The 144,179-nt window shown below is 36.1% G+C and overlaps 1 protein-coding gene, 1 long non-coding RNA gene and 1 other non-coding gene across 10 annotated transcripts; 1 reads left to right on the forward strand and 2 right to left on the reverse strand.

Moving 5' to 3' along the window:
* Positions 1-4,533: 4,533 nt before the first annotated feature.
* Positions 4,534-77,400, reverse strand: LOC140147474 (kielin/chordin-like protein). 8 transcript variants are annotated; one of them, XM_072169252.1, is made up of 26 exons: positions 77,220-77,400; positions 75,949-76,023; positions 71,873-71,980; positions 70,201-70,276; positions 69,035-69,081; positions 63,949-64,024; positions 63,782-63,828; positions 61,052-61,216; positions 60,075-60,239; positions 56,210-56,326; positions 49,769-49,876; positions 48,143-48,175; positions 46,659-46,847; positions 45,914-46,078; positions 43,323-43,523; positions 42,594-42,638; positions 40,010-40,177; positions 29,313-29,474; positions 28,002-28,193; positions 23,951-24,094; positions 22,947-23,060; positions 15,880-16,023; positions 14,853-14,987; positions 8,717-8,878; positions 7,361-7,462; positions 4,534-6,618 (listed from the first exon to the last, which is right to left on the reverse strand). In XM_072169252.1, exons 1-26 carry the CDS (start codon positions 77,329-77,331, stop codon positions 6,593-6,595), a joined length of 3,078 nt encoding a protein of 1,025 aa, XP_072025353.1. In that variant the 5' UTR covers positions 77,332-77,400; the 3' UTR covers positions 4,534-6,592. The 8 variants fall into 8 exon arrangements, with proteins under 8 accessions (XP_072025353.1, XP_072025365.1, XP_072025358.1 ...); XM_072169264.1 differs by lacking the exon at positions 75,949-76,023; XM_072169257.1 differs by lacking the exon at positions 48,143-48,175.
* Positions 73,470-73,542, forward strand: Trnav-uac (transfer RNA valine (anticodon UAC)). Its single transcript has one exon. It is a non-coding gene; the product is annotated as a tRNA-Val (tRNA).
* Positions 77,401-93,491: 16,091 nt separating the features above from the next.
* On the reverse strand, positions 93,492-96,632 carry LOC140147466 (uncharacterized). Its single transcript, XR_011858355.1, has 3 exons — positions 96,378-96,632; positions 94,537-94,628; positions 93,492-94,142 (listed from the first exon to the last, which is right to left on the reverse strand). It is a non-coding gene; the product is annotated as an uncharacterized lncRNA (long non-coding RNA).
* Between the last annotated feature and the right edge of the window lie 47,547 nt (positions 96,633-144,179).

The following is a 144,179-nucleotide window of genomic DNA, read 5'->3' on the forward strand; positions in this document are numbered from 1 at the left end:
TTAAATCATAAAGGGGAGGACGGGTTTGTGTAGATACAAGAACTTATAGGTAAGAAAGATCCAACCAGTTATTACAAGAAACAATTAATATCTGTACTTTAAGGTTACACGAAGAAACGTATAAAAAACGTATAAAAGACGTATAAAGTTGTTCTCTAAAACCGCGTTTTCTCAGCAATCAAATATCGCAGTGAGTCAAATGTTGGTGCATGGATGTATCTTTACATTATTTTTGTGTGTTTATAAAAATTTTAGAATCCGTTTGAAAATCCTTCGTTTAACTCATTTTTACGCACCATGTTCACAAGATCAAAAACACGTTCCATGCAGTTTTTTTCAAATGTTCGCTCCGTATAAAACCACGCCGAGTGATTGTTTTTTCCTTTTTTTTTTTGTACTACAAATCGATTAAAGAAATAATGTTGCCATGGGGAAGAACCAAATACAGTACCGATCAAATTAAAAAAGCCCGTTTTTGGGGAACATTTTCGAGAATCTTGTCTGAGAAAAAACTGTTTTGTGAAATTATCGATATCTTGATAACGGGGCGTTAATTTAGACATCTGAATACCTACATTATTTCTCAACATTCTGCCAATTGCTATCCCATTTGATTTTCACTCCAAATTGAAGCTAGTATTGCAAAAAACGAGGTTTTTCCTCCATCAGTTCGTTCAAAATTTCAGCGCCGACATGCGTGTTTATTCTAAGAGCCATTGTGCGGACGCGATTGTAATCAAGTAATTACATCAAATTATAGTTACATATCCGTTTCGAGAATAAGAAATTGCGTAAGCTGATGTATGGTCCAGTGGATAGAGCGTTGGACTGGGAATCTGTTATGAACAATTTTTGTGGGTTCGAGTCCCCATGTGGCTGAAGTTTCTTTCCTTTTTTCTCTCTTTTCTCATTTTTACTTCCTTTCTTTCCACTTTTCTTTCTCTTTTTCTTTTTTCATTTTTTTTTCATTTCTTTCTTTTTTTTCTTCCTTTCTTTTTCTTTCTTACTTTCTTTTCGTTCTTTTCTTTCCCTCTCTCTTTTCTTTCTCTTTTCACTATTTCTTTATTCTTTCTTGCTCCTTTCTTTTTAGTTTTATTTGATTGATTCGCTGACTGCAGTGAATCGTGATTGATTGTTTTTCACTTTATATAATTTAGAAATTTGTAGGCCTGCTAAGTTTGTCTTTTTGAATATTCTTCCCAAATTCGATTTGCAAATAATTGCTTTTTGATATTGTTGTTGATGTTATTGTTGTACCCTATTACATTGTAATCAGGGGAATAGCAGCATTGATTTATTTCATCAAAGATATCAAGGCTATAAATTCAAAATCAACACATTTTCCAGGGCGTAGCTTGACGAAGTGCCCCAATCAATTTTAAAATTTATAAAATCCTTATGAAAATTGCCGAAAATGGCTTGTACCCCTCCCCCGGCATCCGACCCGGCATGTCGCCCCTCATGTAACCCCCCGCCCGCCCCGACTCACGAGCTCCGGGCACGAGCTAAGCCAAGTTTCATGTCTTGACCGTGGATCAATATTCTATTGTAAGTAGGCCTACGTCCCAGTACGCTTGTTCATTTTCTGCATGGCTGTTTCTGTTATGAACTTACGCCCCTCTGAAATCAAGCGCATGAAAAACTCTCGGCTAACCTTAAGACATTGAGAAAGAGGGTGATATCATCGATCAACATACAGTAAGCCAAAAAATTAAGGTACCAGTTATGTTCACCCCCTGTATATCCTAAACAAAGACAGATATGTCATAATTGGAACAAGCAGCCAATAGATGCATCTTTTAGCTCGAATTTAAGACCTCATTTGTTGAAATTGTTCTAGAAATAAAAACACGACGATCCAAAAACCCAAGGAAGATGCCAACTTAAAAGTTCCAGTTTGCTACATTGCATGCCCTATTGAGTTGTACACAAAGCGTTCGCGAACAAGAAAACAAGCGCCGTGCTTCCATTGATTTAGCACGTCAAAACTAACGTCGTGCTTTCATTGATTAGAACACAAAAGTGCAACTTTTGATTTCGTTTCTTCATTAGGTTTTAGATCACCATTTCTTTAATTCTCAACCAATTTCAATAAATAAGGTCTTAAATCAGACCTAAAGAGTACAGGCATCGGCTGCATGTTTTAATTTTGACACATTTGTCTAGATATACAGGGGTGAACACAACTGCTACCTTAATTCTTTTGCTTAATATAGTTAATTAATATAGGCAGTTGTATCCTACCACCAAAATTCCACTCAAATTTTACGCGTTGCAGAAAGTTCACAAGAAAGACATTCCGCTAGCTAATTAGACCCATCGTGAGTAGCGTCGGGACAATCACATAGTTCTGCAAAATTACTTGCTGACATTTTAGCCCCTATTAATTGTTGGCAACACAGTACACCACGTTGCCAACTCCCAGGTTTTCGCTCAGCGAATAAAGAAATAAAATGTTGAGGAGTACCGAAATTTAGGATCTTATGATGTCACAGCTCTTAAAGCATTGAAAATTATTCAAGCGCATTTGGAACATGATAATATACTTAGTGATCGGACCCGCCTGTCAGCTAAGTATGTTACAAAACTCCTCGAAGTGTGTTTAAATTGTACCAGCTTTGTATACAATGGAATATTACCAACAAATTCATGGCACAGCTATGGGGTCACCGGTATTCCTGATCGTCTGTAAATTGTATATGGAACAAAATAGAACAGGAAGCCATAAGATCAGCTCCCACCCCAATTGTGGTGGTTCCGTTATTCAACGATACCCATACAAAGCTAAAGAAACAATACGCGGAGGATCACCTAAATTCATTAAATCCTGACATCAAGTTCACAGTTGAGGAAAACAGATCGCTAGCTTTTCTTGATAAGCATAAATTCATCCAGGAAGGTGCGTTAAAAATAAAAATCTACAGGAAACCGACCCATATCAGATCAGTATATGAACTTCCAATCAAATCACCCTGTCCAACATAAACTGGGTGTAATTCAAACCCTACACCACAGAGCGGATAGCATCATATCTGAACATAGAACAGTAAAAGTCCCACATTAACACTGTACTTTAAAAGAAGTTATCTGAATTGGTCATTGACAAATGTCAACCCTTTTGGCACGCTTTCTCATCTAAATGAAGAAGAAATACTAATCAATGTGTAAAAAATGTAACCCAATAATTTCTAAAGCATGCCCCGATCAATCCCGCAGGGTTTAAAGTTTCTGATTTTGCCCCTTGAAATTCACTTTAATCAAATCAAGCTATACATACTCATTACAATTGATAGATTTTCATCCTATCCACTCAAAGTAGACCACTTGGGCGATTTAGTAAAATTGCGCATAGCGATTGAACCTGAACTAGGAAAGACACCAAGTAAATTTTTCTGTTAGCCGGGATATTACAGACTCTACTGCACATCTCATTTATGCCATGACTCCTTTTATTTTTTTCTAAACAGCAAAAAAGCAATTGCTAATCATGAAAGTCGATTTTAGGCAATGCAAGCTTGATGTATGCGCGAGAATGTAAAAAATGGCCCAACTCGTTTTGGACGTTTTGTTAATTGAGCTTAGCGTTTGAGCCCGAACTAGAAGAGAAACCATGTAAAGTTTTTCTGTTAGCCAAGATGTTACTGATTCCACTGCATGTAAAATTGTTGTCATGATCTCTTTTATTTTGCTCTGAGAAGCGAAATTTTTCATTGTATAATTTTTATTGTTACAGTCTGTATGACTTCCGATCTTTTCAGGTAGGCTGCGTCAAATGCACACTATGTACAAAAACACTTATTTGAAAAGGGGACAGCAAAAACGTTTTGCATCCCTTGAAGGGGGGTCAAAACGTTTTAGATTTTACAGAAGGTTGTCAAAAAAGTCCAAGTTGCCCCACCAAAGTATTTCTGAACAATTACTCAACCTAACTTTTAATCTTATGAACCTTTTTATGCCTCCGCCACGAGGCATACTGTTTTTGTACTGTAGGCCTACGTACCTCCGGATGCTGTATCTCATGAATGAGTACTGATATCAAAGGTCATTTGAGGTCAACTTTTGGCAGCCATTGTAATATTATGTTTTGATGAGTGTGTGAAAATATTGGAACCAAATGATAAAACTGGATACTTTACGCCCAATATTTATAGGTGTCGCTATAAGTTTTAAAATATTGGACGAGACGTATTTAAAACCATAGCTCGACCAATAAATATGGGCTCAATCAATCCAATTTTATATTAAACTTGGGCCATAGCTGCATTAGGGGTGGTGGCATCCAAGGTCGCATACCGAGGTCAAAGGTTATTTGAGGTTATGTTTTTGTAATTACTACTCATACAGTTTGACATTTAATAGCTGTTATAATATATTTCCAAATTTAAATCGGACCATGGTAGTTTATTTGTCAGACTAACGAATCTTTGTTTTGGATGAGCAAACCTTATATAGGACTAGTGAACCTGACGACAAGCAAATCTTAAGACTAGCAAACTATAGGACTAGCATGAATACACAGTGTCAATAAAGTAGTTTGTTCCTCAGAGTAATTCACTCTTGTGTTTAATTCATGTTTACCAACTATACATTGGAATTAAGTTTCTCTACTCAGCCGTCTCAAGAACATGTCTGTTGAATTATGCAACTTCTTTTCTTAGCTTTATTAAATGATACTTTGAACGCATGCAAATTGTATATATAGAGTTTTAAATAATATATAATAATTTTGATGGCAGATAATATCTTTTAGATCAAAGGAAAATAATAATTTCATGCATGTATTGCTAGTACTGTTTATACCTCAGATGCTTTTAAAGTAAAATCAGTAGTAAACATGTATATTGCCAAAATTGATTTTTGATGTTTCAAATATATGATTTTATATAATGATTTGAATTTTTTAAAGTTAAATCATTAGTATGTATGTATCGCCAAAGATATTTTTTTTCAATTATGAGATTATATTTACCAAAATTACCATTGTGATGGCATTTACTGTAAGTTGTTCAAAAGTTCTTTACCATGATGCAAACTTCTTTGTTCATCCCATTTTGCCTGGTTAGCAATATATACAGTTTTATCACTGCCAAATTGGAATGCCTCATAAAATAGCCCAAATTGATACTGAATAGCATAAGCACCCATGTATATGCAACATTAAAGCCATAATATCTGTACAATATTTGTCATATTTTAATTTTGCCGTTCGAATTCTTTGCCAAAAAGTATGAAATAATCCCGGTGAAATAATATTAGTAACAACTGTTAGGAAGGTTTTCTGGTCATTTTAATCCAAAATACTGAAGTAAACTGAATGAAAACCAAGTATTATACCTTGGCTACTTTTGTGGGATTTATAATTACGACATTAATTCAAAATTTTGGGACATGTGTCAACATTGCAAGTAATTAACCAAATCCATTTAAAAAGATCATACATTATTATGGCTTTAATGCAACAGATGTAATGTACATTAATATTTTTGGCATAAATATAGAATATCCCTAACCCTTTTGGATAGGTTTAGAGTTTAGAGTTATGGTTAGGAAAATATTCTCTAGTTATGGTCATATGTCGTGAATTGGTCAAATAGTGGGGTTTTTTTTGGTGTTCAAACATCAACTTAAGAACCCCATGAAAACTACCTGCCGATTGGCCAAAAAGAAGTTTTCATTATCAATTGGACCAATCAGCAACATTGTAAGAATAATTTCACCACGCAATAAAATTGGGATGAATTATTTGCAAAGCTCCATTCTGATTGGTGATTAAAGTAAAGATATCATGTAATTGACCAATCAGGGGCAATGATAGATCGGCAGGTAGTGCTCAGGGGGTTAATGAAGTTAAAAGTACTTAACCTATTGCACGAAGTAATGTATCATTTTATTGCAAGTACTGTATTCTTCTAAATTTAAAAAAACCCAGTTCATTTGGATGAAAAATAAAAAGCTAGCCCTTCAAATGTCCAAATAGTCAGGGGTGGAGTAGGTGGGGAGCAGTTGGTAGGGGAGCAGCCATAGAGTTTACACTCAAATTGTTCAATATGATGCCTTTTGGAAAAGGTTTTAGTAAAAACTCTTGGGGGTCACAAAATTCACAGGTATTACAATCAATAACTCATTTGCCTGATGAAATATCATTTGTAACCAAATTCTTATTAATTAATTGTTTGATTCAAGTGCTAATTAGTGCTAATCGTCCGTAGAGTTTGTGCACAAATCTAAACTTAATTATTAATGAATTGCCAATTAAACCCCTTTTTTCCACTATTTAATATACATGTTTTGGGTCACCCTGTATATTTTGACGAGGGATGATTGGAAGTCCAATCCCTCGTCCTTGATAACATATTCTGCATTCTTATAGAGTCATTTTTTTTAAATATGTTTACTTCATGTCAGTTGGACATATAGAATAAAAGTTTTTGTTCATTTAAATCAGAATTGGTGACTTTTTCTCTCAATTTGCAAAGTGTAACTCTTTTTCATACCAGCTTATAACATATGGCCTTATACTATTGCACTAGTTGTGTATTTAATTCCAGAAATCCATGTAGCTAGATGTCAAATATCTTTGGTGGGTGTGGCCTTAAGGTTGAATGTCCGCAAAAATATCTATAACAGAAATGACAAAATTAATATTAAAACTTGCATCAGTAGTACTTTGTTAGTTATTTACCAGCCTACTTCTGACTCCGTGTGTGATGTAGCGAGGGATTATGTGGCATAAACGTCCGCATAATCATGTGCAACCTATGCGATGGAACAGTTCACACATGCTCATCTACCACATTTGCACATAGCATGAGTTTGCACTGCTGTAATTGATTGGTAGTGGCGGTATATTTCAGGTTTACCCTGCGCACCCTGTATTCATATAACATGTATAATGGTACAATACACGGATTTAGGGTTTCTCTACCGGAAGTCAATTTGTGCCAAAATTACTTCCCACAATGCAATAAGCGTTTTGCATAACAATAGATACAGTTCGGAGGTTAATCAATATTCTTTGTTATGCAATACCCATATTGCATTGTGGGAAGGAATTTCGGCACAAATTGACTTCCAGTACAGAATCCCTAAATCCGCGTATTCTGGATTACCCTGTTTTAAGGTTAGGTTAGGGTTATACTTGTGCGCAGGATCGAAGCCATCACAAACATCCTCGCCAAACCATGTTCCTAGTTCGCACATGTGTATTACGCGAACGGATTATCAGACGTGTACGCTGTCTTATATAACTGTTCACTATTTTGTGATATATACACCCGAAAACCAATCAAATTACGTGAATTCTTTGCAAGCCTCACCCACTGAATAAGAATGTAAGATCATATTCTGAACAAACTATTACCTTGATAACAGCTGGCAATTTCTTGTAGGGTTTTCTCGTTTTCCTTGTAGTAATCTTTTAGTACTTGTACAATGCACTTCATGTCATCTATGACATTGTCATCTGAAAAAAAGGAAAACAACTCATCAATTTTAGGTCTCTAGCAAATAGCAAGCATAGTGGTTAGCATCAGGCCCGTACGCGGGGGGTGCTCCCCCAAATTTGGAAAAGTTTTTACACTTTTGGGAAGAAAGTCTACTTTTCACAAAATCCCCCCCCCCCCCTTGGAAAAAAGTCCACTTTTTCAAAATCAGCACCCCCTCCCCCAAATGAAATCCTGCGTACGGGCCTGGTTAGCATTAATGTTAATTGGCATCTTTATTCTTGACATTACAAAGATTTGCGATATGCACTAGTGCTTTGTGCCCATTTTGGGCACATCATGTTACATTCAGAATACAAACAACCGTATACGTTGAATCAAAGTTTGTCTGGCGCGTAGTGCACTACATCTGGAGGGATGAACAACATGCCAACATGACAGAATTGGTACTCTTTGGGTCACCTACACACTGGGATCAATTAGGATATCTCAGATTTGTAGCCCGAAACTTGCCGGGGAAACTTGTATATCAGTAATGGCGGTAGTTGCAGAATCAGAATCTGGTGGAGTATTGCAGAATCAGAATCTGGTGGTGTGAAACTGCAGTTGTGTCCACATTAAACTTAAGTGACTGCATTGGTTTATGATCACCCTGCCACTGGTGAATCATCAGAATCAGATCCAGCGCAAACATATCTACTACGCTTAGATTGTAACATTCACCAATTATCAGTGCAGCTCACCAAATTCCATTGGGTGAAGGAAGTTTTTGATAGCAGGAGCAAACTAGAAAATACCTGCAAGAGCGAGCATGGATCGGGATAAGGCAAGTGCACATACAGTCCTTGGGCACAGCTGGGGCTTGAACCGTGTGTGGTACCACGTGCGGCCCCTTGATGCCAAAGGTCATCCAGAGGGGAATTTAAATGATTGCTTCGAGTGGATAAACAAACAAAGCATCAAGTAGATTAATAAAAGATTGGGCTTTCCTGGGCAATTCTGGACCACTCAGATCATGTTTTATCAAGGTTTGGTTACCTGCCCAATTTGGAGGGCGCCATGTCTTCCCAGAATTCTGTGCTGCAAATGATTTCTAAATTTCAAACTTTGTCCCATTGGATTTTGGATCTAACTGATCTTCATTGAATAAGCTATTTCCTAATGTGAACAAGGTCATTGACATGTTTAATTAGCACAATATTGCAGAGTTAAGATGAGAACCAAATACAAATGGTTCAAATTGGCCGGGGTTATAGGTCCAAAATAGAACTTACCTTCACATCTTTGTTGACATTCAACTAGGCTATTAAAGTTATTTTGATTTCCTTCACACCCTCCATATTCAAATTCGACACACTTTCCTTGCTGACTGTCATAACCCCAACGCTGAAATAGAGCTTTGCATGGTCCAGAATCTAAGCGTTGTTGACAAATATCTGTTTAAAAGACCGCAAACACAGTGAAAATTCCAATAAGTTTAAGTTATTTCAGTGTAAATTAAACCAAACTTGGATATACATGGTGTATAGGGGGCTGTGGAACAAACAACTTGACATGAATACCCGGCATGGATATACATGTGAACATATGATCGAAAATAAAAATTTACAATTGATACAAATACGGAAATGAACAAATTACAAAAAGCCAAATGGAGGTTCATAGAACAGAGAATATTTTAAGACGTTAAATTTGACAAAAATATACTACCCGCACATCATGATTATACCAACACATACAGCTAGGGTACACGATTGGTACTGGAGCTACCCAGCAAACACAAAAAAGTTTTTGAAACGTTTTAAATAAGTTATATTTTGGGTTTTGGTTTAGGTAAAAACGTTTTAATAACATTAAAATGTCGGGTTATATAAAGGTCATGAAATCGTTTTAAAACGTTTTGTATGAAAACACACTACAACAATATTTCTAAAATGTTTTCGAAATGTCATTGTAAACTATTTTTGCAAACACTTTTGGCAAAATATTTTGTCAACACTTAAATAACATTATGTTAAAATATTTGCACCCAACAAACACAGAAATGTTCTTAAAATGTTTTTTTAAAAACGTTTTAATAAAATGTCGGGTTATGTAAAGGTCGTGAAAACATTTTAAAAACGTTATTGTAAATATTTTGGGCAAACATTTTTTGCAAAATATTTATTCAACCCCAAAATAACATTCTGCTTAGAATGATTTGTACCAAGTTTTCAAAAATGTTTTTGGAATGTTATTAAAACGTTTTATACCCTTTATATAACCCAACATTTGAATGTTTTCTGTAAAACATTTGTGTTTGCTGTGCAGTAAATTACCAACAAATGTTTTTTAATGTTATGAAAACGTTTTATACTATTAATGTACCATTTATATAACCCGACATTTAAACGTTTTCTGATAACCTTTTATAACCTATTGCGAATTATGTCGAAAACGTTTTGTGTTTGCTGGGTAGTTTGGTTCCTTCGCTTACTTGCAAGTATATCATTTGTGTATCTGAATTTGTAGCGAAACTGTTACGTTTTTGCCCAAGTCCTACTATAAATAGTGAAAAGTTATATGTGTGTGATTTTTTTTCTATGTCCATTGATAGTAGGCATATCACCTCAAAAATAATCGCAGCAGAAACACGTTATTTAATGTTCCTACATTATTGAGCTTTATTAAAGCATCAAAAATCAAAAAACAGAATTGAAATCGGTCAATGCATTGTGATGTAGTGTCAATTTAAAGATGCTCGTAGATGGAATGAAATCCTGCCACAAATGGCTGTAATGACAAAATTGGCACATTTCGAGATTTTGAAGGTATATTTGGACGCTTGCTTGAAAAAGCAGCGCTAATTTAAATATCACATGTTAAATGCCTATCTTTCCTGACTTCGTTACAGAAAACAAAATTAAAAAATCTATCATTGAATAATTATAATAAATTAACCAAATATACTATTTTAGCAATTTCGGCCAATCTGCAGACAAATTTTAATTTGAAAATCTCAAAAAATGACGAAGTTCAGCTAATTAATATGCAAAATTGATGCCAATAGAAAACCGTACATGATATAAAGGTGCGGGTTTTTTTGCACACATATGTATATAAAGTTCTTTCAATTAATAACAAAAAATACACAAAAAGTAATTAATTATGCAAATTAGGTAATTACAGCTAATTATGTATTTATGATATTATTAGGCATGAGTAATTTTGGATTTTTTTCAATATTTAATAAACGTCTGTTCATTCATCATAATTTTTAAAGTATGATCCTGTTATGAGGTTGAATAAATGAACTGCAGTTAATTATTTAAAAACAATACAAAAAAATAAAAAGTTTGACATTTTGACGGTGTCTGGAATATAATTTTCATTTTGACTGTAAACATGGTATGTGTCACCATTACTCAAAGCCAAGTCCGAAAAGTAAAAATAACAATTCAGTTGCAATGAGACTTTAAATTAACATTTTGTCATCTGGATTAACATGGGTGGACAATCGGTAAAAGGAAGAGCCATTTTACTGTACCGCGTATACAAATATAGTATGGCCTTGGACACACACAATGGCTTAGAGGTATTGTGGTTTGGAAAATTACTCCCTAAAAATATCATTGATTAATGTTTTGCTTCAACTGGTTTTAGGGAAGTGTTTCATTCGTTGTCGACGGAATTAATTTACATGCTAAGAAAGATTAGTATTTCAGCTAAATGGGGGTAGTTCCTTTACTTCAATAGGCCTATATTTACTGATTTATGAGCGATCTTCAAAAATCCATAAAAACAGGCAGTAGCTCTTAAACAAAACAATTTTTAATTTTTGGGGACCCGATGTTAGCCTCGGAAAGGCTTCACACACCATATATTAAAAATTCAAACATTTTGGACAAATGAAGCATATGAAGAAATTCATTTATCGACATGGATGTTTTCTAAAAATGGCCAAATTTGAAGCGCGCCCTTTTCAATTCACTGTTATGCTTGCATGCACAGTGTAGCAGAATTATTGTGCAGCCACTGTGACATACCTATTGATAGGCTCCGTCAGTTTGGATCCAAATGTCGCCAAATTCACACAGGAGATTGAGGAATATACAAGAAGTGCAATAAATCATATTTGGCTGAAAACGAACAAGTATTGGCCTCAAAACCTCAAAGTTCGCGAAATTTGGTGGAAACGCCCACCTAAGTAAGACAAAAATGCCACGGTCATTTTAGGGTCAAATTGGCATGGAATGTTGCAGGACGACCACTAAAACAAGACAAAAAATGTTAAGGTCTTTTGCGGTCAAATTGTCAAAGATTGTTGAAATTATGAATGTTCATGAAATTTGGTGGGAATGACCACAGAAGCAAGACAATAAATGTCAAGGTTATTTTTGGGGGTCATCCAGGGTCAAACCGCAAAAAATTATTGCAGGTTCATATAATATGGTTGTCAACAAAATAATTTCAAGTTCATTTGGGGATATTTCGGGTAATCTTGGGTCAAATCACCATAGATTGTTGCATGTTCAAGAAATTTGGTGGGAACAACCACCAAAGTGAGACCAAACATGTCACAATCATTTTGGGTTCATCTCATCTCACATGCTTTAATGTATCATCGAAGTTCGCCCTTGATGTTTATCTCCCGAGCTAGATGAGCGTATTACCCACAATGCACTTTGAACCTTAAACTGTGAAAAGGCCACGCTTATACTGTAAGCAATTATTTGAACGCGTTATTTCCTCATCGCTGTTTGCTTTACATCAACTTTTGTGAATGTAAAATATCTATTTATCCATTTGTGGTGGGACTTAGTTAAGACGTGGTTATAATTATTCCGCTAAACAGTCATAGTCATCAATCCATAATTTCTCCACTGTTGTTGAGCAGACTTTTGTGAAAGTCTATCTTTCTCTTTCATATGTTAGAATTAAGTATTCCAAACATTACAAAATCAAGGTATTAAGTATTATAGTTTTTAGGCCATGATGGAGTTGGTACTCTTTGATTCTACTTCATTCAGTTGATCCCTGTTAATTGAGCACTGACTGATATCAACTAGGAGATCTCAGATGTGTAGCCCAAAACTTGCTGGGAATACTTGCATACCATGGAAGATGACGGTGGTTAGGTATTAACCAGAATCAGAATCTTGTGATCTGAAACTGCATTGTTTGAGTTGTGCAGGTCCGTAGCCGGGGGGGGGGGTGTTGAGGGCTTCGATCAAACCCCCTCAAATTTTCACAAAAAAGGAGAACATTGGAAATGTGGACGAAATGGTCATTTTAGCATAAAAATTGTAATCTTTTGAGCGATTTGTGCTCATTTGTCCCGCTAATTTCAGCATCAGATTAGCGAGGATGATTTGAAAGTCCCCCAGCACCTGGTTCATCAGTGGCAGAACCAGGCAGTCAGTGCCCCCCACTCTTTTGACATAGTAGGCATCCCACTAACTTTAATCAAACGCATAATGTCATGTGTGTCACATAAATAATCAAATCTCTATTCTATACCCTACAAAAGTGTAAAAATATTTCACCAAATGGCTTCATTTGGACCTTCATTTTGCACAATTTTCCAGCCCGGATATACATCGACTCAAAAGTTATGGAAGCTGACAAAATCATTCTTTCAGCCATCTGGCTACGCCGAAAAGGAAAAGACACTCAACACAAGGACGAGGGGGTCTATTCACTCAACAACGTCTTTGACCAACTCATCACGTCCTCAACGGTTCCTGTTGCCTATAAAAGGAAGCAGTCAGATGTGATGAGTTGTCACTCTGAAGAAACCACCAGTGTAGTGGTGAAACGTCACTAAAATGTGAGTAGTACAACATCATTTTTCACTGGAATTATTCAAAACGAATCATGTTTACAGGAATAATTTATACAATTAATATTAATAAGAATGAGAACTTGTCAACAAATGACTTTAATTAGGCCTTCATTTCACCAATTTTTGGGGCATTTTCAGACTAAAATTGTACACAATAACAGTACCAAAATGGTAAACTGGGCCTTCATTTTGCAAAAGCTTCTCACTTAGGGGCTTAGCGTCATAGGGGCACGATCTGAATTTTTTTTAAACTAGGAAAATGGCCGAAAATGGCTTTTTGTTTTGTTTTAACCACTGATTTGCTTCTTTGCTCTAATATATTGAATCAATAATTATATTCCTGATAATAATGAAAATGGTGCACCAAATGCTTTCAATTGGGACTTCAATTTTCAAAATTCTTCCAATAATTAGGAGACTCTCCCTGCGCCGTGCTTGCGCACAAAAGATTTTATCCCGTGCATATCAGAAAACAATAATAAAATAAAATCCAAGCAAATTGTGGTTTTATTTCTAAGCTGGGCATAATTTTAGCAAAACCATTGCGAAGTAAATCTAGCAAGAGTGAAATTAGAAGCTTTTCACAAAGTCATGCCAATAAGGTGCGCCCGCTTAAGGCGGGTGCCCCCAAAACACCCAGAACATGAACATGTTGCAATGGTGCATTAGAACAAAACATTGAATAATTTTGTATGTAATACAGGCTAAGATAAGATGTGAAAAGAAACAAATCAACTGCATTACATGTGTCCAGGATACGAATTTATTAGCGAATGTTCGAATTTTGCATGTAGGCCTTAACATATAAGATTTTTTGTTAATCCAAAATGTAACTGCATTTAAAGCCATATTATAACATTTTCAAACAAAATAGATTAGCATTTCTTTGCCATAAAATGTTAGCTTTTACTGTCAGACATATCCCTTTTATTTTTGAGCCGAACAACTACGGCAAAGCAAAGAAAATTGGAATTTACTACCAGCGCACATGTCGCCAATACGTACCACTCCTTCGGTCATGTTGTGGTACGACCCTTTGTTGTGTATATCACCGTCCCGAACGCCGTGTACGTACTGTGTGTTATGAACATCATATATGCGTTCGACTAATATTATTCCATCGTAATAATAAAGCACCGGATCCGGCGTTTTATTCAAAATCTCGGATTTTGACAAAACTACAGCACCTACAGTCTTGCTTTTTGCAGGGTATATTGGTTTAATAAAGTAAATATTTAATCGTGTAAAAAAAGAAGTGAGGGCGTCTTCCTCAGCAAATGTTGTAATATGGCTTTAATATGAGGCTATTCTGTAAAGGCCCAAACACCATCCAACTTACCTTGGTTATTGTTTTTAAAATCAAATGACCATCTATGTGTGACAAAATTATTAATTTTATTTCACGGGGTTGCCATTTTTTATATTATTTAACATCCTTTCAACGATTTATAATTAATGATATTAATGATATTATTAAACGCTCTAATGTGAAAATATATTGAAAGTCCATTTTGTTTAAACCAAATATGGTCAGATGGAGAGTGGTATTTTAAGGTATCAATCATTTTCATGATGACTCTACTAACCTTGGGGAGGTTCCTTCGTCGTGGGTATATCACACTGCTCCCCAGTATATCCATCTGGACACACACAAATAGGCCCAGAAGACGATTCTATACATGAGGCTCCATATCCGCATCGTACTAGAGCACATGTAACACCTGAAGTGTAATATTATGCAAAAACAAATTTTAGATATGTCTACCTGTTTTTCAAACTGTAAATAGCTTACAAATGTATGAATAAACAACATTACCTTAGCTTGCATGCGCTATAAAATCATACAGCATTAGGACACAGGCATCGGTAGGAAGTCACGCTATAGCACATGCAACCAAGGATTCGGTCTATACACAATTGATATAATACAATGGTAATATTTTGTCGGCTCTATTCCATAGTGGTGTATGGTGATTTTTTAATTGGCACATATGTTTTAAATGATATTCTCAGCAGTCAAAATTAGCTAATTAAACAATAATTATATTAAACTGAAATTTCGTGTTTTCCATAGTGGCGTATCGACCATATGCTACTTTTTATACACATTTTATAATAGTAAACATACTAAGAAATATTGGCAAAAATGAAAAACATTGCATGTCACGTGTAGTAAATGTACACCTCACTACATTCCAAATACGCCACTATCATGACTATGGAATGAAGCCAACGAAAAGTAACGCCATAGAGATTACACAGCGATGAAGGCCGGTGTAAGGTTGGCGTTAGATTAGGGTATTGTGGTTTGTGTGTTTTCCATAGTGACGTATAGTTTTGTATATTTTGTTTTCAATTTCCCAGTACCGGTAATAGTTTGTGTTTATTTCTTTTAAAAGTTATAAAGATAAAATTTATTTAGTTTACTACATAAATTTCACTTCAATTATAAAATATAATGAATGTCTGATTTACACAACTCGGATTTTATATTGGCATTTCTTCAAACCTGATTTTCTCTAAAAAAAGTTGTTTATTTGCGGTGACCTAATATACAGCCAACGATTTATATAGTGCTACTAACAGAAGTTTCTAAGTACTTTTACACCTTACCTGTGTTACATTCTCCTGCATAAGCTAATGTTAATGCTGGATCATCACAAGCTTTCTGGTATAAGAAGCATGGATTACCGTAGGTGACTCCATCACTTCCACACTGTGGGTTGTACTCCAGGGTACATACATGTATCGGGCAGGCTGTAATGTAAAAGATATGAGACGGTTTGTAAAATGTGACCGTCCATCACAAACCGCTCGTAAAGTCAGCAAATTGTATTCTGAGCTACAGCCCAAAATGTGCATAAAGGTTGTATTCATAATGTACCTCAAGTTGGTGCCACATGTTCCTCATGTTGTTAGTGCAATCAAAAACTTAATAAACCAATCATTAATCCTATTGTTGAAGAGGATAATAAGCTTCTACCTATGTATAAAATTCTTTAAGTAGGTCTAGTCTTTGTTTGCTTTGGATAAATCCTGTTCAAATGGTGGGATTTAACAATTAACACAGGCTTTGTCTTTTGAGGTGAGTGAGAGTGATCACTCGCCATCACTCGCCTAAAATTAATCTGAGGAGATCTTTTAATCACTCGCCTACATGTAATAATCATACAAGTGATTAAAATCACTCGCCTAAAGCTCACCTGACAAATTTTGAGGAGAGTGGTTTATCACTCGCCAGTAATTTTCAAAAGACCTCGTTGACTTGGGAATGATTTGAAGTGACCGCCAATTATGACTGTTTGATCTTCATTACCAGCAATGTTGAAAAATAGACATGTGTAGCACCGAAATATAAAGGTACCTTTTGCTGAAGGAGCAAAGTTCAACAAACCATTACTCGGCTTCTGGATATCTTTTGAAGTCAAATGATATATTATTTTAAAGCTTATGATATATATATATCCTAAACACGAAATAAAACAAAATTGATCGGAGGCCGACTTTCTGAGCGTTTCGTCGTGGACGGTCAAAATGTGGTTCAAAGGCACAAACTTCAACGTCTAGAGGATTACAGACGATTATCTATTCAAAACCACTCTGGTATGAAAGCCTCTAGAAGTCATAGGGAACGTGAAAATCTATAGTGAGCAGAAAATATGTCATTTTAAGAGTAATAGTTCCACATTTCCTCATAGGCTACAAAATTACTTGTTATGTATTAGCTAGTTCAAAAACCAATTATTGGAAATCTAATTTGGTTAATGGGGGGGGGGGGTGTGAAAAACATGCCACATGTTGAAAATTAGTGAGATTAAAATAATATTTTGTTCCAAACGTCATATACTTTTGTGTGTGATTGTAACGTAAATATATTCAGCTTGTAAAATGTCATTCTGTAATAACTTCAATGGCATGGGGATTAAGTTCCAATATAAATGGTCTGTTTTATACCTCACCACAATCCATCCCCCAGATTGTTTTTACACTATACGTCCGTGCTTCCGTACCTCCGGATGCTGATGAATCTCTGTGATTGGATTGGCGGATTGACTTCAGGTTTTCAGGATAAGTGGCCCATGGTCAGAAACTCTGGCTACTTTTTTAGCATTCAAGGTACACCGAGGTCAAATGTCGATCAATTTCATGCTTCCGTACATCTGTATGCTGTATCTCATGAGTAGACATGCGAATTGAATTCAGATTTTCAGGACAAGTGGGCCATGGACATGGGTGGTACGTGTTTAAGGTCATATACTGAGGTCAAAGGTCAATTTGTAAATTAAAATTTGGTCTCATATGAACAGTTCAATGATATTGCAACCAAACTTGGGTCATAGCTGCACTATGGGAACTCTCATCTATTGCTGGTGTTCAAGGTCATATATTGAGGTCAACTGTCATTTGAGGTCAACTTGCAAAATACCATTATTATTTGACTTGTGGTTCAAATTTGAAAAGTTTAAATAATAATGCAACCAAACTTGGATCGTAACTGAATTATGAGTAGCTTCATGTATTGGTATCCAAAGTCACATACAGAGGACAAAGGTCATTTGAGGTTTTATTTGTTTGTTTACCACTCATACAGTTTGACAGATTTTGACATTTAGCTGTTAAAATATCTTTTCGAATTTAAATCGCCCCACAGTGGAGGCATCCCATTATATGCCTAAAACTATGACGTTTCTAGTTACTGGAGTGAGCAGTGTAGCATTAATTCTCGAAGAGTATAGCAGGTGCATAAAAGAGGAGAGGGAGGGCATTGGAAGTGGACAGGGAGGTGTAGTGGCGGTAGTCAAGGGAGGACAGCTTACTTCCCCATGGGATATCTTGTTCTCTTGCTTGACCCTGCCCCTGTTGAATGCTGGCCGCCATTATACACTAAGCCAAAAAAAACAAAAACTTATAATTGTTCAAAAGGTCATATCTTAAAATCCTGTCCATTAAAATGAACCAAAATTACACACAGTATCACTTCAATACTCTACTATAAACACATGTCAGTAACCAAGCAGTAGTCCAAGTGACACAACAGCAACATACACTGACATGGAACAGCTTCCTGGCCCACATTTACAGTCCAATAATTGGCATCCAGCACAAGAAATCTGTAAGAATGTACACAAGGTCCTTGCACAGATGATAAATCCCAAAGAGTAAGTGCAATAGTGTGGAACAAGACATGTTCCTTAAAGAAGTGCGTGAAAAGCAGAAAGCAGCACCATTTTGCAAATTATCATCTGTTTAACGATTCTCAGATATTTTTCTGTGCTGGGTGCCAATTATTGGGCTGTGAATATGGTCCATATCAGTGCATTTTGCTGTTGTGTCAGTTGGACAACTGCGTGGTTACTGACATCTGACATGTGTTTAGAGTAGAATATTGGGGCAATCCTGTGTGTAATTTTGGTTACTTTTGATGGACTGGATTTTAAGATATGACCTTGTGAAAAGTTTCTTTTTTGGCTTAGTGTATTTTATGTTTTCAGGTCTTTTTGCCCATTTTTGTCAATACTTTTTCCATTTCAAAGTCGCCTCCCCATGCCTTCCTCTCAACTGGAGTGCGTGCCCGGGAGTGCTAGTGGGGTATTATAGGAGGGGTAAAGTTTTGAGAGAGCGAGAATAGAGGGAGGGGAGAATGTGGAGATGGGAGGGGGAAACTGAACGGGAAGGGAGAGAGAGAGAGATTGAGAAAAATGGGAAAAGAGAAAGAATTGGTGTTTCATTGTGGTTTATGTTGTAAAATGGAAGTATGAAATTGATAAAGTTAATGTTAACTTAAATTTTGAGAGAAAAAAAAATCAGGAGAGAGTTATCATGAGGATTTTAGTTAAGATTGCCCAAGTACCAACTGTGAAAGCAGGTAGTACAGTGGTTAAGACTTTGGACCGGTTATCCAGTGACCGGGTCCCCCCCGTCATGATTTTTTTTCTCTCTCAAAATGTTCATATGACAGTTTGCTCCGGCCCTAAAATCAATACTTTCTCGAGCTTGCATCATTTATTTCCGATATCTTCACGTATATTGTGTCTCGCATTGTCTTGCGCCTTGCTAGGTGAATAGGCCGCCTCCTTCTTATTTAATATTCAGGGGCGTAACAAGAGCATCAAGGGCCCATGGACAAGGAGCAGTACGGGCCCTTTTAACCAGGACGGGAGTTACATTATGGGGGCCCTGGGCCAGGGTCCCCGAACTCATGTGCCGAGGAAGGCATGGTATAATATAGAGGGGGAATAGAGGGGAATAAAATATTTTGTTCCGATGTTACTAGGACATTTGCGCGCAAAGCACACGAAAAAACTTTATCCCCAGATATGCAAGTACGCAAGTGTACGCACCCCCACAAGTGACGGAGATCATTACTGATGCTTAATCGTGTCCTACATCTTACATTATATTTGGGACACGATTACTTATGTACTTGCGTAATATACCACATAGTATGCAACGACTTATCAGTAGGACCTGGTAGCCTAATGGATAAGGCGTCCGTCTAGAGATCGAAAGGTCGTGGGTTCGATTCTCATGCCGACACATTCGCTTGCTTTTTTTTTTCTAGTTGGGTTATGTGGCGGTCGGGATTTGTGTTTATTTGTTGTCATGTTTAATTGTAACACTTTGAGTTGGTAAACTGTTCATTCTTTCTTGGATAGGTAGTTTTCAACTGATTTACCACATTCGCCTTGCTATAACATTGAATTGCATTATCTGTTGGCCTAATGGAGAAAAGTGTTTTAGGGGGAAGTGTTAGCTTTCGTTTGATTTAAAAAAAAATCTAATTGGATGAAGGGAACACTTGAGGTTTTGATAAAAACCAATCACAGAATCTTATTTTCCACTAGATCTCACACAGCTCCTTGATGCTATGCATTCAACCGTGTAGTATAACACAGACTGCGTACTAGGCTAGATTCGGGAGCTAGACTCATTGTGCTGGAAATATCTGTGTGCTCAGGTGTATCGAGGTGGACACTGTGCGTAGATGTATTTATAAGAGAATCGTTTTTGTAGTCAAACCTTCTCATATGAGACAGAAATGTGAAAGGCATTATCGTGAATCACATTATCACATCAGGATAAAAGTTGTTCAAATCAAGATTATATTGCGCTTCCTCCATCCTGTGCAGTGTACAACTTGGACATGTCACACTCATTTAATGTATGAGCACGACAGATGTAAAATATTTGTAAAAATCTGTATTCAACATGTGAACAACATTTTTTTATGTCGAGCATATCTAGGCATTAACAGCTGAAATCTAGGAGATAACGCTGACGAATCTTCGGACAGGCACTGACCAGGTGAACGAAGGGGTTCGCCGTAGATAGCTGGTCGAGGCAATTTTTAGAGGACAAGTGTAGCCAACAATCGGGCTTGTTACCCTGATCGGAACCGGCTGTAACGAGGTCTTTTTTATCATGTGTCATCTGCCCCGCCTTTCAGATGAGCCATTTTATTTATTTATTTATTTATTTATTTATTTGGTCCTGCGGGGAATTGAACATAATCCTTATATCAAAAAAGGAATTTACCCCTCAAAAAAACAACTTGGTACTTTTATTGGGCAGAATCATGATTGTATCATTAGTTTGTTGGCAGAGCAAGGTAGGTATGTTTTTCTTTGTTGATTAATGTTCTATGGTGGTACAAAATGGGATTCTGAGGGATGCCACCCCTGGTCAATTTGAGATATCCAAGGTCAAAGTTCATACAGGGGTGAAAAGTAAAAACTTAATTTTGTCCAAACTTATGCTAAATTATTCCTCTACTTAGAATCATACATATTTCAAACTTGGTTTGGTGATTGGATATGGTAGCCTGAAGTGCTGTATAGTTTTGTTTCAAGCTATTAGCATATCTATAAATATTAATGAGCTGATTTGCATATTTTGCCTACATTTTCATTAATCCACTAAGCAGTTTAATCGCAAAGACCGATCAACTTCTAACTTGGTATTGTGATAGTATATGGTGGCCTGATGTGCTGTATAGTTTTATGTCATGTTATTTGCATATTTATGAATATTAATGAGCTTATTTGCATATTGCATATTATTTGTATTTACAAACCTTCCTTATTTACACACCTATGTGAGGGGTCATCTTTATTAAGAACCACATAATTCTAGTTGATGTTATTTAACATCATTTCAACAATTTGTGGTTAATGATAATAGAGAGCTTGCGGAATGAAGTTAACTTTAACTTTAACGTCTAGAGGATTATAGAGGATTATGTATTCAAAACCACTCTGCCATTAAAGCCGCTTGAAGTTAAAGTTAACGCGAGAATCTATAGTGTGCCGTAAATTATGATGAAATACGTCATACTTTAGAACAATAGTTTGCCTATTTCCTCATAGACTACATAATTACCACTTATGTATTATCTAGTTAATAGACCAATTATTGGAAATCTAATTTGGTTTGGGTAAAAACATGCTACATGTTGATGAAAATTACTGATTGAATTCAATCAAAATAAATTTTGTTCCAAACGTCACACTTGATATATAATTTTGTGTGTGCTCATGACGTACACCAAATCAGCTTGCGGAACCAAGTTTTTGGCTTGACTTCAACGCCAAGGGGATTAATTTCCCGTAAAATGGTCTGGTTTTACTTGAGCCAGCAGTGTACGATACTTCTGGAAGAGTAAAGCAGGTGCATAACATTTATATATATAACATGTCATAGGTTGTGTCTGGTAAGAGAGAGAGAGAGAGAGAGAGAGGGGGTAGGGAGGAGGAGAGGGAGGGCATTGGAAGTGGACAGGGAGGTGTTTTGCTGGTAGCCAAGGGGGGGTGGGACATCTTCTCTTCCTTCTTGACCCTTCCCTTTTGGATGCGGGCCACGCCCTCCTAACAGAAAAACCCTGACAAAATCACTGGGGGAGGGGGAAACAGGAGTGCGAGTGGGTAATTATAGGAGGGTCAAGTTTGAGAGAGCGAGTACAGATAGAGGGGAGAAGGAGGGGAAAATAAGGAGAATGTAGGGAAGGGGAAACAGGAGGGGAAGGGGGAGAGAGATTCAGAAGGAGGGAAAGAAATAAAGAATATGTATTTCATTAGGCTTTGCGAAGTAAATTGGAATATGGAATTGACAAAGCTGACGAGCCTTTATTAAATAATATTATATATATATATATAGGCCTATAACTATCGTAAGAATATTAATTGAAACGTATAGGGCCTAGCTAGTTTCAAAATAATATGATAAGGAGATTAACGCTGGGTCCCGACATAATCCATGTTGAGTGGTATCGCGAGTTCATTCATGTTTACTCAAACGAAGCTCTTAAGGTAGAGTCTTTTGTCTTGAAGTGGGACTAATAACCACTTGACTAAACAAAAGAGAGACATTTGGATGTAGTTGGTAACAAGCTCTTACACATGTCCTTCTTTTGAACGCACATTGATACACATGTCCCGAGTTTAAGCAACAAGACGCTGTTGGTACAGAAACCAATCTGACGTTCGCGTTGAAGTGAATTTGAGCAAGAAATCGAATCGATATTTTTGAAGTTGCCGTTAAAGTTCCAGTAACTTCATTCCGCAAACTCTCTATTGTTAAATGATCCAACATGAAAATATATATAGTTTTGAAAAACCTTTTTGTTGTACCTAAATATGGTCAGACGGGGTTGGGATAATCATTTTCACTATGACTCCACTTACGTATATCACACAGATCCCCAGTATATCCTTCCTGACACACACAAATAGGTCCAGAGGACGATTCTATACATATGTATCCTTTCCGGCAAAGTACATTAGCACACGTAAGAACACCTGAAGTGTAATATTATGCAAAAACAAATTATAGATATATGTCTACCTTTTTATCAAACTGTAAATAGCTTACAAATGTATGAATAAAGAACATTATTACCTTAGCATGCACATGCGCTATAAAATCATACAGCACGTCCCTGTCGCAATGGTGTGACCAAGGATTCAGTCTATACATAATTAATATAATAGGGCCTACAATGGTAATACTTCGTCGGCTCTATTCCATAGTGGTGTATGGTGATTTTTTTTAATTGGCACATATGTTTTAAATGATGTTCTCAGCAGTCAAAATTAGCTACTTAAAAAATTATTAAATTAAACAGAAATGTTGTGTTTTCCATAGTGGCGTATCGACCATAAGCTACCTTTTACACATTTTATAATAGTAAACATACTAAGAAATATTGGCAAAAATGAAAAACATTGCATGTCATGTGGAGTAAATGTACATCTCACTACATTCCTAATACGCCACTATCATGACTATGGAATGAAGCCGACGAAAAGTAACGCCATAGGGATTACACAGCGATCAAGGCCGGTGTAAGGTTGGCGTTAGATTAGGGTATTGTGGTTTGTTTGTTTTCCATAGTGACGTATAGTTTTGTACGTTTTGTTTTCCATTTCCCAGTAATAGTGTGTGTTTATTTTTTTTAAAGTTATATAAAGATAAAATTTATTTAGTTTACTACATAAATTTCACTTCAATTATAAAATATAATGAATGTCTGATTTACACAACTCGGATTTTATATTGGCATTTCTTTAAACCTGATTTTCTCTCAAAGTTGTTTATTTGCGATGCCCTAATATAAGCCATTAGGGAATACAGCCAATGATTTATATAGTGCTACTAACAGAAGTTTCTAAGCACTTTTACACCTTACCTGTGTTACATTCTCCTGCATAAGCTAATGTTAATTCTGGATCATCACAAGCTTTCTTCTTTAAGAAGCATAGATTACTATAGGTGACTCCATCATTTCCACACTGGGGGTCGTACAGCGCTATGCATACATCTATTGGACAGCCTGTAGTATAAATGATATTAGACAGTTAGCAAAAGGTGATTCAAAAGCACAAATTTCAACGTCTTGAGGATTATGTATTCAAAACCACTCTGCCGTGAAAGCCGTCATTATGAAAAGACTAAATTAAATTGGCTACAATACCTTTCATATTTTGGGATGAAGTATTATAGTTTTTGTAGGCCATAACAGAGTCAGTACTCTTTGGATCTACCTCATTGGGAGGTACACTATCTGCCATCCATGAGCAATATGCAAACATGACAGAGTTAGTACTCTTTGATTCTACCTTATTGGGTCATCACCTACACATTGGGATCAACTAGGAGATCTCAGATTTGTAGCCCAAAACTTGCTGGGAACAACACCAAGTGGCATATCTGTACCTTGGAATCTTTTAATCTTTGTTAAAAACACATCTGTTTAATATCGCTTTTGCTAGAGACTTGTAGTGAAGAATGTTTTTATTAATATGGTATTTTGTATATTTTCTGTACTTTTGCTCTGTTCTTCATGTTCTCCTTTGTTTTTATATTCCTGTTGCTGCGCAGAGAGTGGCTTTGATGGATACTTGTTCATTATAAATTTCCATATTATAGTATTATATTAGAGGGTATAGGAATTTTTGTTTTTACTATCCTCTACCGTGTAATAGACGACAGACAGGTCCAATATTTTAGTAAATATTGGACATGGCTGTCATCTATCATAGGTAGAGGATAGTAAAAACAAAAATTTTGGTCGACATGGGTGAGTGCACGCATACAGAAAATGGGAAACCGTTCTAGCGGCAACTGTATTGACAGTGGGCATCCCTATAATCTGGGTCGGTCGGGCCCGTACAACAAGGTTTTCTTTTTTCGTCGCCTTATATAGTTGTGATAGGCATGAAATATTTGAGGATCTGTAAAATGTATTATGATTATTGTTTATGACAAATGGTGAATTATAATTAAACAGAATTTTTTGTTTTTTATTGATAAATTAATATGTGATATTATCTAAGGCTACTGGTAATTTATCAATCATTGCGTAGCCATCATTATTTCAAAAGCTGTCCTTGTCGGTATATACAATCATAAAAATAAGACAGATATTACCCCCCCCTTTGTTTTTTAAAGTTGGGTTGTGAAATTGACAGGTTTTGGAAAATGCACGCTAAATCAGATATAGACAAAAGCAAAATGCGTCCATTGAAACAAATCTTAAGTTGGTATCAGTCAGCAAATTCTTCTTTAAGTGTTTTAGCAGCGACTAAGCTCTAACAATTCTACCCATTCACAATACACAGCTACCAAATTCTTATGGAAATTACCAAGAGATTGGATAACATCGTTCACATTTGGAATCCTTTTAAATCCTTTTAAAAAACTTGTCCTAAAATAATACCATCAGGTAAGAATACAGATATACCGTAAAATTCCGTCTACAAGCATATATATGCCTCTAAAAGAGGTTTTTTTTGACACTAGAGACAAGAGGCAGACACTCTCAACAAAAACGTTATTTGGAGTTTGAACAACTATATTACTGATAAAGGCGGCTGTACAAACATGTATATTTGTAAGACCAATCTATTGCAATTTTTTTGAGAAGGGTATTGGCCTTTCATATCTTTCGTTAAAAAAAACCCCTCGTTTAGAGGCATATATGCTTCCAGATGGAATTCTACGGTATATATAAATAAGCGATATAGGGCTATGTAACAAATCTAATACTGTATGAGCATAATGGACTAACCAATTGTCAACATGTAGATTAGTAAAATACGCGTTGTATAAAATGTGTCCCCGCCAAAAGGGCGGCTCTCTAATAACAATACTGGATCCTGGAGGCGCTTCAACTGGCTTACGCAGTTTGTGACAAAAATTCAGGGAAACAACCCCCGGTTTGGTTTGGTTATGTTTGGTTTAGTTTAAGTGTTTTTCGTAAGTACATATTTTGTAGATTAAGGGTAAACCATATATCCCGGGATTAATGAAGGTTATGAACACCACTGTTCTTATATTTTATAATAGAAAAGTAATATTTGAAATCAATATGTTTGAGCTCACTTGTAGAGGAACACTTAATAAGCCTTCCCACCCCCACCCCCATCGGCCCCCCCCGGGTGAATTCTCCCGCTTGTCCCGTGGATGCCTTGAGACAATAAAATGGTGATGTCTCTTGGATCCCTTGACACAGTCAAATAGCGTAGCTTTGTTATCCTACAGATATACACAAGTTTGGTGGTGTGTTTTTTTTTATATCATTTTGAGCATATTTATTAAGTACCAACCATCCTCCATCATTTTCAGAAGTCAGTGGAAGAAGTAACATTTTGGGTCAAATTTAGTTCTTATCCCCATGAGAACTACCTGCCGATTGGCCAAAATGAATATTATGTCCGATTTTGAACCAATCATGAAGGGTATTAATAAGATCATCTGCAAATGCAAGTTTGACCATAAATAGTTTAAAGCATTATTAAAATATAGGTAAATTGTAGACTTCCTTTCGGATTCATTAATTTGTGTCATGAATGCTGTACACTAAGCCAAAAAAACAAGGTCGTATCTTAAAATCCTGTTCATCAAAATTAACCAAAATTAAACACAGGATTGCCTCAATACTCTACTCTAAACACATGTCAGTAACCAAGCATTTGTCCAACTGACACAATAGCAAAATGCACTGATATGGAACAGCTTCTTGGACCACATTCACAGCCCTATCTGTGGGAACGGCATCTTGAATCACAGGTCACAAACTTACCAACAGGTACAAACAGATCACAAATTTACCAGGATCATCATGTCACATGTCCAAACAAATAATGAAGTCCTTTAGTAACGGGTATGTCCACCGTGCGCTTGCACGCATGCTGTGCACCTTCTTCTCATGCTTCGAACCAAGTTCCTGATGATATCCTGGGGAAGATTGCCCCATGCTTCCCGTTACTAAAGGACTTCATTATTTGTTTGAACATGTGACATGATGATCCTGGTAAGTTTGTTTTGACTCTCTTTAATGTTTTTAACTTAATGTTGTTAAAATTGTTGGTTGTGACCTGTGATTCAAGATGCCATTCTCACAGATTTCTTTTGTTGGATGCCAATAGGGCTGTGAATGTGGTCCAGGAAGTTGTTCCATATCAGTGCATTTTGCGGTTGTGTCAGTTGGCCAACTGATACTGACACGTGTTTAGAGTAGAGTATTGAGGCAATCCTGTGTGTAATTTTAGTTAATTTTGATGGACAGGATTTTAAGATATGATGTAGTGAAAAATTCTAAGGTTTTTTTTTGGCTTAGTGTACATTGTATGTATTTCGTAGTAACTAATGTTAAGAAAAGACTTCAAAATTATTTACTAATCAGATTTTGTTATAAAGAAATTTTCTATAAAATCATATCACATTTTCAATCTTAAATATGGCATCAAAGTCATAGTCATATGCGAAACATGTTTTTCCATATCTGCTCCCGATTTCAAAATTTTAAAACTCCAACTTATGACATAATGATCTAATTACCTCACTAATTAGACCATATTTAGTTCGGACATTTGGTGTATTGTATGTAGTACATAACATAACAATCCTTAATACATATGCCAAATATCTCAAAAAAGTTAATTATGTGAGATACTACAGTATGTGATGCAAGTGACGAAATATGCCTAAAATTCAGATTTGAAAAAAAATAACTGAAGTATCCGATATAGTCATCTGAGTAACCATTCAAAAGAGAGCTTTTAGAACTCTCACACTTTTTAGCTTAATCTCCAGTCAGCCCTACTGACTATTCTTATCATATCTATGATTGGCTCAATACATGGCATAGCCCTCTTTATAACCAATCAAAAGACTTCTTAGCGGACGATAAATCAGCTGGTAGTGTCCATGGGGTTAAGCTTATAAAGAGTACATACCTTCACACCTTGGACAACACACCGTTGGGTCCGGTATAGGAGTACAATTTGGTGGAGGAGCCTCACAAGCCTCTGCAACACATATTTCATGAACACCTGACTCGAAACTTTCTTCACATGTGCAATTGGTGCAGACATCTGGTGACCATTCAGAGCCAACTTCATGAACATTACCATCAGGATCAGTGCATCCTTCATTCAACAAAAAAGAAGTCAACATTACAGAACAGATATATATAGATATACATTCGTACAAATAGTTTGCCTAACTGATCTATTAGTTATTCAGTGAATATAAATAGTTCATGAATTTTCAAAGTGGGATATGTGCAGAATTTTCTCTTATTCAGAACTCTCACAGTTACAAGCCGCTCAATACAGATGATACCAAATGACCAAATTGGCAATCTGCTGTAACATTTGCTGAGGAGGAAGCCCTCAATGTTTTTCAAAATTGTGATTTTTATTCAATTGTAATGTACTTTTAAAAAAGTTGAGATTTTATACCACCAAAAATCTTTGGCTAAATTCGCTTTGCAGAAATATCAAATCTGTATCTATGTTCTGTCAAGAGAAGAAAATGACAACACTGTACTTTATGGATTAATGTCATACAGTAATCATGCAAAATCAGAATCAACCTACATTTTGGGAATAAACTTTTTTGTTGATATCTACTCAAACACAGTACATTACTATAAAAAAGGTTAGAATCACAAAATACTCCTTTAATAAACTATCATACCCTGCAAAAATCAAAGGTTTAGATGTTGTATTTGTGACACAAGATTTTAATGAGACTATGTGTCTTGTCGTTTTATTCATACTGCGCTTATTCAGCTAACTGATGAACATAAGGTGACTCACCAGTTGCTTGATGACCAAATTGAGTCCCCAAAATTTGGCATTTGCAAAAAGGCAGCCAAAGATTTTGGGGCAAGCCAAGAGGGGGATACGCATTTTTGGCAGGCCAAGAAAGGGCAAGCAATTTTGAATATCGTTTGAACTCCACCCTCCCCCCTTTTATATACCTCATAATTATTGCAGGTGGATTTTGGTCCTATCACTTATATAACAAACATATGCACAAATCTGATTCTGCATTTTGCTGTAATAGACTTTTAGTCCAGTATAAAATGTCAGTATTTTATCCTTACTAGTTTGTGTTCAGGCTTTAGAACTTGCAGAATGTGTTAACACATACATACTTCTTTATAAATACAAACATGTGACTTGAATTGTGTATGATATTTTTAGAGATTTACATATGGTAAATCACTGACAGTGCTTTGAACTTGACAGACTACATACCTGGACAATCATACTCTGGACAGCACACACCTGGAGGTATCGGGAGAGGAGTACAATTTGGAGGTATATAGCAATCTATGATATAACAAATATCTGTGTAACGACCATTCTCACATTCGCATTTGAAACAGTCAGATGGTCCATCATAATCTTTGATGCATTCTTCAAGAAAAAGGATTCAACAGATAAAACAAAAAGTAAACATTACACAGTAGTTGAATAAAAGGTACTCTCTACAAATAGATTAATTGCCTCAGTGTTCTTTGAGTTCATTAATGAGTGAAATCAAAATATATAGCTCAAGTGGTAAGGGGGTGATAGAGCAATCTAATGTTAAGATATCGATAGGCCTATATTTTTTAGAGAAAAGAATGGTATAGCTATTTTTTAGGTTAAAAAAAAGCTTATGTTTTGCTATGCAAAAAATGCGTATAGAGGTTGTAATATCGGTGGTTGTGAAGAAATTCCAACCAAAAGGCCATTAATTCCGTATATGAAAAAGACACTTGAGTTTCTCTATTTTTGAGAAACTATAGAAACCTATCATAGGACGCGTTTCGATTAATGGTGATCAAGACTTAGTTGACCTTTTTATTAATCTCATCAGCCACATTTTGCTCAGCTTAAGGGGGTACTACACCCCTAGCCAATTTTTTGCTTATTTTTGCGTTTTTCTCAAAAATTATAGCGCATTAGTGACAAGTAAGATATGTATATTATAGGGGCAAGGACTACAACTACTGCACTGAAAATTCAGCAACTCAAGGCAAGTAGTTATTGCTTTATTGCTCAAATATTGGTTTTCACTCATTTTTGACTGTAACTCCAAAACTATTGTCTGTGCAAAAATAAAATTTCCAGTGTAGCAGTTGTAGTCCTTGCCCCTATAATATACATATCTTACTTGTCACCAATGCTCTATAATTTTTTAGAAAAATACAAAAATAGGCACAAAATTGGGCAGGGGTGTAGTACCCCCTTAATTTTAAGATCACCTAGTATTTTGGTATATTTTGTTCACAGTAGAAACATGGATCTGCATAGCTAACTTAGGTCTACAGTGCCTAACTTTATGACATTGGCAATTTGGATCATTTTTAATGACAGAGGTTTTGTCTAAAAATGGAAAATGCAATGTCTGTTATGGCATTTTGTAGGCATATGTTAGTGACAGAAATTATATTTTACTATGAAAATTAAGCATGAGTGGTTTTGATTTCATTAAAATGGATATCTTTTTTTTTTTCTTTATTAGAAAAGAATAAACCTATGTAGGCCTACAAATATCATGATAATGAAAATCTAGTTGGGTATAATTGGTATAAAGTAAAGCCAAGAATTTTCTGCTTTACAAATGCTAAATTCCGCTTTTCTCCGCTTTGTAGTTTACAGCACATTTCTGACATAATAAAATTTCACAAGAATCTTACTTTTTAGTCAGGCGCGCAAAGGATTGTGGGATACTCGAGCGTTGTACGGTAAATCTATGACAGATTTTACTTTATTTTGATGAACTTTGAAGACCCATTTCATTTAGTATTTTATTTATTTATTTTCAATTGTTTTTTTTTTCTAGGTCATTTTTGCTTATTTTAAAAAAAATTTTCTCAGAAATGCGTTTTCCGCTTTACCTCCGAATTTCGCGGAATTTCCGCAACGCGGAGAATTCTTGGCTTTAGTATAAAGTTCGCGCGGGTCCCCGCTAGTTGAGTGAAATGGAGCGGTTAGTAAACGGGAGTGGTTTATGGTAAACGGTGATGGTAATGATTGTGTCTTGGTGTAGATAGATTATTTATCCTATAATAATTTTATTACTTGGACATTTTAGAATTAAGAATTTCCCCGAAGAACTTATTTGTAAGGTCTCCCTCAATTCCCCCAGACCCCCATGATGGAAGTTACGACCGCATATCATGTGCATGTCAACGTTATCATGTTTTATATTTAGAAGGTGCGACATTTGAAATGTAAAATAATACCGGGTTATATAATGTAATAATAAAATATTTCCTTGCCCCTCTCCCTGGGCCACCTCTGAAACAAATTTATAGGATATCCCTTATCCCCCTGCTGTGGGGCCCCTCTGAACACTACGATCCTGTCTACAAAACTGTAGGGGCTAAAGGATTGCCCTCATTTTAGGCCTATACTGGGAAATGTAATGTAATATATAAAAAATATTTCTCTGCCCCCCCCCCTTTGCCCAGGCCACCTCTGAAACAAATTTTTATCCCCCCGTGAAACATTGTGATCCTGTCTACATCACTGTGTTGGGGTTAAAATGATTGCCCTCATTTTAAATTATTGAGTACAAGCAGCTACTCTGACTCACATCCCTGCTCTAACACAAAAATTCCTCTACTGTTTCAACTTGTTGGGCAATCTGGGAGGAATGACTTTATAACCCACATAAAGCTCTGTTAACCAACTTTACTGGTTATGTAGTTGTTCAATACATTTAATAATAGTATAAGCCTGTTCCTGCAATAATCAGCGATAATGTTACAAGGTTGTGCAATAGAACTGATGTATAATATTCCTTGTATAACCTGACCAATGTCCCTTTTTAAGGGCTGGGGTATGAACGTTTGGACAGTATTTATTTTGGGACATTAGGGCACATCAGACATATCGAATTGCATTCTGAATACGAAGAATGTCATTCTGATATCAAATAATTTTGATTTTTTGAAATTCGCAATTTAATACACATTTTATGGCAAATCATTAAAAATTGATATTTTGATATTTAACAGTAGTCGAAGTAAACTTTATAAATCTGATGATTTATTTTAAAGTGTATGTAGGTGGGATGAAAAGCCGACGATCAATTGAAAATTTTGACCTTTCGTATTGAAGATATGGATTTTTCCCCAAAACACCAAACAAAAATTAGGTCTTTTTTTTTTAAAAATCCATATCTTCAATATGAAAGGTCAAAATTTTCAATTGACCGTCGGCTTTTCCTCCCAGCTACATACACTTTAAGAATATACCATTAGATTTATATAATTTACTTCGAGGACTGTTATATATCAAAAATTTGAAAAATATCAAATTTTTATAACTAGCGGGATACCCGCGCTGCGCGCGGGTCCCCGCTAGATGAGTAAATGGGAGCGATCACTAAAACGGGAGGAATTACTGAAAAGGTAGAATCATTGAAAAGGTAAATTTTACTGTTCTAAACCTGTCCCTTCTGGTAGTTCATTCAGCTTCTTTCTTTCTTTTCAGTTTCTTCTACATGGGCCTAGTATGTTCCCATTAAAAAACATTGCTATTTAGCTTGTGATTTTCCGTTTCCATGTTATTTATTTATTTAGGCCTAACCGCATTCCCATTATTTTCTAAATCTGTCCTTTCTTGCATTTCCCTTTTAGCTTCTTTTTTATATGCTGCTTAGCTTGTGATTTCCCGTTTCCATGTTAATTCTGTTCTCATTATTTTAGCTTCTATTTTCTTATATTTCCTGATTAATTTTAATCTAATTTTAGCTTTTTTTCTTACGTTTCCTGCTTAGTTTCTTTATTTCCTTCTTTATTTTGCTCCCGTTTCATTTAGTTACTGTAACCATAACCCGTATCTTTTTTGTCTTCTTTTTCTTTTCTTTTTTATTCATTTTATTCTTTCTTTTCAGATTCTTCTACATAGATCTATTTTGTTCCAATAAATATATGCTGTTATTCTCCGTTTCCATGTTATTTATTTATAAATCTACCCTTTCTTACGTTTGTCCTTCCTTTTAGCTTTGGCTTTTTTTCTACATAGTTATTTTGTTCCCATTTTTCATATTTCCTGCTTAGCGTGTGATTTCCAGTTTGCATTTAATTATGTTCTCATTAGGCCTATTTTAGCTTCCTTTTTTCATGAATTATTTATTTGTTTATTTATTTATTTACTCTAATCCACAACCCTGTACCCATAACCCATCCAAGTAGGCCTACCTTTTCAGTTTTGTCCTACTTTCTTTTCTTTTCTATTTCTCTGGCACGGAAAGTTGGCCTATGCATGCGCCCCGTGCGTGCGAGTCACATCCCTTGTAAGCCAACGCACTAACACCAACGCGCTGCCAGTTAGTTACTGTACGCGCTACCACTGAGTTTTGACAATAAAAAGCCCGGGAAAATAAACCCAGTTTTAACCATATTTGTTGACCGTTTTCAACCAAATAAAGTGCAATATATTTCCCGATTCATATAGGCCTAGAATAAATAATGAAATTGTACACTGACTGTCTGCACCCCGGGTCTCCACGCAGGCACTATCACCACTCTAGACTACCAGACCACTGTTTCCTACGTTACCTTAGTGATGACGCAAAGACCTGATTCACGCGTCGTAGCCTTAATTTCTTGGCTGCCAACCTCGATGCAGTGGCGGAAAATGGGGCGCGTAGCTCTGCGTATGGACGAAAAGCTCGTAAGATCATTATTAAATTATGCGCTGTTGTGCATCTAGATAGCCTGAATCATTTCTTCGCCACCTCGCAGTTGGCAGAAAACGGGGCAATGTTGCTCTGCGTATGGTTTTTTTAATGGAAATATTATTACGCGGTTCACACTGTCCTTATTACCCACAATGCCACTGCGATCGATTTTGCATAGCAACACGACAGTTTTTTATGTTATTCTCTTAGTTACCATCAATTTTTGGAAAAACGAATGTCCAATGGAAAAATGGCAATATGTACCCGATCAATATACCACTAAATCAAAGCCGAAAGTCTGGGCAATTCGGAGAACACTCGCGCACAAGATGGGCAACCTTCCTTTTATTTATATAGATTTGTTATAAAATTTTTATTATATTGTGATTTTCAAAAATGAAAATTATTTGATATCAGAAAGACATGCTTCGTATTCAGAATGCAATTCGATAGGTCTGAGGTGCTCTCATGTCCCACAAAAATGCTGTCGAAACGCAATAAACGCTCATTCTAGATCCCGTAAGCAACTCTAATTAATAATTTGACATTCCATATACTAAAGCAGAACAGGGAATACCCCTATGTTTGACATATGATAAACCCCACTACATGTACATACATGTATAACTGTTTGATGTGAGAAGTGATATATGTTTAGTTTTTGTTACTCTATGTCAATGAACTTTTAACACTCATAAAGTTCACTGACCTTTGCATTAAACTTAATTAATCAATTACTTACTCCTTAATTCATAACAAATAAAGTATCCTATATTTTAAGTCATATTAAGCTACAAATGGAATAAAATGTGTGATGTTGAATAATAGCATACTTTTATTAGGAGAGGGAGCCAAAATTTTTACACCTTCCTTTTATTTATATAGAAACTGAGGGGTAGGCTCTATTTTATAAGTGCCTTCATAATGAATCAATAAGTAGACCTTTAGGGTATATGCTATTTTAGTCGGTTTAATGAAATCCATATATGTTGCGTTGCTTAGGCGCAATTTGTATAATGGAGTCATTATTGGTTTCAGTGAAAAAGCATGATATTTGAAAAGGTCACAATAAAGAAATCACAGGCAGTTTGACCTAAAATAGTGTCATGAAATGTCATAAACATGCGCTTTCATGAGATGTAGGCGCATCAGCCTAATCAGTTGAGTGTTGGAGACATTGGGCATGTTTCAGAGCTAACATCATCCTTGCTTGGCAAGATTGAAGTCAAAAATAAATCATCATCATAGTTGTTACGTTTGAAGTTATCTTTGCTCTGATAAGACGTTCTCCTAAGTTTTGGGTACGTCTAAATGCAAGTATAGGCGGATGGGGAAAGATCTTATGCAGGTTATGATTATTATATATGTAATGCCAGTTGACCAGTTCCTGAGAAGAGCCTGTTTGATATTAACATTACTTCTTTGGGGGAAATAATCGGTGCTAAAGACAAGAGGTATATCATCAGAATGTTTGACATCCTCCAGATAGATGTTTCTTCGATTGCATGAAACATCAGTTAGGCAATCCAGCACTTATAATACTTTATGGACCAATGTCATACATGCAAATGTAAAATTAGAATAAACTGAAATTTTGGGAATAAACTTCTTTGTGGATATCTACTCAAACATAGTACATACCATAAAAAGAGGATGCTAGAATCACAAAATACTCCTTTAATAAACTATCATACCCTGCCAAATTTTATTTTTGTGACACAAGATTTTAAATAAAACTATGTGTCTTGTTGTTTTATTCATAATGCCCAACATAAATCTATTGCATGTGTGGGACATGAGACAAACTTTTTTTATCATTATTATTCTGCATCTCGGGTTTGATGCAAGAAGTATCTGAATAACAACGTGTCCTGGTCTAGGAGTCTACTGTCTACAAAATATAGTTGTATGTCATTTTGCCCTGTAGGCCCACATAAAATGTATAACTTTTTGAGCACTTCAGACATGATCATATAAGAATAAGAAAGAAAGGTACATCGATTGAAAGAAAGAAAGTAAATGAAAAGAAATTCTTAGTCAGTGGGAGTGGTCTAGTTCGTAGACACATTTCTGATTGGACAATCGCATGATTTCAGGTGCCGTCTATCAGGCCGTAGACGACCCCACGTCATCATGCGTCTTGATAATGCGTAACATGCGTGTAGAGGTGCGCGTATGTATCGCGCTGGATGCGTAGACTAGTGCGGAATACGCGAACGCGCTAACAATACGCGCAACAGAAAACGTGAAGTTGTAAACAAGTTTCGTTCATTTTATAATGAGGGGAGTTTTTATGACGGTAACTTAGTTTTTGCTTAAAAAATTTGTTTGCAGTTATTAAAATAATATTTAACTGACTAAGAATGAGAATAAACGATAGGAATTAAGTTAGGCGGGCAGCCTAACTTATTTCTTTCTTTGCGTTTCTTTAAGTTAGGCGGGCAGCCTAACTTATTTCTTTCTTGCCATTTCTTTCTTCTTTCTTTCTTCTTCTTCTCACAATTTGCTACTATTTCCACATCCTTGATCGGATTTCGACCAAACTCAGTCACAAGCAGTACTAGGTGGCTGGCTACAAAAATCATGGGTTGTTTAACGTCAGAGGTCATCGAAGGGGTCACAGGGGTCAAAAAAGGTCATTTTAACCGAAAATGCTCCGATTGAGCTGAAATTTAAATGCAATGATCCTTAGGACATTCTAAACATGTTTATAATATTTTAAAATTCATTTAAGGTCATTAAGGGGTCATAAAGGGGTCAAAGGTCAAGTTTTTTCAAAATGCTCCAATTGAGCTGAAATTTAAATGCAATGATCCTTATGACATCCTAAACATGTTAAAAATATTTTAAAATTCATTTGAGGTCATTAAGGGGCAATAAAGGTGTCAAAGGTCAAGTTTTTCAAAATGCTCCAATTGAACTGAAATTTAAAAGCAATGATCCTTATGACATTCTTAACATGTTAAAAATATTTAAAAATTCATTTAAGGTCATTAAGGGGCAACAAATGGGTCAAAGGTCAAATGTTCAAAATGCTTCAATTGAGCTGAAATTTAAATGCAATGATCCTTATGACATTCTTTACATGTTTTAAATATTTCAAAATTCATTTCAGGTCATTAGGGGTTAAACAGAGGTCAAAGGTCAAGTTGTCAAAATTCCAGCTTTCCACGATCAAGGTATATTAAAACGGCAATGAAACAGTCTTATTAAAATTAATACTATCCAGCACCCAGCAGTATTGCTCGATCAGATCGTCACAATCATCCGCCTAACTTACCTCGTGCCCTTGCAAAGGGCACAGTTGCTCTAGTTCTTTCTTTCTTTCTTTCTTCTTTCTCACAATTTGCTTCTTCTGCTACATCCTTGATCGGATTTCGACTAAACTCAGTCACAAGCAGTATTGGGTAGATGGCTACAAAAGTTATGGGGTTTTTCAACGTCGAAGGTCATCCAGGGGTCAAAAAAAAGGTCATTTTAACTGAAAAATACTCCAATTGAGCTGAAATTTTAATACAATGATGCTTATGACTTTCTAAACATGTTAAAAATATTTTGATATCCATTTAAGGTCATTAAGGGGCCATAAAGGGGTCAAAGGTCAAGTTTTTCAAAATGCTCAAATTGAGCTGAAATTTAAATGTAATGATCCTTATGACATTCTAAACATTTAAAAAATATTTTAAAAATACAATTAAGGTCATTAAGGGGTCATGAAGGGGTCAAAGGTCAAGTTTTTCAAAATGCTCCAATTGAGCTGAAATTTATATGCAATGATCCTTATGATGTTCTGAACATTTTAAAAAGATTCATTTAAGGTTATTAGGGGGCATTAAAGGGGTCAAGGTCAAATTTTCAAAATGCTTCAATTGAGCTGAAATTTAAATGCAATGATCCTTATCTTATCCAGCACAGTATTGCTGCTTCATCAGATCGTCACAATCATCAGCCTAACTTACCTCGTGCCCTTGCAAAGGGCACAGTTGCTCTAGTTTTTATTTTGCCTATCCTCTACCTATGATGATATAGGCAGGTCCAATATTTTATCGTAGTGGATACCGCTGCCCGGCATCCACTACTCAAAATATTGGACCTGCCTGTCGTCTATCACACGGTAGAGGATAGGCAAAATAAAAATTCATATCGTTTATTCTCTAATAATATAGCATGAAAAACCTAAACAGAAACTAGAGCAACTGTGCCCTTTGCAAGGGCACGAGGTAAGTTAGGCGGATGATCTGATGAAGCAGCAATACTGTGCTGGATAAGATAAGGATCATTGCATTTAAATTTCAGCTGAATTGGAGCATTTTGAAAAACTTGACCTTTGACCCCTTTATGGCCCCTTAATGACCTTAAATGAAATTTAAAATCTTTTTAAAATGTTAAGAATGTCATAAGGATCATTGCATTTAAATTTCAGCTCTATTGCAGCATTTTCAAAAACTTAACCTTTGACCCCTTTATGGCCCCTTAATGACCTTAAATGAAATTTAAAATCTTTTTAAAATGGTAAGAATGTCATAAGGATCATTGCATTTAAATTTCAGCTCTATTGCAGCATTTTCAAAAACTTAACCTTTGACCCCTTTATGACCCCTTAATGACCTTAAATGAATTTTAAAATATTTTTAAAATGGTAAGAATGTCATAAGGATCATTGCATTTAAATTTAAGCTCAAATGGAGCATTTTGAAAAACTTGACCTTTGACCCCTTTATGACCCCCTTAATGACCTTAAATAATTTTAAAATATTTTAAACATGTTTAGAATGTCATAAGGATCATTGCATTTAAATTTCAGCTCAATCAGAGCATTTTTGGTTAAAATGACCTTTTTGACCCCTGTGACCCCTTGGATGACCTCTGACGTTAAACAACCCATAACTTTTGTAGCCAGCTACCCAATACTGCTTGTGACTGAGTTTGGTCGAAATCCGATCAAGGATGTGGAAGTAGTAGCAAATTGTGAGAAAGAAGAAAGAAAGAAGAACTCGAGCAACTGTGCCCTTTGCAAGGGCACGAGGTAAGTTAGGCGGATGACTGTGACGATCTGATCAAGCAGCAACACTGTGCTGGATAGTATTAATTTTAATAAGATTGTTTCATTAATTGCCGTTTTAATAAACCTTAGGCCTAATCGTGGAAAGCTGGCATTTTGAAAACTTGACCTTTGACCTCTGTATGACCCCCTTAATGATCTTAAATGAATTTTAAAATATTTAAAACATGTTAAGAATGTCATAAGGATCATTGCATTTAAATTTCAGCTCAATTGAAGCATTTTGAAAACTTGACCTTTGACCCCTTTATTGCCCCCATAATGACCTTAAATGAATTTTGAAATATTTTCAACATGTTTAGAATGTCATAAGGATCATTGCATTTACATTTCAGCTCAATTGGAGCATTTTGGAACACTTGACCTTTGACCCCTTAATGACCTTAAATGAATTTTAAAATGTTTTTAAAATGTTTAGAATGTCATAAGGATCATTGCATTGCAATTTCAGCTCAATTGGAGCATTTTTAAAAACTTGACCTTTGACCCCTTTATGACCCCTTAATGAGTAATGACCTTAAATGAATTTTAAAATATTTTTTTAATTTTTCAAATGTCATAAGGATCATTGCATTTAAATTTCAGCTCAATTGGAGCATTTTGAAAAACTTGACCTTTGACCCCTTTATGGGCCCTTAATGACCTTAACTAAATTTTAAAATATTTGAAACATGTTTAGAATGTCATAAGGATCATTGCATTTAAATTTCAGCTCAATCTGAGCATTTTCGGTTAAAATGACCTTTTTTGACCCCTGTGACCCCTTGGATGACCTCTGACGTTAAACAATCCATAACTTTTGTAGCCAGCTACCCAATGCTGCTTGTGACCGAGTTTGGTCGAAATCCGATCAAGGATGTGGAAGTAGTAGCAAATTGTGAGAAAGAAGAAAGAAAGAAGAAAGAGGAAATGGCAAGAAAGAAATAAGTTAGGCTGCCCGCCTAACTTAATCATGGTAGAAACTAAAGAAGATAATATCAACTAGATATGCTGTGGTCACACAGTTGTGCCATACTTTGTCACCTTTGACCCCAAACACCTGACATTAACTATTAATGTCCATCTAAATGTGCAATGTGCATTTTTTGTGACAGAAGAGGCATTTTGAAGGTGTTTCATTTCATACTGAATGTGACCCTTAAATAACATTTGACCCGAACCCAATGCAAATCATACAAATTGGGGCTATAGATCCCAAATAGAACTTACCTTCACTATTGGTTTCACAGCTTTCTTGACAATCAGCTTGCCTAACAAAGTTATTTTGATTTCCTTCACATCCTCCATATACAAATTCGACACACTTTCCTTCCTGATAACCCCAACGTCTAAAGTTAGCATCGCATGGTCCAGTCTCTAAGGTTTGTTGACAAATATCTGTTTAAAAGATCAAGAACAGAGTGAAAATTCCGCTGGAAAATTCCTCCAGACAATATAAGTTACTGATATTATACATGTTGTATAAGGAGCAGCAGAATAAACAACTTAATTGACATACATACACATGTGAACAAGTAATCAAAAATAAAATTTACAATTGATACGAATATGGAATCAAACAAATTACTAAAAGCTGAAAGGCGGTTCATAGGACAGAGATATATTTTAAAAAGTTTAATTTGACATCCCTAAAATATACTACCCATGCAATACCCATGATTATACCTGCGCACCTCAAATACAGGAGGATTGGTACTTGTAATATCCTCTGAATCTAGTATCAACATAGCAACAGCAACACTCACACACTAATGTACATCAACCGGCAACACACGGGGCAGATTGGAGAATGGCCGCCAAGAATAATAAAACCAAACTGACGTTCTGATATTTATATCATATTTATATGTGTCTCCGTGTGCCTTCATTCACAAATATTACAGTACTGGAGCTATTTTGGTTCCTTTCAAGTACCGTATATCATTTGTGTATCTGAATATCAATTTGGAAGCAAAAATGTAATTTTTTTGCCCAAATCTTACTATAAATAGCGAAAAGTTGTACTAGTTTGTATGTGAGTTGTCTTCTGAATATGTAGATTGAAAGTCTCTGTCAGTTTGGATTCAAATGTCGTCAAATTCAGACGGGAGATTGAGGAATTTACAGGAAGTGCAATAAACTATATTTGGTTGAAAACGATCAAGAATTGGCCTCAAAACCATTAAAATATGGTTTAAACCGGGGAGGGACTGTTTTGTTATGAAAAATGGTTGCCAACCAAACGTGTCACCGCAACTAGCGGACAGCGCGTCGGCGCGTCGGCGTACATAAGACATAACACGCACACATAGGAGTGCATAGGCCAACTTACAAGTGGACGCATAGACCCTCCGTCGGGTCCATGGATAACGACTAGTACTGTAGACTTTATAACATTAAAAATCAACCCAATACACGGACCCTTCCAATCTGTAGGCAATACGTCTTCCAGTTCCCAGTACTTTGTGGGAATTCACTTTTACCGATCCTGGATCACGCGATCTTTCTATATACCACGTACATGTTCTCACTACATTAACGTTTGTGTAAGCGACTAAAACAACGTATTGTATCCGACCAATCAACGCAGCTTGGCAGCGCGGGGATATTTGAAGAGGCTTCCCTATCTAAATAATGTGCAAACATTTGCAAACCGCACGCGATAATATACGCAATATGGACAATAGGCCTAAGTCCGAGTTGAGTGGTTCCCTTTTAATATTGCGCGTACCATGGGTCTATTAGACGCGTGCAAGTTGAGCTCAATAACTCACAGATGTTGACAAGTGTCCCATCCGATCTTGCGTCACATCCTGCGGCATAGCTTTGTGCTACCATATTTGAATTGAAACTGGGGCGGGGCTTTCGTTATTGACATTGGAATCACCGGGCTTCGTTGAACAATTATTTGGAAGGGAGATATCAAACAGATTGGTCCAGTCGAGGAATCAGCGCTCACTGGACTTTCGCGTTCACTTATAATACGAGTATGTTTCTATATTGCTGCATGGTAACCGAGACTGTGGGCCAGTCTAGTGGACGCACTATACCTTGTATACGGAAAGAAAGAAAAAGAATTTTCTCTTATTCAGAACTCTCACAGTTAAAAGCCACTCATATGAAACTAGATGATACCAAATGACCAAATTGGCAACCTGCTGTAACATTGGCTGAGGAGGAAGCCCTCAATGTTTTTCAAAATTCTGATTTTTATACAATTGTAATGTACTTTAAAAAAAGTTCTTTGGCATAATGTTTGGGCGAAAAACAAACAAATTCTTGCAGATTCAGTCGCTTTGCAGAAATATCACATTTGTATTTATGTTCGGTGAAGAGAAGAAAATGACAACACTGTACTTTATGGACCAATGTCATACATGCAAATGTAAAATTAGAATAAACTGAAATTTTGGGAATAAACCTTTTGTGGATATCTACTCAAACATAGTACATACCATAAAAAGAGGATGCTCGAATCACAAAATACTCCTTTAATAAACTATCATACCCTGCCAAAATCAAAGTTTAAGGTGTTGTATTTTTGTGACACAAGATTCTAATTAAAACTATGTGTCTTGTTGTTTTATTCATAATGCCCAACATAAATCTATTGCATCTGGGGGACAAGAGACAAACTTTTTTATCATTAATATCTTCATCCCTGGATTGATGCAAGAAGTATCTTAACAACATCAGAAAAGTAAACATGTCCTGGTCTAGGAGTCTACTGTCTACAAAATATAGTTGTATGTCATTTTGACTCGCCCTGTAGGCCCGATTCTTGCTAAACACAGCTTCAATGATCACATCTTACCTGCTGGTATAGTGGTTGTTGGTATAGGTGCAGGTGTTGTTGGCTCTGCAAAATTCACAGAACATAAGAAAGAAAGGTACGTCGATTGAAAGAAAGAAAATGAAAAGAAATAATATAGCATGAAAACCTAAGTTTGATCATAAATCATGGTAGAAACTATACCAAGATAATATCAACTAGACATGTTGTGGTCAAAGTATTGAACAAAATGGTGTTGTTCAACGATGTTTTAATATAAAATTATACACGGACGTTTGGTACAAAAGTACTTTATCAAAGTGAGAAAATAGAGAATGTCTGCGAGCGCGGAAAACAAAAAAATGAGAGAAACGCGATGTTAAAACGTCAGTGTACAATTTATATTAAAACATCGTTGAACAACACCATTTTGTTCAATTACTTTTCACTTTTTACCTGCCATTCACACCACATTCCTTATAGGGACTGTGTAATAATTATGATTAACAATTAATTAAAATTTATCTCATTTGAATTATGTAAGATATTTTTAGATTTTTAGATTTGGCGTGTGGTAAATCAGTGACAGTGCCTTGAAGCATTAACACCTGTGTGGCCTGAAGTGTGTGTGTATGGGGGGGTGGTAATCGGTAAGTTGTCAACAAGTGGGCAAAAAGAACAACAAATGGGTCATTTTGTCGAAAGGTCCACCCTGTCCCCCCCCCCTCCTCGGATTGATGCACATGCCTTTAATGATTATATTATACATACCTGGACAATTAATATACTCTGTACAGCACACACCTTCCTCTTCTATAGCTTCACAATTTTCATAATCTGGTGGAGGTTCCTCACAATCCATTACTGCACAAACAGCTCTGTCAGATCCTTCCTCACAGTGGCAAAAGGTGCAGTCATCTGGTTGCCATATAGAGCCTGGCGCATGATGTTGATCGTCATGGTCATAGCATCCTTCAAGAAATCAGATTAAACAGATAACAAGAAGTAAACAATATTTGATGTTTGGTATTCTGAACAAAATAGATTGCCTCACTGACACTGTTCCACAAGATGATTAATGAGTGACTATCAAAATATATAATTCAAGCTTGTCATGAATTTTCACAAAACCCCTAATTTTAAGTTATATATCACCTTCATACAAAAAATATCAAGTAAAAGCTCTTCACGGCCATGAATGATATCTCGCTTATGGTATCAACAAAAAAAAGAATGGGGAGAAACGGCCCTCCATTTCCTTGTTCTGATCGTGGCCTCTGAACCTTGCAAGAGCCTGTATCTTGCACAAGTTCACGAGTTACATTATCATGGTGTTTTAGGTCTACTGGTTCATATTTTCCTGCGCAGGGCCTCAAAACAAAACAAAAACAAAAAAAATAAATTTTCCAATGGTCCTGATCCCAGGACAAAATGGCCATTAAAAACAAAATGTTATGCATAACTTCGGGGGGCACTCAACATAACTTATGTTAGGGGTGTGCAGTGCGGAGCGCCAAACTTTGGGAACTAATTGTAGGTGGTGGAACTAAAAAAATCAAAATTTTTCCAAATTTGAGCTAAAAAGCTACAATTCTTAGAGTTTGAAAATGGATCATGATCCAAGTGCGTTTTAAGGAACTGCCGACGAGCGTGTTATATACGTGTAATGCTTAGTTTTAAACATGATTTCTCAATTTTCTTAATCTCAGCAAACACAAAACATTTTCATACATAACATTTTTCATATGAATAAAAAGGTTGCCAAAACAGAATTCATTTAATAAATGTTGGGAATCTATAAAGGTTGTAAAACATTTTTAACCAATTTCAAATTTACCATTGAAATGGTATTTCTTTATTTCTATTTCTATTTCTATTTCTATAATAATGCTCAACAAAGTTGCCGGAGCAATATCACGCTGAGAAACATCATGGCACTGGATGAAAAACAAATACGACACTGCAAAACTAATATCTTAGGTTGAGGCCCTATGCAAACCTAATTCACCTTACTCTACACCCTTAGATCTACCAGTGCATTTTTGAAACCATTGATATTTTGAATATTGTGTATTGAACTTGGCAATGAGTTCCAGTCTAGAATGGTGCGCGGGTAAAAACTGAATTTGTAAGCAATTGTTTTCCCTTGACTCTTAAGGGGGTACTACACCCCTCAATAAATTTGTGACTATTTTTGCATTTTTCTCAAAAACTAATAACACCATGGGTAACCCAAGATAAGCGGTTCGTTATTTATGATAAGAAATAAGGTACCGCTAGGATGTACCTCATTTCCTATCATATTTACTAAACCGCTTGTCTTGATTCACTGAAATTTCAGTGTAGTAATTGGATTCCTTGCCCGAATAATATACATAACTTTTATTACCAGTGTGTTATTAATTTTTGAGAAAAATGCCAAAATAGTCACAAATTTACCACAGGGGTGTAGTACCCCCTTACCTTGGCCGGATGGTATTGGCGGGTATGGAATGCTGTCGTTTTCTGAACATAATCCGGTATGGTAATGGCAATGAGATCATGTTGGATTTTAAACATAACGGTTAATCGTGATTCCAGTCTTCTTTGCTCAAGGGTGCAGCCATTCAAGATGCTGTAGTATGTTAGTCATTGTACCTGGTGATTTTTTGTAATTTCTGGTGACAAACCTTGAGGCTCTACGTTGGACCATCTCGATTTTGTGAGTATCCAATGCTGTATAGGGGTACCAAACTGAGCATGCGTATTCGAGCAAAGGATTTGACCAGAGCCAAATACATCTCTGTTGTTTTACAGCTACTGGACATCTCCATAGATTTCTACGAAGGAACCACAATGCTCAGTTTGCTTTTGCTGTGATGTTATTTATGTGATGAGACCATTTCATATTGTATGTAAGTTCAACTCCAAGATATGGATGGTGTAAAACGGATTCAAGTTGATCAGATGCTATCTTGTATGTATGCATAATCGGATTTTTCTTGGTAGTGACTCTTAAACTTTTACATTTCTTTGTGTTGAAAGACATTTGCCACGTCTTTGACCACTCCACCAAGGTATTAGGGTCAGACTGAAGAGTCTCGGTATCCTTAGGTGATTTGATAACTTTACAAAATTGATTGAAACCCAAGATGTTTGTTGATCTTTGTTTAAATTGGCAAGGATGTTGTTGGATATAAATATATTAAAATGATATTTTGAGTTTGTGCCCCCTCCCCCCACCAATCGATTTAAAAATGTAGAAAATCACATAATAGGAAAATTGATCAATATCTATACCATACAAAATCTTAAAATACCTATAGGACCGACTCTGGCTCACGTCACCTATAGGACCAACTCTAGCTAACCACTGACCTTACCTGGTGTTGGTGGCGTAGTAGGCGGTGGTGGTGGTGGTGGTGGTGGTGGTGTTGTTGGAGGACAGTTGCAAACTGGACACCCATCTTTCCCATCTTCAATGTCGCAGCCAGGAAGACAGAGTGGTTGTGGGCATGGTGGCGTTGTTTTAGGTGGTGTTGTTGTCTCTGGAGGACAAAAGAAAAAGTCACATATTTATATAGCACAGTTACATAAGATCAATGTGCTTCACAAAACGTCACTGATCACTTAGGCCCAGGACACACCTTATAAACCATTTAGCATCATTCAGGGATGCAGCTCTATACAGGCACAGTACCCTATTCAGCCTACATTAAAATAACCATCTCCCAAAGTTTTTCCACAAGAACACAATAGACACTGCAAGGGTTAGTACTTGTACCATCAAGCACTCACACACGAGAGGGAAGTAAGCAATTTTGGCAGGCCCCCAGACTCCACCCCCACCCCCAATATTATTATATACCTCATATAATTATTGAAGGTGGATTTTTGTCCTATCACTTATAACAAACGTCCGCACAAATCTGATTCTGCATATTGCTGTATAGACTTTAGTCCAGTATAAAATGTCAGTATTTTATCCTTACTAGTTTGTGTTCAGGCTTTAGCACTTGCAGAATGTGTTGACACATACATACTTTTTTATTAATACAAAATACCTGATTTGAATATGTGTAAGATATTTTTTGTAAATCACTGACAGTGCCTTGATGGACTACATACCTGTACAATCATACTCTTGACAGCATGCATCTGGGGCCTTTGGTAGAGGAACACAATTTGGTGGGGGTATAATACCCAGAGCACCACCATAACGACAATCTATCCATAAACAATACTCTTCACCATTCTCACATGAGCATTGATGACAGGGATTTCCATCTGGATTCCATGTAGAGCCTTCGGTGCATCCTTCAAGAAATAAGAAGTAAACATTACACAATAGTTAAATGAATGTACATGAGGTTAAAAGATTTATTGCCTCACTGTTCCTTGAGTTGATCAATGAGTGAACATCAAAATATATAGTTCCATTTTTTTCACAAAACAGTCACTTCCCGTTGAAATCCATTCGTTGGGAGATATTCATCATTTTCTACCCCGGTATCCCAAGATTTGTCGTCTGAATATCAAATCGTGCATAGCACATTCACGTGTATCGATCCCAGGTATTCATTTTAGTGTCTCTGCTGTACAATGTTATTATTAACCACGCGATGTCGGTGTGTATCATAGTGTGTTATATGCGTGTATACTTAGTTTTAAACATGATTTCTTAATTTTGATTGCATTCCCAGCAAACACAAAACATTTTCATACATAACATTTTTCAAATGGGTGCACAAGGTTGCCAGAACAGAAACCACTTTATAAATGTTGTGAATATATGTGACGTGCACTGTCATGTCAAAAGGAGACACTTTTGGGCAGGTTATCAATTTCGAGGTTTTACATATCTTAAATATAGAGATATTTTGCTCCACAACGCCGTTTTCCCCAATGAAATCGGACATTCCTAAGCGAAGATATGGAAATCGTAAGTTATGGTATTATAAAATTGGAAATTGAGATATCGGACTTTAAAAATATTATTGACAATGTAATAGGAATTACCTTGAAAAATGTCTCCAAAAATACAAGATGCCAGTTATATTCCGGTCTGAATCTATCAGACAATATTTCTAACATTAATTACATCACAAATTCGCAACAAACCCAAATTGTGAAAAAAATCATCCCCGGGCAGATTTTTGGCTATTTCTCCATTCATGATCCTGCCCAAAAGTGTCTCCTTTTGACATGACACGTCACATATAAAGGTTGTAAAACATTTCATGAATATCCTTAAAAATTTCAAATTTAGCATTGAAAGGATATTTCTTTACAAAATTGATTGAAAACCAAGATGTTTGTTGATCTTTGTTTATATGGGCAAAGATGTTGTTGTTGGATATAAATAGGTAAAAATTATATTTTAAGGTTTAAACCAGTGGCGTAGGATCATAGGGGACGGGTGGGGCATGTGCTCCCCCCACTCCCAATCGAATAAAAAATTTACAAAATCCCATAGGAAAATTGATCAATATCTATACAAAATCTTAAAATACTTAGCATATTAAAAAATACAGGGAAATATTATATAAGGCGGGGTACAGATCATTTTGACTCGTCCTGTAGGACCGACTCTGGCTAACCACTGACCCTACCTGGTGTTGTAGGTGGTGGTGGTGTTGTTGTCTCTGGAAAAAAAAAAAAAAAGGCCCAGATTTATATAGTGCAATTACATAAGATCAATGTACTTTACAGAAAGTCACTGATCACTTAGGCCCAATACACACCTTATTTCCCATTTAACATCATTCAGGGACGCAGCTAAATACAGGCACAAATTCTAGTCAGGATCAGCTCCCTAAGTTTCCTACAGGTATACTTTGATCAGTTCGTAATTGGCAGGAATTGTTCGGCTTTTACCACTATGCTGAAAAGTAGACCCATGTTAAGGAGTTATATAGTTGACCTGTATGGTCTATATTTTGCATGTTAAATAAAGTAGACAAAATAATAATTCGTGATACTTCTGGTGACATGTTACGAGTCAATTCTCGAAATAAAATATATTGATATTAATCCGCGATGCTATAAGGCCCGCCGATTAACGAGCTGATCAAAGTATAGACCAGGACGATTAGCAGTAAGTTCTTGCCCAGGGGAATTTCATGCTCTATACTATTTTTCACTCTAATATGGCAATGATGCTGAGGTAGCTTTTTCGCGTGCGAATCTATGCAGTATTTTTAAGCACCTGTGTGTGTACGCCAGCACTTTGTGCGAACGCTAGCGATTTGAAGCTGCTCTCATTGAAATGGGCACTGACATCACTGCCACATCCCGGTGGAAAATGGTATAACTCAGTATTTCCATAAGAACAGAATATACACTGCAGGGGTTAGAACTTGTAACCCCTGTAAGCACTCGCACACAAGAGTCTAGCGCCTTACTGATTGAGCTTAGTGTCTGCTTATTGAGCTACTTGAACTGTAATATAAAGTGTCTCACCCGCAGCCCGATGACCATTTAAGGTTTGCAAATTGGGTCCCCAAAAATTTGGCATTTGCAAAGGGGCAGCCAAAGATTTTTGGGGAGCAATTGTTGGCAACCAAAAAGGGGGCAAGCGATTTTAGTATGTCGTTTAGACATGCTGTGACATTCAAGCCCATCTATTTGTACAAAGACTAGTTTCAAGTTATGCATTATAATTTTTGGAAAACACATTGTCTAATCTTTTTCTGAACCAACTAATTATCAAAAACAACACAAAAGTTTTAAAAAATGAACTAACTCTTAGCTAATACTCAAGAGTTCCAATGCTTATACTTGTACCAAGTCTTAGAATTTGTGACTGCAATTGTAAGAAATCATGCAAAATTGCTTGTTCTTCACATTTTCGCTCAAATTGCCAAACTAGCAATTTAAATACCCGGGGGGATACAAACAGGTATTTACATAGCACCGGTTGAAATGATGTATACTATAGATAATGTGGGCCTCACTGTGCAGGTTGAGTCAAAATGATATATAAGGTTGGGTACCGATCATTTTAACTCACCCTATAGGACCGTATCATGTTAACCACACCCTCAATGACTTGATATTACCTAGTCTGTGCTACAGACTGTGTATCTATATCACACATATGGAGATAAACCACTGGGAACCACACACTCTTGAAAACAATAGCTTCGCTCGCTATTCGAGGGGCTTCATGGTTTTTGCTTTGCTGCTCGCGCACGCCCCCCAATCGCGAGTACTCTTTGACAAAGACTAGATCTTACCTGGTGGACAGATGCAAATGCTACAGCCATTTTTGTCCAGTCCATGATGGCAGTCATATCCACAAGTCGGTGGTGGTGGGCAGGAGGGTTTGGGGGGTAGCGTTGTCACTGCAGGACAAAAGAAAAGCCATATAAACCATGTAGCATTTTCCTACAGGTAGACCAGGACAATTGGCAGTAAGTTTCTTGCCCATTTCGAGTTTTTCCACAAGAACAGAATAGACACTGCAAGGAGTTAAACTCGTACCACCAAGCACTCGCACACGAGAGTCTAGCGCCTTACTGATTGAGCTATACTGACTGCTTATTGGGTTATTTGAACTGTAAATAAGGTGTCTCATTAGTTGCCTGATGACCAAGGTTTGCAAATCGGGTCCCCAAAAATTTGGCATTTGCAAAGGGACAGCCAAAGTTTTTGGGGCACGTGGGTAAGCAATTTTTGGCAGTCAAGAAGGGGCAAGCAATTTTGGCGTGTCATTTGCCCCCCCCCCCCTTTGTTCCATAACCATTAAGGTATAGGATATTTTTTGTTTTTGCTATAGCCCCCGAATGAAATGTATTTAATTATGTTTGTACTCACTTATAGCATTGTGTGTGAATTTTACATCCGAACTAAGTGCTATTCTTTTTTATGGGCATGAATGAGGGTTTTTCAATATTGCCGTCCATTTCTAATCTCACCCCCATAGACTTTACATGTAAAATAAAAAGGCTCATAAAAATTTAATAGCACCTAGTTCGGATGTAAAATTCACACAAAATGTACAGTGACATTTCACAATAAAATGTCCATTGGAAACAAAGGTGCCCCCTCCATTGATATAAAGGTGTCGGTTGTGGACGCTTGATTGACTAAAATACAGCTGGGCAAAGGGGAAGGCAACTGTCAAGAGGGGGGGAAAACTATGACGAAAATTGTCAAAAACGAGCTAAAATACAAAAAAAAAAAAAAAGGTGATGAGTGAAGATGATTTGTGAAAGCAGGTCACAGCGCTCAAAGAGGGTATAATGAAAGACCGAGATAAAAAGAATTTATCGCGTCTGACGTCATCTGTCAATCAAACTCGAGCACGATTTGTTTACAAGTGTCGTGATGATGACTTGCTGAACGCGGCGGTATAACCGGGCGCCTTATTGTTAAGTTTGCACCTTCAAACATATAAACTATCTCAAAAGATAGGTCTTTGTAGTAGGAAACTTTCTTTCGCGAAGGCACTATGTCAACAATGCCTAGAAAAGTTGCTTTTTGCCTTGTAAAAGTACCTATTTTTTCGCCATTTTCTGCTATTCCTTTTCTCCGATCGGCACCAGATAAAACGGCCTTCCTTTTACGCGCTATTAACTTGTGTAAACCCAATCAAATATCTTAATTGACAGTGACATCGGACGCGATCAATTCTTTTTATCTCTGCCTTTCATTATAGCTATCCTCCATTTTGGAAGAGGAATGTATGTTGTTTGTCCTTTCTTTCCTGCAGTAATGATTTCCTTCAATAGATGCTGCCAGCGGTATGGTTTACTGCGGTCCATATATTTATATTATATGTGGTAGGTATTACTGGGTTGTAGTAGCTATGAATAGGTTTTACTCGGGTTCTATATACATATCATGTTATGTAATATGAATACTTAAAACTATCGTATTAATGTAGAACAAATTGGTATATGTGTATTGAATAAAGGGTTTGTAAGTTTACTAAAGTACATTAAAAACGTGTAGAAAAGAGAATTATGGAAAAAATATTCAGGGCGTCCTCTTCAGCAAATGTTACAGTATGGCTATAAGTGCCTAGCATGCTACCACAAACCATGCCAAGGTCAGTGTGTTAGTGCAGAGAACCAGCAAAATTTTAAATTCACAAATAAGTATACACATTTTACCTTAAAAATGCAAAATCAACACTATATTTTTCTTTACATATAGCAATTTTAATAGACAACTACCAAAATGTAATTTACCCCCCCCCCCCTTAAATAATGGCCATTATTCCTAAACGGATGATTGTGTGCCAAATTTGGAATATGCAGTCGAAGCAGAATTTATTTCTGCGCATTATGACACTTCATTCGTTGCGAGGGTCTCAATATTGATGTCGCAACATACATTTAGATGAAAGTAACTGAAGATTTGAAAGTTGCAGCAAAGTCATGTTGCTTTGTATTCAGTATCAATGGAAGAAAATGTTTTCTGCGCTCATTGGATTAATCTTTTTTTTTTTTTTTTTTGGAGGAGGTCAAAACATGTAATAATCAATAAGAATTAAGCATTATTCACATCAGTGGTCATCCCATATTAAAACATTACAAGTTTAATGTGTGCTTTGAAGGTCACAAGAAGTTGAAGACTAAGGGTGTGTGAACACCTCCCAATCAGTAAATTTTGAATCTAACTTTACCACTACATGGAATAAAACTTGCAATTATAGGCCATTTAGGACCTTGTTAGTCTGAAAAAATATTGAAATCTTCATGTTTCAATTTGACATTACACGAATAATGATCACTGATAAATGACAATTGTTATTGAATATCACAAATATAATAATCCAATGAGAGCTGATAAAATTGCCTTCATTGGATACTGAATACAAGGCAATAAGATTTTACTACAACTTTCAAATCTTGGGTTACTTTCATTAAAATGTACGCTGCGAAACCAAATGGGACCATTGAAACAAATAAGGTATCATAAATAAATTCTGCTTCGACTGCATATTCCAAATTTGGCATACAACTAACGGTGTTGAAATAATGGCTATTATTTAAAAGGGGTAATTACTTTTTGGTAGATGTTTATTTCTGTTTGTCATATCAACTTAATAGCTTTTTGCAATATTTTCATTACGTTCATAGCCTATTAATAAAAACAACAGAAAACTACAACAAAATATAATGTGCATGCGACCCAGCACAAAAAAATAGTATACTGCTCCAAGAAAGTATCCTTACACTTGGAAAAATAATTACAATTTCAAAACTGAACCATATTGGGTAATTTTTTTTTTAATATAGATGCACTATCTAATCCGGCTCATTATCACACTCCATTATGACACCCCATTGAATCCAATGTGACTTCATGAAGTAAAGCGCGCTTCAGACTCCGTATTGTACGTACAATATTGTATGTACAATACTTTTCGTGACGTCAAATAGTATTACACGTGCAAAATAGTATGTACCGGGAAAATATATATTTTGCTACAATCATAGGTTGCTTAATTGATACGGAGTTGCCAAATTTCTAAGAGTTCTAAATTTAGTGAGTGCACGTAATGATGAACATCTTTTAATGTCTTCTTGTATTCAACCATGGTAGGTATCATAACACCTACCATGATTCAACTGTACTTGAATTATTATATAAACAAAAGGCACCTTTTTAAAGTTAATAATACGTCGTATTAATACTAATATTAAAATTGTAATAATAATATAAATGGCACATTCAGATCTTATTTATTTATTTATAGATTTATCTATTTAGGCCTATTTGTTTGTTTATTTATTTATTTATTTATTTATTTATTTATTTATTGATTGATTGATTGATAACTGATTGATTAATTGATTTAGAGATTCCTATATTGATTTAGAAAGTTTAAAAGTATTATTTGTAGGCCTTTGTATTTATTCTGGTTCTGATTTTATTGATACTGATATTTTTGTTAATTCTTTAAGTTTTGGCATAGCATTCGTTACATTATAACACGCTGTGTTATGAATTTGCAACACCTTTTTACATATTGATATCGTTGAGGCATGTTATGATAGGCCTACTTATGATCATCACAATACATCCATAAACGTGTTAATGCAGTAACCGTAGCGTTAGGGGCACGGAAGCCCCCCCCCCCCATTGATCTGAAATATTAGAAAATCCCATAGGAAAACTGCCGAAAACGGCTTGTGCCCCTCCCCCTCATCAGAACCGGATGCAACGCCTTCTATACTTTTTCATTCATTAATTATAGGCGTATTAATAGTAATGCGTTGAGTTTTTAAAAAGTAATATCCGCCTTTTTTCTTTCTTTTTGAAATGACATACGGTACTTGTCAGCATGGAAAACATTTTTTTTTCGTCAGAGGCAGATATTTGGCCTATTCAGTGTCATAAAGCTACAAAATAAACGATCTTTTAAAATCATTTTTAAATATTTTTTTATTTATTTTTCAACCTTATTGTTTGTATTTGTAATGTTCACACAATCTGAACATGTGCTTGTAGGACAACGATTTTGAATTAAACATGTTAATTGTGAATTAATTTTAATTCCCTAGAACACCACAGTTAAGCGTCCAAAATTGTAAGTGGGTTTTCTTTTATTTAACCTCATTATTTCGCTAAAATTACTCGAAAACCCTCCTAAGAGTTGTTGTTACTAATAAACATTTCATAATTTTGGGCAAAGGATAGCCAAATAGTTGACCGAAATCGTATATTTGCACCAATATTTGACTGAAATCGTATATTAACATTACCGCCCCTTCGTGGCTTTATTGCAAGCCAAAGTGTGAAACGAGATTATTTGAAATATATATTTCAGAGTTGAAAGAGTTTCAATCCTACGAATATATTTCTGAAATATGTCTCTCTGATTGGTTGATGGTCAAGAGGATTACGGCATCCTCAAAGCCTCTTGCTGTAATTCTCTAATCGATATCTATTATAGGACCGATCTTCTGAAATCCATACAACCGTGTCAAATGAAATAGTCTCGAATCATAATTTGTGCACGATACAACGTTGATACGTCAGATTTCGGAATTTTATTAAAAATAGGCATAAATCACATTGAACAGGTTGAATGCTGGCAAAAGTAGATAAAATAACTATGGGTCGAATTTACATTAATCAGTCCAGGATAACATTTAGGACTCCTTCGAATTCTAAAACAATACTTCGCCAAATGTCCTTGCTTTCATTTTCTCATTTAATTTGTTTTAATTTTAATTAATTTCTTTATCCACTGGCTCGCTGGTAAATCCGGTATTGCCAAATATTTCTTGTCCATTACCCGTGTTAATCTATTTATTGATTAAAATGAACCATCTATTAAATTCCTATAATACAATGTATAGGCCTAGTGTATTTGATAACAAATTTGTTTTTATTTTTGATTGGAATTTGGGTTCCATTACACGATTTCATAATAAGATATGTTTGGGCATGGCGGAATTAGTATATGATTAAAAATAGACATACTCTTAGGCCCCCTTTTTTAATGTTTGTAGGCCTACATTATTGATATCAATATTCATGTACAAAATGCAAAAGAATGTATATATATTTGATTGATTTGTAAACATTAAATTTGATGTTTACTCATAATTATGTCTGGAAAGTCAGGGAAAAACTAAGGAGTATCGGTATTTAGTTTCCTGGGAAACTGAATCAGATGAGCAGTGAGTAAAAACATTTGCCCTAAATCTTTATTTGATTTTTATTGTTTTATGAATTTATCAGGGCTACTGGTAAAGTGCAGAAAAAACCTCCAAACGCTAGGATTTTTCATCAGCAGCAGTAGAAATTTCTCTTGCATAAATTTTCTGGTGACCTCGCTTGGATTTAGCAAACAATGAACCGTCAGGGTTATAGCGCGTTATTTAATCTGATTCAACTCGTCGTGGCACGTATATTTATTGCACGTGTAATACTTTTTGACGTCACGAAAAGTATTGTACATACAATATTGTACGTACAATACGGAGTCTGAAGCTAGCCTAACAAGCATTTGATTAGACGAAGGTCCCGTTTTAAAAGTGACACGCTGGCCTATTCGCTACTTGCACGGTTCCGCCATTATGCACTATGTGCGGGAGAGCCTCGAACTGGCAGCATACATGAAAGGAAGAATTATGTAACCTTACACAGAACGTTATGACTAGTTCAATTCCCATTCATGTATGCTGCCAGTTCGAGGCTCTCCCCGCACATAGTGCATAATGGCGGAACCGTGCAAGTAGCGAATTCAAAACTCCACGGACTAGAAATTTGGTTTGAGAGTGATAAATGGCTAATTTGTGTGTGCCTTTAATTTAAAACAAAAGGAACAAAAGAAAACTGAAACAAAAGAGCTGACAAATAAAATGCAAGTTATGAAAAGTGCAGAGAAGTAAAAACTGAAATAAATACTGGTTTAAATAAAGTTTCATTGAAGAAACTGTGTAGTCTCTTTGTTGCGCTTTTCGGAATCTTTTTGCGCCGTGTATAGGCCAATCTGTCACTTTTAAAACTGGACCTTCGTCTATTCAATTGCTTGTAACTTTACTTTTTGAGGTCATATTGGATTCAATGTGGTGTGATAGTGTGCAGGATTATACAGTGCATCTATTACAAAAACAAATGTACCCCAAAATGGTTCAGTTTTGAAATTGTGATTATTTTTCTAAGTGTAAGGATACTTTCTTGGCGCAGTATATATTAAGACCAATACTTACAGCATGCTTTTTCTGTACATGTAAAAGATCCACTTTCCATACAGGTACAGTCATTACATCCATCATTGTATACATCTCCAAATTTATAGGTTTTACCAGTTGTCTTATCCACACAGCCTAAAATACGAAGTAGAGTAAAATAAATTTAGATGAGGGGCTATACATGTAAATTTGATAAAGTAAAATTTCAAAATATTATATATTTACAGTTTCAGTACATCAAGTGTTTCAACAAAATAACAGTATTTACTATAAATTGAAGGGTAGTTGTTTTGGTTGCAAAGACCTGGGTTAATTATACACTTTAGGTTTATTATGGCAAACACTGAAAGTGTATTGTATAAGTGTCACATGACCAGCCCAGCGGGTCAGTTGCCTGATGAAGTCTGATGGTGGCAGACGCAACGTAGCAAGTTGCAAAAAATGTAAGTTCCAGTATTTGATTTAATTCAAAACCTTGTGATTCTAACGACTGGATGACTGAAAATATTCACTATTTTGTATTGTATAAGCTTACGTCATGGGCTTCTTTGGTGACCTGGCTACAATACATAGTACTATTCCCAATATGGTTTTATGGTTGTCTCAAATTTTCCTTACTGCAAAGGTTTACGAATAAGCTCGGGTTTCATTCATTGACACAACGAAATCCATTAACTTCTCAAATGGATTCATTGTACTTTTGGACACTTTTACCACAAAAAGTACAAAAATGTTGTTAAAAGGTTGCTGAGACAGGGCTGATTCTGATAATAGTTTATACAGGCAAAGAGGATTCAAATAGCCAGCAAACTAAAATGTCAATGTGCACAACTTATGAGTATGTCAATGTGCACAACTTTCCCAAAAAGGGATATACTCTTCTGTTGACTTGCTGAAGTCTGGTGTATGAAACACAATGTAAGTGAAGTGGAACAGGGTGGATGAATACCTGTTTTTGAAGAAAATGATGCTGCTTGTGCAAATTACATGATACAATTGTAATGTGCCCTGAATAATTTAATTTGAATACCTATCATTTAAAGCTATTTCATGAGAGATATGAGAGATGGGAATCTCCTTGCGACAACTCTCTAGTCCGAGGGTTCCCTAGTCCGAGGGTTCCCTAGTCCGAAGGCTCCTTAGTCAGAAGGTTCGCTAGTCCGAACACGTAATTTACCATTCGCTAGTCCGAATTCTGAAAAAGGTTTGCTAGTACGAATATCGGGTTCTCTAGTCCGAAGGTTCGCTAGTCCGAATAATAAATAAGGTTCTCTAGTCCGAATATAGAATAAGGCTCGCTAACCCTAAACCCTAACCCTAACACTTATTCTATATTTGGACTAGAGACTAGAGATTAGCGAACTTAATTTGGTTTTGGACTAGCAACACTTTGGACTATCGACCCTTCGGACTAGAGAGAAGCCATGTGCAAGAGTTGGTGTGTAATGACATTTTGGGAATCCCCTCTCATGCAATCATTTTGATCAGAAAAAACAAACAAATTCAATCATACATATTTTTGGAAATTGGAAATCCTCATGACCATTGTATTGCACCGTGTAGGGAAAATCATAGCTGAGAATTTCTAGTTTACTAGTTTGGTATATAAGAGAGAAGGGGCAGTTTTTCTTGACAGAATTGGGTCAGAAAGTGGATGTAGGCTTTCTAATTTGTTATATAGTTCATTGTTTTCACAAAGAGAGGTACCTGAGAGCCAGTTAATTTACATAGCCAATAAATGTGCTACCATTCCAGTAATATTACTAACGAGATTTTGAGTGCAACAAAGTGCTCTTCTCTTCCCAAAAAAAGCAGCACTCCCACCATTTTGGGAATTGTCATCTGTGCAAGGATTTTATATGCAAAGGATATATAAGTTCAAGTGTACAGTGGATTTCGCTGAACAGTGATTTTCACAGGACAAATGAATCAGGATTATACATCAGTCGTCTGGAACATTGATGGCAACAGAACTTTGTAATCAACTAGAACGTTGCCAGATGATAACATTCCTAATTTATGTATTAGTGTGATTATGTTGCATGTGCATTTATTGTTCATGTGATTAATCATATTTTACTTTGCATTAAAGATTCAGATATTGTTAACTTAATCAAACAGTGTGTTTTGTAATGCATTCTGAAGTGAATTTGGGTAAAAGCTGTCTTTGACCTTGAGTCATTAACAACTCGTAACATCATGATGTCACTATGATGTCACTTTGAGTGCAACAAAGTGCTCTTCTCTTCCCAAAAAAAAGCAGCACCATTTTGGGAATTGTCATCTGTGCAAGGATTTTATATGCAAAGGATATACAAATTCAAGTGTACAGTGGACTTCGCTGAACAGTGATTTTCACAGGATAAATGAATCAGGATTATACATCAGTCGTCCGGAACATTGATGGCAACAGAACTTTTTAATCAACAAGAAGATTGCCTGATAATAACATTCCTAATCTATGTATTAGTGTGATTATATTGCATGTGCATTTGTTGTTCATGTGATCAATCATATTTTACTTTTTATAAAAGATTCAGATATTGTTAACTCAATCAAACAGTGTGTTTTGATGTGCATTCTGAAGTGAATTTGGGTAAAAGCTGTCTTTGGCTTTGTGTCATTAACAACTGATAGCACAATGATGTCACTTAGTCAAGAGAACCATTTGCTGGTGGCACAATAATGAACAACACAAGGTCAAATTCTCTCGGTCGTGTTGTTCCATCTATTGCACTTACCCACTTCCCCAATTCCACATCTGTAAAAGGGGATACCTTTGCCTTGTCTTTGGTAATTATTTTGATTTCCCTGAGAAGAAATTGAACTTTTGGACAAAGGTATTTATTTTATGGCATATTTGTGATTTCCCCCATTGATTGCAAGATACTGAACTGAACTGCTATATTATAATTGTAAATGTTGAGAAAGGCTGTTGACTTTTTAGTAGATCAGAATTGCACAACAAAGCCATACCAGCGCATATTTGAACTCTTTGAACAGAACAGGCAGTTTTATTCAAATGACGGGCCCATTAAACCAGGACCCTGATGAGGGCCCATAGATTGTCAGAATGGCCCTTGAAAATGTTCACATATTTACTACACTGTCTAAATGACCATGAGATATGCTTAATTATTTGATGCCCATACCCTGGATGAAATTATGTAGTACCAATGATTGGCTGTAGGCAATATTAAACCCGTCCACTTGGCAAATGTTGAAAATGAATATGTACTCCTTGTAAAATAAAGTATACTTAATATTAACAATTTGACTCTTTATAACTCCACACTGTTCTGATGTGAGTCTTCAACTTTTGTCAAGTTTTGCCATGATGGGGTCACAAATACTGTCGCGTAATATAACACACTTTGCTTGGTATTGACCTCAGTGCTTTTAAGCTTTTGTGCCACAAGCGTACTATATATAAACCACCCTTGTATGCACAAGCGTTAAAAACTCTGTGGACTTGGGTTGAGTGTGTGATTTGATACTGCGACCATCCAAACATTTTCACCTATCTTAGGCTGTTTGGAACCTATTTCAATACCAAACTCGAGATGAAATAAGATACTCTATCTTGACCATAGACGAAAGAGATATCAGACCGCGTACAACCAGTCAGAGTCTCAGCATCACCTGATAATGAGGGCTGATTGCTCCATGAAATGCGACAGGCAAAACTGCTATGGTGTATCGCGTAATAGCGAAGGCACGCAACGCTCTATCGTGTATACGCGAAGGCACGCATTGCTGGCGTGATTGTTAGACACGGCACAATCTGCATCTTCTCTGGTTGTACGCGGTCTGTTATCTATTTCGTCCATGGTCTGGACCTTGTAAGATATCTTCATTGACCTTCAACAGCCTACTAACCTACCTTTACATTGTTCTGGAGTCAGTGGGTTTCCTTTGGTATCAGAGAATTCAGCATTGCAACCACCGCAGTAATTGGCCTGACATGTAGCATCCGGATATGCGGCACAAGAAGTCACCGTACATGGGTCAGCAAAGCAATTTACTGGTGTTGTACCATCAGGGCATACTAATATATAAGATAAGATGGGAGTTTATATTTTCACCATTGGAACACACTAGTATTTAAGATAAAGAATGAAGTTTCATAAGTGTGTATTTTTGTAATTTATTTAATGATGTACATATATACATACATTATACAATTTATACCGCGCATAATTTAATGAAAGGTTTAAGAGCCTTTACAAACTATACAGCCAAGACTGGAATAGAAACAATCAAACAAAATAAAAAGGAAAGGAACAATATTACATAAAAAAGTGTGTTTTTGAAAACAATAAGAGAAACAGCTTCTCTGATGAAGAGAGGGAGCATGTTTCACAGCCAATGGTTTGTCTCAAACCTCACGAGTGGTATTTGAAGGATTTGATTTTGCCGAATTTTTCCGGAAAAACTTTTTTTTTTTAATGTTTTTCTTTAAATAAAAAAAAAATCCGCATTTCCTTTTTTTCCAAATCTCACGATTTTACAAATGCGCGCGAGAGATTTGAGACAAACCCTTTTTTATGGCCTTGTCAGCACGGTATGTTTAGGTCTTTTTCTCCTTTAACTACCACGGCAGCCGGAGGATCTAGTGGTTCGTCAACCGCCTTTTTTAAATGTACTAGTACCTACTGCTAAGAAATATCAGGTAATATATGGTTCCACTGTTAATCTTCATTGGGACATATATGAATGGGAAGAGGATTAACCACCTGAGATTTGCAAAAACGGCACAATCCGCATCTTCTCTGGTTGTACGCGGTCTGTTATCTATTTCGTCCATGGTCTGGACCTTGTAAGATCTCTTCATTGACCTTCAGTAGCTTACGAACCTACCTTTACATTGTTCTGGAGTCAGTGGGTTTCCTTTGGTATCAGAGAATTCAGCATTGCAACCACCGCAGTAATTGGCCTGACATGTAGCATCCGGATATGCGGCACAAGAAGTCACCGTACATGGGTCAGCAAAGCAATTTACTGGTGTTGTACCATCAGGGCATACTAATATATAAGATAAGATGGAAGTTTGTATTTTCACCATTGGGACACACTAGTATTTAAGATAAAGAATGAAGTTTCATAAGTGTGTATTTTTGTAATTTATTTAATGATGTATATATATATATATACATACATTATACAATTTATACCGCGCATAATTTAATGAAAGGTTTAAGAGCCTTTACAAACTACCCAGCAAACACAAAACGTTTTCGACATCATTCGCAAAAGGTTATAAAAGGTTGTCAGAGAACGTTTAAATGTCGGGTTATATAAAAGGTACATTAATGGTATAAAACGTTTTCATAACATTAAATAACATTTGTTGGTAATTGACTGCACAGCAAACTCAAATGTTTTACAGAAAACATTTAAATGTCGGGTTATATAAAGGGTATAAAACGTTTTAGTAACATTCCAAAAACATTTTTGAAAACTTGGTACAAATCATTCTTTTGGGGTTGAAAAATATTTTTCACGACCTTTATATAACCCGACATTTAAATGTTATTAAAACGTTTTGTAAAAAACATTTTAAGAACATTTCTGTGTTTGCTGGGTGCAAATATTTTAACTTAATGTTATTTAAGTGTTGACAAAATATTTGGCCAAAAATGTTTGCAAAAATAGTTTACAATGACATTTCGAAAACATTTAAAAAATAAATGTTGTAGTGTGTTTTCATACAAAACGTTTTTAAACGATTTCATGACCTTTATATAACCCGACATTTTAATGTTATTAAAACGTTTTTACCTAAACCAAAACCCAAAATATAACTTATATAAAACGTTTTAAAAACGTTTTTGTGTTTGCTGGGTACAGCCAAGACTGGAATAGAAACAATCAAACAAAATAAAAAGGAAAGGAACAATTACATAAAAAAGTGTGTTTTTTGAAAACAATAAGAGAAACAGCTTCTCTGATGAAGAGAGGGAGCATGTTTCACAGCCAATGGTTTGTCTCAAACCTCACGAGTGGTATTTGAAGGAAAATCTGATTTTGCCGAATTTTTCCGGAAAAACTTTTTTTTTTATTTTTTTTTTCTTTAAATAAAAAAAAAGTCCGCATTTCTTTTTTTCCAAATCTCACGATTTTACAAATGCGCGCGAGAGATTTGAGACAAACCCTTTTTTATGGCCTTGTCAACACGGTATGTTTAGGTCTTTTTTTCTCCTTTAACTACCACGGCAGCCGGAGGATCTAGTGGTTCGTCAACCGCCTTTTTTAAATGTACTAGTACCTACTGCTAAGAAATATCAGGTAATATATGGTTCCACTGTTAATCTTCATTGGGACACATATGAATGGGAAGAGGATTAACCACCTGAGATTTGCAAAAACTCTGATGATCTGGAGTCTATACTGCCAGCTCTCATCAACGGAAGTAACCGAGTGGGACTGAAGATTAACACAAGCAAGACCAAAAGCATGTTCGACAGATTTGTTATCAAGAAGCAAATCTACATTCACCAAACAGCACTAGAAGAAGTAGAAGAATATGTGTACTTGGGTCAAGTTGTCAAAATGAGCCACAACCACTTTGATAAAGTTAGAAGAAGAGTAAGAGCAGGATGGGATGCTTTTGTAAAATTGAACAAGGTGATGCAGAGCAATATGCTATTATGTCTTAAAAGGAAAGTCTACAATCAGTGTGTCATCCCAGCTATATGATCTACGGCTCAGAAACTTGGGCCATGACTCAGAAAATGGAGCAGAAGCTGAGAAAGGGTCAACACAGTATAGAAAGGAACATCCTTAAGGTATCACAAAAAAGAGACAGGAAAACAAGTCAGTGGATCAAAAGCATGATACATCCAGATTGTGAAACAAAAGAAGTGGTCTTGGGCTGGTCACCTAGCTAGAACATCAGATGGACAATAGACCAAACTGGTTACAGAATGGATACCTAGAAATGGTACAAGGCACCCAGGGAGACTGAAAGGACGGAGGGATGAAATTATAAAATTTCTTGATAAATCCGAGTGACATCACCTTGGAGAGGCCTTCACCATGCAGTGGGTTGACTATAGCTAAGGATGATGGGACACATATTTGGCACAAAAATATATCGATTAATTATTTCATATTCAATAAAGCCTACCATTTTATGAGTACCATTTAATGACTATAAGACAATTTTAGATAAAAAATTAAAAAAGATAGAGGCACTAAAATAAGATATTTTAAACTTTACAACCACAACCTTTGGAGGATAATAAGCGAGAATCAGACTCACAGTTGTGGCTCTGCAGTGAGGTACGGTTCGTTGATTTTACCAGAAGTATAGACCACTTGACATGTGACGTCATTGCCTGGCAGTATGCGAGCGAATTATGACACTTTCCATTGTTCTTTGCCCTGCAGTATGCGTATGCATCGTAGTTTGCTCAGGGCACGTGCATTTTAAATATCCCACCACATTTTATATAATATAAGGCCATTCAACAGTAAACATGGTAAAGCGGTTCGTTCGAGCATATCGATAGACCAATCCCTGGCCTTTGTTGATAAGCAATGATGTCAAGTGGTCTATAAATCCACATCTTCCTGCTGTTTTCTTACCTTGACAAGCTTTCTTAGTACATAGCCAATTTCCATTGGAGCATGAACTGTAAAAATTTTAAAAAAAAGTCTATGAGTAGTACATTTATTATATTCATATGTGCATAATTCCCATCCATGACTAACAGGCAAATATTCTCCCATCTAATGCATTGCTAATAGCTTACCAAATATTGCAGCCATCTCCAGCAGGTCTGGTGTCACCCTCAGCATATGGTTTACCATTATGGTTGCAATCAACAGCTATAGGAAATAAACCAAAAGAAGCGTTAGTATCATGTACATACATTCTGATTATTTATATATACCGTAAACGTTCGCCTAATGGCGCTTTTGGATTCTTAGAAATGTGAGAGCGCCATCCTTGTAAAATCTCAACAGCATTAAGGATACGTGTATGTTAAATTGAGCAACCTGGACATAATGCCTCGGAAAAAATATCGTAACATGACCCAATACTTAAGGTCACTAGGTTAGTTGCTAGAGCAGCAGATGTTTTGGGGTTTCTTCAGGTATTCTTTCTCAAAGTGTCGTTGGACTTACTTTGTAAATCGATTCATACGTTATACCTAACTCATTTTGTTAAATCTTTTTATAACATTGTAATTTCTTCATATTTTTTTAATATTCTTCAGTTCAAAATTACACCCTTCTATTGTCTGACCCGTTAGCTCAGTCGGTAGAGGGTGCGTCTTGAATGGTGAATGGTACTTGTTCGAATCTTGATTCCTGCCCCCACTTTTATGTGAAGAAGGGTCAAGAAATGTTTTTGGATTTTGTCCCCATTTTACGAAAGAATATTGTGAATTTTTTGTAAATTCACTTTTAATTTTCTTATTTTTTTATTTAGATAAATAGGTACTGCGAACAAACGGCAACAAAACCCGCTGACAAAATTTGCTCCACCTGCTACTTATCAATGCGTGATATATTCCACTACATTTAACAATTAAATGACCTTTGAAAAATAGAACGGCCTCAATCTTTCAAATTGTGTAACTACATTACTTTATTCATTTATGCATTATAAATGATCAGCTATTTTTTCTTTTCTTAAAAGGATCGAACCCAAGTAGATCAGACCATTGATCATATAACTATCAGACCACGAAGTAGTTACGTAACTCCGTGATGGTATCGGAACCAAACACTGTTTATATGGCAATCATTACGATCACGCTATTTTGGTATGCTTTTTTGTGTACTGATTGTTTCGATCGTGGTTCATTACTTAAGCGCGTGATCCCGTTGACATAGTAACATTACGTAACTTCGATACCGGGCTTCGATACTGAATAGTTGTTGAGTGCACATAATATGGAAAGCCATTGGGGTATTGTGTGCCTTCCAAAGCGCCTTATAACATGTTCTCATTGTGTTGTGGAATCCTAGCCAGTATTCAATGATAGCTATAGAGGCCTTGCGTTTATCGATTGGCTCCAAACAAAAGATTTGAACCGGTTTCTTCCCCGTAATCATGGCGCAGTGCAGTCCATTCAATCAAATGTTGTCATCAACCTATTTGATCGTAGTGCATTTTGTTATGTGTGTGAGACGAACTGTCGCGGTAGATGCAATCATGCTTTTATTGAATGCATTTGAGTAGTCCGCCACTAGATTTACGGGATGATACGTCATATGCACAGCCTCTATTCAGCATCGAAGTGGTTACGTAATTCTCTTGGTTACCGGATCACGCTACTTTGGTATGCCTTCGAGTGCCATATACTTTATGTGGTGATCATTTCGATCGTGGTTCATTACTCTAGCGCGTGATCCCGTTGACATAGTAACATTACGTAACTTCGATACTGAATTCAGTTGGTCGTTGTATGATTTTGTTCGTTCACTCATTCAAATTTTATTTATATCATTTGAAGACTATAGGTCATTTATGATACATCCTCCGTGGAACAGTTTCAAACAAATATAGCTATGGATTATTGGGGCAGAGGTTATCTTTTGAATCCTCTTAGAGGGCTATCATTTTTTTCGGAAGGGGGGTCCCACATTTACAAAAAGTCTGCGTCAATAAAATTGCGCACCCCCTATTTCGGCAACAAAAATTTTATGATCCCAAACCCCAAAATTCGTCGGTCGCAACACATAGTGGCGTAGAGTGATTTTCCAAATTTTCCGTTTCACATAGTGGCGTATAGCTTGAGAGCTAACTATTATCCTATAACAGTTATTCCTTGTTAACTATTAAAGACACAGTTTAATAGTTTGAACCTTAAACTTCAATTTCAAATAGAATCGGGCCACTGAGAGATAACAATGGAGAAGTATAGACCCCGTTACTAGTAGCATATCCTTCAAAAACTGTTTGCTCGGAAACGTATTTTGTCCTTCACGTACACCACTATGTGTTGCGACCGACGAATTGTATTGAAATCAGTCTTTTTGAATAAAATAACACACTTTTTATGGTCATCGTGTGACTCCCTACATTTTGGTCATAAAACATTTTATGACCCCCTGCTATTATTCTTTCCAAGACCCCCGTATATTTGGGACCCCCCCCTTTCGAATAAAATGATATACCTCTTATGACCACTGATGCATAGGCAAGGACACTCGCGCGAATTGAAAGACTGATTTACTCTAAAATGAAACGAAAAAACAAAGAATCATGAAAAAAGACACATACAAGATAAAATTATAAAATTATATAAACAATGTTAAAGATAAAATCAAGAAAATAGAGAATAACATTTCCTCAAAAAAACATTGACAGACATCATAAACTATCAGAAATTACTGCATGAGATTCGAACCATCAAACTTCTCCACAAGTTCTCTTTATCCTCGCACTATAGTCTAATGCTCTGCTCACTGGGCCACAACGTATCAGGTGAATGATTACCGCATTATCATGAACAAGATTGTTCGATCTTGCTCATAATTATATGTGTCGATAGGTTTCATCCTTTAACTACACGTACCCTTAATGATCAGTGATAATAGTCGGCTTTTACAGGGATGGCGCTCTCTCATTTCCATGAACTCCATACCGCCATTAGGCGAACGTTTACGGTATGTCAATGAAAAGTCAATTTTTTGAGAAGTAATTCATTGGTAGAGCACCAGCGCAGTCACCTTCGGAGCATTATTTCACCCTTATACAGATGAGCACTCCGTTATAATGCCTCTTTGAAGGAGTTTCGGGAGGTATTTCTTGAGCTGCATATCTCCTTGTCATGGGTAGGCATCAAACAATTCTCTGAGGTATCTGGACTTAGAACAAGACTCTGGTAGGTTATACCGGTTTTAAGGGATCCCAACCATCCCGCTTCCCTCAGAGCATACATGTACTCCAGTGCTGACATGAACTCCATCAGCCGAAATGATCCCAAGCAATTACGTACACACCAAACAATGTGCAGCGAGCTGAAAAGGACATCCTCAGACAATGTTTCCATGAAGCAGGAAAACAATTCTCTGATGTCTCTGGACTTAGGACCAGACTCTGGTGGGTTAAACCGGTTTTAAGGGATCCCAAGGGATCTGGTGGGTTAAACCGGTTTTAAAGGTTTTAAGGGATAAAATTGGCCTCAAAAATTTGGAATTACCGTGTCCGCCCTACAAATGCATCATCATGTGTCACAGAATTTGCTATTGAAATGAATTTAAAACAAAATTGCTTAAGGTTTTGAATTCATCTTTTACTGGGTCAAAGATTAGATATGGTTAAATTGCTAAAAAAAAACCTTGTGAACACGATATCTCTCGATCTGAGCAAGTATGATGCAGCATAGTTTCTCAAGTAGGTGGTGGTTGTGTTCCGAGGTGAATTATGGGTCAAAGGTCAAATGGGCTCAAAAAGGGTTGAATTGCTATAACCTTTCAACGTAACATGTTAAAGGTCCTTGACCAAATCAGCAGTCTCATACCCAATTTGTCCTCATCAAAACTGAGATTTAAGTATCAGAAGAAAGCTCATATTTTTCTCCTTACCTCAGTCAAATTTAACGCCCAAACATTTTTGTTTAACTGGTGTGAACAAAAACATGGTGAATTGTAGGACATTGTTAATGCAAATTTTTGCTTCTCATATCAAAACCGTTAAAGCAATATAACTCAAAATTTGACATGTTTGAAAACATATTCTTTTAATGGTAGGTATCAGTGTAAGATAGAAGATAGAACATGAAAAATTAAACCATGCCTTTCAGTTTTGTCATTTTGCATTAACTACCGTGATGGTATGGTAGTTCATGAACTACTCCCCATTCCAGAAAAATACAGCTCTAATTTTTTGGGATTACAGATATTATCAAGCTGTGCCACACAAAAACAAAACCCAATCCTAATCACTCATTTAGTACTAACTGGAGATTTAAAAAATTCACTAGTTTACTAATTTCTTCCCAAAAGAGCCAAAAACATGCATTGTCGGCATGTTTTCTATCAATCGAGTCACAAAAATCAAACACTTGGAATAAGTCTCACCATTCAAAATCTTAAGTATATACCGAAAGTTTGCATTTTTCATTTTTTTTGGGTTACTTTAAATAAATGATTTGTTATGAAAAATGAAACATGTCTTTTCCAAAAATTAAAATGCATAACTGAAATTGGTCTTTATACAAGTCTTTGAGCTGGATTGTCACAACATACGCAAAAGACCCTAAACACTCATGTTTTTGGCCCTTATTTCTAAAATTGGCCAAACATTAAAATTTGAATTTTATTGCCAGTTAGGACTAACTAAAGGATTAGGATTTAGCTATGTTTCATTTGGCAAAACAGGATAATATCCCGAAAAATTAGTGCTGTATTTTTCTGGAATGAGGAGTATGCTGTTTCAAATGTACCTACTGTTAAGAAATATCAGGTAATATGGTTCCACGGTTAATCTTCATTGGGACACATTGGCACCACAATTATACCAATTTCTTTTAACATAACTAATAAAGCATACCATTTTTGACACACACAAAATTCAGAGAAAAATATAGAAAAGATAGGGCCACTTCTTGCCTTCCCTTAGAAGTTGTCAAACCCTGCTTATCTCTACTATCTGGTTGTTTTTTGTTTGGTTTTTTTTTTTTTTTTGGTTTTTTTTACCTTTCACACCAAAAAAAAAAAAGACATTTTCAGCTTTACAACCACAAAAAACCATTGACATTGGCCGTCAACCTTTGAAGGATAATAAGCGAGAATCAGACCCACAGTTGTTGCTCTGCAGTGAGGTAAGGGTCGTTGATTTTACTAGGAGTAGAAATCTACCTCTTCCTGCTCTTTTCTTACCTTGACAACCTATCTTGGTACATCCCCAAAGTCCATTGGAACATGTACTGTAAAAAATAGAAAAAGGGTTAGGTATGTAAGTTTTAAATGTCAGATGACATGAGGTGAAAAAGCAAGCTTTTCAGAGTTGTGACTTGTACAGATGCATAGAGTGGAGTTACAATTTGCATGTGAACTACAAAATCCCTTGAGGATGATAAGGAGAGTTTGTATTGTGAGTGTTTGCTCTCACATACCTACCTCAAATGCCTTCTTTAACCTGTGACTCTCAATCAGATGATACTACAAGTAATCATCTGTTCTTTCTTGATGCCCAGTTCTAACAAATCAAACGTGGTGTTGCAGACCTTCGCATATACGGGAAAGAAATCTGTGCACTTTGCAAATGACAGACACAGTGTGAGTGGAAAGTTTCACCCACATTAACAACTGAGCATGTTTGTTTTTGATCTACTCCTCATTATTCTTTGGGTGGAACAAGCTGTATGTGCACAGATTCCCGTCTATCAGTGACAGGCAAACATTCTCCCATCTAATTCATATCTAATAACATTTCTGAAAGCTTGTCCTAAAGACACCAATTAACTCATGCAGATAAATTGTTGTGTCCATACAATTACTTTTAAAGGTCATCGTGTTTATGACCTGGTGAGGTCATCATTTGTTGTTATGATTTGTGCGTGCATCATAACCCCCATCCCATCATAGGGTGGGGCAATGGCCTAATCCAGTCTTCAATCAGACCTATTAAATTGAGATATATGTGGGTTTACTTTTCGTATCACAGCAATACCGTTTTTGTCCAGGTTTTTATCCGACTTTTGGATGGAGAAAAGTATTTGCCCACCCACCACTCCCTACGATTAAAGGTTATGACATGTTGAAGGCTGTGGAAAGTTTTGAAGTTTTGGAATACTGTTCCATATGGGAAGGTAATTTGACATTTAAGTCAAAATAAAATAATTGTTACAGTTTTTAAGCATATGTACGTAATTCGGCTGCTAATATGTTGATTATATTAATAATGGTTAAATTTTATCGACAGCTTTCCCTAGTTGGTACTTCTACGAGTAGTACATTTATCATGAACAATTCATATGTGCACAATTCCCATCCATGATTAACAGGCAAACATTCTCCCGTCTAATTCATTGCTAATACATTACCAAGTATTGCAACCATCTTCAGCAGGTCTGCTTTTACCATCAGAATATGTTATACCTTCATGGTTACATTCAGCAGCTACAGGAAATACACCGAAATAAGTATTAGTATCATGTACATACCCTCTGACAATTTGTATGTCAATGTAAGTTAATTGTTTTGATATGATGCAAAATGGGCCACAAAAAAGTTGCTATCACACCCTCCCTATAAATGCATCGTTATGTGTCACACAATTTGCTAGTGAAATTAATTTAAAACAAAAGTGTTTTTTTTAAATTAATCTTTCACTGGAACTTCTTACTTTTATAACTTGCTTTGTTGGGTCTGATAATATCATCAGAACTCCACCTTAAGGACACATGTCATAACATTGACACTGAGGACGCAGTGATTCTTGATAAGGAGCAATAGCACAGGAGAGGTGTGAAGGAAGACATCTGGGAGAGAGTGGAGCAGTCATCGCTAAACAAGAAATGGGAACTGCTGAGAGACAAATTACTTCACCTCACGCATTGGACCGGGCCATCATGAAGATCCCTAGTCATCTTCAAGCATCTCATAACCAGCCCAGCGGGTCAGTTGCCTGATGATGTTTGATTGTATCAGACCCAACGGAAGTTTAAAAATGAATTGAGCTTTTTGACGTTTGGTTCGGTTAGGGTTAAGGTAGCTGACTCGGATACTACACCCTTGCAGGAAAATAGCTCCTGTGTCAAATCAATCAGGTCTATTCATTTAAATCTTTAACCTATTATAAGAGTCTTTTAGGAATTGTAACAATTCTTATGTTTTTCCTTATTTTTTGAAAATTCCCTTAATTTTGCCAGTCTTTAATAAATTTTTTAGCCCACAAGGAAGGTGCTATGATTACCAAACTTTCAGGAGTGGTAAGTAAGCTAAATATTTAAATTCTTGCACCAGGATTTTTGGATAAAGTGTCCTTTTTGAAAAAACAAACACTGTAGCTTAAAATAGAAACACTTAATTGGAAAAATCCTGTGAAAGAATTAAGATATTAATCTTATTTACCACTCTTGAAAGTTTGTTAACCATAGGCATAGCACCTTCACTGAAAATTCAAGAAAACACACAAAAAGTACAAACATTTAATAACACATTTGATTAAATATAACACTTAAGTAACACTAAGTTAGAAAGTAAACTTGGTTTGTATTATTTTGTGATATATTGTCATTAAAATAAAACCTTAAACGTGTATATACAACTGCTATAAAGAAGAGGAATGTCAGTTTTAAATGAAATCTTTGTTTTCAAAAGTTTGGCTCTTTTGAGAAATAGGCAAAGTGCCAAAAACCATTCCCTGTAGTAATTCAATATGACTTTGAGATGCCCGGTTGAGATGTGACTTGGCAAGTAAGGTTTTCTCATCAATACACGCATGCTATAACATTTTGAAGGAATTCTGTGCTTTACACCATAGCCGATAAAGCCTAATCTAAACAATGACATTTGGAATTTTTGGAATGAACATGACTATTCTGGCACATCTAGACAATATCCTGAATCTGGACTGTTTCACAAATAATGAACCCATAAACAAATATAACCATACGCTCAAGCAATCATGCTTGTATCTATTTATTAATGTAGTAGTTTTAATAATAATTTAAATTTTTTTCATTTGTATTATGTCATGATCCTGTTACTCACCTCTACGCTTCCTTGAAGGTGAAGTAGAGCATGCCCTTAGGGCGTTAAGTATGTCTTTCCTCTGACTAGTATTCAAAATATCAAAACATTTTTTAGCTTTGGCTTTGACTGTTATGAAAGAAAAACAAACAAAGCAATCAAACAAAATGTGTACTATTAAAATAAATATATCCTCCCACACCCAGCAGAGAATAAGACACTTAAACAACCATATTTGTGAGTGGATACTACGAATAAGCCGTAAACTCGGCAAATTGCATTCTGAGTTACAGTGTAAGATGTGCGTGAAGGTCGTATTCATAGGTATCTCAATTCGGTGCGACAAGTATCTCATCAAACACTGTTTAAACCAATCAATAATCCTATTGCTGAAGAGGATAATAAGCTTCTACCTATTTCTATAGAATAGTTCTTGGCTTTGTTTGCATTTGCTAAATCCTGTTCAAGTGGTGGATAACAAAGCATTGTATTTTGTCTAGGTAGGCTATGTATAACCAACAATTAACAATGAGAGGACATTCCTGAACCTCGTTGACTTGGGGATGATTTGAAATGACCGCCAATTATGATTGTTTGATATTTATTACCAGAAATGTGGAAAAAGAGTCACATGTAGAACCAAAAAAAAGTACAATTTCGTTGAAGGAACAGAGTTCAACAAACCATAACCCCGCTTCTTTATGATATATATTTTCTAAACACGAAATAAAACAAAATTGACCGGGCCGACTTTACGGCTGATTCGTGGTGTCCAGTCACATTTGTTTTAAGCATGTCTGTTTCTATGTTTTTTTCTTGGTATTGTTGATGCTCTACTCAGGATAGTTGCGCCACTATCTATATCGGTATACTGTACCTTATCATATTCAATGGGATACAGAAATTTGTCCGAAACTTTACAATCATTGAAGAAAGTCCAGTTTTAGAAGCAAGAGGAAATGGGAGAACCCGAAGAAAACCTGCGGCATGCGGCAGAGAGTACCCAGCAAACACAAATGTTTTATTATTATTATCGATATTTTAATTTTCACATATCGTGGCCAATCAGCCAAATTACATGAAAACATTTACAATTTGAACTTACATATTAAAAACATTAAAAAGATTGTACACTTTAAGAACTTATAAAAGACATCAAAAATTGCATCTATAAGGAAAAAATGTATTTAATTAGATAAGCACCAAATTGCACACAAATATTGACTTTGACCTAAATGCTATTGCACAGGTATTGAAAAACATAATAATATAAATTTTAAACATGACAAAATTATTATAACAGCTGCACCAGACTATATGAAAAAGTCATTCATGGCACTGAAGAACAATACAGAAAATGTTTAAATGTCGGGTTATATAAAGGGTATAAAAAATGTTATTAAAACGTTTTTAAACCAAAATGTGTTTATAACACGTTTATAACATGTTTGTGTTTGCTGGGGACTGAGCTTTCACTGTTTTCAAATTCTGAGCAATCCAAAAAAGGATGAATAAAGAATTACCAATGGACTGAAGCGTCTATTCATCTATTGTGTCTGATTGAGTGCTGACATATTGGATGATGTCGCAAATCAAAATTCATGAGAGTGTACATTCCGGCGTGGTAGCCTAGTGGTTAGAGCGTCCGCCTTACGATCGGGAGGTCGCGGGTTCAAATCCCGGCCAGGCCATACCAAAGGCTTTAAAAATGGTACCTACTGCCTTCTTGCCAGGCGTTCGGCATTGAAAGAATGGAGTAAGGAAAGTTAAATACATGGCTACCAGTGGACTAACCCCCTGCTGTAGCTTTTCTGCTTGCAGACATGTGGCCTAGGGTTATGAAACGGAGATAGGCGCCGCCCAATGGGCCGAAAGGCTTGGGAAGGATTTAACTTTAACTTTTAACATTCAACGTCCAGTTTTCAAAATTGGGTGACTGCTGCTTATAATGGGTTAGGTATCAACTTAAAAACTAAACTAAAGGGAATATTTACTTGGGAAACACTAGCAACGAATTTGCTTCCTTCTTTTCCGATGATCGGCTATCTTCAACATGTTCAATGAGATACGACACATGTAGCGACAGCCCTTTCAACTCCCTATGCCCGTTCAACAATGCGTGGACATCGTAAATACATAATAACACAGGGCTAGCCAGCGCATTTCAAGCTGAAAATGTCATTTGAAGCAGGAAATGATGCTGCAACACAGGAGGCTTCATTCAGGGCTCCGTAAAATTCAGGGTACTACTATGAAGTCTTAGTTTTAATATGACGTCTTATAAAGCATGGCGGACCTCATGAATAATTAATTACAGAAAAATGACGCCGCCGCCGCCAGTGTCGGCTCAACGCCCGGCTCAACGTCACTGACTTCAAATCGTACATGACAGTTGGCTGGTTCATCGATCAAAGTTTTGCGTCAGAGAATATTTCGGACAAGGGAATATCATGAGAATTTCTGTGCAAAATGTTTTTGTTTAATATAACTGCACAACCAAACAATTGACAATGGTATACAGTCCAATATTTGATCATAATACCTCATTTCTATCTCATAAAACTTGTGAATTGCTGTTACATTGCCTCATTTCAAATATATAGTTTTAGTTTTGGTTTTGGTTTTGGCCACGTGTTTTCCTATTGTCCTGCCTAACCACTTGAATCATAAGATATCGAACTCATTGTTTCTACCTTTTGTTTAAAACCGAACATTTGTGACAGTCAGTTTCGGTTTTGGTTTCAGTTTCTTATAAGTGGTGTGGATCGTAAAATTATTTGATTTGAAGTTACCTACTCTAAGTATACAAAAGAAATGTTTAAATTTCGCAGTGCAATATTCACGAGCAGAGAAGTCGAACAAAGAAGTCTACATTTGAAAGCATTGATTTAGTTTGAAAGCATTGACTTGAGACTACGAATTAGCCTAAGCTGATTTCACTGTGAAAATATATAGACCATCAAAATATTTCCACAGACATTACAATAGGCACTTGACAGATTATGACTTCAGTGTTATAAACACTATTATACACAATTCTATTTATGTGCATGTCGCTTGACGGAAGATCAATATCATAGAAACCTGGTTTAAACTAACTTGTATTCAATTTATTTATTGGAGAATAGAGAGAGAGAGAGAGATAGAAGAGATCGCCAGGGAAAGAGGGTGTGTGAGGGGGGGAGAGGGTAAGGGTAAGGGAGAAAGAAAGGGGAGAGAGCATTGGAAGTGGGAAGGGAAGGAGGGGGAGAGGGGGCTCAAGAGTGGAGTGGAATAATAGGGAAGAGTCGATATCGAGTGTGGGGAGGGGGGGAGGAGGATATATAGGTGGCGGAGGAACATAGGTAAGAGGTATGGGTTGTGCTTTCCGGGAATAATCTAATTCATAATCAAATCATCTACATCATCATGCATCGTTTACATTTCAGACAAATAAACAAAACACCCCCCCACCCCTCAATATATGCACATGATTTCTACATGTAGTAGGTCTAGGCCTCGTATACATGTATATCCATCTTTTATGTCTCAACGATGTCTATGCATAACTTATCGGAACTTGGGTGCAATTTTATGGTGTCATGGACGTGTGCCACCTACGGCAGAGAGCATCAAAAGTCGCCGGCGTTGATAGATATCGATAATTCATATGTTAGCACAATAGGCTATTATATACGTATGGTTATAGGCCATTATACTTTTGATTATATATACCCTCTTGTGTCCTCCCAGCACAAAAGTGTTATGATTGCATACCAGTTCATCTCCACATTTTAATCCCTTGATTTTTGGTTTCTGAACAATAGAGAAACCAAAACTATATATTTGAAATGAGGGACTGTAGCTGCTAGCGTAGGTAGGTCTCAATCAGACAACCTCACTTGTGTAATAATTAAACTACAGATGCATACTTTAATTCTACCTTCATTTTGATGTCAGATTTTGTCTTTATCAGAATACTTTCACATTTTACATTCGTTTGCTCATTAATAGCAGCACATCTATATGCTTCTTCCAAAAGATGCATTAGTCGAAATTTTGATTAATTTAAAATAGAGCGTTTGGCAAAATAATCGCTGATGATCCATTTAACTTACCATTTTCTTCATCTTTGTCTTGGTCTTTGCCACTGTCTTTGTCTTCGCCACTCATCGACTTTGCTTGAGACGACACTAGAAAACACACAAGTAGTATCATTATCAGTATTACACTAGCTCTTGCCATGATCGTAGGAATGCTACCAATTATGAGTTTTCCAGATAAAACACAGCAACTCAACAATTTTTATGTGAAGCGGAAAAGTTGGCGCGTCAACCAAAAGTGACAGATCTTTTGAAGGCCTGTGGATAGATGTACCAAACTGCCACATCACATGCTGTTGTTTTCTATTTATGTTAGGAATGTTGGTAATCATGGTAATTTACTTAAAATGTGTTCTTTATGAATAAATCAGTGGCGTATCCAGCACTCTTTCAGCGGGTACAAGCAAACTTTTAAGGGGGGATAAAAATGGCAAATAATGGGCTAAAGTGTACAAAACAAAATCCCACATAGGGGAAAGACCTCTCACGGGGGCAGCTGTCCCCCTTTAACCCCACCCCTGGTAACGCCACTGGAATAACAATTAGATCATTATAAAATTGTGTAATGATATCGCGGAGTTAATTTTACAGTCAATCTCATTACTATTAGATGACCATAAAAATTATCAAAAAATCACTCAAAGCAACTTTTGAGATACGACAGTATGTAAATCAGACGACGGTAATATCACATTTCTTTTTCTTAAGGGGGTACTACACCCCTCGATGAATTTATGTCTATTGTTGCATTCTTTTCAAAAACTAATAACACAGTGGTAACACAAGTTATGTATATTATAGGGGCAAGGAATCCAATTACTACGCTGGAATTTCAGTGACCCAAGACGAGCGGTTTGTTATTTATGATAAGAAATAAGGTAGCGCTAGTATGTACCTCATTTTCTATCATATAGGCCTATACTGAACCGCTTGTTTTGAGTCACTGAAATGTCAGTGTAGTAATTGGATTCCTTGCCCCAATAATATACATACCTTTTGTTACCAGTGTGTTATTATTTTTTGAGAAAAATGCAAAAATAGTCACAAATTTACCACAGGGGTGTATAACCCCTTAAAACATTGCAAGAACTCACTCTGTTAGTGTAAGTAAATTGCTATTACATTGTAGCAGCATCATAGGTCCCAATCAGACAACCTCACTCGTGTGATAATTAAAATACAGATGTATACTTAAATCCTACCTTTCATTTTGATGTCAGATTCTTCCAAAAGATGCATTAGTCTAAATTTTGATTATATAATCTTTGACGGTCCATTTAACTTACCATTTTCTGCGTCTTTGTCTTTGCCACGGTCTTTCATCGGCTTTGCTTGAGACAGCACTAGAAAACACACAAGTATCAGTATCAGTATTATACTAGCTCTTGCCATGGCCATAGGAATGCCACCAATCACGATTTTTCCAGAGAAAACACAGGAACTCAACAATTTTGATGTAAAGCGGTTGACACGTCAACCAAAAGTGGCAGATCACAGACCTTTTGAAGGCATATGGGCAGATGCATCAAACTGCCACGTACGTCACATGTGATTTTGGTTTCTAATTTTAGGAATGTTGGTAATCATGATAATAAACCTAAATGTGTTAAACTTTGCGGAGTTCATCTCATCTTGTTGCCTCTTTTAGAATAAAATCCTAAATTTGACGATGTATCTCAACAACATATAAATCAAAATCATTTATAATGTAAAGATTTTAAGTAAGCATCTTAAGTTTTTAATATTTTTTTGTAATTTATTTTTCTGCCAAATTTGTTGGTTTATTAGCTGTATTTTGATATCAAATGGTTAAATGTGATGATGAGTAGACGTTGACATAAGGCTGTCTAGACATTGGCTATTCCACTTGAAATACATACACCTCATATATGGAAGACATAACCTTGTTAATCTCCCACACAGGGGGTGTAGATTTCAAATAAAGTCACCACTCCCTATGTGGGAGATTAATGTCATGTTTTCCACAGGGGGTGTATGGATTTCAACCGGAATAACACATTACAAATATTTGTAGTGATTGCATTTTTTTTTAATTTGCCATAGTGCATTGCAATAAAAGAGACATAAAAGAGACATAAATAAAAGAGACATAAATATATATATATTTATATAAATATACGAACAAGCAATATTAGCAATATTAGCAGCTATAAAGTGTTTGGAAATAAATGAGTCTTAAGTTTATATCGGGATATCTGGATATGGATATGGATATGGATATGGATATGGATATGGATATGGATATGGATATGGATATGGATATGGATATGGATATGGTATGGTATGGTATGGTATGGTATGGTATGGTAAGTGGTTCCAATGAGATGCAGTGCAGTGACTAAAGCAATTGTTCTCAGTTTGTAAAGATAAGCGTTTGTTGTCAGAAGTGGAACAAAGTCGTTTTTGATGTGACAGACGAAGAAGAGATGTAATATAAGCCGGTGCAAGATTTGTAGACATAAACTACAACTTAAGATCTGTGTGTGAGTTTTGAATAAATATATAAAACGAGTTTTGCGGCTCAGATCCTCTAAGGAGTCCAAAGTACATCGGTTGCTCATCAGAATAAGATCCAGATATGGTGACACAATTCTTTCGGGGATGAAAATACGACGAGGAGAATCAGTGAAGTTGAGATACATAGATGTCAGAAAGGTTTTTTTAACAGAATGGTGTAGTCAACAGTGCCAAACACTGCAATGAGGTCTAGCAACACAGCTTTATTCTGATCAAGTGCACGCAGAATGTCAGATTTATATTTAACTTTCAACAAAGCAGTCTCAGTGCTGTGCTTAGTACGATAAGCAGATTGGAGTGGTTCACTGAGGGCACGGTGAAGTTGGCTCGAGATTAGAGATTAGACATTCGTTATTACGTTGAATATTACACTTTTAACCGTTTTTCTGTATTGATCAAGGGAACTGGAGTCATTTGAGACCGTTTTTGGACATTCAAAAATTTTGGCCCAAAAAAATTGTTTGAATATTTTGGCCAAATGTTTTGAACGCCCAAAAATGGTGTCAAAAGACTTAAGAAGACTTACACTATACATACCGTTAGAGTTGTTTTTACGTCGAAATTTGGCTACATAACGAAGATCCAAAATTGTGAATATTTTGGCCAATATTTTCGAATGTCCAAAAATAGTGTCAAAAACTGTAAAAGACTTGAACTATACATAAGAGTTGTTTTTAGGTCGAAATTCATCAAAATAAGGAATTTCACAAACTTATTGAATTATTCAATTGCGAATATCTAATCTCTAATCTCGAGCCAACTTCTCCACGCTTCACTGAGGCAATTCCCAGTTAAATGAGCATTGATTCACGATGCAACACATTTTTCTAAGATATTGGACAAGATTGGTAGATTTGACACAGGACTGATGTTTTTCAGTACATTAGAATCAGGAGTGGTCTTTTAGAGAATTGGCTTGATTACTGCTTGTTCCAAAGACTGTGGGGAAGTTCCATTTGCGAGAGAGTGATTGGTGCAATAAGTCCAAGAAACTAACTTTTTCATTAACCAAAACATGGATTCCGAGGCATAGCATCGTAAGAGCACACATGCCCCCCTCTCAATGTGAAATTGTAGAAAATCACACAGGCAAATTGCCGAAAAATAACTTGTGCCCGCTACGTATAGCACAACATTGATTTGCAATGCAACACATATCTCTAAGATTTTAGACAAGATTGGCAGACTTACACAGGTCTATACTTGTTAGTACATTAGGCTCAGGAGTGGTTGAGGATTGGTGTGATGACCGCTTGTTTCAAAGATTGTGGGAAAGTTCCAGTTGAGAGAGAGTGATTGCGATTGGTAAGATATCTTTGGTGTAATAAATCCCAAACACTTCTTTAATAACTTAAACACGGATTGATCTAAACTGAAATAGTGTAATTGTAATCCAGAATAAATGTAAATAGTGATGCATTTCCACTCCCATGTGACATAGACCTATGGCATGGGCTGACAGAAACTCTTGGTGGCACTTCTCGACATCATTTGTTTTAAATACTGTAAAACCACTTAATTTCGCTAGGGATTTAATTTCGCTAATTTCGCTAGAAGGCTTAATTCGCGAAATTAAATACCCGCAAAAATTGTGGTCATTGGCAATTAGCGAAATTAAGTACTAGCGAAATTAAATAGCTTTACAGTAGCTCAAAACGTAACGTCCTTTTTAAACTTGATGTCCCATGATGCAGTCATGTCTACAGTAGAATTCATCTCGACCTTTGCAGGACTTAATTGTACACATAAATTGCTGGATTAGCGAAATTAAATACCCTCAAAAATGGTGGTCATTGGCAATTAGCGAAATTAAGTACTAGCGAAATTAAATAGCTTTACAGTAGCTCAAAACGTAACGTCCTTTTTAAACTTGATGTCCCATGATGCAGTCATGTCTACAGTAGAATTCATCTCGACCTTTGCAGGACTTAAACCCCATTAAAAGCTATTAAACCAAGATAACACTCATTGAAACAGCTCAACTGATTAAATCGGATCTTCTCTGGTTGTGCACATGTGTCTGTTTTTGCATGTGCGATATCGCAATAAAGCTGGTATTATAGCTTCAGTTGGGTAACCGATTATAAAGGAAACGGAAGGACACAATGGTATGTGGACCTTTGTTCACGAAATGAGACAATGGCCTGCTTTTTGTTAACCAGCATTCTTGAAAATGAGCAACATAATGATTGTTGACTTAACACAGTTTGGAAATAATTTCTTCATATTTTTGGTGTTATTTGTCGTTTACATATCCTTCCTAAAACACAAAAGTGCGACCCTCTCTAAACACCTAAATTAGCTAAAAATTTAGGACATGTTACAAAACTATATTTTCTAGAATTTCATAGAATAATTTAAATGTAGCTTGTACCGTTTTTTTGTGGCATCCTTCAGAAGTGAGCGGTCCGATACCAATATTTTCGGTCAAATCTCCATTCAATTAACACGGGGAGTTGGCTAGCTATGCCTTGCCCTCACTCATATTTTACAAAAGTGCGACCATTTCTGAACATCTAACCTAGCTGTAATTTTAGGTCATGTTAGAGAAATATATTTGCTAGAAGTTTGGAGAATAAATTAAATATTGGCTGGTTATTTTTCACACAGTGATGTTAACTAGGCAAGTGTCCATTCTTCCAACATACATCATTTGTAGAGGTCACGCGTCAATGGTGAGAGCACTGTGTATTGTGTATAGGAAAACGGACAGTAACTGCAGTATGCTTTATAAATTCAATGTCCTTTTATAAATTCAATGTCCTTTTTAAAACTTGAATTCCTTTTTTATAACTTGATGTCTTCTTTTAAACTTAACGTCATTGATTTAATTTTATAGAGCATTTTTAAGCTCTAAATGGGAGTGTTTAACTGGACCTGTTCTTCTTAAACTTCGATATGTGTTTTGCTATTAAACTCAACGTTTGTGGCACACCATTGCTTTGATCGGGGGAAACAAAGGTGTGTTTGTTGTCTTTTTAGATGTAGATTGGCTCTCAGCATTATCCATTAGAATCTATACATGACTGTTACAATACACTATTGAAATCATGGCCCCCACAATTACATGGTACAATAATATGCAAAAGAATTTAAAAAATTATAGTTAATCTGTGTTTGAGTCATTTAAATTTAAAATGCATGTATATTTGGTTATAAATTTATATTTAGTAAGTATTAATGCCATGTATAACAAATTAATGCTATGATAGAAAACCATTTTCTGCACCTGTATGCCAATTATCTCAAGCTTCCTGTACATCATTAGTATAGTGCAACTATCACGTCATAGAAATTTAAACAATCAATTTACAATATCAGTTATATAGATTATTCGTCCTGAAGTTCACCCAACCCTTTTTTATTATTACATCTACTGCATAGGCTGTTGTTAGTGTATGTTTTCATATGCAACGTAGTAAAGTGAGCTGTAAACATTTATTTCAAGTATAACTGTACACATTGTATTTTTGCATAGGCCTACACAATTTTGCACGAATTTGGCATTTTTGGAAATTTTGTGTAAGTTGTTTATTTCTTGGTATTTATGCACGAAAATATCAACATGCAAAACATAAATTCCGCGAAATAAACAACTTATACAATTTCCAAAAATCCCAAAATTGCGAAAAATTCTGTACATGCAAAAATACAATGTGTACAGTTACACTTCAAATAAATGTTTGCATCTCACTTTGCTACGTTGCATCCGAAGACTATAGACAATATACAGTGTTGAATAGTTTATCATTAAAAGGGCATTTCGTGATCCACAGCATCATCCCCCACTTTTCTCAAAAAAAAGTTGAGATTTTTATATCACTGGAAACCTTTAGCTACATAATGTTTATGTACAAAATATTCTTGCAGATTAATTCGTTTAGCAAAGATATCGTGACATTTGAATTTCGTTCTTGTATACCAGAACGAAATTACAACACATTGTCTATGGAGCAGTGTAACATAGCATATATGAACATTGCGCTTTACAAACAAATACAAATATAACAACAGCAAAATACATTAGAAAATGTATGTTTTAAGATCCTTCTTGAAAGATTCAACTGTGAGAGAAGTCCGTAGTGTAGCTAGACTTCTCCGTACTCCACTTGCCCATTTTGTATACTTTGGCTATTACATTAAAGCATAAAACTCTGATTTGTATTAATTGTATGCAATTGATAGATTTTCACCTCTGATCTTTTCAGTCACCGTACTCCTTCTGTTTACTAGCTTCCCAAGTGAGATTTTTAACTCGGGCTTTCGCGATTAATAACCTGGTAGATTCTAAAATCAGAATTGTTCAGTATTGAAGTGCCATTATGCCATTATAATAATTATGTTGCATTCAATAATATAAGCCTACGTATAGTTTACTGTTACTGTCACTAATATAATTATGATAAACTTTTTCATAACCATTTATTAGTATTTTGATGTCATAGATATAAGTATAATTTCGAGTTCAACTGAATGCGTTCATCATGATTAATAACATATGTTTATTTATCAAAAATCGACTGGTTCCAGTGTAATACACATAATCATGTATATCTCGCAAATGCAAAATCGGAATCAACTGAAATTTTGGGAATAAGCTTTTTCCGTGGATATCTACTGAAAAATGTCATAAAAAGAGGATGCTAGGATCACGAAATACTCCTTTAACGATATCATTTATACAGATTATTCATCATGAAGTTCACCCAACCCTTTTTTATTATTACATCTACGGTATAGGTTGTATTGTATGTTTTCAGATGCAACGTAGCAAAGTGAGCTGTAAACATTTATTTCAAGTATAACTGTACACATTGTATTTTTGCATACAGAATTTTTCATGATTTTGGGATTTTTGGAAATTGTGTAAGTTGTTTATTTCACGGAATTTATGCACAAAAATAAAAACATGCAAAACATAAATTCCGCAAAATAAACAACTTATACAATTTCCAAAAATCCAAAAATCGCGAAAAATTCGGTACATGCAAAAATACATTGTGTACAGTTACACTTCAAATAAATGTTTGCATCTCACTTTGCTACGTTGCATCCGAAGACTATAGACAATATACAGTGTTGAATAGTTTATCAAAATACAATGTGTACTGTTATACTTTGTATCTCAAAACATACAGACTTCATCAGACAATATACACCAGGCACAAAAAGAAACTCGGTTAGTTATAGTCATCCTTGCTGTTCAACAACCTGATAATTTTGGATTATTCTGAAACATACATTTTGTTAATTGGACTTTGCTTTCTCATTTGACACCCTGAAAATCGAGCAAGAATTGACCAAGATATTGTGCCTGTTACATTGTGTGATAAATTGGCCCGCTGTGCTTGTGTGCAGTACAACGATGCATTCCCATTGAAAATCGTTGAAATTGCAACTTTTGATTTTGGGGTTTGAGGCTTTGGAGGCGCATATCTTGATCAATTCTTGTTCGATTTTCACGAACAGGGGGTCAAAGGAGAAAATTATCAGGTTGTTGAACAGCAAAGATGACTATAACTGACGAGTTTCTTTTTGTGCCTGATATAGTTTTGAATAGTTAACAAGTATACAAACTTGCAATGAGATGGAGGATGTGCAACAGAGCCTGATAATGAATATAAACTGAGCTCAAAAAGAAACATATAATTTTCACAAGGTCATATCTTAAAATCCTGTCCATCAAAATGAACCAAAATTACACAGGATTACTTCAATACTCTACTCTAAACAAATGTTAGTAACCAAGTAGTTGTCCAACTGACACAACAGCAAAAGCAAAATGCACTGACATGGAAAACAGCTTCCTGGACCACATTCATAGCCTAATAATTGGCACCCAGCACAAGAAATATGTGCGAATGAGTACAAGATCCTTGCACAGATGATAATTCTCAAAGAGTAAGTGGAATAGTGTGGAACAAGACCTGTTTCTTTAAAGGAAGTGTCCGGTAATCACAACATTAAGCCTTAGATGTTAGAAAAATAATTATCAAGGACGAATCACATGGTTTTATTTCAAACAAACTCATATTAACCATAAAAACGAATAAAAACAGCCATCTCTCAACACGCGATATTCAAAATTCCCGCGCCGAAATTGTCTAGAGCAGTGACGTCCCAATAGTTCAATGAAGCCTGTCGACAAATGAGCACAAATAACCATTACGTCACTGCTCTAGAACATTTCGGCGCGGGAATTTTGAATATCGCGTGTTGAGAGACGGCTGTTTTTATGGTTAATATGAGTTTGATTGAAATAAAACCATGTGATTCGTGCTTGATAATTATTTTCTATCATATAAGACCTAATGTGGTGATTGCCGGACACTTCCTTTAAGAAAGTGTGTGTGAAAAGCAGAAAGCAGCTGCAGTTATCTGTCTCAATGCTACTGTTAAAGCAATAATGTGTGATTTGCATAAAAAATCGATTCCTATTTAAATGTTAGTTTTCACTGATAGCTACTGATCACATTTCCCCTTTTAATTTCGAGCGAAACAAATGAGGTAAAACGAAGAAAATTGGTATTTCATACCAGCGCCTACAATGCGTGTATTTAGCTCGCCGATAATAATATATCACGATTATTGGGAGCTTCGCGCAGCTGATAGGATTCAAACAAGACGTATAACACGAGTAGCGATGTACACACAGTTTATGCGTCAAGTCAACGTACAGCGCCTACAATACGTGTAATCGTATTATTTATCATGATTATTGGGGAAGTTACACGCAGCTGATGGTATGTACAAACAAGACGTACTACGAATAGCAATATACATACAGTTTATACGGTACGTCACTTATTCAATGATTCGATATACACACACAGGCGACGTATTTATTCAGCACTCGATCAGTGAGCTCAGAATAAAACCGGGGCGACCCGATTTTATTATAAATTACTGTAATTAAAGCACTTCAGGCTTAGTCTTTCACAGGGCATTTATGTACACCAATGACCATTACAATGGCGCAAAAAGTAGAAATTCAAAAAAATTGAGGGAGTTGCTGTGGAACAAACCACACATTATGGCTTTAATGTGATGACCGTTGATCAGCGATAACACTGATGTGTTTGTGCCAAGATTAACCTCCTTGTGTGAAAATAAAGAAGTTCATCACAATGATCCTTGCAAGCATTAGTGCCAATCCGGCTTGAAATGTGGGGGGGGGGGGCAATCGGCCAAAATTGTCAAAAAGTGGCTGAAAAGAACAAAAAATGGGTCAATTTGCCGAAAGGTGGGGGTGGGGACACGTCCACCCAGACCCCCCCCCCCCCGGGGTTGACGCCCATGCTTGCCAGCAGTAAAAGATCAACTTTCAAAACATACTGACCACCTCAAGATTGCTTCCAATTCCAGACTGAAAGGTTTTTTCATCGACTATTCACCTTGCACGTTGAGAAAACATGTGGCAAAATTGAGTACTAAGTTCATGCCACCTTAAATCAAGCTATACATACTCATTGCAATTAATGAATGTTTCATTCTATCCAATCTTGCATAGTATTCAAATAAGCCTCACCAAGCCTTCACATACTGCAGTTACTGTCCATTTTCCTATACATAATACACAGTACTCTCACCATTGACGCGTGACCTCTACAAACAGTGCATGTTATAGGTATATTGGCATTGCCTAGTTCATGAGTTAACGTCACTGTGTGAAAAATAACCGGCCCATATTTAAAGTACTCTCTGAAATTCTAGAAAATATAGTTTTGTAACCTGTCCTAAATTTTTAGCTAATTTAGGTGTTTGGAAATATTCGCACTTTTGTGTTTTAGTGTATGTTATGGATAATAGGGCATTGCCTAGTTAACGTCACTGTGTGAAAAATAACCGGCCAATATTTAAAGTTCTCTCTGAAATTCTAGAAAATATAGTTTTGTAACATGTCCTAAATTTTTAGCTAATTTAGGTGTTTGGAAATATTCGCACTTTGGTGTTTTAGGAAGGATATGTAAACGACAGATAACACCAAAAATATGAAGAAATTATTTCCAAACCGTGTTAAGTCTGCAACCATTATGTTTCTCATTTTCAAGAATGCTGGTTAACAATATGCAGACTATTGTCTCATTTCCTAAACAAAGGCTCACACAGTATTGTTACCTTGTGTTTGCTTTATAATCATTCACCCAACTGAAACTATAATACCAACTCATTGCTCAATGCACAGGTAAAACAGAAACATGTGTTGTGTGGATTTAACCAGAGAAGATCTGATTTAACATAGTTGAGCTGTTTTCAATGAGTGTTATCTTGGTTTAATAGCTTTTAATGGGGTTTAAGTCCTGCAAAGATCGTGGTGAATTCTACTGTAGACATGACTGCATCATGAATGATAATCACATCTATGAGGACACAGTTCTTTAACCCGTAATTTGTTTGCACAGTCATAGAATGAACTTTGAATGAAATGAGTACAAAACTCATTTTCTAGAATGCACAGCAAATTTTGAGCTCTATGATTGTTAACTCTCTCCATGCGGGTGTTGACTGCAGACGACAAGCTTCAATTTTTTTTAATGGGGTTTAAGTCCTGCAAAGATCGTGGTGAATTCTACTGTAGACATGACTGCATCATGAATGATAATCACATCTATGAGGACACAGTTCTTTAACCCGTAATTTGTTTGCACAGTCATAGAATGAACTTTGAATGAAATGAGTACAAAACTCATTTTCTAGAATGCACAGCAAATTTTGAGCTCTATGATTGTTAACTCTCTCCATGCGGGTGTTGACTGCAGACGACAAGCTTCAATTTTTTTTTTTTTTTTGAAAATTCAAAATGGCAGAATTTCATATTTGGAACCAGCATGAAAAATGCATACAAACAAGCCTATCATTGGTCCAGTGGTTCTTAACATAGCTCTTGATATTTTAAGAAAATATCTCAAAACTTGCATTAAAAGAAGGTTATTTACCCAGCTAACACACTACGTTTTCACGACGTTCGCTGACGTTGGACTTAGGTTGTCATTTACGTTGTAAATCTGTGAACTCGTATTCGTGTTGTGACAACGTTATTTTCGGCTTTGATTTTTGGACGTTGATATAGCGTCATTATGACGTTGTATCGACGTTGATGCAATGTTTGACCAGACCTGGTGACAACGTTTGAATAATACGTTCAGAAAACGTTACACAAACGTTTCCGAAACGAGATGGAATAGTTTGGATGTTGACACCATGGAATGTAAATTCTTCCATTCCAAGGAGATAGTTGTCCAGCCAAAATTTCTCCATCGTGTCGTCTGACGATCGCCTTTAGGCGTGAAACCAAGGGGGTGACACTAAATTCACGGTTGTTCTATTAGCAACGCAAAACCTATGAAAAATTCCGCTGGTTTACTAGCTAGAAAGTGAGGCCAGTTATCGATCCGTTATGAATAATTCATGTTCGACCCCTTGGATCATGTTAATTGATATTGGCAAATAACAACGTTGTTAGTTTTGCGAACTTTGCCTGTTCAATGAGAGTAGCGCGCCCCAATACATCTGGGCACAAACCAGGCGAAAACGATCCAGTTTAATGAAATGGCGGACGGGTATTCCCATCAGGCACCAGTGATATGTTTTTTCAAAGAAAGTCTACTAATTTGATATGAAATGACATTTTGCAATAGCAAAGTCAAAATTAGGACTTGCTGTCAATAATATGAAGGAAATATGTGACAGAGGCAAGGTGTGAAATACAAGTAGTATTTGAAGTTACAATAACCTTTGATACCCGACCTGACCTTCCATCATGGCGCCTTATTCGTCTTATGTATTTCTATTATGCTCTCAAGTAAAATAAAATACCAATCTGCACTAAGCAGACAGAATGTTACTTGGCTCCCAGCATGAATTATTGATTTTATACGGAGGTAAAGAAATGCACAGTGTATGTGCAAGACGTGCAACAATACTCCAAATATTTACGGTAAATATGAATAGTGGTCACATGTTGACATATCATGGGTTCAGGAAATCACGTGGCAATATTTTAAGATTTCAGGCTTGTTTACTAGTTAATTGCCATTTGTACTCTTTATTATTTATCTTTGTTAATTAACATACCGTATTCACTCGATAGTTAGCACATGTGCTTACTATCGAGGGCTTTTGAAAACGTGCAAAAACGAAAAAAATGAACAGCGCCATCCACAAAAGTGACAAAAGTGTAAAGGGTTTTGAGCAAATCATCGATACACATAGCTATATACGAACAATTAAACCTGCAAATTTGTGTGTTAACTACATTAGCTCAGTTGGTAAAGCGACAGACTTTGAATCATCTTAAGAAGAGCGAACTGAGTTCGAGGCTCGTTATAACCTTTTCCGTTGCTTTATTTTTATTTTGGGGTTTGAGCTTTTCTTGATAAATTTAATCTTTGTTTTTCATTTTGTTTCTTTATTGTTTCCTGTTTGATTTTGATAGGACTCAGCTTCACCTAGACCGCGGAACTTAGTCCTCAATGAAAGTCAGTCATTTATCTTTTGGTCGTTACATGACTATCATTTGAGGAGTATGATACATCTCCGAGGAGCAATTTCAGACAATTGCTTTGGATTACTGGGGCAGAGGTTAATTGAATCCTTTCATGACCACTGATGCATAGTCAAGTCTGACAAGGACACTCGGCACGAATTGAAAGACCATGTCACTCTCGACAAAAGAATGCATGCATGTCAAAGGTCATACGACACCAATTGCTGTTTGTTATGCTCCTCGAAATATGTACAGTAGGTCTATGTCTGGTCAGGAATAATAGACAAAGGGATAGGCATCCTAGTCTGCTGCCCTCTTTCGAAATATGTATCCTAGGTCTCACAATAGGCGGATTAGCGGCCATTTTGTCTTCGACATGATTTTATTCACGTGTCCTTATATTTTAGTACACAAATATATAAGTTAACAGGTTTACTATTTTAAAATTATATTTTGAGTATATTATGTAGTAAATAGATCAAATGACGATGATTGTTTAGGTATTATATGCTTGATAGAATTAAACTGTTTGACCAGCTAGTATTCTCCTCCGCCGTCAGTGTGATTCCAGTCACTCCACGTACCGTGTTGCGAAGGTGGAGGAGTCTAAAGCTGTATAGTCTCGCGGCCAGACTGTATGTGGCTATCACGAACATACAGTCTGGGAAACTGAAGGATCTACGTGATTGTGATTGGACAGTCGATTCTGAGTGTCAAGTCACGCAATTGATATAACATCGTTCGCAATTGGTCAAGATACCATGACGTAATTTAACCCCGGAAGCCGTTCGTCAGCTGGCTGCAGTTTATTACGGGGATTTCCCGGGAACTGTTTACGGTTATGTTTACGAGGATTTTATGTAAACAAACAAGGTGTTAAACATGAACAAAAGAAAGTATAATTAAAATGCTGTGTGGCGATCCGAGTGACACTTTATGGATACAATTTGTATGCACCGTGACCGGCGCGGCAGACAGCTGAAGCACGATCGCGACAGAGACAGGGCAGTTTTGTGCTGATCTAAGAAAGCTTAAAAGTGACGTGAGTATATTTATATTTAATTAAATAAATAGGGGCTGGCATTTTCTTCGGAAGGGGTGGGTCTCAAATATACTTGGGGGGTCATACAATTTTTAGACCAAAAATAGGGGGTTATAATTTTTTTTAACACCCAAAATAGGGGGTTTGTAGAATTATTAAGGGCTGGCGACTAAAAATGTTCACGCAGCGCTGCGTCTTTTGCATTCTTTAACTTCACAATCAAAATGTGCATACAATCTATAGCTATACACCAATCCGAGAAGCGTTTACTCTATTTGGCCCTCTATTGACGGAACCACAGATGTACCAGTGCGGGAGATTTAATTTGTACAATCAAGTCATGATCGTGTATTGAAAATTACTGTTGTGTACAATTCTGTATAGCACACTAACAAGTAAGTGATGGAACCCCCGACCTTGGGACACCGCAGTTTTACGTCGGGGACACCGCAGTAATGGCGTTTTCGGATTGGTGTATATAATGCAAATTTTTTATGCACTTCACGCGTCTTCATCGCTCTTAGCCTTTGGCGCACTCCGCTTTAGTTCCGGCAATGAATGATTTGTCTTGAGTGCGTGTAGGTGGAAGGGGGTGGGGGGTGGGGTTGGTCATAAAAATTTTTTACCCAAGATAAGGGGGTGTTAAAAAGTTTTGGCCGCGATAGTCACTGACATATTTGGGACCCCCCTTCTGAAGAAAATACCAGCCCCTTATACTAGGTGCTTTACATGAATTGAATCCTACAGTCTGAGGGCCGATGACACACATTCGATGGGTGTAAGGTGCTTGCATGGAAGGTCATTAGTTCAAATCATCCTCCACTGACCTCCAGACCGGCGCTCCAGAAGACATGCAAATGCATTTGCATGTCTTCTGGAGCATGTCTGGAGGATGATTTGAACTGATGACCTTCCGTCAATAATTAGGAACTATGCAATAATTATGAGCCGGGGAGGTAAAATTTCGAGCGGTTCGCCAAAAATTGCTTGTCCCGCCCTCTCACAACCGGCCAAAAATTATTTGCCCCCCCCCCTTGCACATGGCCGCATGCCAAATTTTTGGGATCCTAATTTACAAGATACATGTTGCGGCGCAGCAAGCAGGAATATTCTATGTATTTAAGCATTTCCGTACTGTTTTCCCAAGCCTTTTTAGAGCGTTTTATTTAAAAGGCGCCACATGAATGTGTGCCAAAAATTCCTAGCACCCCCAATTTTACCCTCCTCCAGGGCTCATAATTATTGCACAGCCCCTATATGTACCGCAGGGTGGTGAATTGGGGGGGGGCAAAGTTTTTTTGGTAGGCCAAAGGGAGGTTTGATTTTAAAATAGGTGATGAAAAAATAAAACCCTGTTCTATGGGGCTGACCTACTGAGATTTTTCCAAAATTGGGAAACAATTTAAGTTTACAAATGAATGCCACTGAGTAAACCAAATGTTGGGAGGGTAATTTTTTTTTTTTGACTAGCTATAAAAATGTACCTACAGTCCACCTGATCTGCAACCAGTATGTGACCAGTCACAGTGTATCATTTTCAATTTACCAAAAAATTGTTTGATTTTAAACAATAAAAATATTTTATTCTTTTTCCTTTAAAATTTACAGGTTGAGGTGGTGCGAGTGGTTGACCAAGCCTGGGAAACTTACAGAAGCCACCTGGGAGTCAGCAATATGAGGTTCCACATTCTGCGTTATTAGTCCGATGTACACTGGTGTGGCAACAAGCACTCCACAAACAACTTTTAATTTAACACGTTCCAATTTAGAAACTAAATTTATGCAGTGAACTGTGGCAACAAATGAATAAGGATTGATATTATGAAGCTTTGTTAGACTGGATAGACAGAAGCTGAGAATCATGTTTATTCAGTGATTCTCAAATCTCCAATGAGTGCACCACTGTGAACTCTTTAAATTACACCATAGTACCACTTCAATGCACCTTAATAGCATGTAATTGGTACAAAATTCACAACAAAATCATCTGGTCATTCTTACATCTGTTCACAGCTCAACTTATTGTCAGAAAAATGCAAGTATTTTCATACCCTATGAAATACTTCCACTAACTCATTGTGTGGCAATAGATGGCCTTGAGGTCTACATGAAATGTGTAATTTCCACCTCTTGATAGGAAATTTAGTTTCATCTCTTTTAACAAGGGTCAAGGTTCACTTGTTTCATTTAGACTTTAAATGTGTTTATGTGTTTCTGGTAACATAGGTCCTGGAATTAACTCTCAGTTGGTCAGCCAAATATTTTATAGTGAATTGTGATCACATGTACATGCTGTTGAGGTCTGTCAGGAACTAGTAAGGACATTGATGAGAGATGAATGACTATAATCTGACTTATAAATGACCATGGTATATAAAAAGTACATTTTATTCAACCTCTTTTCATGGTATCTGAAGATTTACTTTTCATACACTATTGAAAGAAACTATAATTATATTTGATAACACAAGCACTGGTAATACTGTTGGTAATTACAGATGGCATTTAATAACAATCATGACTTTGTATTTCATGACTTTGTATGTGTAACAATGGAAAGAAAGAATAATAATTACAAGCATAATTATTTTAGTTTGTTTGAATTTGCTTCAGTGTTAATACCTGGGGAACCACTCAGAATAAATGTGTTGTCATCATCGAGCAACAATCTGCAGGAAAGGGTACTCTTTTCATGCATCATCGCGGTCTGCAATTTAATATACAATCCTACAAACCTATGGGGCAAAAATATTTTTGCAGGCAAAAATATAAATCATGACAGATCATGGGTTTTATTTTTGCCTGCAAAAATGTTTTTGTCCCGTAGGCTGTAAATGTTTGAAACTGTGAATACAAGAAACTGCAAGTTGAAGGGGTTGGAATAAGCGATAGCCCGATAGCCATGCCTACCAAATTTTCCATTGGGCTATTGGGTTTTATCTCCATGTGGCCCGTCGGCTATTTAAAAAACATTTAATCAATTTATTTAGTTATTTATTTTTTCGGTTTTGGAGTGTCCCTGGACCCTAGAGCTAAGGCCTTAAAAAATTGTTTGATTGGCGTAACCCGAGCGACCCTAAACTTAAACACCCTAAAAAAATAATAATAAAAAACCCTTTTTTTTAAAGTTCCAAGACCTTTATCATACGCAATTTACAGCTTAAAAAGCGGGTGCAAAAACGAAGAAAAAAAAAAAAGGGAAAAAATGCTGACCGACCTACCCTAAGTTTTCAAATGTCAATCAAACAATTTTTTAGGCCTAAATGCTAGGATCATTCATGATTGATATTTAAAAAAGAAGAAGAAAAAAATAATAGGCCCTAGTGTTTTTAATATGCAAATAGTTATATATAATGTGTTCATGTCATACTCTATTAATGATTTCAAAATGGATACAAATGCATTTTGAAATCATTAATCGAGTATCTCATGAACACACCGAATTATAGCTTTGCAAAACACTGGGGCCTAATTTTTTATCTTTTTTGTTTTAAATGTCAATGAAGACTGATCCTAGCATTTAGCTCTAGTACAGGGACACTCCAAAACCAAAACAATAAAAACAAACAAAAACTTAAATACAGAACTGTACTCTCTGAACTTTAATTATTGTTCCTAGTTTGGTTCCTGAACCAAACCGTTGATTTTCAAAATTAAAAAGTAAGTGACAGATGCTTTACCACGTAACAACATACACCTTTTTAATTTCTTTGTAGCAAAATTAATTACGGTACTCAAAAATTAAATTTTCTGACTGCAGTTCTTTCAGAGGCCCTGTATTAAATCAAATTCCTGTGTCATAATCTTTGAGTGTTATACATGTGTACATTGTTTATGTAATTTTCAGAGTAATACTGGAGCCCTTTTAGTTTTGTTCTCCATGAACACAATCATTTTGTGTTCTGTGTTTCTGCACAATTCATTTTCATACAGGCCAAACAAGTGTTTTTGTCTGATTTTTCTCAATTGCTGAATGCTGTAACTTTACATCTAATTGCTATTTGAGAAGTATGTGACAAATCAGTAGGCTACATAATCCACTGAATAATCAGCAATAATAGTTCTGTTCTGTCTGTTGATTCAAAAATCAGTTGTTCAAGGTGGCCATCACAAGGTCCAATTTCCAAATCATCATGCATGCTCCTGTAAGACAATAATAACAATTAAACATAATATATTAAATGGGTCTGATAAATGTCTGCATGGAGATTTATTCACCAATAAAGTGAGAGCTGAGGCGTCTCATTACGTATCATTGAATCAGTGACATTATGGGGATTTAGTATTTTTCTTTCAAATCAAAAACAAGTAAAAGAGCCATTTTAATGTGCTGCCATAGATTATGTTTTTCACATTTTCAAGCCTTTCTGTGATTGTTTAGCGTAATGTAGCCTCTTCCAGTTTTTTAGTTGCTTGTCTTATCTAGGCTTATTTATATTCCACCATTCTTAATTTCACCATTATACTCTATGGTGTTTTGCTGTTGGCATGATTCTAAAGGAAAAAATGAGTTGACATTAAGAATGTTTTTACTTACAAAGTAACAGGTCACTGTCTGTCAGAAACCCAAGATTGTGTTGCATCAAGCCATCTCCATTACTGTTGTTCATCAGATGTCATCTTGGTCAACTGCAAACCAAATACACAAATTAATGATTTAATAAATAGCAGTTTTTTCTCACAAATGATGTTTTCATCATAAAATGAGTAAAAAACTTTTTAGGGGGTATATCCCCATTTACCAATTCCTCATGTTTGCTAAAAAATTGTGCCCTGAGCTGGCGCTCTAATTGGATATGGTATATTAACCGGCACTCAACTTGAGCTAGCTAAACCTGATTTATCTCTAGGCCTCAACCGATATGGCAGAACTGTCTACCGATTGGATATCGAAGTAAATAATACCGGCCAATATCTGATCCGATCAGATATCAGTTTTAAAAAAAAAATTTAATTCAATTAAAAAAAAAAATTTCCCAAAGTTTTCCAGCGACTTTGAAGAACCACTGGACCTATTCTGAGGTGCTAAGATCAGAAACAATTACAATTTTCCATGCATTTATAATAATTATGTAGGCCTAATAGATGAAGAGCTAAGAGGTAAACATTTGTTGATAGTTTGCATATAATTGGATAACAAACTGTAATGTTTTCGTAATTTTTTCCAAATTTTTTCTTCAAATTAACTATGCTAGCACCTCAGAATAGGTCCAGTGGTTCTTCAAAGTTGCAGAAAACTTTGCAAAAAAAAAATTTTGAATTAGATTCAGAATGCCAAAATCGGGTACTTCACAAGTGAAAAAAATATTCCCACCATACTCCCATGGGACCAGGATTTGTACCATTCGAGAATCGAGACAGTAACGTTTAATTTGCTTACTACTTACTTGAGAACTCTAGCTTCAAATTTGCACACAATAGTTTTACATGTACAGCTTTGTACGCATTCGATGCTATCATGCTCGAGTCCATTTGCTATCATTATTTCAGTGGATCTGCCAATCAGCACTGACATGTAATATTTCTGCTGATTTTGATGCAAGTTAAAATTTGATTGAGTCATGCAACTGTGTATTTTAAGGAAATGCTGCCTATTTTAACAGTCTAATATTTAGTTGAAGTGCAAACTGCAATTTTAGCAACATTTTGATACAATCTCCAGCAGTGATTGGCTGTATTTACTTACAGATTCCCTAGCCATTGATTTCTAAGTACTAGATTTTGATAGCTCAGGACTCGCCTCTTTAAATAGTGTGAAGCTATCTGTGACAAATTCGAAGCTACACTTCTCGTACAAGCGTTCATGTGTATTGTGTAATTACACACACAATCAAACGTTTATAAATTAACACTGTTTGAAGGCCGCAGTCACCTCGCACCACATCCAGAACCCTGAAGAATCCCTAAGTATAATATGTTGTAGTAAGCCTTTGATGAGCCCGTACGTACCGTGATGTTGCAAAGTCAGAGCTAACAATGTGTTATGTACAGCACAAAGTTAATTTGTAAATTTCCACTGACTCCACATCAGCAGATCACCTCTGCAATCAGACAAGTGTGTTCCAACAAATGACTGAGTAAATTTTGTGATGTACACTCTCGTCAAAGGTTTACTCATGTACTCCAAACGCCATGCCATCAGACAGAATCAGTATGTAGAGTATCATGCATGCATGCAATGGCTAGTATTATAATATATTTATAATATTCCAGTGTATATAACAGTATACATGTGTGCCATGTACAAATGTGAAATGATGTAAACATTGTAATGTACAGATGTATCATGCAGGAATTTTAGACGGGACTATGGACCTAGCCTGCGCCTGTCGAGCTGTATCAATAAAATCAACAGAAATCAGTTCGTTAAGTACTTACTTTCTCGTCTTGAGATTTTCTTTCGTGCTCTAAATTACCAAATAGATGTTGAAAATTCGTTCAATTTTCAATCAAATCTGCTCGCGTTGACAGATCGTGCTGCGGCGAACGAAATCAATCAGCTGTTCAAAGGTCAACTCAAATTGATCAGGTCAACAGTCACTTCCGTTTCCCCGAAATATGGGGAACCAATCAGAAGAGTCGTTATATGTGCTCTTTTGCAGACTGTTTGTTAGGAGGATCGACGAGTGTCAGACCGACGCAAACTGGCTGTGTAGGAGACTAAAAGCTGTATTGACGAACACGCATGCGTTAAAAAATATGTAGCCTAGGTCGAACAATAGAGTGACGTAGTTTCCGGCATTGTTCCTATGCACTTTCACCCTCCTGGTCTGGTTCCCTTCATTGTAATGTCCTTCCAAACTTCTCCAACCCACTTGGTGATCAGAATTCGTCTTTGGCTTGCTGTTATGTCATTGTTGGCGTGTTTTTGGCCATTCAATCAGATATTGATAGCTATTGTCAAGCTATTGTTATCAGATTATCTTTTCGACCTTCGATTGTATGCGAGTTGCGCCGAGTGCGCTATGTTTGAATTTTATTATTTACTCATGTTGCCCTACTAAATATTAAAAAAAACATCAAAATATTCCAATATCTTTTTTAAGATATGTAAAATTGTGTAAAATGTCTATCCTTTGTCGAACACAATTTCTGTGTAGCATGGAAAATCATTTACATAGGATTTTGAAGACAAAATGTGATAATTTTGTGGAGATACAGAATGCTAGAACAAACAAAATTATATTTTTTCTGGAATGTGTACACCGTACGCTTGGTATTCCTACTGATTTCGATAGTGAAATAATTCTTAAGATGATGTTCTTTGAAGATTTTTGTTGGCATTTCTAGAGTCTGTCATTATAGGCAAACATGTAGGCTCATTTCGCAATGTACAAGACAAGCCACGCGTTGTGTTGTAACTGTGCTTGGTTTCGTACCAGGGTCTATTGATCAACGTATTATTCATGCTTGCTCAACTGAGGATAATTTGTAAACCAGCAAATCGCATGGTACAATGGGTGGAAGCCGTTTACAGTCCCTCCATATAGAGGCCTTGCATGTGACGTATCATCCCGTAAATATGGTGGACTACTCAAATGCATTCAATAAAAGCATGATTGCAATCTACCGTGACAGTTCGTCTCACACACATAACCCTGCACTACGATCAAATAGGTTGATGACAACATTTGATTGAATGGACTGCACTCCGCTATAACTACGGTGAAGGACACCGGTTCAAATCCTTTGTCTGGAGCCAATCGATAATTTCATGCAGGGCCTCTATACAAGGTCCCTGATTCAATAAAGCACACAATGTAGCAGGTACAATTGAATCGGAGCGGGATTTTACATGTTACACAATGAGCGTGTTTATATAGTGAGACAATCTTTCCGTTATTTAGCTAAACTACCGCGTAGTCTAGATTTGCAATGGTTAGTAAAACATAAACAAATATAGACTGCGTGGCAGTCCAGCTAAATACCGCATAATCTGGCTCACTATAAACACGCTCTTTTTTTTTTCGTATTGCACAAAATCATAAAAGTATAATGGATAAGGTTAAAATGATAAAATGCAAAAGATTTCTTTGCGGTTAAAAAGCATGTCCATATCACGCTTAAGTCGCAGTTATTGTGTCCTTCTTGATGTAAAACGAAGTCAGTATTTTGAAATAGACTGCGGAACTCAGTCTTCAATGATAGTCATTTGATAGAAGGGAACCATCATCAGAGCCTTTGAAAAATATGGAATTTCTGTAGCGTGTAATGGCAAAAAGAACCATGACCACCTCATTTTAACATTGAGGGCATACCCAACTACATTGTTGAATAAATAGCCCATGACCCCAGTATGAATAGAACAAAAAAGAAAGAAGAAAAAGAAAAGAAAAGAAAAAACAAAACAAAATAAGCAAAAAAGAAACAATAAAGAAACAAAATGAAAAACAACGCAAAAAAAGATTAAATTTATCAAGAAAAGCTCAAACCCCAAAATAAAAATTAAACAACGGAAAAGTTTATAACGAGCCTCGAACTTCTGCTCAGTTCGCTCTTCTTAAGATGATTCAAATTCTGTCGCTTTACCAACTGAGCTAATGTAGTTAACACACAAATTTGTAGGTTTAATTGTTCGTATATAGCTATGTGTATCGATGATTTGCTCAAAACCCTTTACACTTTTGTCACTTTTGTGGATGGCGCTGTTCATTTTTTTTTCGTTTTGCACGTTTTCAAAGCCCTCGATAGTAAGCACATGTGCTAACTATCGAGTGAATACGGTATATTTTAAATGCCGATAAATCGTGGTTGGCTGCCAATGATATCTGTTAAATTCAATGTTTTATGAATATAATTCTACTACGCAGAGGGGGTCACGCAGCAGAATTTCACACCACCTGGCTTAGCTAGATTTTGAAGCTCTGCTCTTCAAATTCATGTAAATTTCAAAGTTTATACACTTAATATATTTAATATAATACTTCTATTCCTGAAGTTCTAAACTTTTTTTATACGCTCTCCCTTTTTGGGATTGAGCACCATTGTTGCCGGATGTTAATATAATGTCATAATCACGTTGTCTCGACGTATAAAGCATGTGGTTAAAACGTGGTTTAAAAGTCATGAACTGACCCAGATACAACGTAATCTACGGACGTCGTTAGCAGGGCCGTTCCGACCATTAGGCCAGGTAAGGCGGTCGCCTAGGGCGGCAAACGCAGAGGGGCGCAAAAAAAGGGGGTGAAAAAAAGGGGGAGAAAGAAAGGGGGAGAAAAAATGAGGGCGGATAAAAAGTAAAAATGGGAGGAAAAATAAAAAGGGCAAAAAAGAAACAGAAAACAGGGCGGAAAAGGAAAAGGGGGATATGAGAAAAGGAAAGAAGACACTGGCGGAGCTGAGAAAAAGAAAGAAGAAATGGGGCGGAGAAAAAGAAAGAAGAAACGGGTGGAGAAAAGGAAGATGAAAATGGGCGTTGAAAAAACAGAAGGAAAAAACAAAACAGAAGAAAAAATAGAAGAGAGGAGAAAAAAACAGAAAACACTAAGTGCCGATGAAGAACAACTGTGGGATAAAACATACAGAAAAGAAGGTAAACCATAGGCGTAGATCCCGGGGGATAGGGGGACAACCCCCCCCCCCCAATATTTTGCCAGAGCGGATGATCAATACAATCATCCCAACAATGTTGACGCATGTATGTGGGTTTCTGGTATGCTTTTTGGTATGCTTTGGTGGGGCGGCAGGGAAAGGCTTTGCCCGGGGCTTTGCCTAGGGCGGCGAAATCCCTAGGAACGGCCCTGGTCGTTAGTACGCAAATTTATGACGTTGTTTCGACGTATATACCACGTTATTACAACGCCGTGTAAATGTCATGGTCTGACCCCGATACAACGTAATCTACGGATGTCGTATTACGTTAATTTGTGAACTTGTATTCGTGTTGTGACAACGTTATTTTCGGACATTGATATAACGTCATAGTGGAGAGGACAAACGTCATGAGAGAGGTGTAGGTGTCGTTGTGCACCGAGACACAGTGAGATCAGTGCTGGAATGCAGGCCAATATCAAGCCGTATTATCATACTGAGTTTAGCAGTTGACAACCTTTCGGCATCTCAATCATCCAGGCATATCACCTACAAGTACGGCATCTGATCAAAATATATTTTACCAGCAACTTCACGGCCTAATGACAACAATTCCTATGAAAGATGTCTTGCTCGTAATTGATGACTGGAACGCAAAAGTATGACCAGATGTATATCCAACATGGCAGGGTACCGTCTGGTAAATTTGGACTGGGGGTGACAAACGACAGGGGTCACAACCTGATTGAGATTTACGACCTTGTCCTGACCAATACCTTGCATCCACAGAGAGAATCAAGAATACATGACACTCACCAGATGGCAAAGTCCACAACATGATCAGTAAGCGTTTCTAATCAAGTGTGAACCTCCCCAAACAAGATCCTTTCCTGTCGCTGACATCGGAAGCGACCATGACTCAATAAGAGTAAAACTAATGAAGTTGAGGAAAGAGAAGTCACTTAGAGTTAAGTTGATATAGAAAAGCTCAAAAATCCTGACCTTGCTACTGAATTTGAGGCTAAAATTGGAGGCAGATTTGCTCCACCTAGCAGCCAACTTGGATATCACAAGTTTTAACCAGTTGAATGAAAACTTGATTGACACAGCACAAGAGGTGCTGGGCAAAGTAAGAAAGAAGAAACAGGCATGGATGAGCGATGACGTGTTACATAAGAAGGGGCGTTTCATAAGTGACATCGACCATACCACCAACTACAGCAGAATTAACAGGGAAGTAAAGAAGGCAACTAAAGAAGCAAAAGAACAGTGGATCAGTGTGATATAATCAATACCAATATGGAGCATAACAACACTGCAGTAGCTTTTCAAACCATCAGAGACCTTACAAAGAAGAAAACTGATCGTGAAGAACTCTACAACTATAATCTAACATCAGATCACACCCTGTTAAATAGGTTGAAGGCAATGTCAAACACAGAGCAAGAGGAAGATCCACCAATACTCACCTCTGAGGTTGAAGAGGCCATAAAAAACATGAAAGATGGGAAGTCACCAGGTATTGATAATGTTCCGGCAGAGAAACTGAAAAGCGGTGGCCAAAACAAAAATCAAGGCTTACACGTAACTCTGCAATGAGGTATGGACATCAGGAATTTGGCCATCCTCATGAACACGGTCGATCATCATTCCTCTCTCAAAGAAGGGCAACCTTAAATCTTGCAACAACTACCGCACCATCAGTTTGATCAGTCATCCTAGCAAAATACTTCCCCAAATCATTCTTAATAGACTTCGACCTCAAGCAGAGAGAATCATAGCAGAAGAACAGGCAGGATTCAGAAAAGGGCGCAGCACAGTGGAAATCTTCAATCTGAGATTTCTGAGTGAGAAATCTGCACAGATCAAAAGCCACTTTTCCACAACTTCCTTGATTTTAAAAAAGTGTTTGTTTGGCAAGAAGCAATGTTTGAAATCCTGAGAAAGTTCAACATCAGTAATGGAATTGTGAATGCAATTGAAGCATTGTACACTGCATCTGTACTGCTAGAAGATGAAATCAGTGAAAGATGAAATTGGTGAAAGTGGGTTAACCATCAAAAGTGGGAGGATCACCAGTGGTGACCAGCCCTTTCGTGGAGGTGGGAGGAGACAAGGAAGAGGAGAGGCAGAAGATTAAGTCAAGCTACCAGAGAGGTTCACACAGCACTAATGCACTTAGCACAGCACCGAACACACACGTCGCACCAAAGGAAGAGTCTAAAAGTACTAGACAAAATTCAGCTGATGCCAGGAAGCATAACAGCAATTTCAGTGATCATTATGATGAGTCTACAAGTGATAGATCATACGATAATGATGTCAGGTCCAAAAGTTCTGGACTACATGTAAGTGCGTCTATTACAAGTCGTCATAGACCATGTTTTGTTGATAATAGGTCTATTCATAGACCATGTGAAGATGAATTGTCTATTCATAGACAAGAGAGTGCTGGTGAGTCTGCAAGTTGTAGATCAAGTGAGGAAGTAGATGATGGGTCTATTCATAGACCATGTGAAGATGAATTGTCTATTTATAGACATGAGAGTGCTGGTGAGTCTGCAAGTTGTAGATCAAGTGAGGAAGCAGATGATGGGTCTATTCATAGACCATGTGAAGATGAATTGTCTATTTATAGACATGAGAGTGCTGGTGAGTCTGCAAGTTGTAGATCAAGTGAGGAAGTAGATGATGGGTGTATTCATAGACCATGTGAAGATGAATTGTCTATTTATAGACATGAGAGTGCTAGTGAGCATAGTGAGTCTGCAAGTTGTAGATTAAGCGAGGAAGTAGATGATAGGTCTATTCATAGACCATGTGAAGATGAATTGTCTATTTATAGACATGAGAGTGCTAGTGAGTCTGCAAGTTGTAGATCAAGCGAGGAAGTAGATGATAGGTCTATTCATAGACCATGTGAAGATGAATTGTCTATTTATAGACATGAGAGTGCTAGTGAGTCTGCAAGTTGTAGATCAAGTGAGGAAGTAGATGATAGGTCTTTAAAATGTGGACCGGATGAAGAGGAAGTTGATAGTGTGTCTATAGGTCATAGACCAAGAGATGAGGTAGTGGATAAGTCTACAAAGTATGGATCATGTGAAGTAAACAAGCAGCTTGACAAGAGACACAGTAAAACTGGAGAAGAGGACAAAGTAGTAGACAGTAGACAAAAAGACCACAAGAGACACAACACAACTGGAGACGAAGAGGAAGCCGCCAACAATAGACAAGAAGTTTACAAGAGACATGTGAGTAAACATAAACACCAAAGACGTGATACAATTGGAGAAAAAGAAAAAGCAGCCAACAGGAGACAAGAAATTCATAAGAGACATAAAACAACTGGAGAAGAAGAGAAAGCTGCTAACACTAGGCAAGAAGATCACAAGAGACGCAGCACAACTGGAGATGAGGAGGATGATGCCAAAAGAATACAAGAAGCCAACAAGAGACATACATCTGGAGAGGAGATGACAGCTGCTAACAATAGACATGAAAATCAAAATAAGAGACATGAGAAAAGAGGTGACACATCAAGAGATGAAGAGATAGCTGCTAGCGGTAGACAAGAAAATAACAGACCTACAAAGAAAGTGAATGGTAATAAAGACGGAACACCTTGTAATGCTTCAAGGAGTACCAGGAAGATTACTTGCTACTGTACCAATACCCAGAGCGTGATGAATAAGAGAACTGAGCTTGAGGCAACCATTGATGATCTAAAACCAGATGTGATTGGTGTAACAGAGTCCTGGTGTAACAGCACAATAATGGACAGCGAAGTTGCCTTTGACAGCTATGTTATGTTTAGACTTGACAAAGATTCACCAAGTGGTAGAGGAGGCGGTGTTATTCTGTACATCCATGAGTCACTGTCAGCGGTTGCTTGTCACGAGATCAACAATTCCAATGACTTCAACAGCTCAGTGTGGTGTTTGATTGAGTTAGAGAAGAATGAGAAAGTGTTAGTTGGACTATGCTACAGAAGTCCTAACAGTACAGATGAGAACAACCGCAAGCTATGCGAGCAACTTGAACATGCTGCAAAAGTTAAGAATGCTACTCACCTACTACTCATGGGTGACTACAATTTCTCTGAAATTAACTGGAAGCGAGGCAAGATAGAGAGTGGTGGGGACACTGAAGAGGCACAGAAGTTCTTTGACACAACACAAGATCTATATCTAGTGCAACATGTCGAAAAGCCTACGAGAATAGAGGTACCCAGAAACCATCCATGCTTGATCTTGTCTTCTCCAGAGACGAGCAGATGGTAAACAACATTGAGCATCTGGCACCGCTCGGAAACAGCGATCATGATGGCCTATTCTGGGAGTATGAAACAAAGTCTAACTTCCAAGGAGTCGACAATGAGACCACGTCATTCAACTACCCAAAAGGTGATTATGTTAAGGTCAAGAACCACTTCAAGAATGTGAATTGGGAAGAAGAGTTTAAAGATAAGAATTGCAATGAAGCATGGAACATCTTCAAAGAAGCGTATGAAACAACCATACATGAACATGTTCCCCTCAAGAAGAAGAAAAGCAAGAAGCCGCAATGGTTGAAGTCTGGAGTAAAGCGGTCAATTCGGAAGAAATACAGCATGTATCAGCGATACAGGAAGACACAGCAGTACAAAGATTATGAGGCGTATAGGAAGCAGAGTAACATAACCAAGAAGAAAGTTAGAAGAGCCCAGGTAGATTATGAGAAGAAGAAAATCATGAGAGATTTTAAGAAGAAACCGAAAGCCTTCTACAGCTATGTTCGTGCTAAACAAAAGGTCAAGTCAGGAGTCTCCCAATTGGAGAATGAGCAGGGTGATCTTACCAAGACTGACAAAGAAACAGCTGATGTTTTGAACAACTTCTTTCAGAGTGTCTTCACACAAGAACCTGATGGCGAACCACCAACTCTATCAGACCGTAAGCCAGACATGGAAGAGCTCAGTGGAGCAGAGTTTACTCTTGATGATGTAGTGAAGAAGCTGGATAAGTTGAAGCAAGATAAGTCACCAGGTATAGATCAAGTACATGCTAACGTTCTCAAAGAATGCAAGAATGAAATGGCTGTCCCTCTGTTCAGGATCTTTAAGAAATCGCTTGAGGAAGGCTGTATCCCAGACGACTGGAAACTGGCAAGAGTTTCACCAATATTCAAGAAAGGGTCAAAAAACCAGGCTTGCAACTACAGACCAGTCAGCCTTACCAGCGTTCCTTGCAAAATCATGGAGTCGCTACTGAGAGATGCCATTCTCGACCATGTCAACCAACATAATCTGCTCTCAGAAGATCAGCACGGGTTCAGAAGTGGAAGATCATGCATGACCAACTTACTCACCACTCTAGAAGACATCACAGGAAGCTTGGATGAAGGATTTGGAGTAGATGTCATATATCTTGACTACGCAAAGGCCTTCGACACAGTTCCTCATAAACGGCTTATCTCCAAACTGAGAGCTTATGGGATTTCTGGCAAGATCTTAGACTGGATCAAGGATTTCCTTCAGGATAGGAAACAACAGGTTGGAGTGAGAAAAGAATTGTCAGACTGGGCCGATGTCATGAGTGGCGTACCGCAAGGGTCAGTGTTAGGGCCAATACTCTTTGTATTGTACGTCAATGATTTGCCAGAGGTAGTTACGTCAACAACTAAAATGTTTGCTGACGACACCAAGCTGTACAACAGGGTCAAGAAAGACAGCTCTGAAGGAAGTGATGCTATACAGGATGATCTCAACCAACTCAAGGACTGGTCAGATACATGGCTCCTTCGTTTCAATGCATCAAAATGTAAATGCATGCACCTGGGAAACGACAACCCTGAGAGAGCCTATGTCCTTGGAGATGATGAAATTGTGGTGGCCAAAGAGGAGAAGGATCTGGGTGTTTACATCACAGATGACTGCAAACCATCAATGCAGTGTACAAAGGCTGCCAACAAGGCCATGACGAGTCTGAGAATCATCAAGAGAACATTCAAGTACATTGATAAAGAGAGTTTCTCCATCCTGTATAGAGCCTATGTTCGTCCACATGTGGAGTATTGTGTCCAAGCATGGAGTCCTTACCAAGTCAACGATATCAAAGAAATCGAAAAGGTGCAAAGAAGAGCTACTAAACTGGTACCAAGTTTAAGAGACAAACCATATCAGGAAAGGCTTGAAGAATTGGATCTTTACCCGCTAGAGGTCAGAAGATTAAGAGGAGACCTGATAGAGGTATTCAAAATCTTGAACGGCCTAGAAGACATCAGACCAGAGGAGCTCTTCACCAAGTCACACAACACAGACACCAGAGGACACAACTTTAAGCTCTTCAAGAAGCAGCTGCACAAAGGTCTAAACCTGAGGAAGTTTTTTCTTCTCCCAGAGAGTGGTAGATACATGGAATAAACTTCCCAAAGAAGTAGTGAATGTTAAGACAACAAACCAATTCAAGGGCAAAATTGACAAGTTTTGGAGCAAGAATGGATATGGGGAACTAAAAGGCTTAAACCTATAATTTTAACCCATCAAATCTAAGTGTAAGTGTAAGTGTAAGTGAATAGTTAATCTGCAAAAAAATATATGTACATAAACATTATGTAGCCAGAGTTTTCCATATATAAAAATCATAACTTTTCCTTAAATAAAGTGGTGGATGATGTTGTGGATCACGAAATGCCCTTTTAACAGGCTTTGATCAAATTATTCTACTTCAAAATTTAACATACGACCTCCTTGCACTCATGTGACGAGTTGCTAAAGTCTGCTCACTATAATATGGCACATGACCTTTGGAAAAGTACACGGGTCCCTAGGGGAGACAAAGATGTTTCAATATATGCAAGCAAGGAAATATCACAAATGTCACTTATGGCAGTTATTCACTGTAGAAGTATTGATTAATTACCATGGCGATAGGTGAAAACAATTTTTGAATGTTTTGCCCTGCACACCGACATCGCCTGGCTAATAATTACTTGGTGCATCAGAGATACTAAAATCGATAGCTGGGATCGATACACGTGAATGTGCTATGCACGAGTTTGATATGAGACGAAAATCTTTGGATACCGGGGTAGAAAATGATGAATATCTCCCGTAAATGATTTCGGCTAAAGAAGCCAGATGTGGTTCCTTGCATTTGAATATATGTTTTGAATAGATATGATAGTCGTTAGCTAGCGTCTTGAGAAAGAAGCTTGCGTCTTGAACTCAAAAACTGACAATAATTCTGATTTTATATGTGCCGACTATATAGCGCAGTGTATAGGCCAATCGTGGAGGTAGTCTAAAAGACGATGGCATGGCGTACCATGGTCACTCACACACTAGCGAGGTCAGTCACCCATGGTCACCGGGCTATTGTCAGTAGCCTTAGTCAGATGTCATTCGGCCCATTATGCATCTCAAAACTATTAAACAGGTCGGAACAAAATGGCCATGCGTGGCGGTGGATTCAACCTACCATGGCGATTTCTGCCATGAAGATATTGGGGCGATGACACTGTGCCCTGCACTATGTAGGTTGCTCTCATCACCTGTCATGTCTGTGTATATGTGCAATCAAAGAGCTTTTATAAACATAGAGTGGCAATAGATTACGTAACGCATTGTTCCTTTGTGCCGATTTGATTTACCGACACGCTATTCATCGATAGGTACCTTTTGTTCGGGACAAAGGATTCCGCCATTGACTCGGAAACTGACCTGATACTTGTTTTTATGGATTGTTGAAGATCCCTCATAAATCAATAAATATAGGCCTTTTGAAATAAAATTAAAAAAGACCTACCACCATTTAGCTGAAACACTAATCTTTCTAAGCATGTAAATTATTTCCGTCGACATCGAATGGCACACTTGAGGAAAACGAGTTGAAACAAAACATTTTCAAAGTGAGTTTAAAGCTAGTAATATTCCAAACCACAATAGCTCTAAGCCATTGTGTGTGTCCAAGGCCACACCATTTTTGTATACGCGGTATATTGGAGTGGCTGTTCCTTTTACCGTTTGTCTTCCCATGTTAATCCAGATAACAAAATGTTAATTTAAAGTCTCATTGCAAATGAATTTTTATTTTTACTTTTCGGATTTGGCTTTGAGCAATGTGACACATACCATATTTACAGAAAAAAATAAAATTCTATCCCAGACACCGTCAAAATGTCAAAGTTTGTATTATATTAAAGTAATTAACTGCAGATTCTTTACTCAACATCATAACAGGTTCATACTTGACAAATTTATGATGAATGAAAAGTCTTTCATTAAATATTGAAAAAAAACCAAAATTACTCATGCCTAATTTACATAATAATATCATGAATACATAATTAGCTGTAATTAGCTAATTTGCATAATTAATTACTTTTTGTGTATTTTTTGTTATCAATTGAAAGAACTTTGTATACATATGTGTGCGAAAAAAAACCGCACCCTGATATCATGTACGGTTTTCTATTGGCATCAATTTTGCATATTAATTATCTGAACTTAGTCATTTTTTCAGCTTTAATTTGTCTGCAGATTGGCCGCAATCGCTAAAATAGTATATTTGGTTAATTTATTATAATTATTCAATGATATATTTTTAAATTTTGTTTTCTTTGACGATGTTAGAAAAGATAGGCAATTAACCTGTGATACTTAAATTAACGTTGCTTTTTCAAGCAAGCGTCCAAATAAACCTTCAAAATCTCGAAATGTGCCAAATATATCATCATTACAGCAATTTGTGGCAGATTTGCATTCCATTTATGAGCATCTTAAAATTGACACTACATCACAATGCATTGACCGATTTCAATTCGGTTTTTTGATTTTTGATGCTTTAATGAAGCTCATTCATGTAGAAACATTAAATAACATGTTTCTGCTGCGCTTATTTTTGAGGTGATATACCTACTAGTAAGGTAATTAATCCTGCACATCCAATTTCTCATCAATTGGTGGTACACCAGGTTTTATAGCGAATAGCTATAAATTATGGAATCAGATTAATTCACAAACATGTTTTTATGTGAACTTTGAATATGTATTATTCATATTTTTTTGTCGAAAAATATGTCTACATTGAAGATGTATGTAAAAAATATCCTCATCATTGCCGTCTAAGCAAGTAAGAACAAAGAGAGAGCAGGGTAGGAATTTCAGATATATCATCAGCCGATGACTTGGAAAAACATTCTCAAAACCACACAACATCTTCATGGAATGTTATTTAATGTTATCTCTAATGACTGAAGATTATTGGAGGCTGAAAGCCAAGATATGCACTTAAGGGTAATATGACAAACGGTAGAAATAAAAAAAAATGGTGTACTTTTGTTTAATGCAAAAGTTTTGTACTCTGATTCTCAAGTGATTTGGATAAATATTTTCATTAACCTTTTGTATGCGTAGGACAAATCCAAGCTGGTTTCCAATTTTTGTTGTTCCAAATGATAAAAATATGACCATATATGGAATCTTAATTAAGGGTGTGGTAAATAAGTACCAACACGCCTGGTATTATTTCATTGGTTCTTGAGGTAGGATTGATAGTGATGAAACTTGTGGATAATTGGAGAAACATTGTGATTTGAGTGTAAGAATAAGAACATTGGTAGAAATTGACCAGTAACCATGGTAACTGCTTTAAATGAAATGTCTTCCTTTTACACCAGGATTTTTCAAGTACGGTCGGTTGGTTCATTTATTTGGTATTCATTTGCTTCAAAAGTGTATGCACTTATGAGACCCCACTCTGTTTGGAATTATCTGAGTGATTAGGCCAAAATGGTATTTAAAAGAATAAAAAAGCACAAAGATAGCTACAGATGTATAAAATAACTTGTAAAATAATCCTTTTCAACATGGCATTGAAGTTCGTGTTACTTTTCCTTTTCAAAAATTGAAATTTTCACTCTTTTGGCAAGTGATCCTTCAAATCACACCTTCATTTTTTTCATTGATACTACACAGCTCATTGAACCAATGCACCACTTGGCTAGTTCAGACCCTATAGCCAGGATTTATTTTGGTATGTGGAGAGCTAAAGGCAGACATTTTGTGAATTTTTATTTCATAAAAAGGTTGAATTTCTTTTATTATGAAAACGTTCTATACCCTTTATATACCCTTTATATAACCCGATATTTAAACGTTTTCTGGTATTACCTTCTCTAACCTTTTGCGAATGATGTCGAAAACGTTTTTTGTTTGCTGGGAAGATGCTCTAAAAAGGCTTAGGAAGACAATACAGAAATGTTCAAATACAGTACAATTTCCTGCTAACTACACTTGCATTATATCTAGACCATTAAGGTTTGAAAATTGGGTTACCCAAAAATTGGCATGTGCAAGGGGGGGGGGAGAATATTTGTTTGCTGGCTGGGGGCATTTTTCTGGCAGGCCAAGAGGGGGAAAACCAAACCATTCACAAATTCTACCCTGGGGGCTCATAATTATAGCACAGCCCCTAAACGAACCAAGCTCCGTGCCTCTTAAATATTATACATAAAACAGCCTTTCCATTATGTTGCATTAGTAGATTTTTCAGGGGATTGTGGGAGGGTTCTTATCTGGGGATGGGTCTGTTGTTGTTTTTTGTTAAAAAACCCTGGGTATGTAGATTTGTTCGAGTGTTTGTTCAACCATATGATTATGATGCCTTGAATTTGATTCTCTCTTGAATGTGATGTCTCATTTATATTTCAGTTGACACTCACCGCTTATGACAGTGCTGGGATGGTCTTCGTTTTGTGCTTTTGTCAGGTCTGGTTCAGCTTCTGCTTTTTTACTATTCTTTTTCTTATGTCCTGGCTTCAGCTTGTGTGGTGTATACATCACAGCACTTGTGAGTGGTGGGTGTCAATAATAAATTATTACAAGTGTAACTGCATATCAAACTTTAATTTGGGCTTAAAGGAATAATTGCATATTTGTTTATAATATTGTATGGCTGACATGAAGAAGGGGGCTGGTGGTTTTCTGTAACTTTTCTCCACCCACCAGTCCCAAGTACAGGGAATAAAAATGGAAAAACAAAAAACAAAAAAAAAGTACATACTAGAACACATACAAACCATTAGATAAGGACCTCGACCCAAAGTCAGTGTCTTCTCAAAAGTCATGTTTATGCAAAACTCATTTATGCAAATTAGGGGGATTGAACCAGCGTACACTCTTTAAGGTCATCCAAACTCTTCTGTTTTCAGTCTTGATTGCTTTGCACTTAAATGCGATTATGAAGATTGCACTTAAAACGATTAACGTACGATCTTTTAAAATGTGTTTGGCCAATTTTTTCAAACCTCATTTTTGGCATATTTGTAATGTTTACACATGTCCCAAATTACACATTTTTTCTGGGCAACAGAGCAAGTTTGAATTAAAGTCATAATTATGACTTAAAATCCCACATAGAACACCACAGTTCAGCACCTAAGATAGTAAGTGAGTTTTCTTTTATTGTACCTCATTAGTTTGGCTTGAAATTACCAGAAACCTTTCCTGACAGTTGTTTGTTTTATAATATTTAACAAAGAAGACCAAATTAAAAATTTGACAAAAATTGTATATTTAGGCTTAATCAATAAAAGCTTATGTTTTTTAGCAAAATTTCCGGGCAAAATTTAGATAATATTTTCTCCAAAATAACTCGAAGTTGATTTATTTGCTCGAAGGAAATGTATATGTCAGTTTGTATAATATTTAAAGCAATATTGTAAGAGTAGGACACCCTCAATGTTTTTCAAAATTCTGACTTTACACAATTGTAATGTACTGCAAAGCTTTAGGTGCTGTATAGTGACAAAACCTGCGGAGATAAAATGATGGAGCACTTCATTTATTTCATACAATCAAAATATGAGTTGAAGGTGTACACGTTGTTCATAACACTGTACATACAAGGCATACGGTATGTTCTTAACCAATCAAAGTGACCAACTTCAGACACAACCCACTGAATGCATTGGTGTTATAATCGCTGGAATTAGGTAGCAATTATCTGTTTTATATCATTTGTTTGGCTCATAAGTAAAAGGGGACATATCTGACAGTAAACACTAACAGAAAAGAAATACAATTGCCAACAATATGAACTTCATAAAAAATAAATATAATTTGTTTATCATTTTAACATTTAGCACCTTAATGCATAAAATCTCAGATTTGCTATATAGATCAGGACCTCTTTTTTATAACTTGATCTAATATTACAGATTTGTACTTTTTTGTAAGAATCATGGCATTGTTCATAGGCGTATAGATCCCGGGGGATGGGGGATTTATACCCCTCCCCCAATATTTTGCCAGGGGGGAATGGTCCATACAGTCATCCCCCCCCCCCAATGTTGACGGCTGTATGTGGGTTTCTGACCCAATTAACCTCATATTTGGCCATTTTAGCCCCCAAAGTAAAAAAAAAAATTATTCCACATGTGCACCATATTGCAACAATTGAAACTAATTTAGCTTCAAAATGGCACATTTTTCCCGCGCTTCGCGCGCATTTGTTCCATTGACTTAAAGCCAAAAGGGGCTGGATTCAGTATACTTCGAGAAATTATTTCAAGCTTCATCCCCCCCCCCCCCAAGTTCAAAAAAGAAATCTACGCCACTGACATTGTTCATGAAGTTTATACTTTTATGATGAAAAACTTGTGTCATAAATGTCCAAGTTCAGTATTTTTAGATAACTTATTGGCTTTTAATAATCCATAATGATCACCAACTTAGTTCTCATACATATAATTCATCATCATTTTTAGAATTGATCTAACTTACCAAATTTAGCAATGATTTGAGTTGGATAAACAATAAATATCTAGTAATTGTTATTTCAGGCTTTCTGTGGTGAAAAATATCAATATAAGAATAAGAAACTTGTTTGTTTTTAAAAGAATATGTGTTTATGACTTTTTGTGAACTGATTGAATGATTCAGGTTTGGCTTTGGGTGCATCTTATAATCAATGCAATTGATACAATTTATCTTCATTGAACGAAGCACAACCAGTTTGCATGACGTGCTACAGAATGCTTCAGTCTACCATAAACAATCTGCAGGCTATATGTGTAATGAGGGCATTGATGAGATCATAATTTGCAATGCAGGCTTGCAACCAGTACCAGGGGATGCAAGGCACTCATCAGGCATAAACTAAGGGGTGCAGCATCCACCAACAAAAGGTTTTCTTAAGTCTCTGTGATCGTATAAGCTAAAATGTGTCTCAAAAGGTCCTTTAGTATGGGAAAACATAGGGTCCATATTCTTGAGTGAAATGAAACAAAAAACAGACACCCTTTATTTCAACAACATTGGGTCCTTTTATCTTTTCAGTTTCTGTTTCCGTATCCGTATTCGTTTTCGTAAGTCATTGTTATCCTGAAGTGTTAGCCTGCTAGGTGTGACCAGTCTTTTATTCTAGCCTTTTCTTAGTTACTAATAATTTGAAGCAAGTGAATTTCTGTTTTCGTTTTGGTAAGTTATGTTAATTTCTGACATGAAAACCTGAGATGAGAGGGTTGGTGCTAATCTAGACAAAAGAAGAGTCTAAATTTCACGGTCCTAAATTCGCGGTAAGTTGTACGGCTTCAATTCGCCAGCGAAGTGGTTACGCAACTCCCTGGTAACTGGATCACGCACCTTTTGGAATTGATAGTAAAAATAGTCTAGCATTGAAATATAGGCCTATACTAACCATGTTGCCAAGTTATAAGCAAAAGCCGTTCATATTGGCGATGAAACGAGCGTCTGAAATAGCCAAATATCGCCCAATGAGGCGCGTACAAGTGGCGATTTGGTAATCATGTTTTATATTGAGATTCAATACAAAAGAATTGCATTGGAGCAAAGATAATTTATTTTATTCATTCGTAACAATGGCAAGCTAATCTGATAACTGGTTGGGCCTATAATATGCAAGACTCGGGTTTATATTAAATGTTTATTTTTGCAGAGCTTATTTTCAGTCATGGATCATACTGATAAATTTCGCAAAGAGGGAGGGATACTTGAGACAACGTTTTTACAGAAAAAAGTGGACCTTTTTGTCATATTAATGTGAATCAATTTAACAACATCAAAGACGAGAGGGCGCTAGACCATTAAAAACACAGGTGTTCCATAATCTTGCCTATCCAACCTTTATTGACACAGGCATCCACCTCTATTGACATAAGCTAATTGGTACTTCAAAGTTAACAATGAATTCATGTTACAGATCAACTTACTTAATCCCTTGCGTTTTCGTTTCTGAACAATAGAATTACGAAAACTGAAAAGATAAAAAGACCCATTGCCGTGTATAGCCCACACAATTAAAAGTTAATCTCCTTTACTACACATCCCTTTCAAAGGAGTCATTTATCATTTTAACATGTTTAAGGACCACATCCCTGCACCTCCCCTAAAAATGTGGCTATGGATATGACATGCACTGATCACTAATTGGCTTTTAATTTATAACTATTATGAGGTCAATTTTGGGGGAAACCTCGGGAGTTTGAAATGAAAATGTTCACCCATATATATCCAACAAATTATGCAACTTCACCTTCCACATGCCTTCCATGGATTCTGCATTTGCTATAATTGTTTGCATGTAAACTCATGTTGATGTCATGTGTATAATAAAGGATTTTTGGGAAACACCAAAATGGTCACAAAATTAGAAAAATCAAGAATATTTTCTTATTTGTAAAGCCAGTCTTCACAAAGCATTAAGTTGGTGAGAATCCAATTCGCATAGGCTATATAAACTGAGCTCAAAAAGAAACTTACAAGTTTTCATAAGGTCATATCTTAAAATCCTGTCAATCAAAATGAACCAAAATTACGCACAGGTTTACCTCAATACTCTACTCAAAACACATGTCAATAACCAAGCAGTTATCCAACTGACACAACAGCAAAATGTACTGCCATGGAATAGCTTCCTAGACTACATTCACGGCCCAATAGTTGGCACCCAGCACAAGAAATCTGTGAGAATGATTACAAGATCCTTGCACAGGTGATAATTCCCAAAGAGTAAAATGCAATCACAGATGTGTGATGCAATAGTAATGAACAAGACCTGTTTCTGGAAGAAAGTGCGTGAAAAGCAGAACGCAGCACCTTTTTATCATCTATGCATACAGATTTCTTGTGCTGGGTGCCAAATATTGGGCTGTGAAAGGGGTCCAGGGAGCTGTTCCGTGTCAGTGTATGTTGCTGTTGTGTCAGTTGGACAACTGCTTGGTTACTCACATGTGTTTTGAGTGGAGTATTGAAGTAATCCTGTGTGTAATTTTGGTCCATTTTGATGGACAGGATTTTAAGATTGCCCCTGTGATTCACAAGTTGTGAAAAATTATAAGTTTATTTTGAGCTCAGTTTATTTTGGAAGATTTATTTTAGCACAATGCATCTGAGTCCTGGTAACATAGGCAATAAAATAGAATCTCCACTCACCCACCATCACATTGATACGCCTAGGTCTGTATTGTCATAACAAAAAGTAAAATGTATAATCGTACAATAATTGTTCGGCCTTAGTTAAGGGAGGCATGGAGAAGGCTAGCCAGAATTTCACTTAAGTGTTCTACCCAGTATGACATTATGGTCTTAAGCAGTGGGGCACTGTTCTCTTAATGGACATAGTATGGCTAACAAAACAGCCTGATGATACTAAATCAGTATTGGAAGAATGTGATGGTGGACAAATTAACCACATCCCATAATGCAATGCAATATTTTATCAGCATTTTTTTCTTCAATATCTTAATATTGATTGCCTGACAGTTTGAATATCCCTTGTTTATAGCACAAAACAAGGATATGATTCGTCTGATGCCATTCTCATTGGTAATAATTGGAATTAAAATAAAAACTCTCCTCATCGTGTAGGACCTACTCTGTATCTTCTTTCAATGTGAAGATGCTAATTTTGAAAAATATTAACAATTTTAAAAATGGTGTTTTGTGTGCTTATAAAGGATGATTGAATTATTATGCTGTAGAGCGTTTTCGATAATAGGCACTAGATACCAGGACAAAAGTGACCAAAAGTTGTAATAGCCCTATGCATCTTCATTTGTCCTTTTTAGGTCAAAGTCCTGGCCAAAACTGTCTAATTATTTTGGCCCATTTTAGCATTAAAATTGAAAATTTTGATGTGCTTTGCAAGCTTTTGCACACATTTGTCCTGGAAAGTCATTTTAGTAGCGGATCAGCAGGACAATTTGGAAATTTTTGTCCCCGTGGGTAGGCCTATTTGAATTAGGCCCCTACATTTAGACAGGGGTGTGCTGCTGGAACTCAACGTGCAAACCCTACCCATGTTTAGGTACTTTTTTTACCTAAACGAACGGCTGATTAGTTGATTAGTAGATCCATGATTAGGGATTTTTTTAGCTAAACAAACCGCTGATTTGACAGTTTTTAACATTTTTTTTCAAATCGGGACCCATGTTTAGGTTTTTTTAAATCTCAAACCGGGACCCAAGTTTAGGGTTTTTGCAAAAAGCGACCCTCTAGACTAGAGCATCACATCCCCGTATACCTTTACTTATATACCCCCCCCCCCGCAATTTTGGTAGTGGTAGTCTTTGTCAAAGACTACTCGCGACAAGGGGGTGAGAGGCCGCGAAGAGTGTGGTTCCCAGTAGTTTCTCTCGATCCCACGGTCTCAAGATCCGACTTCAACAAGTTGTCAACAAAGCAATACATCAATGAATTCAAAATATTACGGTAAGTTCAGAGACCAAGTTTTACTTCGTTTATTTACATTAAAATATTACCATATACCCCATATGCAGCATCAAAATATTGGGATTGTAATGGAAAGAACCTGCACCACTTGAGAATGAAAAAAAGAAAACTGATGCAGTTATTTCATGGTAAATATTATAAATGGCAATGTTAAGCTTACCTCTTATATTTGTATTTTTTGTCAACAAGGTCCATGCTTGTTGACAATCAAGGAAATTGCTTTGGCGACAGTAGTGGCACCACAGGGCGCATGGGGCCAGACCTCCTCCCCTGTTGCTCCCCCTCCCGTAAATAATTACGAAAATTTACACTTTTTGCGGTAATTTTGTTGTTGATTTTGCCCCTCCTGAAATTCATCCCCCCCCCCCCCGAAAAATTCCTGGTGCCGTTACAGCCTTGTCGACAGCCCTAATATTCAGTCTTCTCCCATACCAGTTTTCAACATATCTCTGCAGCTAGCAGTGCATGATGGGAATGCATGAAATGAATCCCTTGTATGAATAGGAAGTGTTTTGATAGCTACAAGGTGTTGCCATGGAAGGACATGGTTACACTTTGCCACCACCATGGTGACACATATTCTCAAATGTGTCAAGGTTTGGGGGAGCTCTAGCACAGTTGTTAATTTATTTCTGTCTTAAACTTAAAATTATTGTAAAAATTTGAAAAAGAAATGGTATTTTTTTAGCCTGAAAAATGGGAGGAGGAACCTCTTTGTTAAAAATCCCCTGTTAGGCAATGCAAAAAAGAAGAACCCTGTTTTACAGGTGAATGTACTTGCCAAGTAGGGTTGGTCGGTCTGCTGGTGTGTTTTTGTGGGGATGGTGTTCTGGAAGAGGAGCTAAATGACTCTAAAAATTCACAGAAAGCTTGACAAATCTTTTTAAAATCTGAACATTTTTTGCAAATATTTTTTAATTTGTCTGGATTTTTGTCAAAAAATTAGCCAAAATCAATCCACTTCAGCTAAAAAAAATATTGCTGTTTACAATTTCATACAACTAAAAAATCCCCAAAACACAAAATCTGGGTCAGTTAGGCCTGTAGAATATGTTTTTTTCTGGTCGCCTAATGCTGAAAGTTTTATAGTGAAGTAATATTTGTAATGTCATTTTTGTACTAACCAAAGTTTATGCTTCTTATTTTCAGGCATTTTGCTATCAATGGAAAAAATTGGGTTGAAATCAGGAGTGGACAATTTTGTTTTATTATATAGAATTATGGAAAAATGTTGTGTTGTAAATATTTGGTATGCATTTCTCATTCCCCTGTACACAAGGACTTATAATGACAATTAGCCCAAAAAATGGCACATTCTATGAAAGTCAAGCTGCATGGTGGCAGCAACAGGAATTTATTATCAGGGTGTGGGGAGGGGTGGGGGGGGGATAAATAAAACATTTGCCTAAAATTGTGCATTATCCCCAAATTATTGGATGGATTTTCTGTGATTTTTGTTCTGGCAGTTTTTCTGACTGAGGGGGCAGAGCCCCAGCCCCCCCAACTCAACACAAAAGTTGGCAACCATGAGAGTTACCAAATCTTTCAAAAACCCCCCTTGCAATGATTTTTCATCAAATTTACCCCCCATTTTTCATGCAAAATCAAGGACAAAATTTGGCCAAAAACAACCCCTTTTTTGTGGTTTTCAATGACTAGCATTTCAAACACCCATTTTCAATGACTAGAATTTAAAACACCCCCTTTTCAATGACACCAAATATTGACATAAACTTATATACATTACCTTTGGAGGCCTGCGGATCTAGGATTACGTAATGGTCAATTCAGCGGTATGCATGAATTGTGTACAGCGTGGTGTGATCAAGGCATTGATTGTTGCCAGCACCGAGGACTACGGACGTCTAATTTTCCGTAGGCTTATTATAACTTGTTCAGTTATCTCTTTTTGGATTGTGTCCAGCATGTCCAATGGTGTATGGCCTAGGCCCTATGGGACCTGCTTGATGATAATTGTGATAGCTTGGGTTGTGTCTGATCCGTGTCACTGTCCGTCCAGTAATTTGGGTAGATGGGAGATGTTTGATGTTCAGAATTCAGATAATTCGAATCCTCTGATTGTTAGGACTTTGGTTCCTTAGGGCTAAAGAATTGTTATTCTTATTCGCATGGCATAGATTGATTTGTTTAAGTTTATGTTATAATAAACACATGTGACGTAAATGTTTTCTGTTTTCTGCATAGAAATATTATCTATGTTGACAGGCGTTATATGGTTTAAGGCTATGCCTATATTAGGCCTTCAATGAAGAAACGATTTCTTGAGCAGAGCATAGTGAAGGATAATATTGGACCTAGCATATAGGTCTTGTTATACTATTCTTTATGAATCGCAGACCTATCAGTAGGTCTTCTAGCTTCTACGGTTACACCTGTTATAGGCGGGTCTGACCGCCTCGATGTCCGTCCGTAGTTCGCGGCTGCCGTACAATATTCCCTGGTAAGATAAACTGTATCATTGTGTGTTTGTTTTGCAGGTTGATAGATCCTAGAGAAGTAGGCGCAATTGGAAATGATTTATTTCCGATTGAGCTTGCGAATTAGGAAATTACCGGATTTTCTCAAGTACCCCTTTTATCCAAATTTGGCGGACAGTCCAAATTAAATACCCCCTGTTTTGCCAATTTTGCAGTCCTTGCTACTGGTGAAAAAATTACCCCTTTTCCGCACTATTTGGTAACTCTCATGGCTGCCAATTTTGGGTTGAGTTGGGGGCCGGGGGCAGAGCCTAATTTTGAAGGCAAATGCCCCCATGGCACCACCACTTCAGGGGCCACACACATGCATGAATAAATACAAAATTTGGTCCCATCTGTTTTTTAAACAAGGCAGCTACATGCATCATACAGTTAGTGTAATTGACTAAAAGATAAAGGAGAAGGAAAAGTTCCTGAATGTTACACTGATGGGACTGAAAATAACATCCCGCTCTATGTTCCATGTTGAAATCACTTTATTAGAAATTATTGACTTTGAATTCTCATCGGGTCTCCACACTGTTACATGGTTTTTGATTAAGACTTTCCTTGTGTGCAGAATTTATTGGACATATAAGTCATGACGATTTGTTATAAATTTACAACAGGTGTATTTATAACCGTGAATGGGCACTGTGCATGTTTGTGCTTGTTTCAATATATTTTTCATGCAGATTTTTAATATAGGTATGGAATTTTAAAAATGATAAAATTTTAAAGATTTTGCTTAAAATTGAAATGTTTTTCACAAGCTTTTGTGGCACATATAAGGGGTTAAGTACCGGCTATAATTGAATTTGAAACCCAATGGAAAATGTTCAATAATATCTTAATGTGTATGGCTTTATATGAGGAACAGTGGCAAATTGGATACTACAGTCAATTGCAATATTGTTAGTGGTAATATTTTTGACTTGTTTCGTTCATAATTTGATCAATTAATGTGAATGATACTCTCTAAATGTGAAAGAGTGAAAAATCACTCAAAAAGAGTGAAATCTCACTCTTTCAAAGAGCCATCTGAGTGACAACTCTTTTAGAGTGAAGCTCACTCTCAAGAAAGAGTGAAAAAATTCACTCGGGAAAAGAGTGAATCAGAAAAGAGCATTTATTTATTTATTTATTCATTTAGGCCTATTTTATATACAAGAATATCACAGCAGTTCATAACAGCTACTATGTGTTTTAAATTGTTGTGAGGCTAGGCCCCAGGTTAGGGTAGGGCCCGGTCTAGGAATATTGAACTGGTCTAAAGCTTAAGCACATACACAATGTGTCGAACTTCAGTGTGGGATGAATGATGAAAAACTATGGATTTAGTGAAGCTAATAGTCAAACTGTTCAATGGTGAGTACACTTAGGTGTAGGACATAACACTTGGCAAATACCATGTTTACGGTCACAGTCTGGAGAAGCGTGATACGGCGTAACCTACATATAAGCTAACATATATGCGTACATGTAAACTGCTCATATATGACTTAAGCTTACTGCCGCCGTTGTCTCCAGACCAAGTGTATGCTTGCTACGAGTTATGACCTACACATAAATGTAATTACTATTGAGTATGCTGTCTATTTCTTCATCAAATCCTCTTTTGTTTCGCCATTCATTCACACACTGTTCGCCATTTTGTTACACAAGTTCAACAAACATCGGCCGATTTTCGGCGCTTCTGATTGGCTGACAGTTCACTCCAAGAAAGAGTGAGATTTTGCGCCACTTTTGAGCGAGTGAGGCTCACTCGAAATCGCGAGTGAAATTATGTGTACTGTTTTCACTCTTTTAGAGCTAAAACCCACTCTTTTAGAGCTAACTTAAATTCACTCTGAAATTCAGAGTGGTTTTTCACTCTTTTACATTTAGAGAGTAGGAAGTGAGAAGTGATTAACAGTCTCATTAGAATTGATTGTTTGATTGCTGATTAGTGTTATTTGATTAAAGCCATATTATAACATTTCTGTAAAAATAGATTAGTATTTATTTTCCATAAAATGTTAGCTTTTACTGTCAGATATGTCCCCTTTTAACTTTGAGCCGAACAAGTGAAGTAAAGCATAGAAAATTGGAATTTACTACTAGCGCCCATGCATGTTACTCCCGCGGTTGTAATACGGTACGATCCTCGAGTGTGTGTGTATGTGTATCCCGCACGCCGTGTACGTATTGAGCATACGTGTTCAACTAATATTTCCATCATAATAATAAAACGCCGGTTCCATCGTTTTATTTAAAATCTCGGATATTGGCAAAACTACAGCACCTAAAGTCTTGATTTTTGCAGAAAATATTTATTGACTAAAGTACATTACAATCGTGTAAAAACCAGAATTTAAAAATTTTTTGAGGGCGTTCTCCTCAGCAAATGTTATAATATGGCTTTAAGAAGCACCATAACTGAAATTACATTATTTGATTTGAATATTTACAGTGTCTTTTTTTTACAGAGTCACTCCATGATATGAACAAAAAGCCAGAAAAAATGTAAGTGGTGACAACTCTAGGTAGGTACACATATCTAGCAAACATACAATCTGTCATGGTAACATTTCTTGATTTGAAAATGTTTAATGTTGAGTTATTTTAATCATTAAAAACCATTGTAACAAACAAGGAGTGGTCAATAAGTTTGTAGAACAAGGAACTTGAAAGAGTACTAGCATTTTGTCTCTCTCACTCTTGAACATGGTCGCTGCATACCTTAATGCACTCATCTCAAATTTTCTTGAAACATTCTATGTGTCAACAAAATGGAAGTGTTCTGATTGCTCCATGAACCACACTTCAGTGAAGGCTTACCAGCCAGGCATGTAGCCAGGATTTTTTTTTTTTTTTTTGGGGGGGCTGATTTTGAAAAAGTAGACTTTTTTCCAAGTGGGGGAGGGGCAATTTTGTGAAAAGTTGACTTTCTTCCCCAAATTTGGACCTTTTTTGACCAAAAAAGCTTTAAAAAAATCTGATTTTTTGGCTCGCTACGCTCACAAATTCTTAAATTTTGGGACTTTTTGTATACTTTTGCAAATGGGGGGGCTACCGGCCTGTTACCAGCATTAATCACCAGCAAACCTGATATTATGATGGTAGGACTTTAGTTGTCTGACCCTTCTGTTGTGAATGGCAACTTGACAAACTGAGGATAGGACACAATCTGAGAATAGTCCCATTCCTACCACCAACCTTCTTCACTTGATGATGATGGCTTGCCTCAATTTTGCTATCATAATTGTGTTATATGTGCCTATGATTGTACTTTCCTTTGGCAAATGATCTGATCGTCAAGACTCTCCCAGAATCTCAGAAAACAGTTACATTAGCAACTACTCATCAATCTCCATTTGATCTTTTTCTGAGTGACTTGGTCTCAAGACTGTGTCTTTTGAATTCTGTCATTTGAAATTTTATTTTCAGTTCTGAAATGTGTGCAACCATATACTCTGTAGGCTGTCAACAATATGAAATATATGCAAAACATACACATGTTCATGGTCAAGGGCACAAAAGACTATAATCGTCAACCTTTTTTATTCTGTCAAGAATCTGTGATTTTTGTGTAACAGCATCCGTATTCTTCAAACAAGCTGTCTTTGTGAATAAGCCTATATGCCTTAGATAAGATAAAGATATAGACAAGTCAGAGTGTGAAACTGTAGAAGAAATTATATCTTCCCATTAGATTATCATTCCACAACTCAGTGTAGCTTTTTGTTGCGGTGATTATAACCCTTTACATGTAGAGGGTTGTTGCAACAGGTGATGAAATATTTGATAAAATTTTGTTTTACTGTTAACATATTTGGAATTAGTATGAAAAATGTATTGAAATGAGTACAAACATGCCTAGCATTGGTTCAGTGTTTTGTGAGATTGGAGTTGGTACAAAAGTTCGGAACAAAAATAGGAATAGGTAACCATGGATTGATCCAGGGGCTCACTATACCTCTGTGACTGTGCGCACGGTTTTAATGTGATCCTTCAGGGAATTAGGTGGGGCTATCTACATAAATGTTCTGAAACTAGATTGATTTGGATCTAGTAAGATGCTAGGAATCAACTTTGAACAGAACATAGCCTATTCACTACTTGCATGATTCCGCCATTAAGCACAATGTGCGAGGAGAGACTCGAACTGGCAGCACACATGAATGAGAATTGAACCAGTCATATTACATTGTGTGTAAAGTTATGTAATTATTCCTTTCATGTAATGTCAGTTCAAGGCTCTCCTTGCACATAGTATACAAATATTAACTGTCTATGAGTGTGATGGTTGAAATATAATCACGAGGTGAAAGATGGATTGTTCCATTCCACGAGCCGGAACGGCGAGTGGAATGGAACAATACATCTTTCACCGAGTGATTATATTTCAACCATTACACATATTTAAGACAGTTAATATTTGTTTTATATCACTCATGCATAAATTCTATTACTAAAATACTATTTAAGGTAGGAAATATATTTTTTCATCAACATAACACCATGTTTTGCCGTGATATACTTCACATTTTGGGGTCCACCCCATAACTAAATCGGCGAGTCCAAGAGTCAGCGCACGGCTTGAGCACTATGATGGTAAAGACTATCACACGGAGAGGGTGATGGTAAAAATGATAAATGGTATTCAACCAATGAACTGTCTAGAATTTATGTATGAGTGATATAATACATAATGGCGGAACCATGCAAGTAGTGAATAGCAGGCTTCTACCAATGAATAACGTTATGGCATCAACATTCTCCTTGAGGTGTGTTGGTGAAGAGTTTATTGAAAAGGAGCTGCTCAATCTCAACCCAAATAAGAGCACTGGGCTTGATAACATTCCATCAAGGTTTTTAAGGGATGGTGCCTCAGTTTTGAAAGTTCCCATAACCCACATTGTTAATTTATCGATTATGACCAGTACTGTCCCTACCGAGCTAAAATTGGCTAAAGTTACATCTTTCACCGAGTGATTATATTTCAACCATTACACATATTTAAGACAGTTAATATTTGTTTTATATCACTCATGCATAAATTCTATTACTAAAATACTATTTAAGGTAGGAAATATATTTTTTCATCAACATAACACCATGTTTTGCCGTGATATACTTCACATTTTGGGGTCCACCCCATAACTAAATCGGCGAGTCCAAGAGTCAGCGCACGGCTTGAGCACTATGATGGTAAAGACTATCACACGGAGAGGGTGATGGTAAAAATGATAAATGGTATTCAACCAATGAACTGTCTAGAATTTATGTATGAGTGATATAATACATAATGGCGGAACCATGCAAGTAGTGAATAGCAGGCTTCTACCAATGAATAACGTTATGGCATCAACATTCTCCTTGAGGTGTGTTGGTGAAGAGTTTATTGAAAAGGAGCTGCTCAATCTCAACCCAAATAAGAGCACTGGGCTTGATAACATTCCATCAAGGTTTTTAAGGGATGGTGCCTCAGTTTTGAAAGTTCCCATAACCCACATTGTTAATTTATCGATTATGACCAGTACTGTCCCTACCGAGCTAAAATTGGCTAAAGTTACTCCTCTTTACAAAAAGAACAAAAATACTGATGTAAGTAATTACAGACCAGTAAGTGTTTTGAGTGCAATATCAAAAATTCTTGAAAAATCAATTTATGTTCAATTGGAAGATTTTTTGACATCAAATAACATTTTGTATGAACACCAATCGGGTTTCAGAAGCAAGTTTTCAACAGATTCTTGTCTCATTCACTTGATGGACCATATCAAAACTCAATCTTCCCGTGGTTTATATACAGGCATGATCATGATTGATCTCCAAAAAGCTTTTGACACGGTCAACCATCAAATCTTATGTGAGAAATTAAATGCAATGGGAGTTGAATCTGTTGAATGGTTTCATTCATATCTCTCAAATAGGCAACAAATAGTTCAAATTAACAATGCTAATTCTAAATCCCTTAATATTTCATGTGGTGTGCCCCAGGGTAGCATACTGGGGCCACTCTTATTTTATGTTACATTAATGATATGATCATTAGTATAGACCCAGACTGTAAATTGATGTTGTATGCAGATGACAGTACAATCCTATTTTCTCATACAGATCCTAGTGTCATATCACAAAAATTAGGCCAAGTTCTTGAGTCTTGCAGCAATTGGCTGGTAGACAACAAATTGTCTTTACATCTCGGCAAGACTGAAAGTATTATCTTCGGATCCAAAAGGAAAATAAAAAATGTTGACAATTTTTCTGTTGAATGCTCTGGCCAGATTATCAGAGGCCAGGAGTCTGTGAAATATCTGGGTATTAACATTGTACAATCTGTGTCTGGGGAAGCAATTGCAAACAATATTATTCAAAAGGCAAATTCCAGGATGAAATTTATGTATCGCAATGGCAGCTGTCTCAACCAAAACTGTCGCAAAATTCTGTGTTCGGCTTTAATTCAATGCCACTTTGATTATTCATCTTCTTCATGGTATTCGGTCTCAGTCAACGGCTTAAAACAAACTTCAAATCACACAAAATAAAATGGTGCGCTTTATTTTACATCTAGAACCCCGGTCACATATTGGTCAAACCGAACTTAACAGTCTGAATTTTTTTAATGTAGAGTGTCGAGTAAAATTTTTAAAATTTTTAAAATTATGTCATGTGCACAAAATTTATTATGGGTCAAGTGCCCCCTACCTGTGCCAGTTTTTTACCAAAACCTCAGAAATTCACAACTATAATACTAGAAGGCGGCTTTTTAATTTCCGTGTGCCTAAAATCAAAAGTTCAGCTGGTACTACTTTTTATTACAGTGCAATTCGGGATTGGAACATGCTTCCAAATGACATCAAAAATATCCCCAATCTTAATCATTTCAAGAGTGCAATCAGGAAATTTCAGTAATGGCTAATTTCCAGTGGGGTCTGTTGTCCATTGTGTGCTTTCTTTCTTCTTTTGTTTATACTCTTGCCTTTTTTGCCAAAATCTTTCTTTCAAGGACCCCATTGGAAATAAGCCTGAAACATTGGCTTTATGGGTTATCCCGGTTCCTAGTGTATTTTTATCTTCACATTGTATATCTTTAATTTCTTATTTTGTCAAGTGTTATATTTATGTAATGTATTTTAAACTGTGCAATATGATATTTTTATGTATTTTGTATTATGGAACCAAATAAAATCAATCAATCAATCAATAGTATTACAAATCAAATACTTGTTATCAATAGTGCTTTGAACAAAACTGAACCTTAAAATTATACTTTAATGTTCTGTAGCTCTTTAGATATGTCCGATACTTGATCTTAGTTTTGATAATCTGGATCAATCTAGATTCAGACTCACCATGTACAGAGTCCACATTGTGATCCTTGAGGGAAAGTTACATTCTCATGAGATCCTATGGTTCAGTTTAAGGGTAATTAGGTAAGTCTTTTCTATCGCCATTATGTTTGGGAGACTATGGGGATATATAGCAAGGTATGATCACACTTCAATGGTAGATATTTAAAAAAAATATGAAACTCATGCATGGTTGATGTATCTCCAGTTACTTTGTCAGTTTCTATCACTTGAGTTTTGAAGAAATCATTATGTGAGGGAGAGAGAGAGAGGAGAGAGGGGGGGGAGAGAGAGAGATGAGGAGAAGAGAGCTAGGAGAGGAAAGAAGAGGAGAGGAAAGAAGAGGAGAGGAGGGTGAGATCCAGGGGGCCACTATCACACAACAGTGCTACCCATCTGTGTTCGACAACTTCTCATAAATTAATGTTTTGGTTGTTTTTGTTTGTTTTTTTCAATGTAAAATTAGCATTATCAGTAGTTTTCGGTCTTTTCCAACAGTGCTTGAGGAAACGATGAGGCCCTTTTTTTTTCAAATGTGAGATTCTGAGGGATAAACCCCTAGAATGCCACAAAAAGACTTGGACGTGATCATTGTTCTCTATGAAGATTTCATAAATCATTCCAAAGTCTTAAAAAAATTTATCCCAAATGGCATATCGCAGGCATTCAATTTTATACCCCTAAATGATGTGATACTGCAAAAACTACCCTAAATCTTGTCTAGTTTATAACAAACTTTTCTTCTATAACTTTTAATTTCTCCTGCAGAAAGAAGATAAAGAGAAACGATGGATTGGTAGACAACAAATACTACTTTCCTTACACAAAACATTAAAGTAGGCTGTTTCCACCATTCATTTTGTACTTCCTTGTCAACCAGCGACCCTAAACGTCTCTGCTCATGGCTGTCAGGTAGGCTACCCTTAAAAGTGTGTTGTCTTTCCAAAAGCACTCCTTTATGAAAAAGAGGGCAACACCGCTATATACACCCTTTTCAACACTTTTTTTTTTCTCAGGTGCATAGCAAGTCACATAGTGAGTGACGCACCCCCCCCCCCCCCCTGTGGGTGAGATCAAGAGTGAAAGAGGGAGATAGATATATTAAAAGATACAAATCAGTGCATCAGGTGAAGGACATGTAAAGACTTTCACCTGTATCTTCATTAGACAAGATTTTTTTTTTATATATGTGACCTGTCACGGCGAATGAGCCGTAAGTTCCTCCTCTGTCAAAATTGTTTTATTTTGTGTTTAGAAAATATACATCGTAAGCTTTAAAATGGTATATTATTTGACTTCACACGATATCCAGTAGCGGGGTTATGGTTTGTTGAACTTTGCTCCTTCAACAAAATGGTAGCTTTTTTGTTTCTATGTGTGTCTCTTTTTCCACATTGCTGGCAATAAATATCAAACAGTCATAATTGGCGGTCATTTCAAATCATCCCCAAGTCAACGAGGTTCAAGAAAGTTCTCTCATTGTTAATTGTTGGTTATACATACCTATACAAAATACAATGCCTGGTAACCCACCACTTGAACAGGATTTAGCCAAAGCAAACAAAGACCAGAGCTATTAAAAATTCTATTGCCATCTAAGGAAGAAGATGGATTATTGATTGGTGTTTGACTATAAAAATGAGATAGATGTCGCGCGAGCTACAGATGCCGATGAATACGACCTGCATACACATTTTACACTGTAACTCAGAATACAATTTAGGGAATTTACGGCTCATTCGAGCTGTACGGTCACATATTCAGTTGTTAATTGCTATCTTCAGTGGACAGCATTTTTTTTAATTGCTATCTTCAGTAGACAGCATTTTTTTCACCTGTATCTGCCTCTGAAATGACATAATGATCAGTGAATCCTTTTAAGCATTTGTAATTGTTCACAATGAGTTTAAATTTAAAAAATGCATAATACTGGCTGGCTGTTTATTTTGTGTAGCTAATCTAAAACTGAACAGTTTAGTGTGATTTGGACATTTTACTAACTTTCCGGACTTTCTGAATTTCCATAAACCTTCCACAAAAGAAGAAAAAATTCAATGAGAACCACAATGACAATTATGATGAACTCAGAAGAGGTTCATCAAGTTTGCTATAGTATAGATTAAATGACAGTCAGTTAATGACAAAACCAAGCAAAACTTACATGACAATCAAAGTTCTATAAAATATTTACTATTTTCCCACAAACTATTTCATTGATCTCATTCACAAGTTGTTCACCTTAATACAAGCCTGTGAAGTTATCAAGTTAGTGTCAGGATGCTCCAGATTCATTTTATTCTCAAGATATACAATCGATATGTCGTCATTGGGCCAAGTGACCCTCAGAAGACTTGTCTCATCATGTGCACAAGCATTATAGAGCTACTGTGATCAGCTCCCTTATATAGTTGCAGTTCATCCTTACATGTCTGGCAATTTACTTTTAAGGCAGCTATTATTTGCCAACTTGGTTACAACTTACTTATTCTTAATTGTCTGTATACCCCAATAATGTCACACAGTCTCCTATGTGGAACAGTTTACAAAAGGCAGCTATATATGATTTGATAACTTTGTTACATCTTCACCCCTTTGTGTTTTCTGTACCTCCTAGCCTTATACACTTTCTCAGACAGACATATAGACAAGTCACATGTACACCGTGTTTTTCTTTTCTGCGTGCTTCCGAAGGTTGCATAACCCTCTGTCCACGAATGTCAAGTCCAATCGGCAAAATTTGTCTGAATTTTTGAAACATATCTAAATTATCTGTAGTTTGGAATTGGTCTATTGTCTCTATAAAATGTGTATTCAAATGAGAACATATGGATAGTATTGGCTTATTGGTCATGAAATTAGCCCTTCACAATTTGAAAGAAAATCTTTATTTGTTTTGATGTAATAGAGGAACCCTATAGGGCCTTCCTACGTGCATTGCAAAGATTTAGTGTTGCCTAATTTATATTTTTGTAGTTGAAAAGGGATTTTGGTGCAAGCGGTTGCTGGATGTTTTCATAATATAGCACAATCATTCGAGTTGCTAGGTTCAGTATAGGCAGTGCATTTTAAGTCATTAACATTTGGAGTTTGCATCTTCAGTAGATAGCGTTATTTAAACATTGATCATTTTAAGTTGCAGTATGCAGTGGACAGCCACAGTTTTTATATTTGATAATGGTTTTGAGTTGCTGTGATCCCCCTATAGCAACATTACATGGAGGAGTATGGCCCAATCGCCAATGAAAGAGAGATGGGCACTCCAATCACTGTTTACACATGATAGTCTCCTTTTCCTTACCCTTTTCAGTAGACTACATATTTGCTGTGTATTAATTAAGTTTTGAGTTGCCATCTTCAGTAGACAGCACATTTTTTATATATTTAAGTTTTGAGTTTGTTGCTATCTTCAGTAGACAGACATTTTTTTATATATTTATTTGTGAATTGCTATCTTCAGTAGACAGCACATTGTTTATATATAAAGCTGTGAATTTCTATCTTCAGTAGACAGCACAATTTTATATATATTAAGTTGTAAATTACTATCTTTAGTAGACAGCATATTCTTTTTTATATATTTATGAAGTTTGAAATGCTAAGTTTGAAATGCTGTCTTCAGTAGACAACAAATTTGTTATATATTAAGTTTTGAATGGCTATCTTTAGTAGACAGCATTTAAGTTTTGGATCACTATCTTCAGTAGACAGCACAGTTTTTATATACTTATTAAGTTGTTAATTGTTATCTTCAGAAGACAGCATATTTTTGTTATATATATTTATGAAGTTATGCTAAGTTTGAAATGCTATCTTCAGTAGACAACACATTTTTATATTAAGTTTTGAGTTACTATCTTCAGTAGACAGCACATTTGTTATATATTGATTAAGTTTTAGATCACTATTTTCAATAGACAGCATATTTTAGTATATTGATTAAGTTTTGAATTGCTATCTTCAGTAGACAGCACATTTTTTAAAATATATTTATTAAGTTTGAAATGCTGAGTTTGAAAAGCTATCTTCAGTAGACAACACATTTGTTATATGTTGATTAAGTTTTAGATCACTATTTTCAATAGACAGCATATTTTAAAATGCTGAGTTTGAAAAGCTATCTTCAGTAGACAACACATTTGTTATATGTTGATTAAGTTTTAGATCACTATTTTTAATAGACAGCACATTTTAGTATATTGATTAAGTTTTGAATTGCTATCTTCAGTAGACAGCACATTTTTTTTTTATTTATTAAGTTTGAAAAGCTATCTTCAGTAGAAAACACATTTTTATATTAAGTTTGAGTTGTTATCTTCAGTAGACAACACATTTGTTATATTTATATTAAGTTTGAGTTGCTATCTTCAGTAGACAACACATTTGTTATATATTGAATAAGTTTTAGATCACTATTTTCAGTAGAGATCACATTTTTTATATATTGATTCAATTTTGAATCATTATCTTCAGTAGACAGCATACTTTTTTATATATTTATTAAGGTTGAAATGCTATCTTCTTAAGTTTGAGTTGTTATCTTCAGTAGACAACACATTTGTTATATTTATATTAAGTTTGAGTTGCTATCTTCAGTAGACAACACATTTGTTATATATTGAATAAGTTTTAGATCACTATTTTCAGTAGAGATCACATTTTTATATATTGATTCAATTTTGAATCATTATCTTCAGTAGACAGCATACTTTTTTATATATTTATTAAGGTTGAAATGCTATCTTCTGGAGACAACACATTTTTATATTAATTAAGTTTTGAGTTGCTATCTTCAGTAGACAGCACATTTTTTATATTAAGTTTGAGTTGTTATCTTCAGTAGACAACACATTTGTTATATTTATATTAAGTTTGAGTTGCTATCTTCAGTAGACAGCACATTATTTTGTTATATATTGAATAAGTTTTGGATCACTATCTTCAGTAGACAGCACATTTTTTAAATATTTATTAAGTTTTGAATCACTGTCTTCAGTTGACAACACACAAGTTTTTGCTTGTTGTCTTCTGTAAACCACACTTTTAATTTAAATAAATTGGAAAGGTTCTTATTGTTCAGTGTGTGAGTTTGAGGTATCTACAGGTGACTGCACTGTGTTGTATCAATGAAGTAATCTGTTGGAAAATTTATTTCAGCTATACAAAACTTAATTTAGTGATTTTGGCCATGAATAACCTGGCAACTCTATCTATTTGGCAAAACACACATCATCTCTGACTCCCCAAATAACTTGCAGACTAAGTCCTCAACTTATTGTAGACTTAACCCAAGTCTTTGAGGGGTACCAAGGGGAATAGGTTGTTATTTCTCGGAGCTTATCAGTGAAGATAATCGCAAGAGACGACGAGGGAAACGATACATTTTGTCTGCAAAAACAGACAGAAACCGTTGAAGATAAAAAGGGTTTGTTAAACTTAGATTTAATCAATTGGATGGTATTTGATGGTTGTGAGATTGTTTAAAGGCAGTATCAGTCATTTACTGCTAGAAAAGCTTAAAAATCATCCAAAATCAGAAGCAGTTTTGCATTTCTGTAAGAAGTATAGTAGATGTGCTAACATACTCTGCAAGTAAAATGACTGAATGCAAGCTATTATATTAGTAATAAGGATAAAGTGGGCTATTCCAATTGAAATCCATACACCCCCTATGGAAGATATGACCTTAATCTTCCACATAGGGAGTGTGAATTTCAAATAGAGTCAGGTAACCCAATTGAAGTTCACACTCCCTGTGTGGAAGATTAAAGTCATGTCTTCCACAGGGGGTGTATGGATTTCAACTGGAATAGCCCATTTTGACATTTAACAGTGTTTGGAGGCTTCTGTCCATATGGACGCTTACGGCAACACGCAATAATTGAATGAGATGTGCATGAAATTTTGCAACACTACAATAGACTTATATTGTGTTGCATTTTCTTGAAACTTTGCAAAAGATACAAATTGTTTTGAAGGTCATTTCAAGGTCATCTGAGGTCAAGTTAGCCAAAATAGTTAGATTTTTGTTCTTTGTATTTACAAACCTTTGTTGTGGAGTCCGTCTTAATTATGAACTATGTAGCAGCGTAATTCTAGTTTAGCTCTTCTATTTTTCTGCCTTTTTGTTATTTGGGCATATGAATACATACCGGTAATAAGAATTGCATGTAAAATTATCCCTCCCTTCTCTTGCATGCCATTCCGTCCAATTTCAAACATCCTTATACTTTCCCAAAAATAATTGATAGTACATTCTGATGAAATATTAAAGGGGCATTTTGTAATTCACAGCCCATCAAATACCTCTGGATACATGATGTTTGTGTGCAAAAAAAAAGTCTTGCAGATTCATTCGCATGGCAAAAATATCTTTAAATTTTTATATATGTTATGTTAACAGAATGAAATTGCAGCACAGTGGTTTCTGGAGCCTATGGAATACACATAATCATGTGTAACTCATAAACGCAAAATCACAATCTACTGAAAATTTGGGAACAAGCTTTTTTATGGATATCTATCTGCTGAAACATAACACTAAAAGAGGATGCTACAATCACAGAATACTCCTTTAAACTTGGATAATACTATTGTGATTTTAAATTTTTAACATACTATTTCTCTGTTATTTATGTGAAAATGATTACACTGACACTGTCACCACTTGTTGTTTTGGGGTTCTTTATTTTTGATCCCTTATACTTTTGAAATAGGCTACACATAAGAGTTCATAATTGCAAAGTTCACAATTATGTAAAACACTCATGAAAAAACAAACACACAAGATAAACAAGTGAGATTCAAATAGTAGGGATCTTGTCACAGCACAGCATACTAAAAAATCACGAGCACTTCTAATACAGAGTACAGAGTACCTGTGGATTGGATTAAAGATGTGTAATCTTTTTTAAAAGTATTTAAGTTTTTTTAAAAACTTAAATACTTTCACTATTTAGGAGTTTCATACAAACAAAATTGTACTTGAAAACTGAGAGCTTTATGTATTTAGGCAGAGTTGTATTTCTTTCTTGAGTTACTAGTTTATTTTATAGACCCTATAGATGCAATACTATCATGTCAACAAAGCACTGTCCACTGAAACGATTCCAGAGAACAATAATTATATTAGAAATGAGTCAAACAGGTGATTCAGTTGTCATTCTGAATGTTGGCTATAGATGGATTCAAAATGGCTGCCATTTTAATGATTACCACCGTTTTGGCAAGTTCATTGCATATTTTTTTCCAAGAACAGGTAGGGAAGTGATTTTTTGTGAGAACACACTTTTCAATGGGATGAATTGGGCTATTCCATTTTTAAAATCCACACTTCTCCTGTAGAAGATTTTGCAAATATCTTCCACAGGGGGAGAATGAATTTCAAATGGAATGAACACATTAGACAGATCCATTTGAACCACATACACCCTCTGAGATAGATTCAACCTGGATCTTCCACTAAGGGAAGGTCGAGTTTCAAATGGAGCTGCTAATGCATTCATTCCATTCGAAATACATACTCCCCCTGTGAAAGATATTTCCAAAACCTTCCACAGGGGTAGTGTGGATTTTAAATGGAATAGCCCAATGTGCCACTTGGAGGATGCTACAATGAGATTTAGGCTTTACTCTGTATTGGAAAGCTTTTACCCACAAATATGCACTCCCCAACTCTCGTATATTCTAAGATTTTGCTTATGAAAAGCATGAGAATTTGTTGATGTTACGTACAAGACAAGTAATCTTTAGGTCACATACTGTAGTATAAACCTGTATGATGATTTTCAACATGTTAAGTACTGTACACATACAACAGGGAAACAAATAGATTCATAGGTTCGTGAGGTCTTGATGAAAGTCTAAAGTCATCCAAGACAGTTGAGCCTGCTGCTTCCCCAATGTAGCCAACCACATACAATGTTACTTATTTTATTATGTCAACTCTTTGTAAAACTCTGCAGTAAATAGCTGCTGTAAAAGCATAGTTTGCAAAGCTTATATAAAATTATAATGCTTAGGCCTTTGTAATGTTTGTGCAATGCTTATGTAATGCTTAAGAACAGTTGTGACCCATCCTATAGGAATTATTAATAAAGTTTTTCTAAAGATTTATAAAAAACAACAAAAAGTTTGTGCATAAAATGTAAAATTTTCATTATCAGATATGTGCCTTTTAATTTTGAGCCAAACAAATGCTGTTAAATGAGAGAAAATTGCTGCTATTTCCTTCCAGCATTCATGAATATGTGTATCAGCAGCAAATCTGATTGACTGATTGACTGAATTAAATCTTGTGATCCAATTTTATTCAAAATTTCAGATTTTGTCACAAATACAGCTTTCTGTTTTAAGGGTATTTTGTTAATTGAATACATGAATACAAAAGCCACCTAAGTCCATGCGAAGTTATTTTGAGAGAAAAACCCGTGTATCATTTTAATTCCTTCAGTTAGATTTACCTGGTCAATATGGTAAGTTTTACGTGCAAATGAGTGGATTAACCTGTATTAGGTATGACGATTAGCATTTCAGGGACTTCGTGGGGTTCATTTTAAATTTTGGACTTAGGTGGTTTTTTGAATCATATACAAAGACAACAATGTTAGAATGAGATTACCACTAGTAAGCAGGCCCGTACGCAGGGGGGGTGCGACCGCACCTCCCCAAATTTGCAAAAGTATACAAAAAGTCCCAAAATTGCAGAATTGCGAGCGTAGCGAACAAAATCAGGTTTTTTACGCTTTTTTGGTCAAAAAAGTCCAAATTTGGGGAAAAAAGTCCACTTTTCACAAAATCGCACCCCTCCTGGGAAAAAAGTCCACTTTTTCAAAATCAGCACCCCCCCAAAAAAAAATCCTGCCTACGGGCCTGCTAGTAAGATAATACAAAATAAAGCACACAGGTATGTATAATGTTGATAAGCATTCTGCCATGTAATATAAACCACACACTTTCCTTTATAAAACCCATTTTTTGTTCAAAAGTCATTCTCTAGCAATGAATGTGTTACAAGTGAACTTTTATACATACTGGATTTCAATCAATGTGTTACAAGACTCAAATCATGGAATTGGGTGATTCTTTCATACATGCTATTTTTCACATGCCCAATAGACACAGAGAATGAATTTGAGTTGTTCTTTCATGCATATGACAGGCCTATGTATAGCAACAATTTCCCATGCTTAACTCAATTTGGCCAAAGTATGGTGGCTTTTGTATTCATATATTCAATTGAAGTATATTACAATTATGTTATGTTTTGAAACTAATTGAGGGTGCTTTCTTGGGCAAATCTGACAATATTACTTTACAGGTACAAATGAAAATGTGTATGAAAAAAAGGAAAGGAAATATAAATTGTGCTATTTTGTCCCATTAAATCACTATTTTACATCCGACATCTGATTATAAAGCATAACTTGGTTAAGACATTGGAGGCAACTGCTATATGTTTTGATGTGACGGGTCTCATTACTTTATGGGTTAGTTTGATTTTAAGTAAAGACTTTAACAGCTAGCATTTAGATTATAATGTACATCAATACAAGTCCTGATTCATTAATCAGTTAGCTAAGGTGATTGATATTACTTGATTAAAATAATCGTCACTTGGTACACATAGGCACTGACATGCAGCTTCTACTGCAGGAATTCTGGATAGTGACCTTCAGCATGGAAAGTAAAGGGTGAGCTCTTCTTGGGGTATGGGTGATTAATGGAACAAATATAGATAAATGGTATTCTAGATAGAGTATTGGATTGATGCTGCACAAATTCTGCAGAACGCAAAAATTCCAATATATTCCATAATTAAACACAGTGCCCAGAGGTTACTCCATCTTTCAATGATTTCAGAGCATTTTCATGTTGAAACTTTTCTTTAGTTGCACATAATAGTTTCGATAAAAGTTCAATGTGGCAGCTATCCTTTCAAATTGAACCTATAATGAAATAGCAATATTTTTCACTGTGTGTATCCAATACAACATTCTTGCTACCTCTGAACTCCTCTTTATTTTGGGTAAACATCACTAGGCTTGTGGCCCTTTTCATAACAAAATATAGATATATTTGGAATTGTAGGTTCTGCACGGTTCATGTTTCATGCTTTGACACTTTAATATGTCAGCTTGTTTCAAAGTTTGCCATTTGGTTTGAATACTTGTTTGAATACTAAATGTTTCTTTTGTTTTGTGTAATATGGCAACACTCATGAGATAAATGGCATAGTCCAACCTTGACTGCATGGGCCATGGGCTGCCAATAACCAAGATGTGAAATTCAGTTCCAACAAAATTGTTATTTTGTAGACTTTCATTTCAATTCAATTCAATTCAATTCAATTCAATTCAATTCATTTCATTTCATTTCATTTCATTTCATTTCATTTCATTTCATTTCATTTCATTTCATTTCATTTCATTTCATTTTATTTTATTTTATTTTATTTTATTTTATTTTATTTTATTTTATTTTATTTTATTTTATTTTATTTTATTTTATTTTTTTTTTTTATTTTATTTTTTTTTTTTTTATTTTTTTTTATTTTTTTTTTTATTATTTTTATTTTTTTTATTTTTATGGCCAGGGTGCTTGATAATCTAAAAAGTAGGGGGGCACAAAATCTGGAACCTTTTCTCTTTTCATTATTAATTAATGTATTAATGATTTTGCTATTTTAATATACAATCTAATATCGCCAGCAATTTAATGTTAAAATGGGCCCAAATTAGCACATTTGTTGCCACTACCACCATTTGTCAATTTTGTCCTTGTATAATTTTGTAACAATATTTAGAGCATTTTTACCAGGTATTTGAGCCAAGCAGAGCAACTCCCCGCCTTCTAACTGAATTTGATCTAGATTTACTTACTGGGCCTTTTTCCTTTCCTTCGAATGTGCTACTGGAGCAAGCATTGTGTATTTAGAAATAAACTTAAGAGGAGTTGCATAAGATGCTTCTTTTTGCTGTGAGTATCATGGATATAGATGGCAGTTAATATGCAAAGGGAAAAGGAAGTATATGTAAAGGGAAATTGATAGAGTTATCTCCTTTTTGCAGAGAGGTATGCTGAGGAAATACCTGCAGGGATGGGGCTAGGCTAGGCTGTCATAAGGTTGCTGCAGATTTTTGTTGACAAGATTCTGCTCAGGTTATTTAGATCAAGCAAAACAAGTCTGAAGTCGGGGAAAACTTACTCTGCTGTATGACCAAAATTAGCGAGGAGACACCTTTGATATTTATTGTTCAAAAGATCAACGAAGTAGTTCCTTTTGCGGAAGCTAAATGTCTCATTTGATAAAAAAGTTATGCTTAAGTAAAGCCTTTAAAATGGATACATTGTGAGGTGAAAAAGTAAAAATTGAAATTTTCAGACTTACGCCTTATCTCACTTGAGCTTGTCACATTTATAGCAAAACCAACTTGGTCATACATAATGTATCATAAAGCACACAACAAAGGTTTCTGTTTGATAAGTTGTCATGTTGCGATGTGTCGCGCTTTTTGAATTTGTGATAAAAAATGAATACTCTTGAATTATTTAATCTTTGGATGTTGTTTGTTTGCAGTCAACAGGTCCATCGTTTTGTTTTCTTTGGTTTTTGACAGGTTCAATGAAAAAGAAAAGAAAAATGATGTATCTCATGTATGAATTTGGTATATTTGAATGAAGCACAATTTTTATATTTTATATTTTTGGGTTAGAATATAAAGTGAACAATAAAAAAAGTTAAAGTAGATCACAAAATCTTAGTATTGACTAAAGTATGAAAATTAACAAGGTATCTTACACAATTAAAAACATTTTTTGTAATTTTGAAAATGTTTTTATGCACAAAATGAGCAGAAGTGGTAAAACTAAAGTATTTATTTATTTTTCTTTAAATAATAAAAGATAATTCAAAAGAATATGAATTATAAAAATGGTGCAATTCTGGTTTACCCTGGGCACCCTGTGTTTTCAATACAATTCTGGTTTACCCTGTGCACCCTATTTTTTAGGGTTAGGGATGGGGTTGGGTTGGGGTTAGGATTAGGGTTAGGGTTATACTTGTGTGCAGGGTATACCAGAATTAATTTTGTTGGATTGCAACATATTTCAAATTTCAATATTTTTCAGATCAACAAGTGACAGCTTTGTGTTAAAGATGCAGTACAAGTAATCATGTAAAATCAGCCATTTTTTGCCCAAAATTTATTCATTTTGGCTGATCATTTTTAGAAAATATGTTTGCAAAACATTTTCAATTTTTTCCGATTTTCGTGATTTAGGGTAATTTTAGCCTCCAGAAAACAAAAACAAAAATATGCCCGACCAACCCTACTTGAAAGGTCTGCCAGTAGGGTTTTTTTTTGTTGCTTAAGTGCACCTCAACAATATTTTCCAGTCATATTTCAGATTTTTCTTGGATAAAGCCACTTAAACCAACATAACCTTCATATTGTGTTGTCTCACCCTGCGTTAAAGATGACATCAATGCCTATTTCAAAGATTGTAGTATTAAATTGCACGCATTGAGACATAGTAAGACAAAGCATTGGGTTATCTTTGCCTACATAGTCATGTTTTTAATAGCTTGAATATACATTGATGTAACCTTGGACTTAAGACAACAAAAAAGTATAGAAATGTGAACTTTTGAAAACTGATTTTTGTGTGTGTTGAGTTCAGCTCAAACAAAGTACTTTTGGGGGGTCAAAATTGTTTTCGGAAATAGAAAACTGTGAAACACATGCATACTTGTACTTGTAAAGCCCTGTACATGGACTTTTTTAGCAACAAATATGCAACCAACAGTGGACCCCACAGACTCTAAGTAATCACCTCACCAAACCGAGGACACCCAATGATCACACCATACCTTGTTCATTCCAAGGGGGATCCCCTACCATAACAAAAGTCAAATGCTACTCTGCATTTTGGCTGATTCTGACAATGGTGGACATCCGCGGTTGCAGGCGTGTCCCCATGTAGGTGGTAAAAATCAGATCATGGTCCATACTTGCAGATTTTTACTGCCTGTTTGTGTGCATCAACTTGTGTATCGACTGAATTGTATCATTTTGTATGACAAGGATATTGTTATATTTTCCTGCTGTTGACAGCCTAAAATTACGACACAGTGGCCTATGTGGCACATGTGACCGTACAGCATTCCCTAAATTGTATTTTGAGTTACAGTGTAAAATGTGCATGAAGGCCGTATTCATCAGTACATCTAGCTGGGGCGACATCTATCTCATTTTGATAGTGAAACACCAATCAATAATCCTATTGTTGAAGAGGATAATAAGCTTCTACCTTAGATGGCTATAGAATTTTTAATAACTCTGGTCTTTGTTTGCTTTGGCTAAATCCTGTTCAAGTGGTGGGTTACCAGGCATTGTATTTTGTACAGGTATGTCTAACCAACAATTAACAATGAGAGAACTTTCTTGAACCTCTTTGACTTGGGATGATTTGAAATGACCGCCAATTATGACTGTTTGATATTTATTCCAGGCAATGTGGAAAAAGAGACACATGTAGAAACGAAAAGTGCTACCATTTTGTTGAAGGAGCAAAGTTCAACCATAACCCCACTTCTAAATATCGTTTGAAGTCAAATAATATACCATTTTAAAGCTTATGATGTATATTTTCTAAACACGAAATAAAACAAAATTGACCAGGGAGGAATTTACGGCTCATTCGCCGTGTACAGTCACATATATGTAATAGCGGGTGTAATAGTGTGTACTCACAAATTTAATGTCCGCATCAACTGGAATTTTGGAAATGAGCTTATTCCATGGATATACATCTACAAAGATCATGAAATACTCCTCTAATAAATCTGTAAAAGCAAGACGTCACTGGTCGGAAAAAACCTCCTATATACTTTTTGCCCTTGAACATGGATGAAGCAAACCATTCAATATAAAGTCTACATCTACAAGGCTTTATCCATTTTCAGGGGCCAAAAGTAAATATGAGGTGTTTCCTGCATATACTTTTGGCCCTTAAACATGGATGAAGCAACCTTTTCAATATTAAGTCTAGACCTACAAGGCTTTATCCATGTTCAAGGGCCAAAAGTACATATGAGGTTATTTCCCGCCAGTGACGAAGAGTAGTTTTAAGAGCAGTATAAGAAATGGGCTATTGTAAATTTGAAATCCATACACCCCATAATGAAGAAATTGGCCTTAATTTTCCACACAAGGAGTGTGAATTTCAAATAGGGTTACCAGAACAGGTGATTCCATTTAAAATCTACACTCCCTCTATGGGAGATTAAGGTATCGCTTCCCTAGGGATGTATGGATTTCAACTGGAATAGTCCAATGCTCATAATTTATTGCTTTAATTCAAACTAATTAAAGGGGCATTTCGTGATCCACAGCTTCATCCCCCCACTTTTCTCAAAAAAAGTTGAGATTTTTATATCACTGGAAACCTCGGGCTACATAATGTTTATGTACAAAATATTTCTTGCAGATTAATTTGTTTTGCAAAGATATCGTGAAATTTGAATTTCGTTCTGGTGCACCAGAATGAAATTACAACGCATTGTCTATGGAGCAGTGTAATACACATAATCATGCATATATCGCAAACGCAAAATCGGAATCAACTGAAATTTTGGGAATAGGCTTTTTTCGTGGATATGTACTGAAAAAATGTCATAAAAGAGGATGCTAGGATCACGAAATCCTCCTTCAAAGTATATTAAAGGAAAGATGCATGTATTTAAATGGGATTTGTTAAAGTTTTTAAACTTCAAACAAAGCAAAGTCCTCTAAAGTCATATTATACTTTGAAAATGGCAGTTTGGTGACATATAATCTGTTATTGCCCTCGATCACCATATCCAATGCATGTTTCCTTGTCAACATATCTTAATTCTTTCTTGACCTTGTCAGCACCTTGTCATCACCTCCCAAGGCCATCAGCTTTACGAGCAGTTGCACCGCCCTCTATTGATTGCTATAATGGATTAGCGATGATTAGTGACATTTTCCCCCATATTGCAGATTAGATTTCTCTTGTCAATTTTTTTTGCATGTCACTTCACATTCAAATCCTTGCATTAACAGCATGTGCAGCCGACACTTCTTGATAATGTTATTTAAAATTATCCAAAAATGTCTTGATTATAAATTTTGATAACCATATTTAAAATCTACATACAAAGTTGATCTGTACCAGTACAAACAGGCCTAGTATTGGTTTAGTTGTTAAATTAGATTGCCTTTTTAAGGTATTTGGAAAGGTCAAGATGGACAAAGTTTGTAGAGTGAAACTAGTATAAGAATTGATTTTATTTTGAAATTTTCTTTGCTTGAAGGGAGTATATTTTGTGAGAAATACTATCCTCTTTGAAGGTTAAATTTGTCAAAACTACTCAATTCAGAGGTGGTTTACCTATGTCATCAACATCTGGAGTCGTTTACATGATGCTTTTAATCCACATCTATCTAAATTGGCATTAATCTAGATCAATTTTACATCTAAGCTAGATGGGTAAATCTAGATCAAATTGATGTGCATATAATTTGTGTCTATTATTGCCAGAAATTAAAATCAATTTCACAACTAGATGGGTACATGTTCAAGAAATCTGGCTCAAATTGCTTCAGAATTAGATCTATAGTTTGATCATCTAGTAATCGGCAGGCCTTATAACATTGTGGATTGATATCAATGTATTTTATTTCGAGAGTTGTCTTGTGACATCTCGCCAGAAGTATCACAAATTATTAATTCAAAGTTCTGTGCTTTTAACACACACAAAATAGATCGGATAGGCAAACTCTATCACTTTTAATGTGGGTCTACTTTTCGGCGTAGTGGTAAAAACCTAACAAATTCCTGCCGATTATGAACTGATCAAACTATAATGACAGCATGTTTAATTGCATATTATGGCAGATCAAGCAATAAATATAATTTGTCATTAAAATAAGTAGATTTGAGAATTCTATTAAAAGTAACCTCAAGAACATTATGCCCAATCCTGCCCCCCCAACTCAACACAAAAGTTGGCAACCATGAGAGTTTTCCCCCTTTGCAATGATTTTGCATCAAATTTACCCCCCTTTTCATGTAAAATCGAGGACAAAATTTGGCCAAAAACAACCCCTATTTTGTGGTTTTCAATGACTAGAATTTCCAACACCCCTTTTCAATGACTAGAATTTCAAACACCCCTTTTTAGTGACACTAAATATTGACATAAAATTACCGGATTTTCCCAAGTACCCCTTTTATCCAAACTTTGTGGACAGTGCAAATTAAATACCCCCTATTTTGCTGATTTCACGGTCAAATTTCATGGATTGTCCAAATTAAATACCCCTATTTTCCCAATTTCATGGTCCTTGCTACTGGTAAAAAATTACCCCTTTTCAGCTATTTGGTAACTCTCATGGTTGTCAATTTTTGTGTTGAGTTGGGGGCCGGGGGCCCAATCTACTCTGCTGTTTCCTCTCTTCTTTCTATCCTTTATTATCTTTTCCATCTTCTTGCCCAAATTTATCCTCACTTGTCTGAACTATTTTTATTGTTTTTACAAACAAATATTTCTTCTTTTTTTTTTCAAAAGGAGGAAACATGTGAACCATTGACTTCTGATATCAGGCTGATATGTTCATTCACACAGGTAAGAATCACACAATAAATGGGCTATGCCCGTTGAAATCCACACACCCCCTATGGAAGACATGTCCTTAATCTTCCACACACAGAGTGTGAATTTCAAATGGGGTCACCTGAATGGGTGACTCCATTTGAAATCTACACCCCTGTATAGAAGATAAGGATCATGTCTTCCATAGGGGGTGTTTGGATTTTAACTGGAATGGATTTCAACTGGAATAACCCATTGTATAAATATACTGGGGCCAAATTCTTGTACAATATTGTAAGTTATATCTGTGAAGGGGTGGGGGGGGGCACTCCAACTTTGGAGGTGACGCGTATGTTGGGCTGTTAAGACCCCCTTTTTCAGCATCGCTGTCACCCAAAGACCCCATATTTTTTCATTTGATCTGTCACCCAAAGACCCTTACAAGTTCAATTTGAACAGCAACTTTCATTTATCACTGATTTTGTTTACTTATTTTGAAAAAACAAAGAAATTTGAAGCCATTTAGAACTAGAAATTTGATTTTCGAGGTTTCTGTGGCGCTGTTTCGGCTCTCACCCATAGATTCCATTTTAAAAAAAGGTCATGTTCTCACCCAATGACCCCATATTTTTTACATTTTGCTCTCACCGAATGCCCATTAGTGTGAAAGTGCCAGCCCTACACCTATATATTTCATATTGAAGTGCCCCCTCCCCCAGAGTCTCTCACACTTCTTTACTGAAGAGGCTGCATTGGAACTATATACACTGTATACCTGCGACCAAGGCCAGTTGGCAGATGTGAATGTTTTAAAAAGATTAAGACAGCTCCTGAGGAGGGGTGACAGATTTACATGGATTTTAAGAGCATCATGTAAGTGTAACTAAACGCATCTCTAGGTGGTTGTGGTCATAGCCTTATGGTTTTATACAAAGGTCCAGCAGGTGCACACTACACAGAGGTGATGCAACCTGTCTCGGATAAAGATATTCTTAATATGATACTGTTACAAGAATTTGGCCTCGGATTAGTTTGGACTTTTTTTCCGTTGCTTTTTTTTTTTTTATAAAAGTATGTAAATTTGATATATAAAGTATAATAATCATCTTCAGAGAACATATTTTTGTATGAGTTTTATAGAAATGGAATTAATAAACAGAAAGATCAACAGAATTTTTTTCACTTTAATACATTTAAGAGATGTCCCCTGAACATCATACCAAAAATATACTAAAATATACTTGGTGGAAAGGTAGTTTTTGGCGGGAAAAGGTCATACAGGGGTCAAATTTCAAAATTGCTTTAATCTTTTTCAAAACTATACCAAAGCATTCCTCTAGTCTTAAGGATTTAGAAAAAGTATAGTTTGTCATATCTGTGATGTACCATTCTCAAGTTATAAGCAAAAAGGTCAAAGGTCAAATTTTGGGCTCCACGTGGGTCAACTACAAAAAAATGCTCCGATCTCCTTAAAATGGTCTC

Source organism: Amphiura filiformis, chromosome 1 (genome assembly GCF_039555335.1).
Source record: "Amphiura filiformis chromosome 1, Afil_fr2py, whole genome shotgun sequence".
NCBI classification, from domain to species: domain Eukaryota; kingdom Metazoa; phylum Echinodermata; class Ophiuroidea; order Amphilepidida; family Amphiuridae; genus Amphiura; species Amphiura filiformis.

Bases quoted from the DNA above. Each gene is read 5' to 3' on its own strand.
- LOC140147474 (XM_072169252.1), bottom strand. From the start codon at position 77,331: ATGGCCATGGCAAGAGCTAGTATAATACTGATACTGATACTTGTGTGT. The intron at 71,981-75,948 runs GTAAGTTAAATG...CTTTCATAACAG, and splicing joins AGACAAAGATGAAGAAAATG to TCAAAGCCAAAGCTAAAAAA. The intron at 46,848-48,142 runs GTAGGGTCAGTG...TATTTCTTGAAG, and splicing joins ACCACCACCTACAACACCAG to GATGCACCGAAGGCTCTACA.